Genomic DNA, 144,179 nt, shown 5'->3' with positions numbered 1-144,179 from the left:
TGAGTGTTGTTCCAAGTGCAGTTTACCAAAATTGCTCTAACTTTTAATAGACAACTCCAAATTGAGTCAGGTATAGCTAGGAAGAAAGCTGAATTTTTCTAGGTTTCCTAAATCCAAACTTTTAGGGTACCCAAAACTAGTTTTCAAAGACCAAAACAGTCACAAATTCTTGTCTTTCCAAGAGACCACAAATTGGTTAAATTGGTGACTGAACCACAACGATTAAGACCATGTCAAGTGGCTCAATGTGTCAAGACAAAGTACAGTGGGTCAGGGGATCCATATGCTCATGTCTCACTCTTCAAACAAGTTTTTAAAGCTTAACAGATTGTGGATTTCCATACTCAGTATGAAGGATTTGGGTTAACATTGGAAGGAACAGCCTTGACTTGGTTCAGCCACTAAACAGAGATGATTTTCCAAACATAGCACATCTCTTACAAGAGTTTGTAGAGGAATTCTCAAAAAGGGGAATCAAACATAGCAAACTGTCCCAAATATACGCTTTCAAACAAACAGAAAATGAAAGAGTGAAGGAAGCTTTGCTTCGCTTCAAACAATACATTGATAGATGTCCTGTGAGAGAGTATGAGAGATTGTCAGTTCTCTTCATAAGGGGCTTGAGGAATGAAACTCTCAAAAAGGACCTACATCTAAAAGGATTCACAAGGTTTGAGCAAGTCACTAGAGAAGCTCTATATCTAGTTGACAATTGCAAGGCCTATGGAGAGGTGACTGAAGATACAGACAATACGACTAGTAGTGCCTCTTCTTTGAAGAGCGAATCAACCATAAAGCAATATGTTCAAACTATTTGGGAACCAATCATTGAAAAAGTGGTTGAGGGGGTGATTAGAAGAATAAACCAAGGTTACATACAGAACCTGAATGTACGACAGTCTCAATTGAGGATATGCAATACTTGTGGAGGGGATCATCCCACTCCATAGTGTAACACTCAGCCAAAGCCACAACGTGTGCTAGGGAAAAAACCACCACTTTTGAATGATGGGAGAGTGATAGTCAACTACGCTCAACCAATGCATATGCCACAACCTACAAGAAACCAATACTCCATGGATGCGAATACGCACATGTTCATAACCAATCAGGAGTATGGTTCAAAGAACATCCTCACAAGGCAAGAACAACCATTACATGGATCACCAGTTGTAAAACAAAAAGGTCCATGCTATGAGTGTGGAGTTGATCATTGGGCACTAAGTTGTCCAAACAAGGGTCCACAAATTGAATTATTTATATTCCGTGAATGTTGTTGTATAGACCATCCACGCCAACACTGTGCTAAAAATCCAGACTACGAAAGGAAAGCAACAATGAATGTTGTAGGCGTGATGCCTTCTTCAAGTAGATCTGAGGTAGAACCCGGCATTCATTTAAAAGTGATGACTCGAGCTCAAGCTCTAGAAGCTGCCAAAAACAAACGAGCTGAAAAAGACACATTGCCTGTTCAAACAGAATTTGAGAAAAAATTGGTGAGAACCTTCAGAAGAAGATCATGGAAAGGCAGACGAGAAAAAATGAAATTGAAGAGGCTAAAGGAGAAAGTTGCTTTGGAAACGAAACTGCACCAAACCAAAGGACAACTTAAACATGAGCAAGAAAGGAACAAAAACACAAAGTGGCCTAAAGAGTCAAAGACTAACTTAGGAGGTTCAGTCCTGGTCGAAAAAGTGTTTGAACCTTTGGATGCGATCTTGAAAGCTTATGAAGCTAGGCTAAAACCCAACCAAATCCAAGAGGATAGATGGCTAACATACCCTCATCCAAGGCATGAAAAAGAGAGGTTGCAAATGTGCAAGGATCTCATCCAGAAGGCCCAAGCTCTTATGGAACCACTGACGAGCGCAAAGCGCGATACGAACCCCAATGGCCTCTAAAATGCCGGGAGTTGATGCACGCCATGAGCCGGTCACAGTAAAGAGAATAGGGGGCACCACCTAGCTTTGAGCGGCTAGGACGTAGACAACGGTGATTTGAAATATCACGAATTCTACACACACAAAGAGAGAGAGAGAGAGAGAGAGAATAGAGAGAATAGACAGGTGATGGAAACCCTCAGGAGTGTGAGGGAGAAATATTCTCTTGCCATATTTACAGCAACCTTATTTCCGGCGAGGTGGCACATCATGGTGATAGAGAGATAGAGGGAGAGATAGTGAACCTACTTGGTGCGTTCTCTAAAGATGAATCATTGACATGAAACCTTGCTAACATGAGTGTGTGTGGATTGACCATTGGATTTGAGATGTGGACATAGATTCCTTTACATCATAAAATTCCCAAATAAAACCACTACACTAAGTCCCCTCTCTTGTGATGCAAATTTTGCCAATTCCTCCCACCAAAATACTACCAAGTGATGACCTCTCATGAACTTGCCCCCCCCCCCCCCCGATAGTGACCTCTCATTGCCTTTTTATAGGTGTTGGCTCCTTTAGATTGGGATAATCTGGTGTGATTAGGGTAATCTAATCAGGGGAGACAAAGCAAGGTAGTGGGCCCTCGGTGGTTGACCCTTGCTTTGTCTTGGGAAATACTATAAGGAAAACCTCTAGGTGGGCCTTTGTGACCATCACCTAGAGAGATGATAATTTACAAATTTGAGAATTTTTTACAAGGTTTGGTTGAAACTGGAAAAAAAGGATGACAACCTACGGTTTTTACTGAAGAGGGCATTGTGGACGCGATGCTGGTGAATGGCAGCCTTGCTGGTGCGTCGGTGTAGTGCGTTCATCACTTCGGGGTCCGGCTTGGGCATGCCTTCGGCACCTTTGCTTGATTTGATGTCGGTGTCGCGTGATTTAGGTTGTCTTCCTTCTTGTCGATGGCATTGATGTCGTTGAATTCTTTTTTTTTTTGTATTTTACTGGTGTGTGAGTATATGCGTGCGTGTGGGTAGGCGTGTGTGTATATGTGTGAGTGAGTGTATGGATAAGTGCATGGGAACGAGGGAGTCTATATATATATATATATATATATATATATATTATTTTTTTTCTCTTTTTTTTTCCGCTTACTGCAGAAGTGGCGAGAGCGAGAGAGTGGGAATGAGAGAGAGAGAGAGAGAGAGAGAGAGAGAGAGAGAGAGAGAGAGAGAGAGAGAGAGAGAGAGAGAGAGAGAGAGAGAGAGAGAGAGGGTGTGCTATATGTGTGCACGTGTGCGTGTGTGTATGTGTGTGTGTAATAGAGAGAGAGAGAGAGAGAGAGAGCATGGCTCGGGTGCGGTGCCTGCACACGCCCAAGAGAGAGAGAGAGAGAGAGAGAGAGAGAGAGAGTGAGAGAATGGTGGGCTGACTGCGGGCTAAGGGCGACACAGTGCGAGCGAGAGAGAGGGCGGCAAGGTGAGTGGCGAGGGAGGGAGAGGGAGATAGGGTGTGTGTGTGTGGCATTTTTCCAATGCGCCCGCACGGGATGGGTCCGGGAGCGAGAGAGAGAGAGCATGGTGGTGTGGCCCGTATCCGATAGAGGGCACAAAAAAGGGGGGGAGGGGGTATAGTCAACGGAAATGGGGGGGGGGGGGGGTGTTGTTATATATATATAGAGAGAGAGAGAGGGTGTCCTTATGGTGGGTTCCCACCGTGGGGGGGAAGAGAGTGAGAGAGAGTGTGTGAGTGGAGAGGAATGGGGGGGGGGGGGGGGGGGGGGGGTGTTAAGATAAGGAAAGGGTGGCTGTGTAGGGAAGTGAATTGAGAGAGAGAGAGAGAGAGAGAGAGAGAGAGAGAGAGGAGAGAGAGAGAGAGAGAGAGAGAGAGAGAGAGTGGATTCTCTCATATTGCTTGTGGGGCCGCTCTCTCAAAGGGAGAGAGTGAGAGCTAATGGTAGGGGAAAGGGGGGGGGGGGGGGGGGGGGGTGTTAGGTTGGTGGTCCACTAGGGCTGGGATGTGGACGAGCAAAGAGAGAGAGAGAGAGAGAGAGAGAGAGAGAGAGAAAGAGAGAGAGAGAGAATATACAAAATGCATGGTGGCCCGCCAGAGGGGTGTGACAGTGGCATCGCGTCTCATGCGCCCACTGGGCCAAGTGATGTAGCGGCGGGGTAAGTGAAAGAGAGAGAATTGGCGGAGCCGAGTAGTAAGAGAGAGAGAGAGAGGCTCTGTCTTCTGGTGATAATGGAGAGGTGTGGCCAAATTGGTGGCGCCCCGCTAGTGGTTAAGCCTAGATGGGTGGTGAATGTTAAAGAACTTTTTTTTTTGTTTTTCCTTTGGTAATATGCTCTCCCCTTCTTGGGGTATGGTTCTTACGGTCGCGGTTTCGAAAACATGCCGTCATTCGCCCTCTCCTTTTGGCTAGAGGCATTCATGTCTCTAGCCGTGACTTTGATTCTTCTTCAGATGACCTGTAGGAGCCGATATCGATTTGCCTTCTGAACTAGTCATTCCATTTTACCATTAGTGAGATTTCTAGGATATTCATGAATCTGCAACAGGTCTAGGTGATAGCTTGTTCCTTGGAATAATTCTGGTTGATTAAATGGGAAGCCCATGGCTTCCATAACTTTGTTCCAGTGTCCTCCTGGATCCCAAGTGAAAAATAGGATCATTGTCTGCAGTGTCCGAACAGTAAAATTTGCATGCCAAATAGGACCAAATTTGTAACCACCAGAGCGAGAGGGGAAATGAGCATCTTGGCTCCTACAAAGACAGAACTGAAAATTATGACTCCCAAGAGGGTGCCAAGAATCCACCATATTTGGCCGCCTTGTTGGTGTTGTGAGCTCCAGTTGTCTTCAGAACGTTGCTTACTGCTATGGCTGGAAAAACCTGCAAGCACATCATGCTTCTATTGGGTGTGCTCAAACATGTCAGCCATCTTTTTTGATGCTGATAGTAAGCCATCTACCTTGCGGCTTAAATACAAGCGTAACCCACTTATCTCTCTCTCCAAAGAGAGGATGCACTATTTGTAAAAAAATGCACCAAATTGGGAATGAGGCCTTCATTCTTGCACCTTATCAGACTTTTGTCTATCCATGGCTCCTTAACTCTTATCTCCATGCTGATCTTACCTCTATATATCATAGCGGCTAGCCATAGCCATAGGTTTGATGCATCCCATGCAAACACAACGTTGTGTTGTGGAGGAGTCTGGAACATCCTTAAAAGGTTGGAAACATATTGATCATCAAACTTACTCTGAACATCCTTACATAAACTGGAGGCATTACCCACCTCCAAGTTTATAACACCTTTCAGTAGACTAGAGGCATTACCCATCTCTAAGTCTATGCCACTACACAATAAAGTCTTGCTCGGCTGCCAAGCCTCTGAAGCAATATCCAACTCCAAACCTTTAGTCTTGCTTATCTCCTGGTTATGGTCCTCTAGTGAAAATTCCTTGATGCGAGATTCCTTTAGCTTGCTACACTGTCCTTGGTCCATGCTGGTGCATAGGCTTCTGTTTTCAAAGCCCTCCCCTTTGCTTGATATGTTGTCCATCTTCTGCAAAGACTTGCTAGCAGGCTGGTCTTCGTCTTGTCTTGTATCTTCCATGACCTCTGCATTCCTCTTACTCTGACAAGGCCTAATCAACACTTTACACCTTCTTATCCTTACTGCCCAATACTGTCGATTGATCGCTTTGGTGCCTATTTCATCCAGGGTTAAAGATCTACTCACATTTGTAACACAATTTTCTTGACTTACCTCCCCCACTCGGGTAGCATCTTTGGATTCTTTAACCTCTTGTTCCACTACCTCAATCCTTTGAACAAACTTCTCGCTTGATCCTTCTTGTGTTATCTTCATCTTGACCTCTTCTGCAAGACCAATGATACTTGGTGTGCGGGTACCAATTGGTGGTGGACGTAGGATGAGTGTAAGTGGTGATTGTGGTGGTGGTTGCATTGGTGGATGTAGGAATTGAAATGGTGGGGCTAGTTGTGGTTTCACGGCTGGTGGTGGGATTTGAACAGGTCAGATTGGTTGCCTGGGCGGCGGTGGTCTTGCCCTTGGTGGAGAGATCTGATTCTGTCTCCCTCCTCTATTGAAATTTTGCCTTCTTGGATGTGGGCAGTAGTACATACCATGGCCGTCTTCCCCGCAATTATAGCAATGGTACTCTTGGTTTTTTCTTCATTGTCCTCTTCCTTGTTGTGGATTTCTGACAGGTGCATGCCCTTGCTACACCAGATGCACGGATAAACTCTTGAGTTGGGTAGTGATGCGACTCAGCATGTCTTGCTGCTCTTCTGATGCCTCTTGTGGTTGGGCTCTATGAACGGTTGTTGCAACCACTGGGGTTAGTTGGACTGATCTTGATTCCTCTAACTCGTTGACTCTTGTTTGCATGCGCAGCTTCTTGTCTTTAAGGCGGGCTACTTCTACTGCCAACTCATATGTTGCAAGAAACCTTCCCTTCACCTTCTCCTTAAGAGACGACCAGGCCAGCAATGAAAGGATCCTTCTTTAGGAAATTAGGCTCTCCTTCACCTTCTCCTTACGTGGCAACCCATCTCTCCCATAAGTCCACAAACTTAGACTTGTAAGTGGCATACACTAGAAGACCTCCCTGCTTTAATTCCGTCAGTAGCTGCCATAGCTTCTCCGAGGTTGTGCCTCCACCAAACCTCTTCACAAAGGCAGTACGTAACACATCCCATGCGTTTTTGGTAGCTTGGGGCAAAGCCTCGTACCAAGACTTGGACTCTACTTTCATCAATAGAGGAGAAATTTGAACCGTGAGGCATCGTCATCCTTGTTGGAAACCACACAAGCGATGTTGAAATCATCCAGAAAGTCGGTGGTGAGATCTTCTCCCTTCTTTCCGCCGCTGAACGTGGGGAAAGAAACACTTGCCATGGTAGTGACTCAGGAAATTACAAACTCTTTTTTTTAAAATTATATTAATGACAATAGCGGCTCATAGCGGATTTTTACAGGGTTGGGTGGATAGATTAAAACAAGATAAATATGGAAACATTGAAGGAGTGGTGGTAATCCAATATGGGGAAAATGATAGGGTTTGGAGAGCTAAGGATTTCTCCTAGCACCACAGCACCGAACAAATACACAATCTTCTGTTGGTAGAAGATCTTCCTATCTACATAAATATTCACATGCATGTGCTGCAAAAATCTAAACGGGAACGCTGTTGGACCTTTTTCCATCATGCATAAAGGGTGGAGCACTTACTTATACTCTTACCATGCCAGTGTTGATGAGTCGGTACATCCACAGGAGGTCGTTGCCTTTCATGGGCTCTACATTTCCTTCGTGACTCAGCACGTACGAGGTGATGGCGATACGTCTGACTACTCCCAGCCTTTTGGCTAGCAGCAACTGCAGATAATTACCGCAGTTGGCGTGTTACATGAATTCCACTCCATTCAACTCTAATTCATCTCCAACCCACTGGGTTTCACCCATGGTGGAGAGCTTCTTCACGATGAGCTATACGGGAAGAGGAGAAAAACCCTCTACCCGTCTTCCAAAATAGCAAGAGCAGTAGCCGAACCACTCTTCCTTAGGGTATGGGAACCTTCTTACCACTTGTACTTTACGATTGTCGAAATGGATTGGCAGTACTCGCATGCGTCATGCGAATTGGTAGGCGTGGTAGGCGAATTGGTAGGCGACCTTCTGCCGCTTAGCCTCGCAAACTGGGTATGACCCGGCTTTCCAAACATGAAGCACTTGCTTGGCTAGATGCTTCTTCCTTTGAGGTCATGTGTTTCCAGACTGGCTTAGCCTTTCCTTATCTTTGGCTTGCGCAGCCCCTTTAGGCCATTTTGGAGTAGAGGTTATACCTTTGATCGCAGTTTCCTTAGGAAAGAGAGGCCTTACCATTTTCTTTCCTCCTTGATACGGACGACCTCCTCGCAGTGAATGTCGATGTAGACGATTTCAATCCCTTCGCTGTAATGGAATTGATATTTTGATGATATTTGTGAAATATTTGATATTTTGATGAAGTATTGCAATGTTGATTTGAATTGTGGAATATGATCACTTGTTGGGTGTTGTGTGAGTAGATCAGTGAGATTGGCACGTGCTGGACAATAAGGCGATAGCAGTTTCGGAATAAAACTTCCACCATTGGATTTTTTGTGGCAAGCCTTAGTATTTATGGTTTAGTTATAAGTTGAGATGTAGACCGCTATTAATTGTTACATTGAGCTCTTTATGAGCCAGGACTATTTTATGCCCAAGTGTGAACTGGATGTAACTCATTTCTGAGCATGAACTTTTCTATAAATTAAATACGTGCAAGAGGGACATGCTCACTCTTGCACGAGGGGAAATTGCACCCATTGCTTGTGTCGTTTCTCTCTCTCTCTCTCTCTCTAACAACGGCTACGGTGTTCGTGTTATTTGCCAAGTTTACGGATTTTGGCTTGCACGATGTAATTTTAAATAGTTTGCAGGGCCTTCCTCGCCTCCGTTTGTAGCAGTGGTATCAGAGCCAGATTTCTATGCTCTTGGGCTTGCAATGATGACGACTAGAATGGATATGAGAGCATATCTCGAACATCTATGCGAATTTTGGAAGTTCAAGCTAAGTTCTCTACCTTTATATATGAGCCTTTGTGATGGATGGCCTGTGAGTAGCCGTCAAGTAGCCTTGGTATAGTTTCTTTTAATAAAACATGAGATTGTATTTGAACTTGTGATGTAGATAAAGATGTGTATATGAAGAGATCTGATAAAGTAGATTAGATAAATATGAGCACTTAGAAACTACAATTTCTTTTAATATTTGTTAAGGTGCATTAGAAGAAGAAGAGGATTTTAACGTTGTAGGAAACTATCTCAAGAGAAGCCTGCTTAATGGAAATGTGACTCTGAAAAAGAAGACAATAGAATTTAATAGCACAATAAGCTGGAAGGAGATATTGTCGAGCTGCTCTTCGTGTACTTGAAAACCACAAACAAAAAAAAAAAAAAAGAGAAGGAGGGGAAACACACTCGTCAATGGCGGTCTAATTTTTCTTTTTTTTCTCTAGCTTGCAACATGCAACGGCTCTTGGGCGTGGGCTTTACAGCATGGCTCATGAGGGAATTGGGTTGCATCGGTTGTAGCATACTGCAGACGACGCAAATCCCACAATAGCAACAATTGTCATCTCGACAAAAACGCAAAAGTAGCAATGGCAATAACAACAAAGCTGCAGCAGTCGAGTATGAGCAAAACCACCAAATTGCAATAGTGAGTGCAGACCTCAACCACACATCACCCCCACAAATAGGGGGAAAAAAAAAAGAGCGGCCCCTGCTTGTTTAGCTTGCATGAAACATGCCCTCCATCCGTTACAACTCATCCAAGGCGACTCTGACCGCCCACTTTTCCTTTCCTCCATGCATAGTTGAGCCTTGATTAACAACCACTCAAACCATCACTTTATGATACGCCCTTGCCATAATATCCTTAACATTTACTTTTTGTGGAGATCCGAGGTGCAGCTTCCAAAAAAAAAGAGTTAAGTTAAAGTTTATCCCCCACCATTAGTTAGTATGGGAAAAGTTTCTTTTCAAAGAGACATCGGATTTTATTTTCAGAGGGCCTGTTCAAGGGAAACCCACACACAGAGATTCAGTTTTGTTTGGGTACTTAAATAATTAAAAAAGACTAAATTGTAAAACGTTAAAGCTAAAGTTCAAGAAAATGAGACTTGATCGCCATCATCATTGTGGATATGCGAGGATGCACTGTAGTGAGCGTCGTCGCAAAGAGTATTGCAGCAGTCACGGAAGAGCTTCGCCAATGTCCGTGTATGTGCTGCTTTGGGCGGCATCTAAGAAAGTAATGCAGGAATCTCTGCAGATCTTCGGGAATGTCCGCCTCTGTAGGTTGTCATTCTAGAAGGGAGGAGGTGAAAGTGTGTCCTTTCTGAGCTTCCTCCTTCCTTGACCCCATGGGCTGTGAGTGTGTGGCCTTCTTTCTGAGCTTCCCTGCACTACTCTGCTCGTGACTCGCTATTATTATGCAGGGCTTAACCAGCAAATGAATGATCAACCATCTGTAGGCGTGTAGGCAGCAAATATAGCTACTGGTAATCTATCAAAATGCTTGTCAATTGAAGAGATATGTGTAGTAATTAGCCCTTGAGATTTGTGCACAGTGAGAGTATTAATTTGTCTCATGCTGTTGCCAAAGCAGATGAGCAAAAGACAAGAGCTTCCCTCTGCATCTTGCAATATGGACGATGCTAGTGCGGATCAAGACAAGCAACATCCTTCTGATTTGGAGAACACATCAGGCCAAAAAAAACATACCCACAAGGCAGATCATGAAGAAAATTCAACAGTAGTAGATGTCGACAACAGAGGCAGCGATATGCGCAATATCTATCGCGGAGAGAGTAACTACTCCCTCGAGTTGTTGCGCTTGCAGAGTGATGGCATCCTCGAGGATCTTGAGAATAACTATAACTGCCAACTTCAAGACCGCAAGGAGAAAAGGTTCTCCTTGCCTCAAAGGTAATTGATTAATGTGAGTTAATCTTCTTGTGCTGCATTGGTCTTCAGACTAGAGTGTTGTATCATATGCTTTAGAAAGTGAACAACTAAAACCTGGTTACTAGCTTGCATTTAAGCTTTTCAACACCTTTGAGCACAAGGCTTTCACCACTCTAATGTCAAAATTGTTGGGTTTCTTGTGGCTGGCTAATTTCAGAGGATGGTTTAGTGGCAAGCATTGGCAGATGTTGTTGTTGCCGTATCAGACAATGGGTGTGGAGTATGCGGGCATTGGTACAGGTCCACTTTATGTGTTTTCAGCCTCCACATTACACGAGCTCATCTAGGAGGACTATTACTCCATCTTCAGCATTGTCTTTTGGACCTTCACCCTTATCTCCATGTCAAATTTGGTTTCATCATTCTCAGGCTGGATGATCAAGGAGAAGGTAGTTGGCCTTCACTCATCTCCTCTTATCCTGTTTCTGATACTGTACATCTCAACTCATGGGATGGTTCCTTTACAATTGATTTCAACTTTTCTTACAATTCAAGGCCCTAAATTGATCGTTTTCAACATAGAATACATGCATATGTGTGAGGAGATCACACATACGAACAGAATAATCAAGATATTGATCTTAGTATACTTTTTTTTAAACATTGGAGTGTAGACTTAGCTGCGTCTGTTCCTACTTGCGAGACTGCTTCACCTGTGTCCGAAGCTGCCTCCAATAGATCTTGTCTTCATGTGCATGGCGAACTTCTTCTGGTGGTTGCGGGCAATTGAGTGAGAGCACAAGGGTGGAGAACTCCAATTTGTGTGTGTGAGAGATTGAGTAATAGGTTATCATGATGAAGAAAAATTATTGTTGATCTTATCTACTCGAGATTGATGCCAGCAGGAACTGCTAAAAAATTCATTTCTGGCTGAGCCACAATCTTGTTATGCAGGGACTAGCCTACGAGAGAGAGTGCGAGAGCCGAGAGGCTGCCAGAGCCAGTTCAGATAGGAGAGAGTGATAATGGCCAATGGGGAGGAAGGGCAGGCTGTAGCTGGTGGGCATCCACCAGGAGTTAGAAAACAATCGCACGTCAAGTAAGAGAGAGAGAGAGAGAGAGAGAGAGAGAGAGAGAGAGAGATGTCATGCAATTTGTCAGCCGCTGAGGCTTGGGAGGCTGCAAGTGCCTGTGCTTTCTAGGCCATCATTTTTGGGCTTCGATTGTCGATGAGTGAGAGAGAGATGATTGTGTGTGCTCCGCTTCAGTAACAAATACCATGTATGCTTTGTCATCCTTTCGTAGTGCATGTTTTGCTTGTGTGTGGGATATCAAGGGCAACATAGCAAGTGATGCATCAGCAGAAAGTGAAATAGATTTGCCATTGAAAGTGAAATTCATTGTGTGTGTGCGATAGTCAATGTGTGGATTATGTTGGTGTCGAAAAGGCATGCCCAAAATGATATCGGTGGATTGCAATGGTGCAATTAAAAAATCACGCTGTTCTGTGTAATCACCAATGGTAATTGTGAGAGATTTAATTTCACGTGTGCCATTGTACCTAGTACCTTGAAAAGCACATTTGACTTTGTAGGCAGATGGTGTGGTGGTTAAATTCAATTTTCGTACCAATTTTTCAGAGATAAAATCGTGTGAACTACCATCATCGTGTAAGATAGACACACTTGAATTTTGAATTTTTCCTTTCTCACGGAGCAAAGCATGAATTGAAATTGGCATACCTGGTACGTGAGGTGGTGTTGCGGCTGTCCAATTAGCCATGGCTTCGTCTAGGGGTTCTGATTCATCTTCGATGTTGTGTATGCGAGCTGTGGGTTGGCGAGGTCCAGGTGGACGATTGTTGGTGCAGTTGGCTTCAACATGGCCGTATTGGCGGCATTTGAAGCACCGAACATCATTACGACGTGCAGGGGGGTTGGGATGCGTGTTTGAAATTTGAGGTGCAGTGTGTGCGGGTGGAGTGGCAGAATTGTGTTGTGGGCGATGATTATTTTGGTGACTACGGGGAAAGGGGGGTGGACGGTTTTGTGTGTAATTATTTGTGCGAGGATTTGAAGTATACCTGTTGAAATTATTACCGTTGCGATTGCGATTGCGATTTTTGATACCCCACTGAATGCGAGGTTGAAAATTGGGACGATTGGGGTTACGCGTGTTGCGCACTTCATGGACGATAGAGTTGATTTCTTTCTCAGCATCGTAGGCCAAGGATATAGCTTCATAAAGAGACGTCGGTTTAAGAGGATTGAGTTTTGACTGAATACCATTGGGAAGACCGTCTTTATATTTGCGTTGGAGAGATTCTGCAGGCACTTCTTCTACCATACGAAGGAGTAGAAGACGTTCCCAGAAGCGGTCAATGTAACGAGAAATAGTGTCTTCTTGCATCCAAGAGAATTTGGCCCAAGCACGACGAGCGTCAAGACCAAACTGAGGGGGTAGGAAGGAATCTTTGACCCGCTGTTGAAAACTATCCCATGTTGATGGTCGTTCTGCCGTTTTGCGAAGCACGCTCCACCATAGTGAAGCTTGACCAGAAAGGTGATTAGTACCACACACCAAGAGACACAGATTCGCCGATTTAGGCAGTGCCTCTCTACTAGTGTAGATTCTCCGATTTAAGCAACACGAATTCCAAATGCAGATCCGCCGATTTAGGCAGCATTAGTGCAGCATTAGCATTAGACAGAGTGCGAGATAGAGCGAAAGAGCATGTGTAGGGGCACCTCCCAGAGCGGAGTGCTACGCCGGCACGGCGAGAGAGAAGAGGGGAGAGGGAGAAGAAATACATGGACACTGGGTGCAATCTCCCCCCGTGCAAGAGTGACCATTTCCCTCTTGCACGTATTTGTTATATAGATTTCTTGAATGGTCAAATTGGTTACAAACTGGCCGGCCGGTCATAAATGGCCAAAGCTCATAAAAGAGCACTTGAATAATAAAATGTACATGATATACAAATCCATTCGCATAGGCCAAGCTTGGTCTAGTCTTTTCCACCTGCAAGCTGCAATAAATAATAAAATATCAATTCTATAACATACCTCTCCGTTGGAAAGCAATTGTCCTTAGTTGCAAAGATAAGAAATCTGCAAACGATACTTGTAAGAAACAGCGATTAGAAATCGGTGTCAAAAAAAGTATATAGTAAAAATCGGTGCCACCACTTTTGCTAGTTTGTTTTTGGTAACAATTGAGGACAATTGCTTTTCACCCCGGGGTATGTAATGGAATTGATATTTTGATGATATTTGTGAAATATTTGATATTTTGATGAAGTATTGCAATGTTGATTTCAATTGTGGAATATGATCACTTGTCGGGTGTTGTGTGAGCAGATCAGTGAGATTGGCACGTGCTCGACAATAAGGCGATAGCAGTTTTGGAATAAAACTTCCACCATTGGATTTTCTGTGGCAAGCCTTAGTATTTATGGTTTAGTTATAAGTTGAGATGTAGACCGCTATTAATTGTTACATTGAGCTCTTTATGAGCCAGGACTATTTTATGCCCAAGTGTGAACTGGATATAACTCATTTCTGAGCATGAACTTTTCTATAAAAAAAAATACGTGCAAGAGGGACATCCTCACTCTTGCACGGAGGGAAGCTATGGTGTTCGCATTATTTGCCAAGTATACGGATTTTGACATGCACGATGTAATTTTTAGTATTTTGCAGGGCCTTCCTCGCCTCCGTTTGTAGCAGATGTAATGGAATTGATATTTTGATAATATTTGTGAAATATTTGATATTTTGATGAAGTATTGCAATGTTGATTTGAATTGTGGAATATGATCACTTGTTGGGTGTTGTGTGAGCAGATCAGTGAGATTGGCACGTGCTAGACAATAAGGCGATAGCAGTTTCGGAATAAAACTGCCACCATTGGATTTTTTGTGGCAAGCCTTAGTATTTATGGTTTAGTTATAAGTTGAGATGTAGACCGCTATTAATTGTTACATTGAGCTCTTTATGAGCCAGGACTATTTTATGCCCAAGTGTGAACTGGATGTAACTCATTTCTGAGCATGAACTTTTCTATAAACTAAATACGTGCAAAAGGGACATGCTCACTCTTGCACGGGGGGAAATTGCACCCATTGCTTGTGTCGTTTCTCTCTCTCTCTCTCTCTCTCTCTCTCTCTCTCTCTCTCTAACAACGGCTACGGTGTTCGTGTTATTTGCCAAGTATACGGATTTTGGCTTGCACGATATAATTTTAAATAGTTTGCAGGGCCTTCCTCGCCTCCGTTTGTAGCAGTGGTATCAGAGCCAGATTTCTATGCTCTTGGGCTTGCAATGATGAAGACTAGAATGGATATGAGAGCATATCTCGAACATCTATGCGAATTTTGGAAGTTCAAGCTAAGTTCTCTACCTTTATATATGAGCCTTTGTGATGGATGGCCTGTGAGTAGCCGTCAAGTAGCCTTGGTATAGTTTCTTTTAATAAAACATGAGATTGTATTTGAACTTGTGATGTAGATAAAGATGTGTATATGAAGAGATCTGATAAAGTAGATTAGATAAATATGAGCACTTAGAAACTACAATTTCTTTTAATATTTGTTAAGGTGCATTAGAAGAAGAAGAGGATTTTAACGTTGTAGGAAACTATCTCAAGAGAAGCTTGCTTAAAGGAAATGTGACTCTGAAAAAGAAGATAATAGAATTTAATAGCACAATAAGCTGGAAGGAGATATTGTCGAGCTGCTCTTCGTGTACTTGAAAACCACAAAAAAAAAAAAAAAGAGAAGGAGGGGAAACACACTCGTCAATGGCGGTCTAATTTTTTTTTTTTTTCTCTAGCTTGCAACATGCAACGGCTCTTGGGCGTGGGCTTTACAGCATGGCTCATGAGGAAATTGGGTTGCATCGGTCGTAGCATACTGCAGACGACGCAAATCCCACAATAGCAACAATTGTCATCTCGACAAAAACGCAAAAGTAGCAATGGCAATAACAACAAAGCTGCAGCAGTCGACTATGAGCAAAACCACCAAATTGCAATAGTGAGTGCAGACCTCAACCACACATCACCCCCACAAATAGGGGGGGGGAAAAAAAAGAGCGGCCCCTGCTTGTTTAGCTTGCATGAAACATGCCCTCCATCCGTTACAACTCATCCAAGGCGACTCTGACCGCCCACTTTTCCTTTCCTCCATGCATAGTTGAGCCTTGATTAACAACCACTCAAACCATCACTTTATGATACGCCCTTGCCATAATATCCTTAACATTTACTTTTTGTGGAGATCCGAGGTGCAGCTTCCAAAAAAAAAGAGTTAAGTTAAAGTTTATCCCCCACCATTAGTTAGTATGGGAAAAGTTTCTTTTCAAAGAGACATCGGATTTTATTTTCAGAGGGCCTGTTCAAGGGAAACCCACACACAGAGATTCAGTTTTGTTTGGGTACTTAAATAATTAAAAAAGACTAAATTGTAAAACGTTAAAGCTAAAGTTCAAGAAAATGAGACTTGATCGCCATCATCATTGTGGATATGCGAGGATGCACTGTAGTGAGCGTCGTCGCAAAGAGTATTGCAGCAGTCACGGAAGAGCTTCGCCAATGTCCGTGTATGTGCTGCATTGGGCGGCATCTAAGAAAGTAATGCAGGAATCTCTGCAGATCTTCGGGAATGTCCGCCTCTGTAGGTTGTCATTCTAGAAGGGAGGAGGTGAAAGTGTGTCCTTTCTGAGCTTCCTCCTTCCTTGACCCCATGGGCTGTGAGTGTGTGGCCTTCTTTCTGAGCTTCCCTGCACTACTCTGCTCGTGACTCGCTATTATTATGCAGGGCTTAACCAGCAAATGAATGATCAACCATCTGTAGGCGTGTAGGCAGCAAATATAGCTACTGGTAATCTATCAAAATGCTTGTCAATTGAAGAGATATGTGTAGTAATTAGCCCTTGAGCTTTGTGCACAGTGAGAGTATTAATTTGTCTCATGCTGTTGCCAAAGCAGATGAGCAAAAGACAAGAGCTTCCCTCTGCATCTTGCAATATGGACGATGCTAGTGCGGATCAAGACAAGCAACATCCTTCTGATTTGGAGAACACATCAGGCCAAAAAAAACATACCCACAAGGCAGATCATGAAGAAAATTCAACAGTAGTAGATGTCGACAACAGAGGCAGCGATATGCGCAATATCTATCGCGGAGAGAGTAACTACTCCCTCGAGTTGTTGCGCTTGCAGAGTGATGGCATCCTCGAGGATCTTGAGAATAACTATAACTGCCAACTTCAAGACCGCAAGGAGAAAAGGTTCTCCTTGCCTCAAAGGTAATTGATTAATGTGAGTTAATCTTCTTGTGCTGCATTGGTCTTCAGACTAGAGTGTTGTATCATATGCTTTAGAAAGTGAACAACTAAAACCTGGTTACTAGCTTGCATTTAAGCTTTTCAACACCTTTGAGCACAAGGCTTTCACCACTCTAATGTCAAAATTGTTGGGTTTCTTGTGGCTGGCTAATTTCAGAGGATGGTTTAGTGGCAAGCATTGGCAGATGTTGTTGTTGCCGTATCAGACAATGGGTGTGGAGTATGCGGGCATTGGTACAGGTCCACTTTATGTGTTTTCAGCCTCCACATTACACGAGCTCATCTAGGAGGACTATTACTCCATCTTCAGCATTGTCTTTTGGACCTTCACCCTTATCTCCCATGTCAAATTTGGTTTCATCATTCTCAGGCTGGATGATCAAGGAGAAGGTAGTTGGCCTTCACTCATCTCCTCTTATCCTGTTTCTGATACTGTACATCTCAACTCATGGGATGGTTCCTTTACAATTGATTTCAACTTTTCTTACAATTCAAGGCCCTAAATTGATCGTTTTCAACATAGAATACATGCATATGTGTGAGGAGATCACACATACGAACAGAATAATCAAGATATTGATCTTAGTATACTTTTTTTTAAACATTGGAGTGTAGACTTAGCTGCGTCTGTTCCTACTTGCGAGACTGCTTCACCTGTGTCCGAAGCTGCCTCCAATAGATCTTGTCTTCATGTGCATGGCGAACTTCTTCTGGTGGTTGCGGGCAATTGAGTGAGAGCACAAGGGTGGAGAACTCCAATTTGTGTGTGTGAGAGATTGAGTAATAGGTTATCATGATGAAGAAAAATTATTGTTGATCTTATCTACTCGAGATTGATGCCAGCAGGAACTGCTAAAAAATTCATTTCTGGCTGAGCCACAATCTTGTTATGCAGGGACTAGCCTACGAGAGAGAGTGCGAGAGCCGAGAGGCTGCCAGAGCCAGTTCAGATAGGAGAGAGTGATAATGGCCAATGGGGAGGAAGGGCAGGCTGTAGCTGGTGGGCATCCACCAGGAGTTAGAAAACAATCGCACGTCAAGTGAGAGAGAGAGAGAGAGAGAGAGAGAGAGAGAGAGAGAGAGAGAGATGTCATGCAATTTGTCAGCCGCTGAGGCTTGGGAGGCTGCAAGTGCCTGTGCTTTCTAGGCCATCATTTTTGGGCTTCGATTGTCGATGAGTGAGAGAGAGATGATTGTGTGTGCTCCGCTTCAGTAACAAATACCATGTATGCTTTGTCATCCTTTCGTAGTGCATGTTTTGCTTGTGTGTGGGATATCAAGGGCAACATAGCAAGTGATGCATCAGCAGAAAGTGAAATAGATTTGCCATTGAAAGTGAAATTCATTGTGTGTGTGCGATAGTCAATGTGTGGATTATGTTGGTGTCGAAAAGGCATGCCCAAAATGATATCGGTGGATTGCAATGGTGCAATTAAAAAATCACGCTGTTCTGTGTAATCACCAATGGTAATTGTGAGAGATTTAATTTCACGTGTGCCATTGTACCTAGTACCTTGAAAAGCACATTTGACTTTGTAGGCAGATGGTGTGGTGGTTAAATTCAATTTTCGTACCAATTTTTCAGAGATAAAATCGTGTGAACTACCATCATCGTGTAAGATAGACACACTTGAATTTTGAATTTTTCCTTTCTCACGGAGCAAAGCATGAATTGAAATTGGCATACCTGGTACGTGAGGTGGTGTTGCGGCTGTCCAATTAGCCATGGCTTCGTCTAGGGGTTCTGATTCATCTTCGATGTTGTGTATGCGAGCTGTGGGTTGGCGAGGTCCAGGTGGACGATTGTTGGTGCAGTTGGCTTCAACATGGCCGTATTGGCGGCATTTGAAGCACCGAACATCATTACGACGTGCAGGGGGGTTGGGATGCGTGTTTGAAATTTGAGGTGCAGTGTGTGCGGGTGGAGTGGCAGAATTGTGTTGTGGGCGATGATTATTTTGGTGACTACGGGGAAAGGGGGGTGGACGGTTTTGTGTGTAATTATTTGTGCGAGGATTTGAAGTATACCTGTTGAAATTATTACCGTTGCGATTGCGATTGCGATTTTTGATACCCCACTGAATGCGAGGTTGAAAATTGGGACGATTGGGGTTACGCGTGTTGCGCACTTCATGGACGATAGAGTTGATTTCTTTCTCAGCATCGTAGGCCAAGGATATAGCTTCATAAAGAGACGTCGGTTTAAGAGGATTGAGTTTTGACTGAATACCATTGGGAAGACCGTCTTTATATTTGCGTTGGAGAGATTCTGCAGGCACTTCTTCTACCATACGAAGGAGTAGAAGACGTTCCCAGAAGCGGTCAATGTAACGAGAAATAGTGTCTTCTTGCATCCAAGAGAATTTGGCCCAAGCACGACGAGCGTCAAGACCAAACTGAGGGGGTAGGAAGGAATCTTTGACCCGCTGTTGAAAACTATCCCATGTTGATGGTCGTTCTGCCGTTTTGCGAAGCACGCTCCACCATAGTGAAGCTTGACCAGAAAGGTGATTAGTACCACACACCAAGAGACACAGATTCGCCGATTTAGGCAGTGCCTCTCTACTAGTGTAGATTCTCCGATTTAAGCAACACGAATTCCAAATGCAGATCCGCCGATTTAGGCAGCATTAGTGCAGCATTAGCATTAGACAGAGTGCGAGATAGAGCGAAAGAGCATGTGTAGGGGCACCTCCCAGAGCGGAGTGCTACGCCGGCACGGCGAGAGAGAAGAGGGGAGAGGGAGAAGAAATACATGGACACTGGGTGCAATCTCCCCCGTGCAAGAGTGACCATTTCCCTCTTGCACGTATTTGTTATATAGATTTCTTGAATGGTCAAATTGGTTACAAACTGGCCGGCCGGTCATAAATGGCCAAAGCTCATAAAAGAGCACTTGAATAATAAAATGTACATGATATACAAATCCATTCGCATAGGCCAAGCTTGGTCTAGTCTTTTCCACCTGCAAGCTGCAATAAATAATAAAATATCAATTCTATAACATACCTCTCCGTTGGAAAGCAATTGTCCTTAGTTGCAAAGATAAGAAATCTGCAAACGATACTTGTAAGAAACAGCGATTAGAAATCGGTGTCAAAAAAAGTATATAGTAAAAATCGGTGCCACCACTTTTGCTAGTTTGTTTTTGGTAACAATTGAGGACAATTGCTTTTCACCCCGGGGTATGTAATGGAATTGATATTTTGATGATATTTGTGAAATATTTGATATTTTGATGAAGTATTGCAATGTTGATTTCAATTGTGGAATATGATCACTTGTCGGGTGTTGTGTGAGCAGATCAGTGAGATTGGCACGTGCTCGACAATAAGGCGATAGCAGTTTTGGAATAAAACTTCCACCATTGGATTTTCTGTGGCAAGCCTTAGTATTTATGGTTTAGTTATAAGTTGAGATGTAGACCGCTATTAATTGTTACATTGAGCTCTTTATGAGCCAGGACTATTTTATGCCCAAGTGTGAACTGGATATAACTCATTTCTGAGCATGAACTTTTCTATAAAAAAAATACGTGCAAGAGGGACATCCTCACTCTTGCACGGAGGGAAGCTATGGTGTTCGCATTATTTGCCAAGTATACGGATTTTGACATGCACGATGTAATTTTTAGTATTTTGCAGGGCCTTCCTCGCCTCCGTTTGTAGCAGATGTAATGGAATTGATATTTTGATAATATTTGTGAAATATTTGATATTTTGATGAAGTATTGCAATGTTGATTTGAATTGTGGAATATGATCACTTGTTGGGTGTTGTGTGAGCAGATCAGTGAGATTGGCACGTGCTAGACAATAAGGCGATAGCAGTTTCGGAATAAAACTGCCACCATTGGATTTTTTGTGGCAAGCCTTAGTATTTATGGTTTAGTTATAAGTTGAGATGTAGACCGCTATTAATTGTTACATTGAGCTCTTTATGAGCCAGGACTATTTTATGCCCAAGTGTGAACTGGATGTAACTCATTTCTGAGCATGAACTTTTCTATAAACTAAATACGTGCAAAAGGGACATGCTCACTCTTGCACGGGGGGAAATTGCACCCATTGCTTGTGTCGTTTCTCTCTCTCTCTCTCTCTCTCTCTCTCTCTCTCTCTCTCTCTCTAACAACGGCTACGGTGTTCGTGTTATTTGCCAAGTATACGGATTTTGGCTTGCACGATATAATTTTAAATAGTTTGCAGGGCCTTCCTCGCCTCCGTTTGTAGCAGTGGTATCAGAGCCAGATTTCTATGCTCTTGGGCTTGCAATGATGAAGACTAGAATGGATATGAGAGCATATCTCGAACATCTATGCGAATTTTGGAAGTTCAAGCTAAGTTCTCTACCTTTATATATGAGCCTTTGTGATGGATGGCCTGTGAGTAGCCGTCAAGTAGCCTTGGTATAGTTTCTTTTAATAAAACATGAGATTGTATTTGAACTTGTGATGTAGATAAAGATGTGTATATGAAGAGATCTGATAAAGTAGATTAGATAAATATGAGCACTTAGAAACTACAATTTCTTTTAATATTTGTTAAGGTGCATTAGAAGAAGAAGAGGATTTTAACGTTGTAGGAAACTATCTCAAGAGAAGCTTGCTTAAAGGAAATGTGACTCTGAAAAAGAAGATAATAGAATTTAATAGCACAATAAGCTGGAAGGAGATATTGTCGAGCTGCTCTTCGTGTACTTGAAAACCACAAAAAAAAAAAAAAAGAGAAGGAGGGGAAACACACTCGTCAATGGCGGTCTAATTTTTTTTTTTTTTCTCTAGCTTGCAACATGCAACGGCTCTTGGGCGTGGGCTTTACAGCATGGCTCATGAGGAAATTGGGTTGCATCGGTCGTAGCATACTGCAGACGACGCAAATCCCACAATAGCAACAATTGTCATCTCGACAAAAACGCAAAAGTAGCAATGGCAATAACAACAAAGCTGCAGCAGTCGACTATGAGCAAAACCACCAAATTGCAATAGTGAGTGCAGACCTCAACCACACATCACCCCCACAAATAGGGGGGGGGAAAAAAAAGAGCGGCCCCTGCTTGTTTAGCTTGCATGAAACATGCCCTCCATCCGTTACAACTCATCCAAGGCGACTCTGACCGCCCACTTTTCCTTTCCTCCATGCATAGTTGAGCCTTGATTAACAACCACTCAAACCATCACTTTATGATACGCCCTTGCCATAATATCCTTGACCTTTACTTTTTGTAGAGATCCGAGGTGCAGCTTCCAAAAAAAAAGAGTTATCTCGTACGTGCCATCCTCACCTTTGAATCGCGATTTTCAGTTGATCGTTCTAAGTCTTGATTCTCTCCCTCGTGATGGAGACAAACGGCGCCAATAACCCTTCCGATTGGACCACCGATTCACCTCTCCCGGCACCGACCTTGGAGCAACAAGTATTCTTGCTGCAACAAGAATTAGACATTGCGAATCAACGCCTTGCAGCAAATGATAAAAAACGAGCACGCGAAGACGACAACGAAGATGAACGGATGATCAAAATTTTGAAGGCCGCGTTCGAAGCTCAACAATCTCGCAAAGAGGCAAAGATAAGTCAAAAATATTTCACGTTTTTCAAGTTCGATGGTCACAAAATTGGTAAAACAGTGCTATCTTGGTTAACTCAATTCGACGATTATTTTGCTAGCGAATCTTTCACTGAAAAAGATAAAATTAAATGTGCTACTAATCACCTTTCTGATCAAGCTTCACTATGGTGGAGCGTGCTTCGCAAAACGGCAGAACGACCATCAACATGGGATAGTTTTCAACAGCGGGTTAAAGATTCCTTCCTACCCCCTCAGTTTGGTCTTGACGCTCGTCGTGCTTGGGCCAAATTCTCTTGGATGCAAGAAGACACTATTTCTCGTTACACTGACCGCTTCTGGGAACGTCTTCTACTCCTTCGTATGGTAGAAGAAGTGCTTGCAGAGTCTCTCCAACGCAAATATGAAGACGGTCTTCCCAATGGTATTCGGTCAAAACTCAATTCTCTTAAACCGGCGTCTCTTTATGAAGCTATATCCTTGGCCTACGATGCTGAGAAAGAAATCAACTCTATCGTCCATGAAGTGCGCAACACGCGTAACCCCAATCGTCCCAATTTTCAACCTCGCAATCAGTGGGGTAACTACAACCGCAATCGCAATCGCAATCGCAACGGTAATAATTTCAACAGGTATACTTCAAATCCTCGCACAAATAATTACACACAAAACCGTCCACCCCCCTTTCCCCGTAGTCACCAAAAGAATCATCTCCCACAACACAATTCCGCCACTCCACCCGCACACACTGCACCTCAAATTTCAAACACACATCCCAACCCCTCTGCACGTTGTAATGGTGTTCGGTGCTTCAAATGCCGCCAATACGGCCATGTTGAATCCAACTGCACCAACAATTGTCCACCCGGACCTCGCCAACCCACAACTGGCATACACAACATCGAAGATGAATCAGAACCCCTAGACGAAGCCATGGCTGATTGGACAGCCGCAACACCACCTCACGTACCAGGTACGCCAATTTCAATTCATGCTTTGCTCCGTAAGAAAGGCAAAATTCAAAATTCAAGTGTGTCTATCTTACATGATGATGGTAGTTCACACGATTTTATCTCTGAAAAATTGGTATGAAAATTGAATTTAACCACCACACCATCTGCCTACAAAGTCAAATGTGCTTTTCAAGGTACTAGGTACAATGGCACACGTGAAATTAAATCTCTCACAATTACCATTGGTCATTACACAGAACAACGTGATTTGTTAATTGCACCATTGCAATCCACCGATATCATTTTGGGCATGCCTTTTCGACAACAACATAATCCACACATTGACTATCGCACACACACAATGAATTTCACTTTCAATGGCAAATCTATTTCACTTTCTGCTGATGCATCACTTGCTATGTTGCCCTTCATATCCCACACACAAGCAAAACGTGCACTACGAAAGGATGACAAAGCATACATGATATTTGTTACTGAAGTGGAGCACACACAATCATCTCTCTCTCACACACATCATGATTTCCTCTCACAGTATAATGATTGCTTTGTGGATGATTACCCTCCTTACCTCCCACCCTCTCATGGTGAATTAGATCATAAAATTGAAAATTTTCCAGGCTCACAACCTCCACACAGAGCACCCTATAGACATAGTCCCTTGCACCAACAAGAAATCCAAGAACAAATCACCGAACTCTTAGATAAGGGACTCATCCGTCCTAGTGCATCCCCTTTTGGTGCCCACGTTCTCCTAGTCCAAAAGAAAAACAAAATTTTTCGCATGTGCATAGACTAACGTGCATTAAACAAGGTTACTGTCAAAAACCGCTATCCCATCCCACGTATAGACGACCTCCTAGATCGCTTACGCGGAGCAAAACTGTTTAGCAAAATTGACTTGAAATTAGGATACCATCAGATCCGTATGAACCCAAATGATATTTTTAAAACTGCATTTCGTACCTAGTCTGGTCATTATGAGTTTATTGTCTTACCGTTTGGTCTCACAAATACACCTGCCACATTTGCTAGGATGATGAACAAAATATTTCTTGATTATCAAGACTTTGTTATTGTGTTATTTGGTGACATTTTGATTTTTAGTCGTGATGAGCACGAACACAAAAATCACCTGCATATTGTCTTTGAGTTATTGCGTGACCACCAGCTGTTTGCAAATCCAGACAAAAGTACATTTTTCAAACACACATTGACTATTTAGGCCACATAGTCTCAGAAAAAGGAATATCTGTTGACCCTCAAAAGATTGACACTATTAAAACATGGCCTATCCCCAAATCCGTGCATGATATAAAATCCTTCTTAGGTTTAGCAGGCTTTTATCAAAAATTTGTCAAAAACTTCTCACACATTGCGTCACCTATGACCACTTTACTTCGTGAAAAAGTACCATTCAATTGGGGTCCCACACAACAAAAAATCATTTGACACTCTCAAATATCTCCTTACACATGCCCCATCCTGCAGTTACCCGATTTCACACAACCCTTCTTTGTAGTTGTTACAAATGCGAGTGGCTCAGGCATAGGCGCAGTCTTAACGCAAAATGATCACCCACTTGCCTACGAAAGTCGAAAACTCAAACCATCAGAAACCAAATACAACACATACGATAAAGAATTGCTAGCAGTGGTCCATGCGCTAGACATGTGGAAACACTATCTTATGGGCTCCAAATTTCTAATCAAGACTGACCAACACGCCATTAAACATCTTTTGACTCAATCCACCATTTCTGACCTTCATATCCAATGGGCCGGTTTCATTCAAAATTTCCATCCTATGATACAATACCAACCAGGAAAAGCGAATGTAGTAGCAGACGCATTAAGTAGAAAACCTGAAGTAAATGTACTCTCTGTCACTCGTTCATGTGTCTTCGATAAAATCAAGCATGTTTATTTGAATCACATTTCTGTGAGTGATGTGCAATCTTTTCATTCTATGCCTAACACATATGCTCACGATCCACATTTTTCATGTGCTTGGTTTGAATTAACTCACAATAATGGTCTTCCCTATGAACACTACACATTGGTAAATGGTTATCTTTATTTTCAGCAAAAAGCTATGCATTACAACACCCTTCAAGGAACTAGCAATGACTGAAATGCATGCACCACCATATATGGGTCACCGAGGAATTCAATCCACACTCGCTGCATGTCAAGATCATTTTTTTTTGCCTGAAATGAAGCATGATATCACAAAATTTGTTTCAGAATGTTTGATATGTCAAAGAGTTAATGGTAAGTCTCATGCCCTTTTAATGCCTCTCCCCATCCCTGCTGGCCCTTGGGAACAAATCTCCATGGATTTTATCATAGGACTTCCCACCACATCCTCACACAATGATATGATATGGACCATAGTTGACCGTTTTAGCAAACAAGCATACTTTGTACCCTGCAAAAAGACATTGTCTGCACCACAGGCTGCAAACGTTTTTCTCAAAACCATCTTTCCATACCATGGCTTCCCCAAAGTCATTCTCTCTGACCGTGATGGACACTTTTGCAATCATTTTTGGGTCGCCCTAGCCAAAAACTTAGGCTCTAAAATGGATTTCACATCTGCATTTCGCCCTGAAAGTAATGGTCAAACAGAAGCCACAAACAGTACTATTATGGACCTTCTTCGATCTTATACCATTGAAAATACTGCAAACTGGGACCAACACCTCCCTATGCTTCAATTTACTTACAATAACACCCCTCACTCCTCCACAAACCCTGCAACTTTTGAAATTTTCTATGGCAAGAAACTCCCTGTCCCTGTATCCACTATTAGCACTGATGTCCCTGCGGCTGACACTTTAGCAAGAGATCACACACACATTTTACAAGAAGCCACAGCTTGCATTAAACGAGCATAAGAACGATACACTGCACAAGCCAATAAGAAACGAAGACCTGTACCTTTTAAAGAAAACGACCTTGTTTGGCTTAGAATAGAAAAACGACACTTAAAAAGTGTAGAAAAACATCCTAAAGTGAAATTGGCCCCTAGATTTTATGGCCCATTCAAAATTCTTCATCAAATAAATGACAACGCGTTCCGCTTGGGCATTACCTTACATTGGAAAATACACAACTCCTTCCATGTCAGTTTGTTGAGACCACACAAGGGACCTATTCCCGACACCCCTACCACAGCTGACCCCCCCTTCATTGAGGACGATGAAGAAATTCTGACTCCCAAAATAATTTTAGACCATGACATGACCACTACCCGTAGAGGAAACCAGTACATAAGGTATTTGGTAAAATACAAAAACCATTCTTTGGAAGAGTGTCAATGGATTTATGAACAATCGCTAAGTCCACACTACCATCACTTGATACTTGCATACCACACACCTAGAGACACAGATTCGCCGATTTAGGCAGTGCCTCTCTACTAGTGTAGATTCGCCGATTTAGGCAACACGAATTCCAAATGTAGATCCGCCGATTTAGGCAGCATTAGTGCAGATCCGCCGATTTAGGCAGCACGACCATTGGTGTAGATCCGCCGATCTAGGCAACACCAAATTACTAGTCCACTCTACCAGTGGCTGGCCACCACTGTCGCTAGTTTGGTTTTGGTAACAATTGAGGAAAATTGCTTTTCAACCCCGGGGTATGTAATGGAATTGATATTTTGATGATATTTGTGAAATATTTGATATTTTGATGAAGTATTGCAATGTTGATTTGAATTGTGGAATATGATCACTTTTTGGGTGTTGTGTGAGCAGATCAATGAGATTGGCACGTGCTGGACAATAAGGCGATAGCAGTTTCAGAATAAAACTGCCACCATTGGATTTTTTGTGGCAAGCCTTAGTATTTATGGTTTAGTTATAAGTTGAGATGTAGACCACTATTAATTGTTACATTGAGCTCTTTATGAGCCAGGACTATTTTATGCCCAAGTGTGAACTGGATGTAACTCATTTCTGAGCATGAACTTTTCTATAAATAAAATACGTGCAAGAGGGACATGCTCACTCTTGCACATGAGGAAATTGCACGCATTGCTTGTGTCGTTTCTCTCTCTCTCTCTCTCTCTATCTATCTCTCTCTCTCTCTCTCTCTCTCTCTCTCTCTCTCTCTCTCTCTCTCTCTCTCTCTCTCTCTCTCTCTCTCTCTCTCTCTCTCTCTAGCAACGACTATGGTGTTCGTGTTATTTGCCAAGTATACGGATTTTGGATTGCACGATGTAATTTTTAGTATTTTGCAGGGCCTTCCTCGCCTCCGTTTGTAGCATTCGGTGCCTTTGTTGCTGGCACTCATTGACAGTGTGTTTTGGTTGACAGTAGTGATAGCACTTCATAGACCTCTCACGTGATGCTATGAATTTGTGGTTAGAACGAGAAACACGAGATGGGGATCTTACCTCTTGAATACTGACGACACTACAGCCGAGCCGTTTTTGCAATGTTTCTAGAAAGAAGGAAAAGGATCTTCTTCTTGCTTTTTGATTGGTCCACTTTACACCTCAATCTGGGAAAATTTTGAAGGGGGCTCTCACTCGTTCTCTCTAGCTACTCTCTCTTGTGCTTTGAGTGCGGGGGGGGGGGGGGGGGGCAGCACTAGCGAGGTTGTTGTGCCCCATGGTCCTTTTTAATTTTTATTGTACTTTTCTCTTTTTCCTCCCCTCCCTTTTCCATCTTGCTTTGGGGATCTTTGTGATGCCCCTTTGACTGCCTCGTTTGACCCACATTGGACTTTACCTCTCCCTCACTCATTTTGCATTTCATTCCCTTAGCACACAACTCCTCCTTCCTCGAGCACTAGCGACATTGCTAGTGGGGGGGGGGGGGGGGGGGGATACTACCCTTTCCTTGTCAAAACAAACAGGGTACTGAGCCCATGTGAACTCCTTGCTAGCAGGATGCCACATCCACATCATCACCTACCATTGCCATCACCGTTAGCCTCCTACTGCCAGCAACCATTGTCATGTGCCAAAACACCACCCAGTGCTGCTTAAGCAACACCCAAGGGTCTACCACACTGCACTCGTGAACTACACCATGGCCACGAGCTCCAAGGGGGAGCTCTGTCTCGAAGCTGCACCATGAATGAGACTTGCTGTATCCCATATACACCATACCCTTACACTTCACCCCTACATGTGGGGCTTCTTCCTTGGCCACATGGCGCTGGATGGGGAAGGCACCACTTTGTGTTGAAAAAACATCTTTTCCATCCTTAAATATTGTTTTTCCCTTACCACTTTAGCGCTTCCCAACCCCCCCGATGGCGGAGATGCAAAGTCCTGGCGGATCTCCAACTTGTCAAGTCCAAATTCCACCACCTCCACCTTTTTCCTACTTCTCCATGGCCTCAAATGAAGCGCCTCAAAACAGGAAAAAAACCATCTGAACTTATATTGCCTTCATCATCCATAAACTTTCATTGGCCCTAACTTGGCAACCGCGACTCCAACTAAAGGACCATCAAATCTAGCAAGCCCCTCCTGATGTCTGCAACCTTTTGGAACCAAGTTGAGCCCAAAAAAAAACGAGATGGCACTTCCACCAATGTAATCAATCTGCCACATATCTAGCCCCCTTGAAATTTTCAACTGGCTATATCTTATTGATTACCACAAAAAACCTCCTTGAAATTTTAACTGGCTATATCTTGCCCATTCAAGCTCTGATTAGCAATCCAAATGGACTGACATGCTCTAAAACTTGGCACTTCACGTTTATCCACTCATAACAACTTTGGCCATATGTCCCCTCTTGCCCTATCCATTGGGGATCTGCAAAACCTTCCATCTTTAGACAGCCATAACTTTCACCCCGTAGCCCATTTGAGGAGCCAATTGGACTAGCTTGTAGATCACATCAAGCACCACAATGATCTGCAAGCATAACTTTATCACTTTGAGCACATGGACTTGTCAACCCAATTGGCCCCTTCGATCTCTTTTGGCCTATAGAAACACCATAAACATACATTTTTATTGACCAATATCTTCACACCTACTTTAACACTTTGCCTTGCCCCTACATGCACCCTTTTCACTACTTGGCACCACTTCTAGCCTCAACTAGCTTTGTTTGCACCATCATTTTACAACCCACTTATTGAACATTTATGTTCAACCAGATGCATATCTAATTGGCCCCTTTGATCTGTTTCTCCTATAGAACCATTGTAAACATACAATTTTTATTGACCAGTATCTTCACACCTGCTTTAACACGTTACCTTGCCCCCACATGCACCCTTTTCACTACTTGGCACCACTTCTAGCGTCAACTAGCTTTGTTTGCCAACCCAATTGGCCCCTTTGATCTCTTTTGGCCTATAGAACCACCGTAAACATACATTTTTATTGACCGGTATCTTCACACCTGCTTTAACACTTTGCCTTGCCCCTGCATGCACCCTTTTCACTACTTGGCACCACTTCTAGCCTCAACTACCTTTGTTTGCACCATCATTTCCCAACCCCTTATTGAACATTTATGTTCAACCAGATGCATATCTACAAAACTTAAAAACTGCCACACCAAATTAACAACCAAACACTTGCAAAAAAAAACCATATGTACAAGATATGTACAGAGCTTTACCTCTTCTGCACTTCATCTTTTTTGGGTGGTTTGCCCATTCCCCTTGGTTATAATCTCATGCCCCACATCACACACTAAGCTCCTATCAAAGTACAACTTGATCCATACACCGTTTACCATGTGCCTAAGAAGCTTACCATTTGCTCTCACCAACAACTGATAGATCCCATTTGGAAAGATCTTCTGCACCTTGTACAAAAACGTCCACTTCTTATTAAAATTCTTTTGAAAAGTAAAATCTAGGTAGCTTTCATACTTCATTATGAGTTCTTCCTCTTCTATCTTATGTCTTCTTATATGGTAGGGTTTGATTGAACTTGGCAACCCTCTTCTCCCATTGCTTCACCTAGTAGTCTGTTTCCGCCCCTGTGTCCATTTGCAAGTCTTCAAGACTAGCAATTTAATCCTGTAAAACCTCGTGTTGAGTGGAATTGACAATCCACATACTCTTCAAAGACCCTAGATGTGCATGAATGGGTAGCATTGCCTCTTTACCACAAACTAGCGCAAACAGAGTGACATTTTTTGCCACTTTGTAAGATGTCCTATACACCCATAGACACTTCTCCAGATCTGCTTCCCACTCTATCTCCTGTTTATATACATAATTTGTAAGCATCTTCATGGTCTGCCCATTGGCACTCTCTACTAGATCATTGCATTGGGGATGATATGGTGAGGAAAACATATGTTGAATATTGAGCTTCTTGACCAATGCATGTATTATCTTCCTTCTAAACCCCTAACCTCTATCAAAAATGAACACCCATGGTACTCCAAAATGGAAACAAATACTATTAAAAAATTTGAGCCACAACCTGTGCATTTACCTCCTTCAGTGATTTAGTCTTGACCCACCTAGTGAGGCAATCATTAGATACCACAACATACTTCTTACTGCTTGTAGTCTTAAGGAGTGTAATTGTCATAATAATCAATTTATAATTCTCCTAAATGATTTTCTCATGTTAAACTAATCATTTAATATGGGGAAGTGCCAAGGGAGAAAAAGATAGAATATTGGTTAAGCTAGCAGACCGGCCACAGTAGGGATCCAAAGGAGGGAAAATAGGGATCCAAAAGAGGGGCCATCTACAAAATAGCAATGTGCACTAATGGGCTAAGGTTCAGCCCATTAAGACTTCAAAAATGCTAAGGTTCCAAATTTCAAAGTTTCTATCCAAAGATCAAAAGCCTAGGGAAATTGGATGCTTTGTGGGTGTCCCAAGAGTCTTCAACCATCCCTACATAGGAGGGGCAAAGCACTAGAAGAAGGAGATGAGAGAGAATCTCTCTCTCTCTCTCTCTCTCTCTCTCTCTCTCTCTCTCTCTCTCTCACACACACACACACACACACACACACACACACACACACACACACACACACACACACACACACACACACACACACACACACAAGCTTCCTTTACACAAAAGGAATGAGGGACACATGTTAGCTCCCTAGCCCAGATGCCCACAAGGTGTACTCAATTCCTATTGGATGGCCTTGGAGGTGGACCAATGTCTCTCTTGATGGGAGAAAACATAATACAAAGCCTTTTGGAGGGGGGGCTGGCTTCATGCAAATCTGGTCCTCAACTATTGTCAATTGCTTGATTTCTCTCTCTTTTGAAGTATTGTTCATGCTATCTAACTAGGTGTTATGCTTTTTGTTGCTCTCTCCACCCAAGCACTCTTGTCATTCTCATTATTAGTCTATTCTAATGAAATGCTCGCTATGTTCATGCTATTTTCCGCTACACACAAGTTACTAGGCCATTAAATGTTACATTGGTATCAGAGCACAAGGTTTCTCTTTTCTTGCTCAAGAAGGGAGGCCATCAAGCTAGCTATAAATGGCTGGTACTATTAAATCATGTGAGGAAATAGAATAGGGATTTTTCAACCTTGCAGTGCGCTACCTTTGTGCACTTAATGGGGCATCACCGTTGAGAGCCATGGTCTTAATAGTGGAGTCCTACAGGACTTTCCTACGGCTTAACCATTATTGAGCTATTAGAAGCTTGACAGAAGCCAGTGTTGTTTTGGTGTTGAACGACCCTCTGTTCTATTCCTTGCAATTAGTGGTATTCGAGCCACGGGTAGAGTAGCTTGAGTGCTTTTTCTAGAGGGGTAAATAGGAGTAGCAACTAGGGCTTGAAGTGCCAAAGTACACCTAAAAATTTTACACCTAAAAGTTGTTATAATGGCTGACAATAGTAAAGAGAGTGAAATTAATGTTGATAACTTTGATTTTGCTAAAGAGCAAGCTACTAATGATGCCCCAATGCTTGTTAACTATCTTGTTTCTAGGCTTCAACAAGCCATGGGCAATCCATCCCTCCAAAGTGAAGTGCAACAACAGCTTCATGCTCATGGGATTATCCAAGCTCCCCACCATGACAAGAGAGCAGCTAGGAAGCCTCCTTGTGAGACTTCCAAAAGAGGCGTCTCTCCGATTCAAAAAGAAGAAGACGATCCATATGAAGGGCTTAGAAGTTTTCTCCTTGATGACACATCTCCTTCCTAAAGAGAATTCAAGAGCCTCCACCGAAGGAACGAGAAAGAAGTGAGTCTCCTGCCACCTCGGTGGAGATGGCTCCACAAAGACGGCGGGCTAAACGCTCTCCATCACCTCCAAAATGGAGAAGACCATCACATAATTCTCCACACCATACTTCAAAGAGGGATGACAAAAAGCAAGAAAAGAAAAAGGCAAGAAAGAGGACACCCTCTTCTCCATATTCTTCATCCTCTTCCTCTTATGAAAGTGATGGTGAAGACAAAGAAGATCAAGGAAAGAAAAAGGCGAGAAAGAGGTCACCCTCTTCTCCATCTTCCTCAAATTCTTCATCTTCTGAAGAAAGTGATGGTGCAACCCTTGAGCCATCAAAAAGAAGAGGCCATAGGAAATCCTATGCCACGTGGAAGAGGTCGTCCAAGCTCAAGAAATTCAAAGAGGGAGGGAAGAGAGCATCTCTTTCCTTACCTATGATGGCACTTTTGGTGCTACGGAAAAAGTCTTGGCCTTTATCTAACAATTCGATGTGGCGTTTGGAGATGAGGGCTTCACGAAGTCCTCTAAGCTACACCATGTAGCTATGCACTTTCAAAAGTCTGCCAGGCTCAAGAAATTCAAAGAGGGAGGGAAGAGAGCATCTCTTTCCTTACCTATGATGGCACTTTTGGTGCTACGGACAAAGTCTTGGCCTTTATCCAACAATTTGATGTGGCGTTTGGAGATGAGGGCTTCACAAAGTCCTCTAAGCTACACCATGTAGCTATGCACTTTCAAAAGTCTGCCAGGCAATGGTGATCTAGCCTACGGGCCAACGGTGAAGATCCATGAACATGGAAAGATTTAAGATCTTCCATTATGAAGCATTTTTTGGCCACCAATGCCAAAGACAAAGTACTCACCAAATGGCGAAGCTTGAAGCTCTCTCTCTACGAATCCATTCACAAATATGTAGACAAGTTTTGGATTTACAACTCAAAGCCACTGTCTTCAAGAAGTTGGATTTTGGAGAGAAAAAGCCACAATTTTGTGCAGGCTTAACTTAAGAAATGGCAGAGTATATGTCAACTCCTAAAGGCCATGCACCATATCGGCGGTTATACACTATACTATGGTGGCCTCTCAAATCAATTTCCAAACGGGGGCTAGAAGAAATTCTAATCCCACAGAAAACAAGGGTTCCAATGAGCCTAAGGGTAAGGACAATGTCCAAAAGTCTCCTTAGGGAAACTCCAACAAAGCTAAAGAGAAGGGAGTTTATAAAGGCAAAAACAAACTCTCTCCTAAAGAGCTTGAGCATTATCGCAAGGATAACCACTATTTCAAGTGTGGCGAGCACGGGCATGCGTGCCGCGCTTGTCCCCAAAATACCACACGCCATGAACCTCCTAGAGCTACCTTGGTCAAAATCCAAGAGGAGGAAATTCACCACAAAGGATCTCCTCTATGCCATGCTTGGGGAAAGGTAAGAGAAGATGATGCTTTTATTCTCTTTCACCCTGGTTCTACTCACAATTTTATATCTATAGAGTTGGCCACCAAGCTAAGCATACAAGCCTATGAGATGGGAGATGTCCTACCCACAAATGGTTCTTTCAAGGGGCAAGAAGCTTCAGCCACTCCCTTGATCGGGAAGTTGAGGCTCCATGTCCAAATCTATGTGGATAAAGAGGACTTCTTTATCTCTTCTCTCAAGCATGAGGATGTAATCGTAGGGGCACCATGGTTTGATCACATGGCTGCCAATGTTAAATTCCCTGAAAGAAGCATCTCCTTTATGTTCAGGGAAAAAGATATGTATATAGATGCTAAGGAAATGGGTAGCACTATACCCATTGTACATACACAAGCTTTCAACAAGTCAATAAACAGCTCTATTTCTATGTATATGATTTATGTTAAAGATTCTCAAAATGAAACTAATGTTTTAGCAAAAGAAAATATATACAATCAAAAGGAATTAGAGCTATCCAATTTTCTCAAGGGGTTTCAACATGTCTTTATTGACGACATCCCTTCTGAGCTACCTCCTAAAAGAGGCAATGATCACCATGCAATTGAACTTCTTCTAGGAAGTTCACTGCCTAACAAACCTCCTTATAGAGTTTCTCAAGCTCAACAAGAGGAGATTATGCGGTAAGTGCATGAGTTAGTTGAGAAGGGCATGGTTAGGCCTAGCTCATCTCCATTTTGTTCTCTTGTGCTACTAGTGCAAAAGAAAGACGGCACATATTGTATGTGTGTCGACTATAGAGCACTACATAGGATCACTATCAAGAATAGGTTTCTTGTTCCACGGGTAGAAGACCCAATTGATAAGCTAGAAGGGTCCACCTACTTCAGTAGGATTGACCTAAAAAGTGGCTATCATCAAATAAGGATAGTTGATCAAGACATTGTAAAGACCGCATTTTGCACTAAATTTGGTCTTTACAAATACATTGTCATGCCTTTTGGCTTGACCAATGCACCAGCCACACTCAATCACTTGATGGAGAATCTGTTCAGGCCTCACCAAACTTTTACTGGAGTGTTCTTTGATGATATCATCAGTTAATCTAATTCATTAGACGAACACAAGCAACATCTCCAGGTAATATTTCAAGTTCTAAGAGAGAATAAACTTTGTGTTAATCGAAAGAAAAGTGAATTTTTCTTACAAGAGATTCAGTATTTAGGTCACATTATCTCTCAAGATGGAATCCAAATGGATCCATCAAAGTTAGAGGTAATAAAAAGATGGCCTAAACCAAGGAATCTTCATGAGTTAAGAAGCTTTATAGGTATGTGTGCATACCATAGATGCTTCATAGAAAAGTTCTCACTAATAGAAGGACCATTACATGACCTAACAAAGAAAAACATTAGGTACACATGGTCTGCCAAGGAGAACAGTGCTTTCAAAAAGCTTATCTCTCACCTTGTCCTTACACTACCGGATCTCTCAAAGCCATTTGAAGTCCAATGTGATGTTTGTGGTGATTGCCTTGAAGTTGTTTTTCTTCAAGAAGGGCATGCCATAGGCTATGAAAGTCGAAGGCAACTATGTAGGGATGGTTCAAGACTTTTGGGATACACACAAAGCATCCAATTTCCCTGGGATTTTGACCTTTGGATAGAACCTTTGAATTTTGGAACCTTAGCATTTTTGAAGTCTTAATGGGCTGAACCTTAGGGTCTTTTAAGCCCATTGGTGCACATTGCTCTTTCATAGATGGACCCCCTTTTGGATCCCTATTTTCCCTCATTTGGATCCTTATTGTGGCCAGTCTGCTAGCTTAACCAATATTCTAGCTTTTTCTCCCTTGGCTCTTCCCCATATTCTAGATTGGTACAAAGAAATCAAAAGGGACACTTGTCAAGTTTGTCCTCATGTTGCCCTCATGGTGTGCCTAAAGCCTATTGGCTAGCCAGCTAAGGGGAAAGTGGAAAGGGGGACACTTTGTTGGGATTAAATCCCAAGTGGCCTCTTATGCGGATATGGCCGGCCGCCCGCCTAACTCACTTACCTCTAACTCTTTGTATATACTAACTTATACTTTGTGAATACTAAGTTAATTGGGAGATAACCCTTCTAACAGTTCTCTGCGTACTGTACTGTGTAAGCTCACTGTGTGTGTGTGTGAGAGAGAGTCGACCCACGCTCCGCTCCGCGACTTCAATTGGTATCAGAGCCTTGGTTCAGTGCGGTTTTGCGCAATCGCGCGCGCGCGCACTTTTCCGGCAGATTTTGGATCCGGAGTTCGAAAATTCACACTCGGCGTTCCGGGAGCGTTTCCATCAGGTGACCTGCGGTTTTACCCCCCTTTCGAAGCCGTTTATGCCCTCAGAATTTCGTTCTGAGCACTACAGCAGAAGATAGATTTCAGCCGCAAAGAAATCCATCTTGTGTAGATTGGCAAGCAGGAGGTGGTCGACATCAATATCGGCATCGACATACATCACTTATTAGTCTTCAGAGCATCATCTATAGACCAGGTACACATTTATATCATCAAATATATATATTGCAGTTTGCATTGTTACTTCTTGTGCTTGCCAGGTTCCAGGGGAGGTGTGGCCATACGACGGCTTGACACCACTGGCATGTATTGCAGATTGATGTACTGTGATTGTGGGTCTGCTAGTTGTGAGTCACGCTAGCAGACAGACCGCCGCAGCGGTCATAGGACAGTGATTGGTCTATTATAGGATGTATGCTAGTTCTGGGCAGTTTGCTGAGCCATCTGAGAGGGTCGTGTGTGAGGTTTTTTGAAGCAAAGCACTGGGGACTGGGTTACCCAGTGTGAGGTGGATTAGGTTGCTGGAGTTCCCCTCTACACGCATCCTCTTCGGCGACTTTTATCCCTTAGGATGTATGACTTTGTGTAGACACTGGATTGCATCTTATGCGTCAGGCCGTTGAGGGCGCATTGTTCAGGGTTCAGTCTTGAGACAGATACAGGTTCTGTCATCGCCCAGAGAGGAGACAGTGTATGCTTACAGGACAGCATATTACAGATATTTTTTAGATTTTTCACTGGTCAGCTATTTATGATTGTTTTTTGAGCTATCTTTTGGTCCCCAGAGCTCAGTTTACAAGGGAGACTCTGTCAAAAATTTTCAAAATACTGACAGTTCCTGTCAGCTTGTTGATTACAGCTTGTTTATTGTGTACAGAGGCCAGTTTACAGGGGAAACTCTGCCGGATTTTTCTCAGGAGTAAACAGTTTGGCAGATATGGCATCTTCTCAAAGTGAGACACTTTACAACATAAAGAAGCTGGATGGCACAAACTTTCCATTCTGGAAGAAGCAGATTTGGTAGGTTTTGGTGCAGAAAAAACAAGTGAAGCCACTGAAGCTCAAAGGGGAGAGACCAGAAGGTATGGCTGAAGATGAGTGGGAAGAGCTTGACGAGTTAGCTTGTTCCACAATCATGCTGACACTGGCAGAAAATGTTTACTTCAACGTAGCAGAAGAGACTACAGCGTATAGCGTATGGCAAAAGCTATGTGGTATGTACGAGAAACAAAGTGCTGCTTCTCAGATTTACTGGCTCAAGAAATTGGTGGATTTGAAGATGAAGGAAGGGACAGCCATGTCAAATCATTTGAATGAATTTCACACAATTTTCAGCTAGTTAACAGCACAGGAGATAGTCTTTCCAGATTTAGTGAAGGCTATGTTTCTCTTAATCACTTTGCCAGACATTTGGGATACTTTTCGTACAGCGTTAAGTAATTCTGTCGCGCCAGAAGGTCTTACAAGTGCCAATGTAGAAGGCAGCTTGCTCACAGAGGAAGTGAACAGGAAGAACATTGACAAAGGCAAAGGCAATAGTGCTTTGGTCGTTCGAGGGAGACAACAATTTAAAGAGAAGAAGGGTAAGAAGGCACAAAACCGAAGTAAGTCTCGTGATTCAAAGTCAAAGGATGACATAGAATGCTACCATTGTGGCAAGAAGGGTCACATGAAGCGAGACTGTACGAAGTGGAAACAAGAAAAAGGTAAAACAAAGAGTTCTGAGCAAGATGAAAAGAAGAGTTCAGTGAAGATTGAAGAGGTGAATGTCACAGGATCTGGTTCAAACAGTGATTCTGGTATAGCAGCTAGTGACATCTTCCTTACAAGCAATCTTGATTCTGTTTTCTTGACTGCAGAGGATGGACATGCTATGAGTGATTGGATTATTGACTCAGGGGCATCTTTACATGTTTCTCCGCACAAAGAGTGGTTTACATCATATGTGGCTACTAAAGATTATGTCAGACTTGGCAATGAGCAGGTTTGTGACATACTTGGAGTGGGAGATGTGCAGTTGAAGTTTCAGAATGGCTCTTCTTTATGGCTCAAGAATGTCAGACATGTTCCAGCAATCCGAAAGAGCTTGATTAGTACAGGGAAGTTGGATGATGCGGGTTATGTGACAGTTTTTGGGAACAGCGCTTGGAAGATCTCCAAAGGTTCGATGACTGTAACACATGGCAACAAGTCAGGAACTCTGTACACTTTACATGTTTCAGAGGTTAAAAACCATGTAATTAATGTGATTGAGCAGCCAAGTGTGTCACTGTGGCATCGTAGGTTGGGACATATGTCAAAAAGAGGAATGGAAATACTTTCTCATTATGGTTATTTTCCTGGCTTTTCATTTCAAGATTTTGAGTTTTGTGAGCATTGTGTTTATGGTAAGCAAACACAGGAACCGCACAGATCAAAGAGGAATCGTAGGACGAACGGTTAGCTCTTGTACACAGTGATCTATGCGGACCAATGCCTAGTTTGTCACTAGGGGGAGCAGCGTACTTTTGTACATTCATAGATGACTATTCTCGCAAAGTATGGGTTTACTTCTTGAAGCACAAGGATGAGGTGCTCAAGGTCTTTAAGACATTCTTGCAGCTGGTGGAGAATCAGAGTGGTCAGAAGCTGAAGTGCTTGAGAACTGACAATGGTGGAGAGTACGTTTCCAAAGCTTTTCAAGACTTTTGTGAAACAAAAGGGATTAAGCGGGAACTTACTGCACCATATAATACTTCACAGAATGGGGTTGCAGAACGTATGAATAGGACCATACAAGAGAAGGTCAGAAGCATGTTGTCAAATGCTGAGTTGCCTGATGGATTTTGGGCGGAAGCAGTGGCTACAACAATCCATTTGATCAACAGGTCTCCTAGTAGGGTTCTGGATAAGAGTGCAGTGGCCGAGATGCTATGGACAGGCAAGGCACCTTCGTATAAGCATCTCAGAGTCTTTGGTTTTGAAGCTTATAGCCATATTCCTAAGGAGTTCAGAAATAAGTTAGAACCAAAGAGCAAGAAGTGTATATTTCTTGGCTACGGAGAATCGGGCGAGATGGGTTACCGGCTTTGGGATCCTGAGTCCAGAAAGCTTATTCGTAGCAATGATGTGCATTTCAATGAAGCCAAGTTTCACGCTAAGCCAGAGAAGACAGAGGAGATCAGAAGAGTTGTCTTCAGGGAAGATGGACCTAGTGCTGGCACATCAAGACAGCATGGTCAGGCTCAGGAACAGCCTATAGTGGCTAGAGAGGCAGAATCAGTTGTGGTGAGACGTTCTGAGCGTGTCTCCAAACCACCTGATCGTTATGTGCCATCTCTAAATTATGTCATGCTCACAGATTGCGGAGAACCATCTTGTTACAAGGAAGCATTACAAGTGGTTGACTCGAAAAAATGGCAATTGGCCATGCAGTCAGAGATGACAGCTCTGCATAAAAACCAGACATGGAAGTTGGTTAAATTACCACAGGGCAAAAAGGCTCTACCTTGTAAATGGGTTTACAGGTATAAGATCACCGCTCATGATAGTCAGCCAAAGTACAAAGCAAGGCTTGTTGCCAAGGGCTTTAAGCAAGAACAAGGCATTGACTTTGATGAAGTCTTCTCTCCAGTGGTCAAGATGACTACATTGAGATGCTTTCTTGCATTGGTTGCTATATTGGATTTGGTGTTGCACCAAATGGATGTCAAGACAGCGTTCTTGCATGGTGATTTAGATGTGGAAATTTACATGCAGCAGCCAGAAGGGTTTGTTGAGAAAGGCATGGAACATTTGGTATGCCAGTTGTTAAAGAGTCTTTATGGCTTAAAACAATCACCGAGGGCATGGTACCATAAGTTCCACCAGTTTATGCTTTCTCAAGGCTACAAACGTAGTGAGTTCTATCACTGTCTATATACAAAGAAGGCTAAGGATGGCAGTTGGTTGATCCTTATTTTGTATGTGGATGACATGTTGATTGCTTGCAAACACTTGGAAGAAATTTCAGCTTTGAAGTCAAAGATGGAAAAATTGTTTGACATGAAAGACATGGGTGAGGCAAGTCATATACTTGGTATGCGCATTGAGAGAGACAGATCAAAGAAGTTTATTTGGTTATCTCAAACAGAGTATATTGACAAGGTTTTGCAACGTTTCAATATGGAGAAGGGAAAGGCATTGAGTGTTCCATTGCCACCATATGTGAAACTTAGCAAACAAGATTGTCCTGTGTCTGAGGAAGAAAAGGCTGAAATGGATAAGATTCCATATGCGTCTGCAGTGGGTAGTTTGATGTATGCAATGATTGCTACACGTTCGGATATTGCATTTGCAGTGGGAGTGGTTAGCAGATATATGTCAAATCCCGGCAAGAAACATTGGGAGGCAGTGAAAGGTATCATGAGATACTTAAACATACAAAGAGTATGCGCATATGCTATGGTAGTCAGGATTTGAGTGTCAAAGGATACACTGACTCAGATTATGCAGGAGACTTGGATAAGAGGAGATCTACATTAGGCTATGTCTTTACATTGGCTGGAGGTGCCATATCATGGCGATCTCGATTACAAGATTGTGTTACGCAGTCTACTACAGAAGCTAGTATGTTGCAGCAAATGAGGCATGCAAAGAAGCTATTTGGCTTGGTAGATTGGTTGCAGACTTGGGAATCAAAGTAGATATGCCAGAGTTATATTGTGATAGTCAAAGTGCTATACAATTGGCAAAGAATCCAGTGTTCCATTCAAAGACTAAGCATATTGATGTCAAATATCACTTCATTAGGGAAGTACTTGAAGACAAGCAGATACAACTGTTGAAGATCCACACCAAGGACAATCCTGCTGATCTACTCACAAAGGGACTTCCAGGAGAGGGCTTTGTGCATTGTCGTGAGTTATTGGGCATTGGATAGATGGCAGCCATGTAAATCTTTGTACATTTATGTTCATAGATTTACAGTTACTTAAAGTGCCACATTGGACTTTAAGTGGGAGGTTGTTGGGATTAAAGCCCAAGTGGCCTCTTATGCGGATATGGCCGGCCGCCGGCCTAACTCACTTACCTCTAACTCTTTGTATATACTAACTTATACTTTGTGAATACTAAGTTAATTGGGAGATAACCCTTCTAACAGTTCTCTGCGTACTGTACTATGTAAGCTCACTGTGTGTGTGTGTGAGAGAGAGAGTCAACCCACGCTCCGCTCCGCGACTTCACATTTGTCCCAAGACTACCCTTGGATCTTGTAATGCATCCTGCATGTGATTGGCCAATTTTATAGGGTCCAATGAGCATCAAGATTGAGCTACAAGGGGGAGTCGACCAAGGAAGCTAGGGGCATGCTTGGGGGGTATACTCTCTCTCTCTCTCTCTCTCTCTCTCTCTCTCTCTCTCTCTCTCTCTCATTGTGTGAAGTGCAAAGTGCATGAGCTCTATCTCCTTCTTCAGGCTATTAGAGAAGTTGAGAGCCTACACCAACACTCTTGGCTATGGAATGCAAATCCAACCAAGATCCATGCTTCAATGCTTAAGCTTGCCATCTTCCCCATATTCATTACTATGATATCAGGTATGCTAGAAAGAAGAGTGATGATGAGTGAGGAACTAATTCTTTCTCCTATGAAATGTTTCTTCTTCCTCTTTCCCACCCTCATTCCCTGCTAGCTCTCTCCACTTTCAAAGGTGTTTGAGGTCTTGGGACTGAGGCTTGAGATAGTTAATGCTTTCCATGAAGTTTACGTTATGCTCGTGATACATGAAGATTTACATCTTTATTACATCACCTAGGTCACAAGGAGCACAAAGATTGCATTGCAACAAGTCTCCCTTGATGGGAGAAACTATAATATAAAAGCGTATTGGAGGGGGGATCGGCTCCACATAAATCCGGTCCTCAACTATTGTCATGTTCTCTAAACTCTCCCTTGCAAAAGTATTGTTCATGCCAAGTTATCTAAATGCTATGTTTATGTTGCTACCATCAATTAAGTTCACCCGCTATGCTCTTAGAGTAATCTCCCAAAAGTACTTTCACTAATTTTTCTACTCTCAAAGTTAAAAGTCCATTTCCATTACATTGGTATCATAGTGTTTAATTTCTCTTTTCTTGCTTAAGAAGAGAGGTCCTTAAGTATCCTATAAATGGTTGATTTTGTTAATTATATTAGGGTAAGTGGGGTTGGGATATGTTATCGGTTTTGTTGAGCCAACTATGTGGGATATGGTGCACACCTCGGGAGCTTTGGACTTAATAATGGGGTCTTTTTAGACTTTCCTATGGCTTTACCATTATTGAGCCATAAGAAGTTCGAAAGGAGCTAGCCCTCATCAATTCTGCAATATTAGACCCACTCCACTACTCTCTATAATTAACCGCTTTGAGCCATGGGTGTAGCTACTTAAGTGCCAATTTTCAAAGGCCTAGAGGAGTAGCAACTAAGGTTTTAAATTGCCAAAGCATACACTAAGTAAGTACACAAATTTTGTTAACATGGATGACAATAACCAAGAGAGTAAAATGAACATTGATAACTTGGATTTTTCACGTGAAGGTGCTAATGATGATGCCCCCATGTTTGTCAATTATCTCATTACTAGGTTGTAGCAAGCTATGGGAAACAACCCTACCTTGCAATCAAAAGTTCCTCAACAACTTCGTGCTTATGGGATTTCCCTTTCTCTCCAAGAGGAGAGAGAGATTAGGAGGCCTCTTGAAGAGACTCCCAAAAAATGACCCTCTTCCATACGAGAGGAGGAATCCAAAGAGCAAGAAAACAATGAAACTTTTAAGCTCCTCTGAAGATGTGGCTCCATGAAGATGGAGGTCTAGACGATCGCCAACTCCTTCCAAGAGGAAACGTTCAACCCATAGTCCTTCTCCTCGTTACTCTGAAAGGGAAGAGATGAAACAAAGGAAGAAAAGGGAAAAAAGAGGTCACCCTCTTCTCCTTCTTCTTCACCTTCCTCCTCTTCCGATGAAAGCTAAGAGGCGAGGACATCACAAATCATACCCTGCATGGCGAAGGTCACAAAAGCTCAAAAAGTTCAAAAAGGGAGGAAAGAGTGTCTTTTTTCTCACCTATGATGGCACCTTTGGTGCTACCAACAAAGTGTTGGCCTTCATCCAACAATTTGATGCAGCCTTTGGAGATGACGGCTTCACGGAGTCCTCAAAGCTAGACCATGTAGCTATGCACTTCCTAAAAGCCTCAAAGACATGGAAAACTCTATGAATTTCCATCATGAAGTAATTCCTTGCAAGCGATGCAAAGGAAAAAGTGCTTATCGAAGGGTGCGGTTTGAAGCTTATCTCTCATGGGTCTATCCACAAATATGTAGACAAGTTTTGGGATTTACATCTCAAGGCTACTGTCATAAAAAAGATAGATTTACAGAGAAAAAGAAATAATTTTGTGTGAGATTACTTGAAGAGATGGCCAAATACCTCAACTCTCAATGGTCTCCATCACACAATGGTTGCTTCACGCATCAATTTCCAACAAGTGGCTAGATGGAATGTCAAGCCCATGGAAAACAAAGACAAAAATGATGCAAAGGGGAAAACCAATGCCCAAAATTCTTTTGAAGGCACTTCCAACAACAAAAAACAAACTCTCTCCTGAAGAGCTTCAAGATTTTCCCAAAGACCACAAGTGTTTTAAGTGTAGGGAGCAAGGACATGGCTATCGTTCTTGCCCTAAGAAAAATGCTCTCAATGAGACTCCTAGGGCTTCCACGATCGAAGCTCCAAAATAGGATGCCCATTGCAAAGGATCATCTCGCTCCTATTCTTGGGGAAAGGTAAGGGAGCATGATGCATTCATCTGTTTACCCTGGTTCTACTCACAACTTCATATCAATGGAGTTAGACACCAAGTTGGGCATTCACGCCTTTGAGATGGGAGATATTGGATCGGCTGACACAGCTTTCAAGGGACAACAAGCCTCTGTTACTCCCTTGATTGGGAAGTTGAGGCTTCATGTTCAAATCTATACTGAGAAAGAAGACTTTTTCATCTCTCCTCTCCAAATGAGGATGCTATCCTACGGGTTCCATGGTTTGATCGCATGGCTGCCAGCATCAAGTTCCTTGAAAGGAGAATCTACTTCACCTACAGGGGAAAGAACATGTATATAGATGCTAGTGAGTGTGGTTGTACTATACCACTTGTAAATCCTCCTGCTTTTGATAAATCAATGAAGAGCTCAGTTTTTGTGTACATGATTTTTGTCAAAGAGTCCCTAAAAGGTCCTAATGTTTCAAATGTAACTGGTAGGAATCATGAAGAGTTAGACTTCTCTAATTTTCTAAAAGGATTCCAAGATGTGTTCAACGATGATATCCCTATGGAGTTAACTCCAAAACGAGGGGATGATGACCATTGAATTGAGATCCTACTAGGAAACTCACCGCCTAACAAGCCTCCTTATTGAGTTTCTCAAGCCAACAAGAGGAGATCATGAGGCAAGCATAGGAATTGGTAGACAAAGGGATGGTGAGGCCTATCTCCTCTCCCTTTGTTCTCCAGTCCTTTTAGTGTAAAAGAAAGATGGTACATACCATATGTGTGTGGATTTTATTCAAGCACTAACTCATATCACTATCAAAAATAGATTTCCCATGCCTCGGGTCGAAGATTTGTTTGATAAGCTATAAGGTTCTATCTACTTCAGTAGGATTAATCTTAAAAGTGGATATCATCAAATAAGGATAGTTGATGAAGATATCCTAAAGACCTCATTTCATACAACATTTGGCCTTTATGGATATCTAGTCATGCCTTTTGGTTTGGTTAATGCACTAGCCACGTTCAATCATCTAATGGAGAAAATTTTTAGACCCTACCACAAATTCACTGGAGTGCTCTTTGATGATATCATCATCTACTCCAAGTCTTTGGAGGTACATAAGCAACATCTCGAAGTGATTTTTCCAGCATTAAGGGAAAACAAGCTTTTCCTCAACCAAAAGAAAAGTAAATTTTTCCTTTAAGAGATTCAATAATTAGGTCATATTATCTATCAAGATGGTATCCGTATGGATCCATTGAAGTCAGAGGTAATAAAAGCATGGCCTAATCCAAGAAATCTACATGAGCTAAGAAGCTTTATTGGTATGTGTGCATACTATAGTAACTTCATAGAAAAATTCTCTTAAATAGCAAGACCATTACATGACTTAATAAAGAAGAACATTAAGTATTTATGGACTGCTAGGGAGCAAAATGCTTTTGACAAGCTCAAAGAGAATATTACCTCGCAAACAGTCATCATGCTTTTGGATCTCTCAAAGCCATTTGAGGTCCAATGTGATACTTGTGGTGATTGCCTTGGAGCATTTTTGCTTCAAGAAGGGCATTCCATAGCATATGAGATCTGAGTTAGGTTTTCCATCTGGTGGTTCTAGTAAATCTTGGGCTTTTTGAATCATTTTCTTGCACATTTCAAGCCTATCCTTTTCTAGTTTCGCATATGCATATGTCGTCCATCTATGTTCTTGGGTTTGGTTGTTTGTGAGCTGTTTTTCATAGGCTTTTAGGAGGGCTTCTAATGGCTCGATGACCTTCTTGACCAATATTGATCCTTCCAAACTACCACTTCTTGAATCCCTTTTTGTTGATGGTTCTTTTGGAGGTTGAGTCCCCTCTGTAAGAGAAGGTGCAACCCTTTCCTCGTGTTGTCTTATCTTCTATTCAGCTTGCGTAAGCTTCTCAGCTAGGGATTTTTTCTGTCGTTCCCTTCGTGCTTTCATCCTAGCCTTTATAGCTTTCCAGCTGTTTCATTTGCTCTTGGTCTTTTGACTAGGTGCATCGGTCTTTCGTTCATCACCTATCTCTAGACTCATGTCGATTTCCGTTTTCTCTATCTCTAGATTCTTATCAGCTACCTTTTGAGCTTGAGCTCTCGTAACTACATGAACTGGTACAACATTGTCATTTTCTGAGTACTAGATAGCTGGAAAACTTCTAAGACATTTGTTGTCATCTTTTTGACTTGGTTTGGGTTTTTTGGACAATTGGGGATCAAATGACACCACAATCAAGACAATAGGAATTTACTTGAGTGATTTTTGTCTGAAGACATTGTTTGACCAAGTGTTTTCCATGACTCTTGTGACAATCTATCTCTGGTTGAGGAGCTTACTCTTGCAATTTCTCTTGTCTATAAACAGGCTCTGACCTAGCTAATCCTCTATTCATAATGAATCACAATGTCCTTTTGTCCATCTCATATCTTCTTTCTTCAGGTTGAAACACAATAGGTGGAGGTTGACCGGCTTCACCACTCCATGTGTTTCTCTCATCTTTTGTCGCTTCGAAGGGAAATACCCACTTTGGTTGTTATAATACATTGGAGATGGTACTAGCGCTTTTTTGCTGGATGGTTCCATTATCTACGTATATCTCATGTCTATAGGCATTCTAGCACCTGGAAGTGTAGGTTGTTGTCCTAAGACAAGCTGTGGCCTTGAAACTCCTACTGGACCTGGTGCATTCCCCATATTGTATCTAGGTGGAGGAGGTGCTAGTGGAATAGGTTGTACATACATCTCCCTAGAATATTCCATGGCATAGTAAAACTCTTCTCTTGTATGGTTTGTCCATTTTCTCTCAATTTTGCACCATAGAGGTTCTTGGAAGTCAAATTTGACTAGAGGATCAAGTCTCTGAGCTAATCCTTCTATAAGTTTCATTTGCTCACTAGATACCTCTCGCTTTAATGTGGGCTGGATTCTTGGTGAATCACTCCTGTGAGAAGATGTGTCACTCTCACTTGCAGTATCATATCTTCTCAAGGTTGTGCTCAGATTTGGACTGGAGTGGTGATGGTACATATGGTCCTGTTGTGATTGTAATTCCACATCTATAATTCATGTTCTATGTTTGCATCTGGGTACAACCATGGTCCATTGGGCAGATTCACTTCAAAAGGCATGTTTGCCATCTTTGTGATGGTACATATGGTCCTGTTGTGACTGTAATTCCACATCTATAAAATTCATGTTCTATGTTTGCATCTGGGTACAACCATGGTCCATTGAGCAGATTCACTTGAAAAGGCATGTCAGCCATCTATGTGATCATTTCATCTCCCGTTAACGCTCTAGAAGGGAGTCCAAGTGGCTCCCTTTTTGGAATTCTTGTAGGAATTTTCATGCTTGCTGGAGATATATGTGGTCCTTCCTTGACCAAATGTCCACCTCTTCTAGTGCATTGTGTGGGTTTGTGTCAAAATATGGATAGATTGGCATTTCACCACTTCTAATTTGGCGTGCCATACCTCTGGTCATACCTACAAAAGGATTGGTAGATTGGCTTTCCATCTTGATGATCTTAGCTTTCTTAATGTCAGGCCCAAACTCTACTTTGATGGTCATTAATAAGCACCTTTGGCCCTTTGTCAAGTCCCAAAAATTCAAGTCTAGGTGGTCTTATGACCTTTCAACATTGTTCTTGGGATACCCTAAAAGTTTTCATTTAGGAAACCTGGGAAAATTTAGGTCTAGGTGTGTCGTATTGCTCACAAGCTTTTCTCTAGGCTATACCTAACTCAATTTGGAGTTGTCTATCAAAAGTTAGAGCAATTTTGGTGAACTGCACTTGAAACAGCACTCAAAACAATTTCAGGATCAAGGATTTTTGCTTGTATCTTGACCAAATGTGACCCAAATTTGTTGAAACTTGGTCACTAGGCTTCTTTTACGTTGCCTAACACTTCTGTGAGCTCAGATGTAACTTTTGACCTCTACTTTGGCACTTAAGACATCATACCCATGTAATGTCTAGGTGCTCAGAATTTGACAAAATTTGGTATGTGAGCTCTCCTTGAGCTCCACCCACTGCAAGTTTCAGTTTGTGAATTTGACCTTTATTTTGATACTTGAGACATTATATGCGTATAAAGTCTTTTGTGGGAGAATGAGGTGACGTTTGTTCCACTGATTCCTTATCACTCAAGCAACTGTCAGCAAGTTTCAAACTTCAATTTGGATATTTTTTGAGCAAGTTAAGACCAATTCAAGCCTGAATCTGTAGTTTTCTGTCTTTTGCTCTTTGCAAGCCCAAATGAGCTCCAAATTCTATGAAATTTTGTCTAGGGACTTCTTTTATGCTCTAGGACACTGAGGTATACTCAAATGTATGTTTTGACCCAGATCTGCTCTATGAGACATTATACGCGTATAAAGTCTTTTTGCTCAGATTTCACTTAGACTTCTACCCAAGGTACTCCTTGATGCATACAACAAGAATATGTGATTACAACAAATTTTGGATGCAAAAATTGCTCAAAGTCACCACTTTTTCACCTTTACACTCTATTATATGCAAAGTCTCTGTACATGCAAAAGTAGGTGGCCAAATGAGTTGAAATTTTTCAAGCAAGCTTAACTCATCAATTTCCAACCCCTTATATGATCAAAAGCGAAATTTGACTTTCAGATCTGGCCTTGAGACTTTATACGCGTATAAAGTCTATGTGCTCAAATTTTACCAAAATTTGGTTAGTGAGCTTGTCTTGTGGTGCCTAACACCGTGGTAAGCTCAGATTTCAATTTTGGTCTCTAAAAGTTCCCTTTAAACATCATACATATATGCTATCTAACTGATCAGAATGTAGTGAATTTTACTCCAGAGGTTCCTCACAACACTAAATTTTGACACTTTTTGAGCAAGTTATGGCCAATACAAGCATTCCCCTGCCTAGATGCGTCTTATGGTCTTTGCAAGCCCAAAAATGATCCAAATTTGATGAAATTTGTCGTATATGCTCCCTAAATGCTGTAGATTACACTCATATGTAAGTTTTGACCCCAAATTTGGTCTCTAAGACTTTATACGCTGTGAGCGAGATGGAAACACACATGCAACGCCTCTATAATCACCATACACACACTCTTGGGATAATACACACACACACACACACACACACACACACACACACACACACACACACACACACACACACACACACACACACACACACACACACACACACACACTATGGGGCACCATTTGGCCACCTGGCCGAGACAGGGAACACACCGATGGAGTGAGAGGAGAGAGACTATCCATTGCCGACTCAACACACACACACACACACACACACACACACACACACACACACACCCAAAAAAATCAGCTCAAAAGAGGAATAGTTTTTATGTTTAGATACAATTGAGCTTGGGCCAACACCAATGGGGTAAATAGCTCACAGAATATGGATGAAATATGCTAGATATAATTACAAACTTGAGTAGAGGCTTCGCTCACAGGAGAAACTTACACAGCCAAAACATCAGAAAAAAAATTTGATGAATTTGGAAAAATGGACAGCATCATTGCATCCGAAATGGCTCAAAAACCTAGTCTCCAATATCAAAGTACTCAAATACGACCTCGGATGAGCAGTTTATGACCAAAACAGGCTCCAAAAATAACAAAAATTGAGTTGCGGTTGTTCCTTCTCTTCTCTCCACGTTATGCTATTTTTTTTCTTAGGTTTTTTAGTCTCCACACTTCACTTTATTCCTTGGGAACCTTTCTTCTTTTAATTGACCTCAAACGAACCCCGAATATGCCAAAAAATGGCCACGCAGTGCGTTTCTGTTACCCTTCTACATCCATCCTCACACCTAGCACTCAACTTTTTCCAATAATGCATCCCTCAATCACATGAAGTGGCCCCCATATATAGTTCTCATGATGAACTTTTTTCATAATTGATCGCAAGAAAACACCCACGTTGTGTCCTCACTTACCCATGTGCAAGTCTTGATCCCATTTGTCCTCCTGATGCCACTAGATGCCACTTGACGCACCTGCTTACCTCATGGCATCGGCCTCCTGATAGCTTCCTCGAGAATTTTTCCACCAAATCCTCATAATTATAGAAAAAACACATTGGTACTGGTGATAATGAAAATCAATGTACTATGTACACGCTTTCCTCCCTGTACACATGTGGGCCCCACGTAACCACCTCGCTTTGGAAAATGGGCAATCCTTTATTCGATGCACCATGCATGTGTCTGTACATATCAACAATCACTTCTTCCAAAAAACTCCTAACAACGTGTATAAAGTCTTTTGCTCATATTTTAGTTCTGCTTCTACCAGAGCTTCCCCTTGGTGTATAGAACAAGAATATGTGCTCACAGCAAATTTTGGATATCAAAATTGCACAAAATCATTAGTTTCCACAAGGAAATCCTTTGAAAGAGTATAATCCCCTTAACATGTCCAAATGATATGAGATTTGATGTATGTGCCCAACACAACATGCAGAAGATGGGTATAATGTCTAAAGTTCAAAATTGCTGTCAAAATCGCCCCTTAGACATCATACGCATATGATGTCTGCTGATGAATTTTTGGACAATATTCATTCACAAGAATCCCCAAGTGTCTAGCACTGGTGTTCAAGCACTTCTGCCAATTTTCATGCAAAAATGTGCTCGGAATCACAAGTTTCTCTTTTTCCCGTTTCAGACAGTCCTTCTTTTGTCTTTTCGGTGTCAAGAGTTGGTCAAAACTCTAGTTTCAGTGTATACTTAGAATAAAAACCCCCTCTTGAACACATTGGTGCAGTCAGATTTTTCAATTTGGTCTCCAGATGCCCCTTGAGACTTTATACGCGTATAAAGTCTAAGTTTACAAAATTTTCACAGAACCCTTGCACATGCTTTTTTATATGCTCAACACCAATCAATCATGAAAAACTATCAACAGATAGCTATTTTTTGCACTTTTACTCTCAAAAGAAGACTTTTTAGCGATTTTAAATGCAAACAATCACTTAGCAAATAGATCAGTGATGAATAGCTCTAGATCAAAATCATATTACTTACCTAAATCTACTCCTACAAATCATATGGGGTTTTGCATCTATGAGTAGAAAAATGCTTCAATGCCACACACGGACTAGCAAACACTTTTATCACCTCACAAATCACTCAACCACCACAACAACTACTCTAATATACAAATCCTAACTAAACCTAGCTAGTCGCATACCCTCGGGAAGACACACGCTTCCAGGTTATCCACTTGATCACAAAATACCCTCTTCCGGATCCACTTAAGAAAAAGGCTTTCTTTAGCCGAAACTAAAGCAAGCAACCATTACATGAGTGTAGGTAGGAATACCTACCTAAGTCCTTGTATCTCTGGCAACGACGCCAATGTTGCAGGAGCGAATCACACCACCCATAAAGTGCATGTAACACAGCCTAGATCAACATAACGTCAATCGAGGACACAGATGACACGATAGTCACATGGAGGAAATCTAGTTAGCTTGTCAGGCTGAGACCATCCTACACATACAACACATTCGAAGGCCAACTAAACCACAACCTAGAGTCTAACTGCTCTCAACTACATCACCTACTCACATACGAAAGAAACTCACTAAATCATGTCAGAATCATACAAAAGTTAATGAACACCATCCCCTCACTATGATACACATGTCCCTAAGCCTCTACACCCAAAACCCTAGGTCTAAACCCATCTGCAAAAAATGCATATAAAGACAGAGCCAAATTTTGAAAGTGCTTGAATTTGAAATCTACGAGTCCCTATGCGTAGCTTATGTCTCTACGATTCTAACCACTACTTGAAGGCAAAAAACAAACATCAGTTGATATACTTACAACCGCAAATAGCTCGTAGATGTGCTGTGCATATGCTCCGTTCCGCGAGGAATGCTTGGCGCTGTCGTCTAGCTCTTGCCGAGGCTAGCACAATGGTGAAGTTGGATCTACAATGCGATGAGCGAGCAGAGAGTAGCGCCAGGATGAAGCTCACGCTCTCTCTCTTCCTCTCTCACACACAGTAGACGGCAGTGCAAAAACTTATGTTTATGATAAAAGTTCTTTACAAAAGTGACCTAGGTACCTTATATACTAAGGCTACCTTAGGTTAACCAAAAATAGAGTTTGAGGAGTCAAATGGCTTGGTATTTATAATCTAGAAGTGCCATTGCACCCCGGCTTCTGCAACTAGACTACCTCCTTATTACAAATGATGTTTATAACCATACTCTGCAGCATTTCATAACTCTCAGAAGATAAGACATTGGTTCAAAAATTGAGTTATGTTGTGATTTTGACCCGCCCACTCAAGAGGGGCGTCTGTTGTATCAACTCCATGCTCTAGGTCAGGGTTTTGTGCTTCCCAGGGGGAGTGTTCTTCTTGGGATTCATCTCTACAGAGGGTGTTGTTGCAGCCTTTATGTTTATGTGCCGGCGGCAATGGGGGCAGAGCTCCATCAAGAATATGGCAGAGTGCAATGGGTGCAATGGAGGGTAGAGCACGATGGCTACATCATGCAATGGGGGGAGGACGAGCAATGGGATCAGAGCGAGCACACAGGAATATGGTAGAGTGTGCCAGGGGCAATGGGGGCAGAGCTCCACCAGGAATATAGCAGAGCACGACGGGTGCAATGGGGGGCAGAGCGCGATAGCTTCAGCATGCAATGGGGAGAGCACGGGCTATGGGAGCAGAGTGAGCACACAGGTAGAGGTGGGATTCCAAGTGACAAGCTAGTTGCATGAGAGGAAATGAGAAAGAGGACAAAGGCCATGATGACTGTAATTTTGAAAAAAGGGCACCCACTCCCCCCATAATGGCTCGCATGCATCTAGATTATAGGTACATAAACTATATTGCATGAAAATTTAGAATTTCCCTCTCCCTCTTTTCCCAAATTTGAAAAACATTGAATTTCCCTCCAACTAGGTGCTATTGGTGGTACCACCAAAAGGTGCAAAAAGTGGTACCACCTAAACATGCTATCACCCATCCATCGTTTTGAGTAGAAATAAAGAGCTATGGCTATAACTGTGGCCATCGTTTTGTGTTGTGTGTAGTGTGAGAGTGCATCTGCTTTTGTGAGAGTGCATCTGCTTTTGTAGAGTGCTTTGAAGAAGAGATTCTTTATTGTGCTTCTTGCATAGCATCTCTTCACAGCAACTCCTTGTTCGAGGGATTACTGCGTACATTACATGCTTGCCTCCATTCTGAGGTACGGTAGCATTGAAAGTAGTCCAACCTAATGCCGCATCCATGGAGAAAAAGAGGGAGAAAGCGAGAGGGAGATAGGAAGAGAGAGAGAAAGATAGAGAAGGTAACGAGAAGATAGTAGAAAGAAATTTTTGAATTCCATCGTTTCCACGTAAATAAGGTCTTTTTCAAAGCACTTTACAGAAGCAGAAGCATACCCGCACTGCGCACACCACAAAATGGTTGCTCTTTATCTCCTCGTAAACTCACATGCACATACGTCTCTCTATTGCTCTCTCTATTTCCCTCCATCGCTATTTCTCTCTCTCTCTCTCTCTCTCTCTCTCTCTCTCTCTCTCTCTCTCTCTCTCTCTCTCTCTCTCCTTCTCCCTCTTTATCCCTCTCTCTCTCTCTCTCTCTCTCTCTCTCTCTCTCTCTCAAAGTCAATGAAGCTCTTCTATAATGCCAATGTATTACGGATTGAGAGGAATCCGGTGGGTCACGCTTCATAAATTACACCACCCATATAGACCATGTTCTTCGCTGAAAGAGGAAACCGTACTCAGCCTATCCCCTTGTCGGTGATACACACTATTGCAACCATTTGGCTTAGCTCCCATTTCCTTCGATGTGAGACAGGGCATTGGGGCAATGGAGAAGAGTCAAATTGACTCTACACATTATGCTAACTGCAAGTTTAGGAGTCTGAGTACCACACGCTACTAGAGTGCCCAACTTTTGGTCACATCCGAACTTGCTTCTCTCACATTTTCAACCATGACTTAGACCTACACACATTCCTCTCCCAGCCACAATGTGGGCTCTCCATTTCGACTCTCAGCACCACAATTTTGGAGCATCAAGAGTCACTCATCAACCATACACATACTACATCACATGTAACTTTGGTCCCATGAGTCATATTTGACGATAATAAAATCTCTCTCTCTCTCTCTCTCTCTCTCTCTCTCTAATTGCTCAAGGGTTTTTAGGTTTCAAGCTGCATTAGAGCTTGAGCAGTCTCTATGAGCCTTTTACACATTTCCATTGCTTTGGTTTCAATCTCGAGATGCACATAGGTCATCAAACTTTGTTCCAAATTTTGGTTTCTCTTTAGCCTCACCTCATAGGCTTGCAACATAACATCCAAATTCTCGTTTACCTTCACAACCAAGACTAATCCCGCTTGATACACTCTTTGACTCTTCCGCTCCAAAATTTCATATTGTCTCCATCTAAAACTATAAACAAACTAATTGAATTGTTTCTTGGGTTGTATCTCTTTGTCATTTTGAATGTGCCTTATTGAGTATTACTTGCCACAATAAACCTCGGGGGGGGGGGGGGTCACTATGTATAAAATGTGTATATCGCATGCGCTCAAGGACTATTTATAAAACTCCTTATTTGTGAGTTTTTGGTAAAAAAAGTACGCCCTTTTACTATTCAATCTATATAAAAAAATTCCAACTCCATTTTATGGCACCCTTCTATATGTGAATATGTGAATATGTTAATAACCCCTTTTGTTGCACTCACGTGGTAGTCACATACTTTTTTAAGTGACCCCCTCAAGCAATAAACATACCCTACGGTTTGGCATTTATGTCATGGTGGTTTGTACCAACTAGAGGTTTTTATAGAAGTAATTAATTAATTTATTAATACAAAATGAGGGTAACCTGGGGCGAAGCTTACTAGCATGAAGCATCAAAGTAATAGACATGTTTTACAATCCTATGAGTCATGTGGTTTCTTGTGTGTTGTGCATGAGAATGACACATTTAATATCACTTGGCACGAGTGTGCATGGAACAACATAGTAAGGAAGCCAATCTTTTACTAGCATGCTTACTGTTAAGTATGGAGCCTGATTTACCCCTTGTAGTTTTATGTGTTAAAAACGCACATTTATAAGGCCCCCATTATGAGGAGAAGCCATCGTGCGTGAAGAAAAATAAATCGCCGAAAAATAAAATCACTCGCCGAAAACCAAAATTTTAACGCTGAATTCAAAAGCGGACTTGTCTTCTCAAGGTTGGCCACACATGGGCGGATTGGAGGGTCTGATTTAGACTTATCTACACAAGGGAGGCTACACATGGCTCTCTCTCATGAGAGAGGGCAGCCCTTTTGGCCTATAAACATTTCATAGTGTGAAGTTGATGCAACAAGGTGGGTGTGATGTGGTGAGAGTGAAGCAAGGCGGGAGCTCCCAAAAGGGTATAATCCCTTTGTTTTGAAGTATTTAAGGCATTGAGTGGGTGCTTTCCTGTGGACATAGCCCACATTGGGTGAACCACGTACATCGTGTGTACTCTCTCTCTCTCTCTCTAGAAGTGGAGCTGATCTCTTTAGATAGCTGATTCAAGTGTTAGAATTTACAGCTACTGGTGATTCATTAGTTCAATCAGTAGAAACTGGAGGAAAAGATAGAAACTGAACTAGAACAGTTACATGAACTGGAATACATCTGATGAGAGAGAGACAAACTGAATGACTGTAATTAGTGTTCAGATTCAGATTCAGATTTAGAAGGAATGGATACAAAGTATATCTAGTTGAAGTACACTCGACTACTGTATTAGGGATTACAAACTAAGAGTACAAGTGAGGATAATGTATCTCGGGAACAGCTTCAGGACTACAACCACACAACTAAGAGTAAGAAGCCAAAAGATAAAACAGCCCAAAAGTACAGCCAACTTTATTACAATGTAATGGGTCATATTTATAGCCTCTTGGAGTTATTGTGCTAACCGTCATGGTGATTACTTACTGGTCTGCTACTCGGCTTTCAGGAGCTGCTTCCCACCTAGTGAAATTTCCTCCACCAGTGAGACTGCCTCCGTCATCTACATCCTTTCTTGAATTTTGGTAAGACTCCAAAATTTTTGACAAGAAATCCACTGTCTGATCCTTCTAAAACATAGCTTTATGCTATATTTCATGCTTTGTTGAGTGCTTGACACCCCTATAGTTGTAATTCCAAGGGTATCCAGCCAAAGAGATACCAACACTTGGCTGAGAAAATCCACTATTTGATTTTGAAAATGCTTGGAAAAATCCACCGTCGGATTCTGAGAATGGCTGGAAAATTCCTCCATCGAATTTTGAGATGGAACTACCCAGTATCCTTCCACTGAACCCGCTTCCTTTTGCCCGTAGGTCTTGATGATGTCTCAAAAGTCCCACTTCCAGCATTGTCCTTCTGAATGAGTTTGTAAATGGCTTCTTGCTCAAGCTGATCGTGCCTCTCTGTGGTCATTTTGACTTCATAAGGCATGAGGGGATGATAAGTTTTGGTATCAAGATCATAGACCTTCTGGAAGAGGCTGATTTGTTTTGATCCTAGCTTTAAAGAGAATCCCAACCATCTCTCTGTACTGGGGTCCTAGGCCTGGTTTTTAGCCATAATGTCCTTTTCAAAAACTTTAGAGGAATCAACAATGAGTTGCAACAACTGGTTTATGATCTTACTGAGGCCTCTAATCTGAATTTCCCATTGTCCCATACAAAGCTTGATCCTCTGTACCTTATCTTTTAATTCCTGGAAATCATTTAATTGAAGAGAATCATTGAATAGAGTTGGGCAATTTTTCCATTCCACAGTTGATCGCTCATACCAATCCTGAAGATCATCAGTAATCTTAAAGTATGTAAGCTGATATACTGGTTCTATATGTTGAGGGTATAGTGCTGGAAAAAACCTCGGCAGCTCCGCTTCTCTTGCTGGTAAAGCATACAGGAGAACTGGGGAATCAGGTACAAACTCTAGAAAATTAAGGACAGCCTGATTCTCCTACTGCATCATCTTCCTGGTAACTTTAACTAGCTGAAATAATATCCGGAGAGCAGTTTCCTGTTCTCCTACTGCCATTTGTGTTTGAGGTCCTTTGCTTGTGGTAGTTTGGTCTTCAAGAATAGCTCTCACCCTCTGATCCAGAACTCCCCTAGCAATCTGCATTTGCACTAAGACCTCTTTTAACTGACTTCTGACATCTTTCATACATTTATATGTCGGCTTATTTCCCAGCAGGAGTTCTAATTCCATGGAAAGGGAATGACAATTTGAAGTAGAATGCCTCTCCCAATGTGGATTAACTACTTCATCATCAGGAGTTAATATCCATTCAGGCACTCTCTCTAGCAGTTGTATTGTACTAGGATACTCAGGCAGTTGGCACATGTAAGACCTAGGGAACTAAGACCTGGGATCCTCCTCCCTACCGCCCCTTATATAGGCCTAGTTCCTAGCTCTTGCCCTAAGCGGATCCCCAGTCCACACTGGTCTAGTCCAAGCCCTTGGCCTAGGTCCCTGACCCCCTATGTTGGGCCTTGCCTCGTAGGACCCTTGTCCTGACATTTCTCCCCCCTTAAGGAAGAGTTTTCGTCCTCGAAAACACAAGTAGTCTGTATGACCGATAATTGGTGCAGTGAGAGCAACATCTTGATTTTCAACATTGTTGTCCTTTTGCAACCACTTGGGTCTAAATGGTAACTCTATTTATAACTCACTTGAGTACTGTAAAGGAGTAACCACAACTAAGAGTTGTCCAAAACATAACCAATTTTCAGATCTTCTGAAGGTACTGGAATAATGCAAGGAAACCTTGGCGTAACTTTCCATGCAGTTGTGAGCCAGATTTCCTACTCGCGTGAGTATCTTGAAAAATTCATAGATAGGGAGTGTCCTCTTGTTAGAATTCTGAATAGTTTGGAACACAAAGAATTACATGTTCATCCCTAATGAAGGTTACTTGCCAACATACTTTGTCAGCACACCTGGTAAGTCCTTGATGTATGAAACTATTAAAACAATCTCCAATCCCACCACAACAGGTGTTCAAAGTTGAAAACCGTACTTAAGCAAATTCTAGAATAGGGAGAAAATCATCTATTCATAAATGCATTGTGCTAACGTATGCTCTTAGCAGATCCTTTAGCAAAATAAATATTTGTAAGTTGCCCATCCAACATGAGATGAATAGCAGCAGTAAGAGTGAGGTGTTGTTCCCCAACCACTTATAGATAATCTTCCCTGACTGTGGAAAAACTAGGACTCAATCATTGAGTATCTAGCCATATATTTTATATGGAGTGAAAACAACCAACTAGGTTGAAAGCGGGTGGACTGGAGTAAGTTCCTGGAGTTTAGAACATCCAACCCATAGACACCCATCCTGAGCCAGTGCCTTGTATGGCAGGGTGTAAACTCGTAATAAACCTGCATGAGAGATTGCACATGCAGTGCAAAAAAGGTGCAGAGAGAATAAAAGTCCATGAATTGGCATGCCACTCCAAATAAATCAATGTTAAACACTAGGGCCCATAACACATAGTGTGCATGCATTTAACACAAATTTATCCAAACCGCAATTCCATGACAAGACTTTCCACGGTACATAAGTGAAAGCGTTTCAACAAGAGTTGGACCATAAAAGAATGTGAAAGATTAGTCATACCTAGGTATTCTCAGTAACAATGAGACATTCTCAGTAACTTAGCATACTTGGCTATATGTAGAAACGACCCTCCGTTAAGGTGGTTTCACAACACTTTGTCATTGCAACAAATCTGTATTGAGTAACCAACAATTCCTGGCCACTGAAATTGTTCCTGATACGGTGTGCTCCAAATGGTCGAATAAACGGATGCGACCAGCACATAGGGACTTCGTCGCGACACATCATTAAGAATTAGGTGCCAGTGTCAGTCCCAGAGACTCATATTCACCACATGTGGAATATGTCTCAAAGGAGGATGGCCGAAAAAGCGACATCCATCAAGTACAAGATGTACTTGTGTGTGGAGGAACTGCAAAACACTCCGCGACAAGAGTGAGAGGGACCCTCATTAGCTTGCTCCACACTGGCTAAACCAAACTCCTTGAGTTCCTAGACCATGTTGTATCCCATGTGACAACATGTGCCAAATTGAACCCTACAAGTAGGTTCGTAACATCATAAGACAGAAAGATAGATTGGACACTTGGCCCAAAATACTTTGTGCCGACATGCCCTTGGCATGGCTCTATAACATTCAAGCGTACTTAAACGTCTTGACAAACCAAGCAAAGCATACTAAAAATGGAATAACACCAAATCAATAGATGCGTACCTGGAGATTTGAATGTAATGTACACTTACCGGTATTCAAATGGAAAGAAACACATCATCCACATGTGAAAAAACAAGCCACATTGCACTAGAAACCCTGGGTGTTGCCTTCGCAATCCAAACCCGTTGGGTAGAAGCTACGTAGTCAAACGCACTGGTAAGATCCTTTGTAGAACTGCGCAACTAATAGGTAACGATAACCAACATAGTCAACCGTGTACAAAATGATTGGAATCAACTTGAAAAGTGTATCCATCCACTATCGCGTTTGGTAGATTGTGGAATTCTTTCCTTGAACATATAACTGGGAGAGATCAACTGTGATCCTCAATGCAGATCAAATTGTGATCCTTAATGCCTATGGGGTGATGTAACAATCACCTGCCGGGTCTTACCCCAAAACAGTATGTGCATAGACACTGTGTAGTGCTATAGAGAGAGCAGGAGACTCACACAAGTGAACTGCCGATCTCTTATGGACAACCATGCTCTCACAACTGATTGCTGCGTCTGTACTCTGTGGTAGAGATCAGCTAGTGTGAGTATAAGATTATCAAAAACTCTCTTGAGCGTCGCACTAAAAACATGTAGTGCAAAAATGACACCCTAAACATCCTTAATGACAAGACACTTGCTTGTCAATTAACGTCAATGGGTACTCTACTAGGTAGAGTTGTTCAATCTTGAGAATAATCATCCAAGGAATACGAACAAGTGGATCGTACCCTAAGTTTAACAATGGCTCTTAGCTAGCGTGTGTGGCTCATAGCCCTCATGGCAATTAGTGTTCAATCGTTGAACCAATGAAGACTAATGTGGATGGCATCTTGCCCAATTACTAGCTGAGGGTTAGAGCATCTTGGCTCAGGAGGACTCACTAGTGAAACATGTAGCAAAAGCTTCTTAGAAAGTATGCAGTATTCTTTGAGAGAAATAAGAAGAGCATGCTGGGCTGAGGAACTTTCCTTAAGTGACAATCTTGTATAAGTTGTGCCCAATCTGTGTCCTCTGACGCATCTTATGCTGGAGTTGCAGCTTACCCTATAAGCATGCTCTGCCTATATAGCACTATCATCGAGAGAGGAAAGAGAAAAAACAAGCCACAACTTTCCCCACTTACCATGTAGGGGGTCGTGACTTTACAAAAATGACTTAATATGGCACTTCGCCTGTGAAATAAGTCAAAAGTTTAGGTTGTGTTTAGTGGTGTTGTAAACAATCCCTTTTTTTGTCTGTCTGTGACAGAGTTTCAAGTGTGATAGCGGAAGCGTAATCTCTGAAGCGGTGGAATTCATGCCACTTGGTTAGCATGCCTTGCATGCAGATTTTTAAGCCCTTGGTGAGAGTGATGGCCTCAAACGTGAGGGCCAAAACCATTAGTGCCTTGCACAGTCTAAACTGGTAGGGATTCTGTGAGCTCATATTCCCTGTTTTGCCAGTTACCCAAAGCCTTGCTTCCTATAAAAGTGCCAAAGCACTTTGCTTTGCACAATGACAGTATTTGCCAAGTAAGGTGTAAACAGTGAAAAACAATAAAAATTTAAACTTGGCTAACCTGGTTGTTGCTGTAACCCCTTGGCCCGATATTCCGTGGAAGAAAAGTCTCTTAAAAATGGCGCATAGCCATATCTGTTGCACTACTGGGAGCTGTCGTATGTACAGATACCTCCCTTGTATCATATACGTTCGTCACTCACGTAATGAAATAAACTGAGTGCTCATAGCTAACAACTACTCTTGGTGACACATATGTGTCCGAGCAGAAAAAGATTGACCTTGTCAAGATTTCATAGGGAAATGGCCTTGCCAAATTTTGCGATGGATTGAGAATCCCTCTGGAATCCTTGCTTTTGCCCTTACGCACTAGGTAACCTTGCCTTGATGGAACCTTGTTCCGTGGTGAAAAAATGATGGAAGTACCATCGTGCAACTTATGACGTTGGTATACCGAAAGTAGTTCCCACCAATTTGTGGGTTTGTCGAGTAAAATGCCGTACCCAAGGCATATAAACATTTACCTTAAGGGCACCAAGAAAGTGTAAACGAAAAAAATTAGTCGGCCATGCCAACATCTGTACCATACCCATTGCATGCATTGCATGTACTTTCATGAATGCAATTGGATAACAATACCAATTGGTAGCAACCTCGAAACCGTTAACCATTCGTTAACCATTTGTGCATGTTTTTCCTGAAAACTGTAGTCAAATATAGAAATTGAAAACCTTATTGAGATACGTACCTCCCTTGCATGTCAAATTTAATCGGTGGTATTTGGATGAATCTTCCAATCCTATGACAAGCTGGTCGTTTGTTACTTATCTGTAGATTGGTTCCCGAAACCGAGGAGCTTCCTTGCCACATGACTGGCATCCGAATTTCTGATTACATGAGATTGACAGCTTTTGAACATGAGGTTGATTCCATGGTCATGATGTCCTGACATCATGCCGATGGATTCGCAAAGTGGCATTAGCCGTCGACTTCATGATGTATTTACTACAGGCTATACGCAGTTACATTTGATGATCATGTATTTGCTTGCCCTCCTTCTTTGAAATGCTGCAGATTCGCCCTCCCTGCTATCCATGTCCTTGCAAAACTGCAACATAGCTCATGGGCCAACACCCCTTGATTCTAAACACAATCTTGTAGCCGTAGTATGTACCGCAAACGATGACAATTATCCATGCTAATTATGCTGTCCATCAAAGCTCTGCCAATCCGTAATTTCACCCATCCAAATACACCGCTTGAACGTAATCGTCTCCTTGAAAATGTCGTAGATGACTTGATCTTCCCGAAGAAACAAGTACTAATAGATACTTAGCCGTCGTAAGTTAACCTTGACCCACTTCTACAATTTCTGCAATTTTAGAGAATCTGCAAAAAATTGACGGCCTGTCGAAGAATTTCCCGGCCCCTTGTCGACGAGGTTACATCGCACCTTGGCTGACAACCGGGTGAAAAACTGCGTACTCTGTGCACGGGGCATGTGCCGGGGTGGGCATTCACCATTGTCCAAATTATTGGAGTAAAGTGTCCAAGGCCCAAAGCATTAGAGCATTTACAAGTGGGAAAGAAAACAAAGGCAATGTCGGCTATGGCAGCCAACAGCATCGCGAGAGGCTCGGGAGGAGATGGCGGCCCTTGTGATGCCCGCCGCGCTCGGTTGCAGTGATGTGAATTGCCCACTGGATCAGCGCGAAGCCTTCAAGCCCTCCCACACAGCCTATGGCGGAGGTCGATAGCCCAGGTCCCTTCGCCTCAAGAGGCTCTGCCCACGGGTCCTTCCTCTTCCGCTTCTTCCCCGCCTGGCAAGAGAGGAGATCCACGGCCTTGCATGCACATGCAAAAAAGACCACGCCCTCTGTCTCCCAAAAATAGAACTAGCTCTGATACCAATGTAAGACCTAGGGAACTAAGACCTGGGATCCTCCTCCCTACCGCCCCTTATATAGGACTAGCTCCTAGCTCTTGCCCTAAGCGGATCCCCAATCCACATTGGTCCAGTCCAGGCCCTTGGCCTAGGTCCTTGACCCCCTAGGTAGGGCCTTGCCCCGTAGGAACCTTGTTCTGACAGCACACCTCCTAGTCATGGAAAGCAGCTGATTTCCAATGTTGAACCATTTCCCTAGTGCCGACATACAGTCGCTGAAATTGCTCCAGATCAGTGATAAGATCATCATCCTCCAGATACATCCTGGTTATAGGAGCCTGCTGATCTTGTAATCTCTTATTCAGCGTGGTGAGCTGTAATGAATGTTGCTCATCACTTGTTGGAATCTCAGTCACAGCTTTGCCTTTCCCTTTATCATATGTATTGTGTTGTGATTGGTGTGCTGGTGAATTTGCAACATTGCTGGTTTGTTGATCTCCCACCTGTTGGTCACCCAAATGCTGTCCTTCATGCTGGTCTGATTAGTTTTCCTTAGACTGATTCCCTTTGGTAGCCCCCGCTCCACACCATTACCAAGTCTTGAAGGTGGAGATGGAGGAAAGTCATCATCACCATGCCCATCATGACCATGCCCCTCTTTTGATTCCTCCCCCTTCTCTTCTTCATCAGCTTTTGCCTTATCATCATCTTCCTCAAGGTTGTTCTGCTGCTCAATATAATCAAGGATAGCTTGGTTTTCTAGAGCAGTGTTATATTCAGAGAGTTTGTCTTGCAAGTCACTCTGCATTGTTTCCATGAGAGTCCTCAAATTGTCTATACTAAGAACAACATTCCCTTTTGGATTTAATATCTCAGCCAGATTATTATAGATGTATCTTTATGTTAAGGTGGCTTTCAAAGCAGTGTGGGTATTCAACAATGAGCTGAAATCAACTCGCTTCATTCTCGGCAGAGTTTTGAATCTGTCTACATTCCTTTTAGCTTCTACCTTTTCTTCCCTCAAGGTCCGTATCTCAGACTCCACCTTGGATAACTATACTATGGTGCAAGGTCTTGGAGGCCCTCTCTTGCTCCATCTTTTCAATCTGCTACTGAGCTTCCTTTAGTTCAGTTTTTTCCTTGATTAATTCATCATCTGACACTGAAGTATCCAGCATTTGTCCTATGGAATTCACAATTTTTGTTCCAAGATGACTGAATTAGTAGAGAACAACCATCCTTCACTGTGGTTGGGTCATAGGCAGTTGGGTGATAAACCGTGACAGAAGCCATATATGGTGGTGTAGAATAATCAGATTTCTGTAAAGTAGACATTCTTTGAGAGGATGAGTCTACAGCTGTTGTAACCTGTCTTTCTTTGTTAATCGAGCCGCTTCACTATAAGGAATGGAAACCTTTCCCAGTGGACTTGAAAGTGCCGATCCTTTTCCCTTATCAGTCTCATATGCTAGCTGCTCAGCTCTGGCCCTATCTGACTAGTCTTGCCCCGTACTGGTGGTTGCTAAAATCTTCCATGTTGACTGGGTGACTCCACTAGTGGTCTGATTGAGAGGTTGTTCAGTCTGACTGGCCGGAGTCTTTTTAGTAGACACTGTTTGGATCTGGCTTTCTAACTGCTTAAGAAGAGCATTGCTTTTATTCAATGTCATCCTTGGTCTTCTAGAACTGCCAGCCTCCTCTTGTGTGGCCTTTCTCTTTTGTCTAGTGAGAGCTAACTGGTTTTCTGGGGATTCTTCATCTGAAGATAATTCAACATTTTTAGGCACTGGAAATGGCTTCTGGCTCCAAGCCAATCTTACCTGGGCATGGGCGTCTGGAGCAGATGCTCAGTAAAGAAACTACCAAATATACCAAGCTTTGAAGACATTGTGTGATAATATCTGACATAGATTGATAGAAACTGTAGAGTCCAATCTTTTTTCTAAGAGCAGAGCAAATAGCTTTTCTGACACATAAGTAGGATCATTTTTAAGACTCACAACTTCAACCACAAAGCGGTAGGCAGCAAGAATGTCTAGACCTACTACTGGCACTTCTTGTGCACTGGCTTTTCATTTCTTTTTTGTAGCATGTTGAGCCAGCAGAGGATCACAACCACATTTTTGCTCACACCCATCATTTTGTAACCATTGATTGTAATAAATGTCTTTCCGACGTTAATTTTGATTTGAGCCATTCATTAAGTAACGTAACTCAATTGAGTTTCCAGCCTGTAATCCCGACGTAATTTCACCTGCTGATGTAAATAATTAGAGATGTTCTCACCTCCAAGGCTGAGGTATATAAGCCAAAGTTTTGTAACCTAAGGGGGATTTTCAATTATTAATCAAAGTGAGTTTTTGAGCGCAGGGACTGTGTCTGAGAGAGAGAGAGAGAGAGAGTCTTATCTCCTTGCTACGCGAGCTACGGGGCCGCCATTGGAGAAGCGACACCACCATTGTGTTAGCAACGGTGAGAGCTACGCACAAATACCAAGAGTGCGCGCTATCGGCTTCTACGTGTGGTAAGTTCCTACGAGCTTCGGTGTGAGTTTTCTTCCAACTCGTGTGTCGGAATAGAGTGTGCAGCATATCTATAGAACCACAACGAGTAGAGCTACACATTCGTACCATCGGGGTCAAGTTTCGGTCACCTGTATTTTTCGGCCTGTCTTCATACGCGTTTACCGCACGGAGTGGTTATAGGTTGATTTTGCAGTTCAAGTCTTTAGGGTGTTGTTCTTACCTAGTGTATAGACTTCCCCTTGAGTTTGAGATCGATTTGATGATTCTAGATCTTGTTTCGTATAGCATTCGTTCGTAGTACGGATTTCAGTCACTTGCGTATTTTAGAACTTAGATTTGATTTCCTTAGTAGTGATTGTCATTAGAAGGTCGAGTAGGTGATTTGACACCCACCTAGTTGTTTCCATGCGCCTGCGGGTCAAGCTCCGTCCTCGTCTGACAAATTCTGTTGTTGGTTGAGTTCTCGCTATTTAGCTTCTGCTAGCGGCGTAACCGCCTTAACATTTGGCGCCGCTGCCGGGGACGAGAGCCCTAAGTAGGTGACCTTAGACTAATCCTACGAGGTGAGTCGTATAAACTACTTTGTATACTTTAGTTAGAAAAGATCTAGGAGTGGTGGACTCCGCAGGTCTCGAGAGATACTAGGAAGTGGAGTATTCCTGGGTCTTCCGTGTTGACAGTATTTTTAGTTTAGCTTAGATTAGATTGTTTTTGATGGTGTTTAAGTGGTTGTTGACATAAAAAGCATTTGCTACTCCTTGTGAGGTAGTAAATCTCTTTATATTTTCAATTGCAAAAAATCCATTTTATGATTAGAAGTAGCTTAGGTAGGGCGTGATTTGATCCTGATCTAGAGCTATCAATTGGTGTTCTATTTGCTTGATGTGTTTGATTGCATGTTAGATCACTGAAAAAGTCGCTTTGGTAGTGAAATATGCAATAAACAAAGTTCAGAAAAATTTTCTGTGTAACTGATTGTTGCTGAGCACTTAAAAGAGCTATTGGAAGAGTTCTGTGCTGAAAAACTGGAAATCTGCAACTTTAGACATCATACGCGTATGATGTCTTAGGACCTAAACAGAGACTAAAATTGAAAATTTGACATTGCCAGAGTGTTTAGAAGGGGGTTTTTACCCTAAGATCAACTTAAAACAAGAGCATTAACACTCAAAGAAACCCAAAAAAGACAAGTCGGAGTCCAAGAAACGCAAAGAATAGGAAATTTTGGATTCAAATCTTGTTTTTACATTCAAACCTGACAAAAACACTTGAAACTCAATCATAAACATTGGAGAAGGCTTAAAACCAAAAATAGTCAAAATCTGGGACAAAAGACATCATACGCGTATAATGTCTTTTGGCACATCCACTGCTTATTTTTGATATCTGACCTGACAAGATTGTTACAGGCACTGTAGGAAGCATAAATATCAAGTTTGGACCCAAATTGATGAAAAAGACATCATACGCGTATGATGTCTTTGACCTAATTTTGGACATATTTTGATACTTTGCTAACACAGATCCATTGTAATAGCTTTCTAGAGGTTATATTTCAAGTTTCATCCCATTTGGATCACAATTGACCCAAAAAACAAGTCAAAAGCAAAAAATTGCCAAGAAAAGCTTGAACTAGCCATAACTAGCTCAAACAGAGTTCAAACTGAATTTTGTGAGTGAACAGAGCATAAAGGGGTCACTGAGAGTGAGCATAACCAAAATAGTCAAAATCTGTGAAAAAAGACATCATACGCGTATAATGTCTTTTTCAGCATAACAGTAACAAAATTCTCACTTGATAAAACAGAAGTTGTCCAACTGGCAAGATTAAACAATTGACCAAGTATCAGTCAGTTTGGATCAATTCTGACCACAAAAACTTGGGGAAAACAAATTGCCGAGACGGAAAAGTTACAGTCCTTTAGGGGAATTGATGAATTTGAGATCGGGCAGGAATCTCCGGAATAATCAACCAAAACAAGGGGAACCAGCAAGTGTCATATCAACCGAGGGGAGTGTAAACCAAAGTTGGGTGCAACCATTCGAGCCGATCTTTGAAGGAAGTGTTTCTGATACTTCTTCGGAGAGGTCTTACGAGATTTTCACCGAAAACTCGAACAGAAACAACAGAGAAAATATGGCAGGAGGATCATCAAACCCTTCCGCCACAATGAAGCTATTGTTCATAAAATACCAGTACGACAATGAGCAAGGTGCAAAGATCTACAAAGATGGAATGGACCGCTATTGTGTAAAGATAGAAGAAAGACCTAGTGAGTTCAAGGACTTAGTGCCTGTGAGCTATAGCGGAGATAGATATCTAGATGACGAGGGTACCATGTACTTGGTAGTCCTAAACCCTAACATTGTGGACAAGTGGGGATTGATGGGCACCAAAGCCAAAATAGATGAAGAACTCGAGGAGAAAGCACCAATAATGAACTTCCCTAATGCGAGGTTAAGAAGAGAGAATGAAACTACAAGGATCAACACTGATAACATCTATGTGGGGTTGTACAAATATAATAATGGGGAGCAAGATCTCTATTATAGATGTGAAGAACCCTACACCGGAGAGTTGACAGACCAAAAAAGACTTTATGTCTTTACCTACAGAGAGGGATCGGAAGTGAAAATTGCCGCTTACGATAAGTATGGCAGGCAATACTCAACAATGGGCAAGAAAGAATTAGAAGGATATACATACTTTGGGGGACCACTACATCAGTATTATGTTACTTCTAGCTCACATAGACCAGCACCAACAACTGGAGTGCAAAACTCAATGACAACAGGAGGACAAAGAACTCAGGTTGCTGACTCTTTCAGTCAACCTTGGGACTCGAAGCTCGGACCAATGGGATCATTACATTCCAGAGAGTCAATGGAGACGAATCGAGGTAGTGCAGTTCCAATCCCCACCTATACCACGCCAGGTCCAAGGTTTGAAGCGGAACCATCGCATTTACCTCCTAGTAGTAGATTCAAGGCAGAGGAACCGACAAGGGTAACCCATGAAGTCCATGGTGCTAGAGAAAGCTTTAGCCGAGACACAGGAGCAATGAGATTGGTAGCAGATCATAGACGTATGAGACCATCTCAAGTAGCCAAGTGTATGCCCAAGAAGTATGGTGGTTCAAGAGATCCGTATGCACATGTGTCACTCTTTAAGCAAGTCTTAAGAGCTGAGCAGATAACAGATTTCCATACACAATACGAGGGATTTGGTCTTACTCTAGAAGGTACTGCATTGACATGGTTTCAACCAATGAACATTGGGGGATTCCATGACATTGACCATTTGCTAAGAGAGTTTGCTGAGGAATTCTCAAAACGAGGGATTAAGCACAATACGGTCTCACAAATATATGCTTTTAAACAGAGAGAACACGAAAAGGTGAAGGAAGCTTCACTTCGCTTCAAACAATACATTGAGAGATGTCCAGTACGTGAACGACCACAAGATGACAGACTATCTGTTCTCTTTATTGAGGGACTGAGGAACGACACTCTCAAGAAGGACTTGCACTTGAAAGCTTGTACAAGTTTCGAGCAAGTAACGAGAGAGGCATTATACTTAGTGGATAACTGTACGGTTTATGGAGAGGTGTCAGCGGATACAGATTTTGCATCCAGTAGCTCCTCCTCCGTAGAGAGCGAGACTACCACTAAAAAGAATGTTCAAACAACAACCATGCCAAATGTAGAGCAAATGATAGAAGATGCTCTAAAAAGGATGGCACCATACCAAAAACCATTGCCAAAAACACTGAAATGGTGTGCTATTGAACAAAAATGGACAAATCATCCAACAGAGGAGTGCTATTACAACAAAGGGTATGTAAGGGAGCGCCAGTATGCACCTCTTGCTCAATTAGCACCACCTCAGATACATCCAGTACCTCGATACCCAACGGGAAATGTACCAGGACCTATGGGGATAGAAAGACCGCAACCGGTATTGGGACAACAACCACCTTTACCAGGAGCAAGACCAGTGGGCATTAGATATGCACCAACCTTAGAGAATCAGGAAGAACAAGCCTTAGTGCCTGTTCAAACCTATTACGAAGAATCGGGTGCACACATGTCTCCGACAGTGTATTACCCACCAGAAGAACCAAAACAACCAGAACCATGGGGCATGATGGGGAATGTTGGAACACCAACAATTACAAGTGCTTCTGATGAAGAGAGATACAATTTGGACGCAAGAACATTGATGTTCATAGCTCATGGAGGGTTAACAGGACAAAGACCATCCTATCCACAAAGGACGAATCAAATGGGACCAAGACCAGCACTAGGACCCTGTTACAAGTGTGGAGGTGACCATCTGATGAATGTTTGCCCACATACGGAAATCATTAGAATTAACGCTTATTGCACTGAGTGTGGGGTTACTCACTTCATTGAGGATTGTTCAAAGAATCCAAACAAAGTGCAGAAGACGACATTGAATATGTTAGAAACTATTCCTACCAGCAGTGGGTCTGAAAATGAAACTCTGATACCAACGCAAGTTGTTACTAGAGCTCAAGCTAAGAAAACCACTAGAGAACCTGAGAATGGAAAGTTAGCGACTGAAGGGGTTAGTCAAGGACCGCGGAGTGAGAAAAACACATGGAAAGCTAGAAAAGCACGCATGAAGTTGAGAAAAGAACGTGAAGACGCTATTCTAGCTGAGGAACTAAAGCAAACTAAAGCTAGATTAGAAAAACTTGAGAGTCAAAACGGGAAACGAGAGATGAGCCCAGAAAGAACGAAACAAAAGAGTATCAAAGAAACAACGAGCTTAAGCTCAGGGGGATCAGTGCTAGTCGACAAAGTACACGAACCATTGGACGCACTGATGAGAGCTTACGAAGCTAGGTTAAAGAACAACCAAACACAAGAACATAGGTGGATGACATACCCAAACGCGGAATTGGAAAAGCAGAGACTTGAAATGTGCCAGAGAATGATCGAGACTGCACAAGCCTTATTAGAACCACCAAAAGAAACAATGAATTGTGGGAAGGAAAACCCAATTCAGCAAGAGACTATTGTTTCACGGGTAGCTGAAAAGACTCCCAGTGCACAAAAGCCTGAAAATACACAAAAGGATGACCGCATAGTATTGAACACAACCGATCAGGAGATAGAGAGTTTTCATCCAGTCATACAGAGAATTTACGGAAAAGATGAGGATTACAATGAATTTTGGAAACAAGTGAGAGAGGCAAACTTTGCAAACGAGCTAAGTTGCCAAGCTAATCAGACAAATTGGGAAAAGGACATCAGGAATCCTCCCATAGTGGAATTTGAGGCAGGATCTCAAGTGGACTTGGATCTGCAATCTTACTGGGGAGATGGGGGCTCTGTTAGAACAATGGGGAGCAAACCTCATTCACTAAATACCTTACCTTCATACTTAGGAGAGTATGAAGAAAAATCCGAGATTAGAGCACTTCCCTCACGAAGAATCTCATCAGAAAAAGTCATGGACTCGCAAGGATTGATAGAGATTTTGTCAACACCAGTGACATGCACTATCACTCTAGCTGAGCTTTTGAGGCTAAGACCAAATATGTGGACCACTGTAGGAAAATGCTTGGAGAAATTCGGGATAAAAGATCCAACATTGAGATTGCAAGAGAGCATAGAGGAGCTGAGCAAGCCACAAAAAACGCTAAGCCTGTACCCTTAAACAAGGTCGGAGAGTATTGCGAAGGTGAAGAGGGGAATACAACCTTACCAGTTGAATTCCAAGGAGTGAACACAATGGCAATACTAGACAGCGGAGCTGGGGTAGCCATTGCTACAAAAGAAATCTGGAAAAAATGGGGGAAACCAGCAATAAGGAAGACTAGGTTGAAACTCCAATTAGCAGATGGACACATGGAGAAACCTATGGGTTTATTAGAGAAAGTCGTAGTGACTTCTTGCGGCATTGAATACGAACATACTTTTGCTATTGTCGATTTTGCCAAGGAGAATAACTATGATATCATATTGGGAAGACCATTCATGAGACAGTTGAAAATGGTCCAAGATTGGGGCTACGATCACATATACTTGAGAAAGATGGAAACCACTACACGTGTGAACCTGAAAGACCATAGCTACAAAGATGTGAACCGAACACCGGTGGAGGAGTTTGATTCAGCTACTTTGGCGGGATCCGAATTTCCAGCTTGGTTAGGTAAACCCAAGGAGTTATGGATGTGTGGAGCTTCGAAATGTGGAAGTCTGAAACGAGAAGAATGTGTTTTAGAAAGGGCTATCGAAGACGAAACTTATGTAGGAGAACCCTTTCCAGAGGACACGTTTGAACCATTAGAATGGACACACATTCTAGCAACCCTAGATGTTTGTGCAATTCCGGATGGTCCCACAACGAAATTTTGCGACAAGGACGGGTACGACGTGGTTCCGTATTTCATGTTGAGAACTATACTCAAAAAAGAAACTGAAAAGAACAATACACTGGAAAAGGAAGATGAAGAAGAGGTGTTTCACGACATTCCCAATCATCCAGAGTGGGGAAATGAAGCAGACAACGAGTCAACGGACAATTCAAGCGAAAACGAAGAAACTATAATGGATGTCCGATTTTATGATTTTCCGAACCAAACTAAACAACGCCAGAAACGCTATAGAGCAAAGAGAAAAACAAAGGGGGTTAGAACCAATCCGATGCCTAGAATAAGAGGAAAAAATCAATTCCTAATGCTAGTAAAGGCTGAAGATTGTGTTAAGGATAAGATTTCTGGAAGAATGAGAGGCAGTGATCAAAAGAGCTCACGAAAAGACAAAAGAGGCTCAAGAAATCAAGTTCAAAAGAATGGAACGAAAACTGAAACAGAAAAAACAGAAAAGAACAAGCGCAACAGAGAATACACAGAGTCCAAGTTAGAACGTAGAAACAAGTACAGAGAGCTCAAGAAAACTCTGAAGGAAGTTTGGACGACAGAAATTGAGAGTGGAGAGGACGAAAACGTCAAAATCAAGGAAAACATGGATGTTCCCTCTCACTATAGGAAATTCACAATAGAGGATAGAAAGGTGATATTAACCCCACCTATTCGAGAGAGGAAGGAGAACGAATCTTATGACGGACCGGAGGATGCAAAAAAAGTTGATTTAGCAGCTCCAGGTGAGACGCCTAGACCGGTGTACATAGCCACAGATTTGTCTCCAAGCGAGGAAGAGAGACTTTTGAGTCTTCTCAGAGAGTACAGGGATGTGTTTGCATGGTCTTATAAGGACTTAAAGGGAGTTGACCCATCGATATGCCAACACACAATCCCACTGAAACAAGACGCAAAGCCTAGCAGACAGAGACCATACACATATAATGATACGTTTGCTAAGCGAATCAAAGAAGAGATAGATAAGCTAATGGAAGCTGAATTCATATACGAGATTGAACACACTGATTGGGTATCTCCGATTGTGGTAGTACCTAAGAAGAACGGAAAACTCCGAGTGTGTGTCAACTAAAGAAAGTGAATGCTGCAACAATCAGGGACAATTATCCCCTGCCGATAACTGATCATGTTCTAGAGCGTGTATCAGGGAAAACAGCATACTCCTTTCTTGATGGTTTTTCAGGATATAACCAGCTAGCCATAGCATTGGAAGATCAACATAAAACAGCTTTTGCAACGGAGTGGGGAATTTATGCTTATCGGGTTATGCCTTTTGGTCTAACCAATGCTCCCGCAACCTTCCAGAGGCTGATGACGCATGCTTTCAAAGAATACTTAAGGCTGTTTCTCGAAATATACATGGATGACTTATGTGTACATTCTCTACTGAGAGATGAGCATCTAGAACACCTAAGAAAAGTATTTGAGAAATGTAGGACATATCGCATTTGTCTCAATCCTGAGAAATGTGTGTTTATGGTCCGACAGGGCAGAATTCTGGGACATATTGTCTCACAAAACGGAATATCCACGGATTTAGAGAAGATAAAAGTTATAGTGGATATGCCTAGACCAACCAATGCGAAACAAGTACAGAGCTTTATGGGACATTGTGGATATTATAGACGATTCATTTACATGTACGCTATAATAGGCCAACCACTTTACAGGCTAATAGTGAACTTTGAATGGACAGAGGAATGTGAGGAATCATTCAAGAAATTGAAAGAGGCACTCATTACTGCTCCAGTCTTGAAATCACCAGATTGGGAGAAGATATTCCATGTGCACATAGATGCTTCGGCATATGCAATAGGATGCATTCTGGCTCAGCCAGAAGAAGGAAACATGGATTTTCCTATCTGTTACGCCAGTCGACAGCTCAACCATGCAGAGAAGAATTACACCACAACAGAGCGAGAGGGATTAGGAATGATATATGCTGTGAAGAAATTTCGGCATTATCTTCTAGCCAACAAGTTTGTGTTTTTTACGGATCACCAAGCCTTGCTCTACCTAGTGAATAAACCATGCAATACCGGGAGAATAGTGAGATGGTTCATTATCTTACTGGAATTCGACTTCACGGTAGTAGTAAAGAAAGGAAAAACACATCTTAGAGCTGATCATCTTTCGCGATTGACGAATGGAGAAGACCCTATAGGAGTAGATGACGACATGCCAGACGCGTACTTGTTCAACATAGAAATGATACCTAAGTGGTCTCAAAATGTCGTTGACCTATTAACCTATGGAGGAGAGTTCGATAGAAGAGAATACAACCTGAAACATATTGCTATTCAGCAATCCAAGAATCTTCAATTGATTGCAGGAAGGTTGTATCAATTGGGAAATGATCATGTTTTACGACTATGCATCAATCCTGAGGAATATAATATATATCTGTGCGAAGCACATGTTCAGGAATGTGCATTTCATTGTTCAAGAAGGAACACATATAGGAATTTGTTACAATTGGGAGTCTATTGGCCAGGAATGAAAGAAAGCGTACATGAATATGTCACAGTATGTATTGTATGTTCATCAAAACCGCCAGCCGAGTATTCGACATTATATCAGATAATGATCGCTCCAGAATGGAGTCAGTATATTGTTGAATATCTCACAAATAGAACTTTCCCAGAAGGAACGTCAAAAGCTCGTCAGAAATCTGTAGAGACAGAAGCTAGAGATTACGCTTTAATAGGAGATCAACTCTATAAGAGAGGTAAAGACAACCAGCTTAGGATTTGCGCATCAGAGTCTGAGTATGTGATAATCCTGGAGCAAGCTCATGGAGGAGTAGGTGGAGGCCATTTCTCAGGTGATAAGACAGCAAAACTTGTCTTAGCCGCAGGAATATGGTGGCCAACATTACATATGGACGCTGAGGAATACGTTAAACGGTGTGATGACTGTCAGCGGACCAAAGTACCACTTAAAAGAGATGATATGCCGCTTAGACCAATGATGGGGGCAAGAGCTTTTGCAAAATGGGGGATTGATTATGTCGGACCCATTTCACCTCCTGCATATAAGACTCATGCACAATACATCATTGTGGCTACAGACTATCTAACAAAGTGGGTGGAAGCAAAGGCAACTCAAAAAGCAGATGCCAAGACCACGGCACAATTTCTGTATGAATACGTCTTTGTACGATATGGATTGCCAATAGAAATTGTGAGTGATCGAGGCACACATTTTATAAATGAAGTGATAAAGATCCTTCTAGATGAATTCATGGTAATCCATAGGAAATCAGCCCCGTATCATCCACAAGCAAACGGACAAGCTGAAGCAACAAACAAAACCATATGTACGGTCCTCACGAAGATTGTATCTGAGTCGAGAACATACTGGGACCAAAAGTTACATTCAACATTATGGGCATATAGGGTGGCGTATAAAACATCCATAGGAACGACCCCATATAACATGGTTTTTGGGCTAAATGCTATCTTGCCAATAGAATTCTTGATTTCAACCTTAAGGGTGGCTAAGGATCTAGAGTGGACAGGGCACGAGCTCTCTGATAGAATAGATGACCTGGAAAAGCTAGATGAGCTTCGCCTAAAAGCAGTAGCTTCCATCTACGCTCAAAAAAGGCGACAAAAGGAATTTTTTGATAAGCATGTGCGGACTAAAGAGTTTAAAGTTGGGGACTATGTCCTAGTTTACACTCTGAAACAGCATGCTAAGAAGCTTAAAAAGCGAGGGATGGGACCTCTGGTGATTAAAGATCTATCACCAAGTGGAGCCGTCAAGCTTGCTACATTAGACGGAGAAGAAATGCCAAATTGGATTAGTGGATGCAGAGTGAAAAAGTATCTGTTGCCGCTAACACAAGACATGCTTCTCAAAATACATCAAGAAAAGCTGCGTGTCCAGAAAAAGAAAAAGATTGAGGAGGAAGCGCAAGCCGAGGCGAAGGAAAGAATGGAGAAAAGAAGACTACTGCGTCAGAAACAGCGCAATGAAGGAGCAATACGAATAAACGCAGTCAGTATAACAAAAATGGATAATGACAAAGAAGAACCCATCATTGAATGCAAAGTAGGAACCAACCAAATCAAAGCCAGAGCACTATTGGATTCAGGAGCTCAAGCTAACCTACTTTCACTCAGTTTGTATAGACAATTGACAAATGACAAGAAATTACAAACTGCCAAACAAGAGTTAAAAAGTTACTCTGAGAACTCAATCAAAACTGTCGGATGCACAGTTTTACATATACAGATTAACCAATATGTGTATCCTCATATGTTTTACGTGGTTGAAGACCAAGCTACACAACATCCATTATTGCTAGGACAACCATGGCAGAAGCAATACAATGCAATGATTGACTGGAGTTCTAAATCAGTGCTTATCAAATACGAAGGTGAAAGTCAATCAGTTAAGTTCACCAAAGGAGAAGAGCCAACTCCAAAGGACGAATCCAAAGACAAAGATAAACAACAACCAGAGAAAAAGAAGAAGATATGGCAACCAAAAGTTTCTATACAACCGGATTACTCTTCGACGAGGAATTCTCAACAGGGGATAAGGAAGACCAACAATAATATAACATCTCAACCTTGGAAAAAAACGGAGTCAAAGTTGGTATGGAGACCAAAAAAGGCTGTGCCAGAGAACACAAAGTTGGAAAACAGAGTCTTCAATACCAGACAACAGAGTGATCCCCGACAATCAAGGACAGTGAAACAGATTTGGATTCCAAAGAAGTTCATGACGGCACAAAGCTATAGCAAGCAAATTTGGATCCCAAAGATTTGTAAACAGGAACTCCCTTCAATACAATCAACGGAAACTCCTAGGTATTTCAAGGCGAGGAAATCAACACACAGAACAAAGCAGGTTTGGGTCGCAAAGAGTTTGTGGCAAGCACAAGCAAAGCGGAAGCAGATTTGGATTGTGAAAAAAGACAACAAGGTAACAAAGAATCCATCTACTGATTCTACTACCGAAGTGCCAAAACCAACCCAAAACCCGACCACCAATCCTTCAATCAAACAAAGAGCAGCTTTATTGGAAAGAATGTTGTATCGTCGCTCTACAATTGCATTGGGAACTTATGACCAAAACAACTACAATGCTTCACCCACAGACACTTCATAGTCGTCCGGGAGGACTCAGACTAGGAGGGGGGGAGGTATACAGGAGCTACAAAGCAGCTACAAGCGGAAAAAACAAAGAAAAACAAAAATTATATTACAAGGGCAGTGTCTTACATGATTTTGTAATTTTTTATGTTTGATTGCGGATATTGATAATAATTATGCCCTTATGTACCTTGTTTTGCAACAAGAAGAGATCAATGATGAATTTGGGTCTCTAGATGTGTAAATATCACTAAATAAGAGTGTTTTTAGAGCTAAAAAGTGGAAAAAAGTGGTAATCCAAGTCCAGAAATCACAAAGAAGTGTATATTCATATACACGGGGTTACCAGCTATTTATCGTGTGTGTTTGGAATTTTTTGGCTTCAATTTGCTATTTTTCTTTATTTTTTATAATTTTCTTAATAAAAATAAAAAAAAATAAAAAAAAAGTAGGTGAAATGAGATCGGAAAAAAGAAAAGAATAGACGGTGATGATCCTCATGACAAGGGCAACCCAGGATAAAAATTGGGTACAATTCTGAAAAAGTTGCGGAAAGCCCGAAATGACAGAATTTTGGCAAAGTGGACAGATTTCTCAGAAACAGGTCAAACGGAGTCCAAATTGAGAAATTTCAAATCCTAAAGTGCATTTCACGACGAGATAGGAGCACATGTCAAATTTGGTAACAAGTGATCCGGGAAGCCCGAAGTTAAGTATTTTTCACTTCACTATCAAGCTCATTTCCACTATTACCTTCTTGGAGAGAGCAAAGAGCACACAGGAGCATCCGACCTTCTACCGCCTTCTACGACTGCTACGAGAGCTCAGAGGACACCAGACATGAGAGGTAGACTCGTTGCCATAAGCTTTTGATGCTAATCGTTAACTTTTGTCGCGAAAACTCACCAAAACCAAGAAACAAGAGCAGACGGGGAATGGGGAAGAACGCTAGGTAGGGGCACAACCGCCTAACCAAACCTTGCAAGAACTTAGAGGTGGGTTACCCTAGTATAGGAGATGAGTTTCTAGCACTCAAAGCTCGAGAAAGAACGACTGGAAAAACCCTAGGTCAACAGAGCCTGCAAGAGGCCAACAGAAAAAAAGTTGTCGGAACGACACAAAACTTCTCAAGAAGCTTAACAACATCGAGGGCAATGCAACCATGGAGTATCTCCGGGTTTGGATCACCAAAAGTAGGTCGGAACAACCGATTCGGCGGCGGACACACAAAGCGTCATTTTGGCATAACGGCTAAAATTGACGACCGAATGAGATGAAACTTCACGAGCACTTTCAACTATACATGGATGACTTATGTTTGCAAGCAAAACCCAAAAGAAAGCTGATTCACTTACCGATGGTGAAAAAGACGCTTTCGGGCAACCAAATGGAGAAAGATGGAGAACGGGGAGCCAAAGTCAAGTCCAACCAACTGGATGGCTTCACAACATATCCAATGAGCTGGAAATGCAACTCTCGAGAAGAAAAGTTGAAGAAATTCAACTCCAAGGCAAATAGACGACTTCGGAGACTGAAATGCCTATAAGGGGGCTTTTTAGCTAAACTGATGACTTTTTAAGTTGAAAACTAGTTAGCAGGGCTTAGGGCACTAGCACAAAGCATTCTTTGCACAAAAAGACCAACATTTCAAGAAAAGACATCATACGCGTATGATGTCTCACAGCATGATTTTCACATCCATTTCAACATTTGAGTGCATAGCCTCATTCCACATGTTAATCACATCCTATGAACCAAGTATCATGAGAATTGGAGTTAGAAAACCCAAGGAAAGCCAAAAAGACGCAAAGTAGGCCAAAAAATTGATTTTTGGTCCTAATTTTGTCAAAATAACTCCAAACTCATTGAAACTTTGTAGGATTGTTGATTAACACATCTACAAGCTATCTGGAACCAAAAAGCACCATTTTGACACAAAAGACATCATACGCGTATGATGTCTATTTGCACTTACAGAGCAAAAAATGCTCATTTGTCATCATACATCCATTATATATATCTAATACATGCTACATATGAAGTTTGGAACCATTTGGTCAAGTGGATCACCCCATTAGCCCAATTAAGAGAAAATCCTTCATACAAAGCCTATTTTTGTCCCAAATCCAACATATTCAAGTCCAAACCAAGATTTGAGTATAAACAGTCCTTCACTAGCACATGGAGAGTCCACATAACCAATCCCATGAAAAATTGACAAAAAAGACATCATACGCGTATGATGTCTCCAGAGCCATTTTTAGTGCAAATTCTATCCAAACTTGATAAATCCACTGAATAAGCCTATCTAAAGCCAAAACCAAGCTTATAGAGAAAATTGGTCCAAAAATGCACTAAAAGACATCATACGCGTATGATGTTTCACTATGTGATTTTGGCATCTAAGGGCTTCAACCACCAAACAGAAGTGTTCTACATGCCATTTGAAAGTAATCCACCAAGTTTTACCCAATTTGGATCATAAAATCCATTTCCCTTTCAAAATTTTGCCAAGAGCCTGAACTGGACTAAACTGGCCAAAACTTGACCAAATGGTATCCAAACTCAAATCCAAGCATATGACACTCATGTATACACTATCAGCTACAAGCACAACCAATATGAAGTCATTTTGACACAAAAGACATCATACGCGTATGATGTCTCCAGCATGATTTTGAGCCCATATTGCATATTTTTTCACCTACATTGCATCCTTAGGCCCTGAATAGCTCATGTTTCAATTTTCAAGTCATTTGAATAGTTAAAAGCTTCATTTTGGCTTTCAGTACTAAAAAGACGCTAACTTCTGAAATTGGAGTTACAGGATCCATGGATTCCGCTAAGTCATCGGCAACTAAGAGAAAAAGACCAACCATCAAGGATGCTCTTGCAGAGGCAGAACCTTTTGATATTCCAACAGAAACCCTCAAGCCAACCAAGACTTGGGTGGAGGAAGCAGTACTAGAAAAAGAGGGAATAAAGATCTACCAGGGGACTTTCAGAGATCCTCAAGGGCAATCGGTCGATGTACCTATGATCCCACGAGAATTAGTGGATTATAGTAGATCAGAGAACATAAGCAGATACCTGGAAAAGGCTGACTTACACAGGTTCTTCACCTCGAGACCATCAGGTGTAGACACAAGAAGAGTGTATGAGTTGGCAACATCCATTCAGAAGGATGGGAAAGCCACGTTGACAGCCATGGATGGAGAAACAGTAGAAGTACAGATCACTCCACAGCTCATTGCAGATGCACTGAAGCTGCACAACAAAGGAAGTTCTGTCAGGGAAAGAAGAGAGGCCATAGAGGTCTATGGATCAAAGAAACAAAATACAACCTACGCAGATATGGCAGATCAACGAGCGGCAACCCTTTGCCGGTTATACAACCAGTTTTTCCATGTGTGCAGTAAAAGACCGCAGAAGTATACTACACCACCCCATGCCATTGCGACAACCATCACATGGGCACTGAAGAGCAACGTGCCAAAAGAGGTGAATTATGCTCAATACATCCACGAGCAAGTAATCGCCATGCACAACGAGAAACCAAAGTACATAGGAGGAGGAGAAATCCTAACAAGAATAGCTTATGAAGCTATTGGAGCTAGAGATCAAGGGCCACGGATTCCCTCCCAGAATGAGTGGCTTAGAGAAGTCGATGAGGAGGAAGAACAGCAAGAAGTATCCAAGAGGGCGTCCATAAGAGCACGCCGAAAACTAGAAATAGTTTCAGAACCTGAAGAGGCCGTGGACGAGCCGCTCAAGAAGAAAGTGAAGAAGAAGGCCGATCCCAAGCAAACCAAAAGTCAAAAAGCCGCAAGAATGGAAAGGCTGGTGGAGCAGTTTAGAGCGGAAAGAGCTCTAAAGGGGGACTTCGAAGAAATGTGGGTGCCAGACCCCACTAAAGTCGGAACCAGCTGAGCCAGGCCACATGTTGATCAATATGATCAATATATTAGAGCTTATGAGGAGTCGGAGGCCATACTGGAGCAACAACCTGTCGAATCTTATACCGAAGAGGAAGTATAGCTTTTAAAAGCTGAGTTGCAAAAGGACGACAAGGGGAAGAAGAAAGTAGATGAGTCTACTGAACCTCAAGAGAAAGACGGGCAAGCAAACAAAGGGAAAGCCAAGATGACTGAGGACAATCAGCCCTCTTTTACTGTTGTACCAAGCCCGAAGAAGATGGAAATTATTGTGGAGGAAACCACAATAGAAATAGAAACAGAAGTTATAGAAAAGCCGGAGGACGGGACCAAGGAAAAGGAGATAGATCCAGTTCAGCAAAAGAAAGATGATTATGAGGATCTGGTCGCGATCGGATACAGTGAAGAAGAGGCCCTGGAGGCAGTTTATGGGATATCCCTACGGAAACAAGATGATCGGAAAGGGACGAAAGAAAAGACAAAGGGTACAATGGAGAGTGAAGAAAAAATGGACGAGCCGAAGCCATTGGAGGTGGTGGCAGAAAGAGCTGTCAAGTTGACAGATGAAGATGAAAAAGACATGCACATGGTGCATGAACTGCTCAGCAAGATTAAAGAAAGATCCAGAGCAAAGGAAGTAGCACTTGAGACAGCAAAACAAAAGGAAGCAGAGTTGCAGAAGAAGTTAGAGAATGCTATGAGTGAATCTGAAAGTCATAAAGCATCACTCTACGACGCAGAAAACGAGAGAGACGGCTTGATACTCCAACTAGACGAAGCTTCAAGAGAGGTAACAAGTTCACAGGAAGCAAAGGAGCGAATAGAAGATGAGCTGGAGGCAGCCAAGGATGAGCTCATTGAGCTAAGGGAAAGAGTCGAACTTCAAGAAAGGACAATCATGAGACTCAGGACCACCCCTAGAGCTAGCAGAGCAGGAACAGAACAAGAGGGAGCCCTCGTACCAGCTCTGGAAGATCAGGTAAGAAGTCTGCAAAGAGAGCTGAGGTTAGAGCAAGTGCAAAGATTGCACATGGCGGAGGGATCATTGGCTGCAGAGGAGAGACTCACATCAGAAAACCAAACACTAAGGACAGAAAATGAGGCCCTCCGCAAACAGCTCCAAGACCTCCAAGAGCAACAAAGAAGAGAAACAGAGCCACCACAAGAAGAAGCAGGAGGAGCAGCTATAGAGCTACTAGAAACTAGAGAGGCAACCACAATTGAAGATCCAGCCCCAGTTCAAGAAGTGGCCTCAACTTCAGGAATCTCTGAAGAAGAAGAACAAAGGCTCCAGGACCAAATAGAAAAGTCAACAGAGGAAAGTGCCAAGGCGGAAATGGAATGGGAAAGGAGACTCCTCATCTCCATTAGACTTCAAGGTTTAGACACAAAAGTGCTCCATGAAGAGTGGATGCAACCAAGCCTGCCTTTCCCTCTGATGAAATTTGAAGTGATAAAGACGAAAAAGAGAATAGAGGAGGAGCAGTATGTCGCTCTTTACGAAGGCGACATCACAAAGGATGAACAATCAAAGAGGATTGTAGACTCTCAACCTAGATGGAGGAAAGGTTGGCTGAACAAATACCCAGCCTACCTCATCTACTTGGTAGAGGCTCCAAAGGAGATTCGGGAGGATGCAACCTTTTGCCCGGTGCCAAGAGTCAGAAGCTGGAAAGAGCATGGCAGGATTGCAGAAAAGAAGCCAAATTGGCTTAATTACCCAAGGATGCCAGGACCAAAGGCAGGAGAGAGAATAGGTAAAGCCTATATGGTGAAAACCCTAACGGGCACCATCAAACTCTTTACTGGCTCTCCTGACCTTTCGTGTCAGATGCTAAAGAAAATCTGCAGGACTCTCTTAGCATGCATTGAAGTGTTCGCGCCAGATAAAGCCACGACCTCGAGTCTACTATCGACGGCCGACACAGTGACGGATATGATGTATGATCTTTCATTGCAGCCATCACCAAAGGTGTTACATCTCTTATACCAAAGAATTATGTTTTTGCCTAGCTTCCACATGCAAACATTCGAAGAAGCTTTCTACACCGGCTTTTTCACTCACGAAAGCAAAATATTCGGCCCAACCTTGACCATCGGCAACCTACGCTACGAATCACATTTGCAGATGCTCAAGACGACATGACTCTATTGATCAAGCCTCAAAGTCATGTCAGGGACGACATGAACGCGGAGGGGGGGGAGTGTTGAGCCAGCAGAGGATCACAACCACATTTTTGCTCACACCCATCATTTTGTAACCATTGATTGTAATAAATGTCTTTCCGACGTTAATTTTGATTTGAGCCATTCATTAAGTAACGGGACTCAATTGAGTTTCCAGCCTGTAATCCCGACGTAATTTCACCTACTGATGTAAATAATTAGAGATGTTCTCACCTCCAAGGCTGAGGTATATAAGCCAAAGTTTTGTAACCTAAGGGGGATTTTCAATTATTAATCAAAGTGAGTTTTTGAGCGCAGGGACTGTGTCTGAGAGAGAGAGAGAGAGAGAGTCTTATCTCCTTGCTACGCGAGCTACGGGGCCGCCATTGGAGAAGCGACACCACCATTGTGTTAGCAACGGTGAGAGCTACGCACAGATACCAAGAGTGCGCGCTATCGGCTTCTACGTGTGGTAAGTTCCTACGAGCTTCGGTGTGAGTTTTCTTCCAACTCGTGTGTCGGAATAGAGTGTGCAGCATATCTATAGAACCACAACGAGTAGAGCTACACATTCGTACCATCGGGGTCAAGTTTCGGTCACCTGTATTTTTCGGCCTGTCTTCATACGCGTTTACCGCACGGAGTGGTTATAGGTTGATTTTGCAGTTCAAGTCTTTAGGGTGTTGTTCTTACCTAGTGTATAGACTTCCCCTTGAGTTTGAAATCGATTCGATGGTTCTAGATCTTGTTTCGTATAGCATTCGTTTGTAGTACGGATTTCAGTCACTTGCGTATTTTAGAACTTAGATTTGATTTCCTTAGTAGTGATTGTCATTAGAAGGTCGAGTAGGTGATTTGACACCCACCTAGTTGTTTCCATGCGCCTGCGGGTCAAGCTCCGTCCTCGTCTGACAAATTCTGTTGTTGGTTGAGTTCTCGCTATTTAGCTTCCGCTAGCGGCGTAACCGCCTTAACATAGCATCATCTTCTTTCAGGGCTGCACTGATTTGCTCTGCAGTTGCCATAGATGGCTTTGGCCATTTGGCATTCAGAATGCAAAAGCAATATTCTCTGGAGTGACTGACACTTTTCTATCATAGACCATAGCACTTCCGTCTTCGGCATTGAAGGAATCCAAAACTTGCATTATAATTGCTGTGTCAAACTCTATCCTTGTTGCTTGCACAACCACATGCAAATCCCACAGTCTCAGTAAGGTCTCTGCTTGCTTAATAAACACATATCTCTGTATTTTTCTGTGAGGAATAAGTAAAAGAGTAGCTTTTGCAACAACTATAAGGGTTTGGGTTTCTTCTATAGTTTTCTGCATCTTCTTTGACATTTTCTTCCTACCCATACACCATGAAGATGACTTACTTGATTCGTCAAACCCATATCTTGGTGTGGTTGGCAAGAATAAACAGCAGTCCACAGTCTCCTCGGATGAAGAGGTTTGCGGCTGTAGCGAAGAAACTTCAGAGCTTAGTGATGGCAAATGAATGACAGTCTGCAGGCATCGCACAGGAGACTTGCGAGGAAAAATGATTACTCGCCTTACTGTTATACGCATTCGCGCCATAAAAGCTCCACCGCTTACCGTTCCTAGAGTTTTGTGCACGGCAAGTGATGTTGCAAACATGAATTGGAGAAGACTCTCTCTTGTCTTTGAAATGATAACCACTGATACTCCTTCCGATCATTGTTTCCCTAAGAACTAATATTGGTTTTCATATTTTTTTGGTTTTTGTCTGGATAGGGTTTGGTTGCATTGGTACTCTTGTGTCTTTTTTACTGGCTCTGGAATTGGTTGTACATGGAAAAGACCTAAAATAGTTTATTTTGGATTTTCCTGGTCTTCAATTCCTAGACCATCAATACCCTTTTCCGAAAAAGCTTCCCTGGCTTCTGAATAATAGAGCTTGATTTTAGCTCCATAATATACCCCTGGTAGCAATAATCCAGACAGATCTTTCAGCCTTACTGTGCCATTGGAGAAAACCCAATCAACTTCAAATGGTACTGTCCAAGCTATCTTTAAGTTTGGTTTCTTAGGGCCTAATTTTGATTGGTATAGGAGAACCAAATCACCTTTCTGAAACTCCCTGACTTTAATTCGTCTGTCATGCCAGTGTTTCCTTCTTTGCTGAACAATTTCTTGTTTCATCATAGCCCTCTGTCTCAACTCATCTAGCTGTGTTAGCTCTTCCAGTCTCTTTTTTAGATTGTAATTAAAATCCAGGCCATGCTCGACGGCCATCCTGAGACTAGGTATGAAAAATTCCATTGGTACAACAACTTCAGTGCCATACACCATTCTAAATGGTTTTAACCCGCTAGTGACCTTATAAGCTGTTCTGTATGCCCATAGAGCAGTTTGAAGTTTCAAGTCCCACTACTCCGGCTTTTTCTGCACAATCTTGGTAAGGATAGCCTTGCCATTTTTATTACTGCTTTTCGCTTGCCCATTGCATCTAGGATAATAAGGTGTTGATTTCCGATGCTTGACTGAAATCATATCCATGAGAATATCCATAGTGTCATTTATAAAGTGTGTACCTTGGTCTGACACAATCTCCACAGGACACCCATATCAACAAACAATATTCTCAAATAGGAACCTGGCCGTGGATTTTGTTGTGTTGTCGGGAAGAGCCTTAGCCTCAACCCACTTAGTCACATAACAGGTATCCATTAATATACATCTATTCTTTCTGGGAGTATTCTTTTCGAATGGGCCCATAAAATCCAAACCCCATTTCATGAAAACCCCCAGTGGCTGGACTGGTGTTAAAGGAGTCATGTCTGCTACTGTGGGTCTACCCATTCTTTGGCATATCTTATAGGTTTTAGAAAAGATTTTGACATCAGATATTAAAGTCTGCCACCATAACCCAGCCTGCAAAATCTTCTTGAAAGTAATATCAGTAGAAAAATGTTTAGCAGATTCCCCATTATGTGCCTCTGCAATAACTTGCATTCTACCCTCCATAGGCACACATCGGTGAAGAGTCCCATCGACACCCAATCTGTAGAGTGAGCCACCAATGATCGTGAACTTTAGGCTTTTAATAACCAGAGCCTTCTTCTGATTCTGAATCCAATCAACTAGGAACCCACCCTTAGAAAGGAACTGATATACTTCATACAATTCTCGATCAATTGAATCTACCTCTTCTAGCTGAAATAGTTCTGCATCTACTGGCTCATCTCTTAAAGACTCCTTAGAGTAGCCTTCTGTACTCCTAGACAAGAAATAAGCACCACAATGGTTTTTACCAGATTTATGGAAAATACAAAATTTAAATTCCATGAGGAACATCATCCACCATATCAGCTTGCCTTGAATAATGACTTTATTAATTGGAAATAATAAGGCTTGATGATCCACATAGAAATGGAACAACTTTCCCATCAAATAATGTCTGAATTTGGTAGCACTAAAAACCATCCCTAAGGCTTCTCTTTCATTAGTTGTGTATCCTTGTTCAGCTTGGCTGAACCTGCAACTGGCAAAGTATACTGGATAGTCATTTCTTCCTTCTGACTGAGCTAGAATTGCTCCCATCGCCAGTCCCCAAGCATCCACATGTACATGGAAAATGACATCTTAATCCGGTTGTCGAAGAACTAGTTTACTGATGATGGCATTATTTAATTTCTGAAAAATTTCTTCACATTCAGCAGTCCAACTAAACTTGTTGGTTTTCTTTGTAAGTTGATACAATGGTAATGCTTGGGAGGCAAACTTGTGCACAAACCTTCTATAAAAATTAATATATCCCAGAAAAGAACTTAATTTTCATGCATTTATAGGTGCCTTGGCCTGTTGAACGCAATGGATCTTGTCATTGGCCATTTATATTTCATTTTTGGACACCACATGTCCTAGTAGTTGTCCTTTCTAGACTAAGAAAATAGATTTGAATGGATTCAGACAAACCCGCTTTTCTTGACAACGCTTAAAAACCATCTCCAAAAATAGTAAATGATTTTCCTCTGTGGAATATACAGTGAAGTCATCCATGAATATGGCGAGGAATTAGTGACGAAATTCACTGAAGATTTCCATCATACATCTTTGAAAAGTGGCTGGTGCATTGCAAAGGCCAAATGGCATTACCAGATACATAAATGCTCCCCAGTCCGTAATAAAAGTGGTCTTTCCCCAATCCTCAGGAGAAATTTGTAACTCGTTATAACCACTATACCCATCCATAAAGCTATACATCTCATATCCTACAATTTCATCAAGTAACATATCTATGAAGGGTAATGGAAATGGGTCCTTGATGGTTTGAGCATTTAGTTTCTTGTAATCTACACATATTCTCAGCTTCCCATTCTTCTTAGGCACAACCACAATAGGAAACAACCAATCACTACTGGCTACTTCAGTAATGAATCCAGCTTTTAGAAGGTTGTCAATCTCTTCCTTGACCTTCTTAGCATAATTCGGATTCATTTGATAGCGCTACAGTTGTACTGGCCTGGCATCGGGTTTCAGTGGTATTTGATGTTGACAGACCTCTGGATCCATTAGTGCTGGAACATATGTCGTGCCTTCTCTTTCATATGATTCAGATGTTTATTAACCTTGATCATTCTAGGGTTTTTCTCAGACCCCAAATTCCATTCCTCTATCTTCTGATCATCTGGAAGCAACCAGTTAGGCCCTCCACCCTTTCTCTTGGTTGACTCCTCAGCATAATCCCACGACGATCCTCTTAGCTCTGAATTACTATTTTGATTTCTAGTAGCTCCTCTAGAGTGTTCCTCTTCTACGGGTGTGCTGAAATCAACTCGTTCTTCTCGCCTTCTAGTTAACCGAACTGGACGTTCTCCTGAATTCAGTTCAGTGAGCTGGTCTGGAAATTGTTTCTTTTGTTAAGTTCTTTTCTCCAACTTCTAGTGTTATTCGTCTGAATCTGGATTCTGCCACTGGCCCCTTGTATTGTCAAAGTTTGATTAGCATAGTCGTGAGCAGCATGTACCGTTCATAGCCATGGGCATCCCAGTAGCATCGCATATGCTCCTTGCACATCCAGTACTATGAAACTAGCTTTTAACTTTTCTTTGCCCACTCATAACTACATATTCTCTACCATTCCACTTGCTTGCACCACTCGATGATCCGCCATTCGGACTTTGAAAGGTGCCGGTTTCAGGTTAGTAATTCCCATCCTTTGCTGAAGATGTGCTCCCAGAATGTTTACCCTTGCTCCTCCATCTAGTATGACGCTTGATAGTGGTTCCCACTGTTTTAAAACTTTGTAGTCCACCTAAATCACCGGCACTTCATCATCTTTCACAGGTGTCAAGTCGACTGATCTGGCCTCCGCTTCAGCCTTCATTCACTATCTGATGAATTTTGCTGCTTCAGGCAAAGTTCTTCTAATGTCCTCTAGCTGCAAAGTGAGTTTCTGAATTTTGTCACAAATTTTGACATGAATTTCCTCTTTCTCATGATCAAAGTTGTTGTCAGAACTTGAAGAAATGGTAGTATCTTCACAATACCATTCCTTTATTTTAGTGCTTTCAGCTCCTTTCGCAGTTCCCAACTCTTCCATCAACCCTTGTACTATAGTCAACATGGTCTTAGGCTTCCCAGGCTTTGACAGATTTGGTTGTGTTGTCTCAAAAAAGTGGGTAGGTATCTTATGAATGACCCGGGCGTTAGAACTCTCTGGCTTCTCAGGCAGCTTCTTGGCTAAATCCTCTGTGATTTTTGCTGCTAGTTCTCTGTACTCCTGCCATTCATCAACCACCTTTTCCTTACCCTTTTCCTTCCATACCACGCTCTGCACCAGTACCACTGACACCTGGTTTCCCTTCTTGAGAAGCACTAGTAGTTTCCACTCTTACTGGTTCAGCATTAGTGAATGCCACCACTGACAAATCTTGTCCCTTCTTAAAATCATGAATTCCAATACCACAGTTGTTTCATAGATGGCCATAGGCTTTGAAATAAGTGCACTGTGGGCATTCGTTTGAAACATGGTCTTTAGATTTACGCTATGAACACCAGGTTTCCATTCTTCTTACCGGATGTCTAGTCTGGTTAATTTTAGCAATTTTTGCCAAGCCATCTCTTCAATATTTGTAGACCAAGATCCCTTCTTAATCTTGTCTTTGTTCCTTTAATTTGAGCTACTTTCAGAACTACTAGAGGCTCTACTGGACTCAGAATCTTCAGTAGAAGTATTGTTATACATGTACTTCCTCTTCTTATGACTCTTTTTCTTCTTAGCTTGCTATTCTAGCTTCAGGCCTCGCTGCACCAAATCATTAAATTTCTTGGTTGGTGCCGGAACCTCATGTTCCCTAAGCTTCTTACTATGAAAACCATTCAAAATCCATGCTCGCAGTCGCTTTTCGGATGGTGGTTCCTGCAGTGTAGTTAGTTCCTTGATTTTCTCAACATAACTTCTGACTGACAATTTTCTTTGCTTTATCTTATCCAACTCATAGAGTATATCCTCATCCCCTATGTTGTCTAAATATTCCAGTCGGAAAGCTTTAAGCAGCTTATTATATGATCTAAGTTGACAAGCCGGGTAATGGTAGTACCATTTCCTTGCTCCCTCCTTTAATGTTTGCGAAAAGTATTCACCCGTCATCTTTATCAATATTTTTGAACTGAGCATACTGCTCAAAGGCTTGGATAAGAACATCTAGGTCATCCTTCTTTCCCCCTTTGAACACGAGAAAAGAAATTTTCATCGAAGATGTGTAATCATGTCCTATCAGCATCATTTCTTCCTCTTCTCACCTTGGGATCCCGACTCCTTTTTGAAGCTTTCTTATAATGGTTTGTGTTTGCATCCCAATTAATTTCTGCCTCTATCTCAGTTATTGTTTCCTCCTTGGCTTTTCTACTGGAACTATGACGACTTCCTTTACTGTCTTTGGCTCCTTCATCTCCGTGTGTGGTCCACGAACTCTTGGCCTAGCGTTCTTCTCTTTTAACCCTTCGTCTTCTGGACTGACTAGAATGTTGAGAGTCCTTTGCCTCACCAGCATGACTGTTCTCCTCCTGAGCCTCAGTGTCAATCGCTTGTTCAACCTTGAACCATGGTCAATAAAGGCAACAGATGGCTCTTCAAGATCACCTACCTTGACCAAAGTTTCTGTAGTAGCCCTTGCGCAGTGACTTCGTGAATAGTAGCTCCTAGGAATAGCTTCATCTTCTTCATCATCATTTGAGAAATGCACTTGCTTCACTCTCCCACTAGATTGGTAGCATTCTATCATAGCTCCATCATCCTCCTTATTTTGCAACTGCATCCCTTGTGTCTTCAAGGTTTCCCCTTCAACCTGTGGACGAGAAATTTCAACAAGCGTTTGCCTCTTCCTCTTGATGATGTCAATGATCTCCTCATGGAATTCATGCTTTGCAATGCCAAGAACTTCTCCCAGAGTAAACTCAATCTTGCTATTCAAGATCCTTTCCTCCAAGACTTTCTTTAAATCTGTAGCAACCTCAATATCAGATTGTAGTTTATAAGTTGGGCCTTTTGTCTTACCTTTTGTTGGCTCTTTCTTCTTTCCTGTTGTAGACTCCTCCATGAGTACTTCAGGTGGAGATGCTCCTTGTGTCAAGGGTGTTTGAGAAGGCAAATTACACATAAGGGGTGAGCAAGAAAAACCCATAGGGATGCCTAGGAATTCGTTAAAACATTGGCCTCTGAAGAGGATAGAGCAGTTGTCAAGAATCTAGGTAATGTTATTTACCAATTTTTCCTCATTAAAGTGGAAGGGGTGTGTTAGCAACAAGCTAACCCATGTAACATTTTCAAGAGCTTTTATCGTAAAAACACTTACTCTTTTGATAAATTGGGAATATTGTAACTCCTATTTTCCAAGTGGATATTGTAATTGATGAGCCGGGGCTATAAGCTTCAAGATTGTATCAATTTATCCTTTAGATTATTAGTTTTTAACCAAAGAACCTTTGTCTAAAGTATAAAAGACATTTTTTGTAAGTTATTGTTAAGTTTTGGATAATAGAAACACAACGATTTAGGTGTGCCTTTTTTTGACAACTGCTTCCACCTCCTTTCACTTTTGTAAGTGGTGCTCCTTGACAACATTTGTTAGCTTCTCATGACAAGACTTTACTCATGGTGCCTTTACAGAGAGCCATTGTTCCCCCTAGAGGTATGCTTGCTACCTCAACAAAAAAAAGCATCAACTCATAATGTTCAAATCCTTTGGGAACATGCACGACACAAGAAGCCTAAAGGTCATGCTTGGTCAATTCAAGTAGGTGTTTTTAGGCACAGTCAAACAATTATTGAACCTCTTATTTCTTTATGTCGTTGATGATAAAGGTCTCAACAATGAGGAAAACATTTTCAAAGTGGTAGGTTATCTTGTTAATGCAGAGAAAATACATTGCACAATATCTTATATTGTCTTCTAGAAGGGAAAGAAAAACAAATTGTTAATGAAAAAGACAAGAAATATGCTTTCAAACTTGCTTCATAATTTTAGTTTTTAGTTTTGTTTCTGAAGCTTTGTTACAAAACTAGAGATAATCTTGTTACTTAACTTTTTAAAAAATTAGATGCAAAATTTGGGGTTTGTAAATTATAAGCATGTGTTTTATTTGCATTTTTCATCACAATAGTGAAATCACAAAGTTTACGTTTTATTAATTGGTCAAAAATTGATGTGATTATGGGAATGTAATTTTTTTAAGTTAAACATATGATTGTAAATTCGTCAATTCTCCATTGTTTTCAAGATCATTCATTGTTAAATGAAGGATGATGTAGAAATTTTTTAGATTTTTTAGCCATAATTTTTTCGAAAAAAACTTGCGAGCTTAAATGCTCATTTTTTGAGTTTTTTGGACTATTTTTGGGTTTTTTGGTGGCAATCAAAACTACACCTCATGCCCTGTTGTAATTTTTGATGACCGAGTGTTTTGCCGATTAGTAACTAGCTTTTGATGACATAGTGTAGCTTGTGTTAGATGCGAGTTGTCTATTGTTTTCCAAGAGATTGACACCCTCTTGTAGCCTCTATGCACTAGTCGAGTTAGCCTCGTCCCATTGGTTGACAATTACGTTCGTGGTTCTTGCTATGTCTGCAATAAAATAGGAGTGAGGTTAAAAACCCATCCCACATTTGGCACCGTTTCCGGGGACGAATAGACCTAAACTAGGGAAAAATGAGAGTGTCTTGTGTAGTTGTCCTTTAACTTCCTCTAGGATCACCTAGAGTTAAAACTTTCTCTTTAAAACCGCATAGCTTAAGAGTGTCGTCTTTTGCTCTGTAGAGGTAGCTTGGAAGTAGATTGTACTTGCTAAGTACATTGTAGGATTGTAGGATTAGATTAGGATTTTGAGAATGATTGATGGACAAGACATGTCTTAAGATCAAGTCTCAGAAAAGCGTAAAAAAACAAGAAAACAAGTGTTTGTGGACACCTTCCACAACCCAATTGCAGAAGAACCTTGGAGCAGGATAAGTAGAATCCGAGGTGGGATCTCAAATCACTGCTCACTCGAAAAGAATCAATTGTGAGTTGTTTATGTGAAGTTGTAATATTTCTGGTCTACGGCTTGAAACAGTACCAAAAGACTGTCAAACATTGAATTCGGCTGGAGATTTTTCTCATAAAAGTTGTATGAACCAGTGGGTAAGCTTAAAGGAGCATTTGAGGTAGATTTTCAAGAGTTTGCAAAAACTCACATTATTTACATTTTCTTGAGAATTTAAGCCAAATTAAGTTTTGTCTTGACTCAGAGGCTTAAAACATGTCATAAGAGGACTGTCCATTGAAAATTTTGAAAAAAGTGTTCATTTTAGGCCAAAAGTAAATAATTACAATTATTCACTTTCACCTCAAAATTGACTAAGGTTGATACAAGAGACTCGAAGCATGATTACAAACATCTTTTGTGAAGGCTTGTAGAATTTGGATCACAAAATAGACCAAAAACTTGATAAAAATTTAAATTTATACTGATTATCAAGAAATTGAGTTACCAAATCTTGTTTAAATTTGGTGAAACTTGACTTAAAGCCTAAGTTTTAAGTGTGGAACATGTGTGAATGCTCAGTTGATTAAAAACATGCAAAAATTTACCAAAAGTAAATAATTATGATTATTTACTTTTGTCTTATTTTTTAACTTTTTTGGCCAACCAATCACACCACAAGTTCTATCATGTTGTATTGAGCACTCATAGCAAATTTGGTAAGGTTTGGATCTTTAAAGTGGAAATTGTAGCCAAATTTGTAAAGTCAATTTGCAGGCATAAAACAGTTGATGAATTGAGCAGATTTTATCCAAACCTGATGAAACTTGGCTAGGGAGCTTAAGTTGAGTTTCTTAACCTGTTTGTATCATCATTTTGGAAAAAAGTTGCAAAAATTTCTCAAAAGTAAATGATCGTGATTATTTACATCTGCTTCAGATAGGGATTTCATTGACGTGATCACGATCATGTGATTACGTTAATAACTCTAGTAATTACACAAGAAAAACACATGATCATGTTAATTGTTAACATGACTTTGATGATGACCTGCAAAAATCCATAGAGCTGATTAGCTTGTAGGGTAAAAAAATATTCCCTACGAGACCCATCGTGTTTTTTTATTTCCCCGACGGCCCCCAGGAAAAAGTCAATGCCCGATGGGCCGCTGGGAAAATAAAAAAAACCCGGAGGGCATAATTATATAAAGTAAACATTGTGCTTATTGTTGTGCTTTGACTAGACTAATCACTGAGAATGTATCCGAGTACCGGGTATTGTCATCTCCTTGTGAATTGACCTAAGGTTATAGAGTCACAGGTCCTTTTTTTTGGGCTAAACGTGATTCTCAATTTGGTAACCACTTCTAATATTTAATTCCTTTGCCAAACATAAGGGTACGAAACCAAAACAATTAAAAATTTGAAAAGTCATGCTCATCGCAACGAAGCTAGTGGTCCAAATGAGGGTTGTAATTGGTTTTAGAAGATGAGCAGATGCAAATTTTGAGTTGATAGTCAAGGGTTGGATGTCCTGTACTAGTATAATGGGGATATAAAGATCCTTGAAGCCTTGCATTTTTCACCATCATAGATTTGAGCTAATGTACATTGTCATTGCACAATATAAGAGCTATAATCCTTAATTGGGTGAAAATAGCTTTTATATATTGAATTGGTTGCATAAGGGGGCTACAATCCTTGACTGGGTACAAGTAGTCCTCAATTGTGTGATTATATTGAAGATTTCTTTGCGTTATTTCATGCATTGGTTTATACAGAGAGTGTATTATATATTATGAAAGATTATTAGTGTATGACTGGACCAATCATATATTTTATTGCTTTTGTGTGTTTTTTGCAAGCAACTGATACAGTTTAGTTTAGAAGTTGATTATTCTTTGTAGCATTTGAGTTTAGATGTTTCTTATTGTTTGCAAATCAAAGAGGACGTATAAATAATCATCATAATAATAATTGCATTGAGAAATTCATAGCATTGTTGTATTTATTATGCCATGTAGAGAGTGCATTGCATTGTCTACGTTTGCTCACAAAATAGGTGATCGATATGTGGATTGACTAGCATGCATTGCAAACCTCATATCGTACAGATTTGATTTCTTTCTTTGTGAATGACAAATTTAATATATATTGAAAAGAAGAAAATGTTTTAAAAACTGAACATCTAGTTCTTTTGTCTTCAATTTTAATTTAAAAGCAATGAAGCAAAATGTCGGCACAAGTGGTACAAAGAAGCCAAAGAATTAAAAAGCGCCTAGCAAAGAGTGGGATTATGCTCACAACGTATGCTATCGATATATCGAGTGGCAATGTAATTTCTTTCTCGCAACAAAATCAGACGCTGCACCTTGTATCAAGGACCATTTTCTGGGTAGCATTAAAAAAGTTATAAGAATTGTGAACATCCTCAAGCACCTGCAACTGCAAAGCGTTGAGAGAAGAGCTCGCCAAAAAAGGTGGCAAGAGACAACAGATATATAGCTCTGTTATGGATGCAAGTCAAGAGCAGTCAGAGCCAAATATTAACTCTCCTTATCCTGTGGTGACATCCACTAACCTTGGAGAACAGCCTGTGCATGGAGAGGAAATTTCAAGCAGCATTCCTTTCAAGCGTCACAATGAAGGTGGACTTGGTCAAATGTGTAAAAAATCGTTGCATCAAATATTTCGGATGGAGTTTCTAGAAAAAGCACAAACTGCACTCGCCAAAGCAATATTCTTCACTGGAAGTGCTCTAGTCATGATAGACAACAATCATTGGAAGTTGGTCAAATGTTCAAAGAAAACCACTAATCAATGTAATGCTAGTTTGTCCAAGGGGAGAAACTTTCATAAAGACGATTGACACTTTTGTGCAACTAGAAGTGGCGAATACATTTCTAAGGTCTTGATTAATGTAGTTAAAGAAATTGGTGTTGAACATGTCATTCAAATAGTCATGGACAACGCAAAGAACTGTAAAAATTTTAGTAAATTAATAAAAAAGAGCTTTCCATACATTTTTTCCAATGGTTGTAGTACGCACAGCTTAAACTTGGTGCTGGAGGATTGGTACACTAGTTAAGAAACCACATTGTTCACCAAAATAATTGACACAGCACGTCAGGTTGTGAAATTTATCTTAAAACAACAAACATTGCTCGATTTGTATAGAATGTGCATGGCAACGATGCTGAAACTTCCTGCTGAAACTTGGTTTTGCACACACTTTTATACATTGGAATCACTTCTCTGTAATAAGTGCGCTGTGATTGATAGTTTTAGTTGCACGGCCTTTGATGAATGGTAGCTTGAGCAGAAAGAAAAAGTGATGGATAAAACTACATGTCTACATGGAAACATAAACAAGATGCTTGGTAGAGGAGTGTAATGGATGCATACCATGTAATGATGCTTGTTCTCTTCGCGATTCACAACCTTGATCAAAAGGCACCAAATATGGGCAAAGTGTGGATGACATGGTGGTCAATCCAGTAGAGTCTTGAAAATCCCAAGGAGCTGAAAGAGTCTGTAGTAGAGAAGGAGTGGCGACTACCATTCTTTGGCAAACAGCAAAGAATTTTGGCCAAGTATTTTCATGCAAGATGGAAGAGTGCTCATAGTCCACTCCATAGTGTGGCTTACCTGCTCGATTTGGAGTATTGAAATTTAGATCTGATGTTCAATACAGAGGTGGTCGGTGATTTCTATCACAAGGTCAACATGTTCTACTCCACTGTTCAGGATTGAATTGATTGTATCAAAGAAATGAGTGCATCTAGATTAAAAGAGGATCCTTTTGCGCATGATTTTGTGCAGCCAATGGCAAAAGAGCAACCTACATGGAAGTGGTGGATGATGAATGGTGGAGAGCATTACTCGACCTTACGTCCCCTTGCAATGAAATTATTGGCACAATGTGCAACAAACTCAAGTTTAGATAGAAACTAGAATATGTACAAGTATGTCCATAACACTATTTGCAACAGACTATTAGTAGACATAGCAAAAAAATTAGTCTGTATGTTTGCAACAAAAAGATATTGAATCACATTGAAAGTGTTGGCTACGAAGAGGAAATGCCAACCTGGTTGTATGATTGTCAAAACAAAGACGAAGAAGAGTTCAATGTCGGTGTATCTCAATGCACTATATACGAAATAGAAGAGAATCTGGTAATAAATGTGGAAACAGACTTACAAGGAGACCCACAACACTCAGACTTAGAATTAGATAATAACTTCACAAATTCAGTATAGCTTGAGAGTAGAATGTATACTGTGTCAAAAACCATTATGAAAGAGCTTGTATTCCTTTGACGAAAAGTCGAATGGTCAGTGTTGTATAAAATGAACATATATCATTTTTGCAAAATATAACGCACAATCTGCATTGTGTAGTGGATGACCATAAACTTAAAAGTAGATCCTTTCAACATTTTCTTTGATCGCTTCGTGGAGGCACTTTGATACCTTCCACCTTCCTTTATTTATCTCTACGTCCTTGCATGGCCATATTGTTTTGATCATGTCCTGGGTTACTTCTTTATTGATCTCTTTCTATTGCATGTGGTTTGGATTTACCCATTTTGAAAGTCGTCGAGCAGTGCGTGTCGCTTGCTATGTCAACGTAATGTGCGCTAGAGATTTCATACATTGAAATGCATTAACAATCGCTTGTTGCTAATCATCAGACACTAATTGGGTGTCACAAACTTGTTCTTCATCGGCCATTTTATCTTAGAGTTTCAATGGACAAATAGAAAAATATTCAATATCATTGACGAAAATATAATCTCACGATTCAACAGTCTCTAAGGTACATTACATAGATCTGTCTCGTCCACTACTGATGCAACTAAACAAAATCTTGGTATACAAATCCAATTGAACCACAAGACAAATTTGAAATGACTAAAGATAATTGATCTGATTAAAATACAAGAGAATTGATCGTATTGAAATACAATACATGACTCAATGAGGTGAACCACCATGAACCAGATAATACACATCAATACAAATGAAATACCTCGGACAAGACAAATGTATATCACAAAAAATTTAGGTGGGGTAAAAAGATGAGGCAAGTTCAACAAGCAGTTGCTAGACAAGATTAGGGTCTGTCTTTAAATTTTCTTTGAAAAATATCAAAACATCAGATGCATTTCTTCTATTTTTCCACTCTTTTAACTTTATCCAACAGTCTACTTTAATCTGAATGGCCCTCATAACATCTTGGTCGGGGTGGTAAAATACTTCTTTTGGAAAATAAACTTTCCTGGATGCACTTCAAAAATATATCAGTATGTCAAATAAATAATCCAATGCATAAATATTGCTCGATTTTACGTACACATCTGTGCATCATGGATTGTATAGTTCTGAAGAAATCCATGGTCACTTTGCAATCTCTGCTTCCCTTGCTTTTTGTGCCTTCAAATTTGCAGGTCCAACTGTCCGCTTGGATGCAGATAATTAATTGACATGCGCTTAGCTTGCATTCTTAGCATCATTCCCCAATGAAGGATGCCAACACGGCGTTTATTTGTGTGAGTAAATTCCAACATTATGTTGAACGGGTGTAAGTCATTGTGCACTATACCACTTGAGTGAGCAGCTGCAACGCCATCAATTAAGGCGTGATAGATTGCTGGCATCAGCTCAATCACTGCTTTGATCCGCGTTGTCACTGTCTCTGGTAAGCACTGATTTGCTGGTGGCAATGACCTCCAACCGTGTTGTAGCTTGTGCATGTGGCATCTGAATGCTCCATGGGTGAATGGTAAGCAACACATCATGTCGCCCAAGGTGCCCCCATTGTAGTATGAAAATATTGGGATCCAGCGGGATTTGGTGGTAAATCCAATGCATCTTACAATGGAGGGGTGAAGCGTTTGCATTCCTTGCTCTATTTGGAAGCTGTCAAATTTCACCTCACTCCCTCCCTTGTAGCATTTTCCCACGTATGTAATGTTGTGTGGAAAGAAAGAGATGCCTTTGATGGTGTACAATGTGCACATAGCAAAAGATCCTGCTCCAAACCTTGTACCTTCTACCAAGGCCTCGTGGGGAATGGGAAATAGATGCACAAACTTGGCATTCAAAGTTGTGTGCATGATTGTGCCGGTGCGGCTGGCATCTAATCGGCCACCCACAGTTGCTTGTGCATCTTGGGTCATCTTCAATCTCTTGGGTAAGGAGGCTGGGTCCTGATCTTTCACACGCTTCATTTTGACCTTCCGTTCCTCCCATAATTTGTCCCAGAGCTCTAATTTTGTCATATCGCAGGCATGAGGAATATCTTCCTTTAAGTCTCTGCAGCAAACTTTCATATTGTCCAACACTGTCCTAGCCTTGAATCCCTGTTGAAATCAACAACTCACATTGGCCTTCACCTTGTAGCCTCTGCTCTATGTTCTTCCATATAGTGCTAGTGGGGTCTTTGATGAAGATGTCGTTTTCACTAATTTGTTGTATGAGACCATCTGCACATGATGATATTGTCAAAATACATTCTTTTTGAATGGCACACATCATAATTTTCTTTTGATCTGGTGTCATTTTAGTACTGGACAATAAAAAACAACATATCAAATACGAATTCATGGTTGCACACTGCACTAACACTCTCGCCCTACTTCAAGCAAACCACAACCATGACTTGAATACTTTACCAAATGTGCACAAATATATTAATAAAAATTGAAAATAATTTTTACTTTAAAATGAAATGTTTACACGTGTAAAATGCGGAGAAAACAAGTAGTTTATAAGAACTTCATCTAGATCAAACAATACATGTTAAAAATCTAAAACATTTTAGCATTTTACATTGCATCTAAGAATTTTTATCATATATTTTTCACTGTGCACTCTCACACTAGTTCAAAGAATGCATACAACACTAACTTAAACACTTCAAAAAATTGTTCAAGATTATATTTATTTAGATTGATAACCATTTTGACTTTAAAATGGTATGTTTACTCGTGTAAAATGCAATAAAAATAAGTCACCGTAATAAAATTGTCCAAATCTAACAGAACATGTTAAAAATCCAAAACAATTTAAAATTTTCTGATTTGCTTCAAAATTAAAGCCCCTTGGAAGATACATGCATCGTGATGTACATATTGTCACTTTTATTTTAGCTCATCTAAAACATTGAAAGTATACAAATTGGTCTAGGAAATTGAAAAGAACCTCCTGCTCTTTAAAAAGGTAAAAATGAATATTTGCCAATGCAAATTGTGTGCATGTACTTTCTTACATAGAATTTATGTGAATGTAGCATTTTAAATAGCGATGATGATTGATGAATAAAGCATTCTTTTGAATATGATTAGCTAGTATATATTTTCATGAGAATACTTAAAAACAACAATATCAAACAATTCAAACACTTGTATATGAAATACTCTTCATGGCTGTGTTATTGACCAGGTATTTCATATACTTAATACTTAAGAAAATGAACTGCACATGCACATACAAATTATATGGAGTTCTATGGCCGGGTTAACAACGTGAATGCCACATTTATGTAAAAAGAGATGCTTCTAACAAATGACACTCAATTAGTCGCGTAACCGATCGAGTGTCGCCTGAATCGAAGGAGAAATAATGGCTTGCATACGAACATCATATAGTTGTGTTACTGATCGATGCCCATATGTTTTTTTGGAAAGGGGAAGGGAAGTTGACTCACCATAAGAATACTAGATTCACTGCGTTACCAACGTAGTACCCAGACAATAAGCCAATACTTATCACAAGGACACCATCTTCCCGACGTTGCAAAGGTGATGCCCCCGTGGTAAGCATTGTTCTGTAGGACAGCTTATGCACACACTCCCATTGTGTAGTAAGATACCTTATGGACTACTCCACAATACAACAAAAGGTATGCTATCACACAACGCATACACACACACACAATACATACCCGGGTTGTGTGGTCAGATACTCCGCTACTGCTGTGCACTATGGCGCAGAGCACGCTCCCCGACCCCCTCTCTCCCGATGTACCTGCAAAAGCGGTCCTCTCTCTCTCTCTCTCTCTCTCTCTCTCTCTCTCTCTCTCTCTCTCTCTCTCTCTCTCTCTCTCTCTCTCTCTCTCTCTCTCGCACTCACACACACACACACACACAAAAGATAGCTCAAGATAAAACACCCAACGGGCTCAATCAGGGCCCTATATATATAATTTTGTGGCCCCACCGAGCTTCGGTGAGTTTTTGTGGGTTTCCAAGTTACCCCAAACCGGCTTCTTTGTGATCATGTTAAGTGTGATTATGTAAATGTGTCAATAAGGCCTTGATCACACAAAATTTTTAGTAATTACGTAAATATTGAATCCTTGGCTCCAGATTTGAACATTTTTGCACAATTGAGTATACCACAAGGTCAAGCATATCAAGTAGACTCCATAAATCAAATTGGTGAAATTTGGATCACAAAAGTGAGACTTAAGCCTGATTCTTGAAAACTGAGTCTGCAGACACTAAACAGTTGATAACTTGGGCAAATCTTGTTTAAATTCAGTAAAACTTGTTTAGAGACTACCACAAGGTGTTTATATGGAAAAACAAGCCTAAAAAGTGAGAAAATTTGAGAAAAATAAATGATCATATTATTTAATTTTGAGCCCTAGAGACAATATTTTGGACTTTCAAGCTTATACAGGGTAAGAATAAGATAATACAAGGCTACTAGTCAATTTTGGGCTCCATCGGATCCAAATTGGTACATGTTAACTCAGTTTCTAGGCTACAGATTAGTCCTTTAGCTCTTTGGAAGGGTAGAATTTGAAAGTCTCAATTGCTAATTAACTCACTTAGCTCAACTTGAAGAAATATGCACACACCAATCACAATAGTTAGCAAAAATTATACACTCTTTGTGAGAAAATTGCTAAGTTGGTTTAAACTGACACAAGAACCAGTTTGCAGGCAAAGAATTGAGAATTTAATAGGAGTTGCACCCAAGGCAAGTGGAAAAAACGGATAACAAGTTATTTCGACGATAAGTACTCTATCCATGGCTTAACAAGTCTATATGAACCTTAGATTTGGTCGTATACTAGCAAATCAAGGCATATTTGGAGAGATCCCTAGTAGGTTATCCACCGAAGAGAGTGTGAATCAAGGGTTTCACTTGGACACTATCTTTGAATAAGTCTCATACACCTATTCTGACTCAACATCTAAAATGTCTTTCTATTCGACTGAATCAGGAACCGGAACGACAATGCAATATAAGCACATACTCACCTTTTATAAGACTAATGGCCATGGAGCTCAGGTTTACCTGCATCCTAATGAGGATTATGCCATTTGCGTTGATGGCCAAGATATAGATTTTGAACAGGAAATCATGGCAAGGAAACAAGGAAAAATGTATATGGATAAAAACAGGACTCAGTATTTAAAACTTGAAAACCCCGATGTAATAGACAAATGGGGGTTAGAGATGAATACCATAATTCCAAATATGGCAGCCAAAGAAGATCCACCAACTTTAGAATTCGAGGGATACGATCAAGTTGATCTGAAATCTTTGAAACGGCTTAGCACGGATAATCCTAGGATTGAAGTCTATTGTTGGGAGGATAAGAACATCAAGGATCTTTTATGGACCTCTCATGGAAACTCGAGGTAGTTAACACCCATGAAGATCATCTATATCTTGAAAAAAAAGGACAAGGGGCAGATCTACCAGCTTACCTATTTAGGGATTGTTATAACAATAACTTAGTTATGATGAATCCTGAGGAAGTAGAACATACCAAATACCAAGGGTACTCTATAAGAGATTGGATATTGCACCAAGGACTAGAAACTATTCCAAGAGAGAAACTCCATGAGAGATCTTTTTGGAGCAATGACAAAAAACCCTAACCTACCTCATCACAAATAAAACCAGGTGACAGTAAAGCTAGCCTAGGGCTACATGAGTCACTATTTCCAACAGATTGGTTTGAAGGACTTGAGACAGAAGAATTGGTGTTGAGCCAAATAAAGGTTTCAGACCCACTGATTTTCAAAAATGGGTTAGAAAATACAGTGGATCTAGGGATCCATATGACCACTTAGCAAGCTTTATGCAAAGTGCTAATAGCAAAATGCATATTTGATTTCCACACTCAATTTGAGGGATTTGGAATGACATTAGAAAGAAAAACATTGACATGGTTCAAAAACATTCCACCAAGGTCAATCATGGACTTCAATACATTAGCTCATGGATTTGTAGATGCATGTTCCAAAACTGAGATCAAACATAATACGGTAGCTCAAATCTATAGCTTCAAACGGGAACACAATGAGTCTGTCAGGGATTGTGCAACTAGGATGGAGCAATACATTGCAAGATGCCCAAAATTAGAAATACCAGCAGAAGAAATATTAGTGTCATTGTTTCTAGAAGGATTTATCAACAAAGAACTTCATGCCATATTGTATAGCAAGAAGCATATAACCCTAGAAGAGTGTGTATTAGATGCTATTGACTTGGGAGACAATTGTGATATTTTCAATGAGAAAGATGTCCCTTAGGATACTTAGAGTGAGAAAACGGCATCCACAAAACCGACACAAGTGAGAACAGTTGTTGCAGCACCACTTACAGCCATACAAGATATGCTCAAAAGGATGAACAAAATGATGAATAATATGCAAAAAGCACCTATAAGAGGACCAGGGCAAGGGATACCTCAATAGGGACAACCAATTAGGCCACAAAAATGGTGTGCTATTGAGGGTAAGTGTACCAACCATGAGACCAATGAGTGCTATTACCGACCAAAGTACGATGTAAATGTTCAATATGTGCCCATGAGGCCACAAGGACAACCCATGTATAGATATCAGCCTAATATGGCCCCAGCACAAAGACCACCGATGGGTATGGAAAGACCACAACCAGTGTTGGGTCAACAACCTCCATATCCTGGACATAATGCAATGCTTGTAAAGTACATGCATTCAAAATGAGTTATAGATGAACAAGAACTAGTACCTATTACACCTTATGTTGAGTCTAGCCCATCTACAGTAATGGTAGAAGGAGAATGGTATAATTCACATTCACCTTCAATGGAAGAACCTGTGACTTATGCTACACCAAAGCTTACACCAATGTACTTTGTGGCTAATCAAGGTGTTGGACCTTCTACGGTAAGACCCATGATTAAGCCAAGGACTAGAAACTTCCATAATTGTGGTGCAGATAATCATTGGAAAAATGAATGCCCAAAATCTGACAAGAACATTTTGCCCGTTTAAGCTTTTTGTCCACAATGCTACAAAAAAGATGGACACTTCCTTGAAGACTTGTCCAAAAAATCCATTAAACAAAGGAAAAGCAGTGGTGAATGTAGTCCAAGTGATACCTAGTAGCATTTTGGAGAGTGAACCTATTGTTCCACTCAACGTGATCACTAGAGCCCGAGCTAAGAAAAAGAAACATAAGTCCTCTAATGAATCAAAAAATACTAAAATTTTGTCTCAAAAGACCAAGAAAAGAAGAATTCAAAGGTATGAGATGAGAAAACAAAAACAAAAGGATGAAATTGAATAAAAAACCAAGAAACTATTCCAAGAAAAAGTGAAAAAAAACTAGGAGTGAAATCAAAGAAATCACAATAAAATCTATAATCAATTTTGGTAAACATAATTTTTGAGCCAATCAATGCAGCCTTGGAAGGTTTCTAAGAGGTACTTTAAGCAGGCCAAAACATGGAAAACAAATGGAAAAACTATCCTTCTCCAGATATGGAAGCAGATAAGCTTGAAGCTTATCAAAATTTGGTAGGAATTACTCAAAAAATACTGGAGAAAGAAAAACCCAAGCTTGAGAGTATAGCAAAACCTGAGGAGCTTGTGGTGGAAACCTGAAGAGGTGATAGAACCCTACCTTGAAACTAAAGATCCCAAACTCATAGTGCCTGACTATGAAGATGCTTTAGATGAAATTCCATTTGTGGAGAAAGACTAGCCATGATATTTATGGAGAAAAGTGAGAGCGATTAATGATGGGAGTATAACTTTGAAGTCATCCTCCTATAGAGGAAGTTTGGTTAGACAATTACCTGCTCATATGGACAATGATATCCAATTTTTGTATGGGGATTGCGGTTCTGAAGCATCATGAATTTTCTAAACCATTAACTCTAAAAACACTACCCTCTTACTTAGGAGACAATTTACCTCCTGATGATATGGACAATGATATCCAATTTTTGTATGGGGATTGCGTTTCTGAAGCATCAGGAATGTCTAAACCATTGACTCTAAAAACACTACCTTCTTACTTAAGAGACAACAAATACGAGTCTGTAGTGTGTAAAACCACTCAAGTAAAAAGATTGGAAGAGATCCTAGAGGTAGACAAATCCATTCAATCATGTCTACACCCATTGAATGCACTCTTACCTTGGAAGATCTGTTAAAAATCAGACCAAATTTACGGAATGAGTCATAGAAAACTCTAGAGAAGGCGGGAATAACACGGCTAATCGCAAAAAATTTGTGGAAATTGAAACATGAATTGAATAACAAGGAGATTAGATCCGTCCCTATGAACAAAGTCGGAGAATAGTACGAAGGGGAAGAAGGAAACACAACCCTTTCGGTGAGATATAATGATGTAGAGACCATGGCAATACTGGACAGTGGACCTAGCATAGCCATAGCCACAAAAGTAGTATGGGAATCATGGGGAAAATTGGTCACTAGACAAACTCGAATGAATTTACAATTAGTTGATGGACACATAGAAAAACTCTTAGGACTGCTTGAAAAAGTGATAGTTAGTTCCTATGAAATTGATTATCAACATACTTTTGTGATAGTGGACTTTAGAAAGAAACTTAACTATGAAATCATCTTGGGAAGACCATTCATGTGGCAAGCAAAGCTCATTCAGGATTGGGGAAACAATTACCTATATTTGAAGGAAGTGGGATCAATCACAAGGGTTCATATGAAAGAACACACTTATAGAGATGTAATGAAAACACCCATTCAAGAATTTGACTTGGTCTCTTTAGCTGAATCAAAGCTTCCGTCTTGGTTAAACAAAGACACACCTATTTGGATGTGTGGAGCCTCGAAAAATGGGAGTTTAAAACAAGAAGAATGTATCTTAGAAAGGAATTGCACAGATGAAGCATATATATACCTGAACCCTTTCTGGAGCACTTGTTTGAGCCATTTAAATGGACTCAAATTTTGGCAACAATGGTGTGTGTGTGTGTGTGTGTGTGTGAATACATCTATGAATACTCAATTTTGCAATGAGGATGGTATGATCGACATAATTCCTATACAAATGATCTCAACCCTTCACATTGAAGATGAAGTTCAGGAACCCAAGGACTTGTTGAAAGCTCAATAAGTCTTTTTAGACCTCTATTATGATGCTACCTTGATGAGTTTGAAGAACATTCAGCTACATCTAATGATTCTGGGTCAGAAAAAGAACATGTGAGAGCTCAACTACTCATAAAAGGAGAAGAGGAATCTTTTTTTAACTTTCCAAACCAAAAAACAAGGAGACACAAATGGTATAGAAGAAAAAGAGACACGAGAAACTTGAAATCTAGACCTATGCCATCAGTTTCTAGCAGAACACATTTTCTGATGCAGATAGATGCACATGATTGTGTCAAGGACAAAATCATGGGTAGATATCCTTCCGACAACAAACAAGGGATATAAAAAACATCACAATCAAAACCTAAACACTAGGATGATGATTCATCCATGACATGAGTTGAACAAAACAAGAAATATCAAGAGTTGAAGAAATCTCTAAAGGAGATGTATACCACTGAAATGGAAACAAACGAGGAATTGAGTAAAGATGTAATGAGTGTTCCATTCCATTACAACAAATATACTCTCCAAGACCAAAATATCATAGTCGAACAACCTGTAAGGGAACTAAGAAAACAAGGTGAGTCCTTTGAAGGACCTGAAAATGCAAAGAAGATAGATACAGCTGAACCAAGAGAAGAGCCTAGACTTGCCTACATTGCAAATGACTTGGCTGAAGAAGAAGAAGAGCTTTTGCTAAGCTTAATGAAAGAATACCAACATATCTTTGCTTGGTCTTATAAAGATCTCATGGTTGCTGATCCAAAAATCTGTCAACACACCATACCTATGAGAGATGATTTGAAGCCAAGTAGACAACATCCACATACTTATAATGAAGCATTTACTAGAAAGATCAAAGAAGAGATAGAAAAGCTCAAGGAAGCTGAATTCAATTATGAAATTGAGCACACAAATTGAGTGTCTCCGATTGTGGTGGTACCCAAGGAAAATGGAAAATTAAGAGTGAGTGTCAATCTCAAAAAAGTGAATGTAGCCACCATTAGAGATAACTACCATCTTACAATCACCGAGCATGTTTTAGAACAAGTTGCTGGAAAAGAATCTTACAGCTTCTTAGACGACTTTTTCAGGGTACAATCAACTTTTGATTGATCCCAAAGATCAGCATAAAACTGGATTTGCAACAGAATGGGGTTTTTTTGCCTATAAGGTTATTCCTTTTGGGTCCCTGCCACCTTACAAAGATTGACATAGGAGGAATTTCTTGGAAGTATATATGGATGATTTATGTGTACATTCATCAATCCAAGCTGACCATTTTGAACATCTCAAAAAGGTATTTGAAAAATGTAGACTTTATAGGATTTGCTTAAATCCTCAAAAGTGCACATTTATAGGCAGACAAGGAAAAATTGTTGGATATATAGTGCCTAAAAATGGCATAGTAACCGATATAAATAAAGTTTATGTTATTGCTAAATTGCCTAGGCCGACAATAGTCAAAGGGGTTTAGGATTTCATGGGACACTGTGGATATTACAGACAATTCATTTAGATGTATGCTATAATTACAAAACCCATGTATAGCTTGATTAAACTCTTTGTATGGACCGATGAGTGTGAATAATCACTCACAAAGCTTCAACAAGCTCTCACTTCAGCCCAAATATTGAAAGCACCAAATTGGAATAAGATATTCCATATACATGTTGATGCTTCCAATTTTGCCATTGGGTGTATATTAGCTCAACCAAGAGACAAAAAATTTGATTTTTCCATTTCTTATGCTAGTAGACAGTTGAATGTGGCAGAGATAAACTATACAACCACTAAAAGAGAAGGATTGGGGATGATCTATGCTCGTAAAAAAGTAAAGACATTACCTATTAGCTAGCAAATTTTTGTTCTTTGTGGACCACCAATATTTATTGTACTTGGTCAACAAGCTATACGACACAGGGAGAATAGTGAGATGGTTCATCATTCTTTTGGAATTTGATTTCACTGTAGTTGTAAAAAAGGGCACCTCACACCAAAGAGAAAATCGTTTATCAAGTATTATTTCATAAGAACCACCAAAAGGGGTAGACGATGATCTACCAGATGCATATCTGTTCTTTGTGGAAATGATACCCCGTTGGTTAGAAAATATGGTTTCATTGATGACCATGGCTTAAGTGGATTCTCAAATACCACTTCGTATTACACCAGGATTAATTGGGCAATTGTCTATGTATCATCTACTAGCTGGAAGGGTACACAAAAGAAATCAAGTTGGAATATTGATTTTGTGTACTAATCCTGAGGAGAAAACTCAATACCTAAGTCAAGCACACATTACCATAGTAGGGCTTCACTTTGGGAAAGACGAAACTATGCAACGAATCTTGAGACCTGGAGTATTTTGGCCAACCATGAGAAGTGATGTTCACTCATTTGTGAAAAAATGTCTTCAATGCCAGAAACAAGCACCCATACCTCATGTGACATTATTTCAAATTTCACTTGTTTTTAAATGGAGTAACAATCTAGTTACTACTTATCAAGTAGAGCATTTTTTGGAGAATATGAGTAAACACCGCCAAAGAGCTATTGAAACTGAAGCAAGAGACTATGCTCTTATTAGAAACCAATTGTATCAAAGAGGAAAGGATCAACATTTGCGTATCTATGCAAATGAAAATATATCCCCACTCTAGAACAAGCACATGCTGGATTAGCTGGAGGTCACTTTTCTAGTGAAACCACCACTAGAGAAATTTTATGGCAGACCTATGGTGGCCAACACTTTTTGAAGATGCCAAAGAATATGTTCAAAGGTGTGATGCATGTCAACGAGCAAAAATGCCAACTAGGGTAGATAGCATGCCTTTAAGACCAATGATGGGGGACTAGAGCTTTTGCAAAATGGGGCATAGGTTTTGTCAGACCAATAGAACCACATTATTATAAAACTCAAGCTCAATATATCATTGTAGCTACGGACTATTTAACCAAGTGGGCAGAGGCTAAGGCAACCAAAAAGAATGATGCTAGAACCACAACCGCATTCTTGTATGAGAGTGTATTCACAAGATATGGACTTTCAATAGAAATTGTCACTGATAGGGTAACTCATTTCCTCAATGAGGTAGTTGAGTATCTGATGAATGAATTTATGGTCATCCATAACAAATCTGCTCCATATCATCCACAAGCAAATGGACAAGCTAAGCACACAAATAAAATAAATAGCTTGGTATTGACTAAAGTGGTTAGTCCAGGACGAACTGATTGGGAAATGAATGTACATGCCACTCTATGGGTTTATAGAATTTTATTCAAGACATTTTTGAATGCTACACCCTTTAATCTTGTTTATGGTCTTGATGCCATACTACCGATAGAATTTCTATTGCCAACACTAAGGGTAGAAAAAGATCTTGAGTGGACCTGACATGAATTGTCAAAAAGGCTAGAAGATTTAGGAAACCTTAATGAGCAAAGGCTAATAGTTTTAGCTCAAATTTATGCACAAAAATGGAGGCCAAAACAATTTTTTGATTCACATCTAGTCACAAAAATCTTCAAAAAAGGGGGCCTAGTTTTAGTCCATTCCCTTAAGCAACACATTCCCAAGCTCAAGAAAAAGGAAAATGGACCGTTTATCATTGAAGAAGTATCTCCAAGTGGAGCAGTTAAGTTGTCCACTCTAGATGGTGAACCAATGGCTAATTGGATTAGTGGATGCCGCTTAAAGAAGTACCATTTTTTCACTAACCAATGAATTGTTGGAGAAAATGCCTGCAACAAAGCAAAGAAAGATTAAATGACAGTAGGTTATTGATGAGGCTCAAGAGGAATCTTGACTTTGAGTACTCAAAAGAAAGCTGCTTTTAGAAATCAACAAACACCTATTCCTATCAACACTTTGAACCCAGATGTTAGACTATGGGAATTACTGAGTGATGCAGTATCAAAACGAATGATGAATGGTTGGATGGAATGGACTTTCGCATCAGAGTACAACTAATAAATCATAACACAAATGCATTAGTAGATACGGGAGCTCGAATGAATGCAGTTAGTTATTCCACTTACAAGAAAGCTACGAATCAGTCTTTAGCATCGGGAATATATGCTATCAAAGAATGCAACAAAAACCCAACACCTGCATTGGGAGTAGTCAACTTGAATGTGATAGTACATGAGTGTTCATGCCCTCATCAATTTATATGCATACCATATGAGCATATGAATGAAACAATGATTCTTCGAATCTGATGGATGCGGACATACGAGGAAGTACCATATTGGGACACCAATCAACTCAAGCTATCACTTAAAGGAGAAAACCTCTTAGTTTCAATTGCACCGAGCAAAGAGGAATGGAAAAGAGGTCGCCCACAAAAGAAACCAAGGAACAATCAATCTACTTCATCCTCTAGACAAGCAACTGCTACGAGTAGCATGCAAGGAGTCAAGAAAATTTGGGTACCAAAAGCACAAATCAAGGACAATCCGTCTCAAATTTAGGTGCCTAAAAACTCATCTACCATACTGAACAAAGTTTCACATTTAACAACTCAGAGAAAAACATCTTCGAGAAGGGAAACTAACACAAGATGGGTTTGGAGGAAAAAGAAGCATTTATCTTCTCCACACCAACTGAAAAGCCGATGAATCAGTGGAAGGCTAAATCTCAAAAAACTCAACCACAATAGTTCACCAAAGGAAAACCAAAATACCAATGGAGAGTTAAAGCTCAACAATCGTCATCATTGATATCTATAGCTCAAGAAATTAGTGTGCCAAAGCATCCAGATGGTAGAATCGGGCAAAGAGCACACAAATTACAAAATCTACTATTTAGAAAACATCATTAGGAAACCTCGACCACGGAAACCCTTGAGTTAACTACTCAAGACCCAACTATTGCATTGCATATTGGTTTGAATTGCATTGACCTTCAAAGCACAATAGAGCCAATTAGGGCTATGCATAGACATAATTTTTCAACCCATGCACAAAGTCGTCCCGTAGTACTCCATCTAGGAGGAATGGAAGGGAACTTCAGTAATTAAGGGCAATGTTTGAAGAGGGAGGAAAAGTTAGATGTTAACGTCTGGTTTTTTGCAAAATTACCTAATAATGGTCTTAAAAATCATCAACAGGGGAATTTTAATTGATAATATCTCTCCGATGAGTGTAAATAGGGTATATACTATCAGAAAATACATCAAAAAATAGTTTTTTTGCTTACTTTCAGTAATTTTTCTTGATATTGGAGTTTAAAAAAGGAGAAATCCACCGAAAAGTAATGAAGCAGTATTTTCAATGGATTTTCTTAAGTGTTGATTTTTCAAATTTCTTTTCTATTGCATTTTATTATTTTCTTTGATTTTTCAATAAACATGTCATAGATTAATAATAAATAGCAAATGATCTCAGATGAAGGAACTGAAGATACGTTGATGATATGAGAACAAGATGAACATGCAAAAAAATCTCAATCAAAATGTCAAACAAAAGCGGGAAGTTTGAATTAGGCCGCCAAGACCTCTTTCTGCAAATTCTCGCAGAATGAGCTAACGGAGTCCGTTTGAGAACTTTTTTTGGTCTAACGTAGTTTTCATGACTTAGTAGGACTAACAGGGAAATTTGAGGGAAAATATGTTAGGAAGTCCGAATATAGATATCTTAGGTGGCCAAAAATAACCTCATTTCCACTAGTCACTCTTGGAGGAGACAGCTTTCTACCTTCTTCGCGCACAACTTACGGAGTCCACAGCCGCCCATTTTCAATGCCCTCTCACACGAGACATGAGGGGTAAGTTGTAACTCATCAAAGAACGTTTCTATACGGTCGGGTAGCACGTCTAGGCCCAAGAAAAACCAGCTATGTACGGATTTCTACGACACAAAAACGACCATAGTGGCCTATCATCTCAACCAAACTGGACGAGACTTGAACTATAGCATGCCCCTAGATAGTAGAACACTTTCAGATCATTAGATGACCATTTGGCAAGGGTCAAGGGGGTCCCAAGTAAATAATCTAAGTTTTGGCCACATGCCAGAATTGGATTATGACTCTACGAGCAACTTATAGGCAAGGTCTATACACAATGCACCTAGATGGTTTCAAGAAAACAGTCAAGGAAAGCTCTCAAATAGAAGGAAACGGCTCAAAAACTACAAAGTGTCAGATTTGACATATGAAGTCAAACTGACTCTGAATGAGCCCAAACTGGATGAGCAACATCAAGACTATGTAGCGAACAAGTCCATGGCTTCAAAAGTGACCAAACAACTCTACACACCAAGTAGTAACAAAACCGGTGATTTCAGAGTCGATAAGAGCACGAAGTGATGCCGATATGACCAAATCTTACCAAATTCATTTTAGGACTTCTTTTAGGTGCAATGAAGATGTGTAGGTCATAAAATTATCTTTTCAAGCAAAACATACAGTTGTTGTTAATAATCGCATTTGGCTTGAAAATCATCATGTCACTTGAGTTATCACTTGTACACATCTATTTCATGCCACATGTCAACTTTGAGCCAAGAATATCAAGAAAATCTTAGATTTTGTCAAAAACACACTAAAGGCTCTTCTCTCCAAATTCTGAGTTAATTGTCACACTTTTTTATCTAAATCATCCCATATCTCACACAGGAGCTCTATATCATGTCTAGAACCCAACTTGCAACAAAAAAGTTTAATTTATTAAAAAAGTTAATAATCGTGATTATTTACTTTTTACCAGAAGTTCAAATTTTAACTTTGACCTTATGGGACCAAAGTATATGTTGTAACAAGCCCACCAATCAAGTTTGATCACATTTGGATCACAAAAACCCAACATCTCTTCATATCTACTATTTCAGACTCAGAAACCTAATTCTGGCACCATTTCCACCGAGTACACTCAAATGAGTCCACACTTCACTCAGAGTATCCAAATCACATATATTTCAAGCCTATGATCATGATCTCAAAAATGCAAAAAGTTGGAAAAATTTCCCAACTGTAAATAATTGCGATTATTTACTTTAGTTGCAAATTTTGCTTGGTTTGCATGATTTGGATCTTTACACGTCTTTATGCATCTATGCATGCTCCAAAATTGATTTGAAGAAAAATGGACATCATTTGCAAGCAATTTAGACTCAGGCCATTTCAGAGCGGAATCCATGGAATTTTCTACTTTGACACGGTATTCTCATATTAGGTGCCATGCACGCAGTTGAAAAAGAAAAGAAGAGGATGACTTAGAAAGAGAAGCTGCAAGCATTGCCACCATACCAGTTGGAGCCGAGCTCTATGAAAACGACAAAGGCAACTTACCTATCCAAAGAACAACTTGAAGAAAACAACACTACAATCTTCACCATAAAGTTCAAGAGTGAAGATGGAAACCAGGTAGAGTTACAAATGCTACCCAAGGAAGTTTATGATATAGCCACAAAGCCAGACACTAAAGAAGCAAACAAAACATTGGGACTTCAAGAATTCTACTACCAAGAGCTATGTGGAGTAGATTTCAAACGAGCCTATGAACTATTATCCACTATCAAAGAGGATGGATCTGCTCAAATCACAGATCAGCAAGGCAAGAAAGTTGAAGTGGTTATCAACAAGGACATAGTGGTCGAGGCACTAAAGCTGCCAATGAAAGGTATAACAATGAGGTCCGGGGATAGGAAGGTGGCTCGCACATTCACCAAGGATACAGCTGCTGCCACGTTCTCTGACCTAATTCTCAAGCAAGTGGAGGATCCCGCTTGTCTTTATCACCAAAACATCCACTTCCTCTTAAAGAGACCGCCAATATACACTGTACTCCAAATCATGCCGTTGCAACCACATTCACGCAAGTGTTGAAGTCAACAACAAGGAAAACAATAGATCACGCATAGTACGTGCTTACAACACTCAAGATCATAAAGAAGTAAGGAAAGGTAACATATCTGGGTGCTCCAAAAGTTCTAACCCGGATCTCATACCATGCCTTTGGCAGATAACTTTCCGCCAACCCCATATTAGAATACATGGATAGTCTCAGTTCAACCCTATCCATGAACCACTAGATCAAAGAAGAAAAGGGTATATAAATCAGATGAGGAATCAACCAAAATCTTGCTTGAAGCCCAAAGGACTAAAAGCTCTGACAATGAAGAAAAGAGGGAAAACAGGCACAAAGACGAGACCTCACCTTAATGTGAGTAAAAATGTAAGAGTAGTTGCTCAAGGAGATAGAGGGTTTAAAGAGAGCCAACCAGTTGACTATAGGAAACTAAATGCCCAGACCATTAAGGATCCATTTCCCTTACCTTTTACTGATATGTTGCTTGATGAGATCGCAGGATATGAGATGTATAGCTTCATGGATGGTTATAGCGGCTATAACCAGTTACAGATTGCTCCTGAAAATAGGACTAAGACCACTTTCATCACTGAGTGGGGAGCATTCACGTATTTGGTGATGCCTTTTGGCCTGTGCAATGCACCAGCTACTTTTCAGCGGTGTATGATGGAGATGTTTAATGAATTTCTTTATCGGTTCCTCGCCATTTTCATGGATGACTTTACTGTCTATTCAGATGAGGACCAACACCTTTTATTCCTAGCAATGGTTTTTAAACGATGTCAAGAGAAGAGGATTTATTTGAATCCATTCAAATCTGTGTTTTTAGTATAGAAGGGACAGCTACTGGGACATGTGGTTTCCCGCAATGGAATAGAGATGGCCAATGAAAAAATACAGTGTGTCCAGCAAGCTAAAGCACCCATAACTGCTTCAGAGTTGAGTTCTTTCTTGGGTTATGTGAATTTCTATAGAAGATTTGTACACAAGTTTGCTGCTCAAGCAATACCACTATATGAGCTTACAAAGAAGGCCTGTAAGTTCAACTGGACTGCTGAGTGTGAGGAAAGTTTTCAAAATTTGAAAAAAGCCATTACCAGTAAACGAGTCCTTAGGCAGCCGAATTGGGATATTATTTTTCATGTACATGTAGATGCTTCAGGATTGGCAATGGGGGAAAATATTAGCTCAGCCAGCTGGCAGAACAGACTATCCGGTCTATTTTGCTAGTCGTAGATTCAGTCAGGCTGAACAAGGCTATATGACTACTGAAAGAGAAGCTCTCGAAATGGTTTTTAGCGCAACGAAGTTCAGGCATTACCTGTTGGGAAAATTATTCCATTTTTATGTGGATCATCAAGCTCTTCTGTTTCTGATTAACAAAGTCATTATTCAAGGCAGGCTGATCAGATGGATGATGTTCCTTATGGAATTTGAATTCAAAATTTTCCATAAACCTGGCCGAAACCACTGTGGAGCTGACTTTATTTCCAGAAGTACAGAGGGATATTCAGAATCACCTCTGACAGATGAGCCAGTGGATGCTGAGTTATTTCAGTTAGAAGCAGAAGAATCAGTGGGATACTGAATGGTATGATATTTATAAATTCCTTTCCCAAGGTGCCTTTCCAGAGGATTGGAAACAGAATCAGAAGAAAACTCTGATTATAAAAAGCCTGAAATTTACCATCATTGGAGGAGTACTTTATCGACTAGGTGTGGATGGTATACTTCGACGATGTGTCCCTATGGAAGGAAGAATGCAAGTGATTTCAGAAGCGCATAATGGTGAGTCTGGTGGACACTTTTCCAACGAATTAACCTACAAGAAGATTTTGTAAGCAGGTCTGTGGTGGAAAACACTGATTGCTGATGTCAGAAGTTTTTGTAAGACTTGTGACATATGCCAAAGAATGGGGCGACCAACAGCTGCAGATATGACTCCATTAATGCCAATACAACCATTAGAGTATTCATGAAATGGGGATTGGATTTTATGGGACCTTTTAAGAAAGTGACTCCCAGGAGGAACAAGTACATTGTCATGGCTACTTGTTATGTTACCAAGTGGGTTGAAGCTAAGGCTCTTCCTAACAACACAGCCAAGTCAACTGCAAGGTTTCTGTTTGAGAATATTGTCTGCCGCCGATACGGATGTCCAGTAGAGATTGTGACTGATCAAGGCACACATTTTATCAATGATACTATGGAAATCCTATTGGATATGCTTTCAGTCAAGCATCGAAATCCTACTCCTTACTATCCTCGATGCAATGGACAGGCTGAAAGTAGCAACAAGACAATAAAGACTATTCTCACTAAGGTGGTGCAAAAGAAACCAGACCAGTGGGATTTGAAGCTTCAGACTGCTCTATGGGCTTATAGGACAGCTTATAAGGTAACTACTGGAATGACACTATTCAGAATGGTGTATGGTACTAAAGCTGTGGTTCCTATGGAGTTTGTCATCCCCAGTCTGAGAATGGCTGTGAAGTATGGATTAGACTTCAACCATAATCTTAAGAAAAGGCTGGATGAACTGATGTAGTTAGATGAACTCAGGCAAAGATCTATATTGGAATAGGAGATTGTTCAACAAAGAAGGAAGCACTGGCATGATCGTTGAATTAAAGTTCGAGAATTCCAGAAAGGAGACTTAGTGCTTCTCTATCAGTCTAGATTGGGTCCAAAGAAGCCGAATTTGAAGATTGTCTGGGCAGGACCTTTTGAGGTCGATTGGGTCTTCTCCAATGGCACAGTCAGATTGAAAGATTTTTCTGGACTGATGTTGCCGGGAGTATATAATGGAGCAAAGATCAAACTTTATTATTCAGCGACCAGAGAAACTGGGTTGGAACAAGGTACTAAGGAACTGAAGGTTGTTGATCGAGAGATACTGGAATCAGACGTTTTTGGTCTTTTCCATGTGCAACCAGTTCCAGCTTCAGAACCAGTACCAGAAGAACCAGATCAGGCTGACCTAAGAACTAGTACCAGTATGGTCCAGCCAGAGTGGGAATTAGTTCAAAACCAGTATGGACACACTTTCCAATTTTTAAGTGGCCAACGGTCAAGTGGTATGCCAGTGGTAATTATTACAAGGATGGGTCGCAGTCTTGTCCAATGCATGTTTGCCACGACAGCAACAGTGCACACAAGTCTAGGAGCGGCAAGTGGTGGAGCTTTTATGGTGCGAACACGTATAACAGTCAGGAGAGTTATCATTTTTCCTCATAAATCTCCTGCGCGACGCTTTCCTCCTGTGAACCATTCGCGATCACCAAGCTCCGAAGTTTCTTCACTACAGCCGCGAACTTCGACCTCTGACGAGACAGCTGACTGTCAGACAATCTTACCAGCGACACCAGGAAACGGCTTTGACACAAGTAAGTCAATTTCTCCTTCGCCTGTTTCATCGTCATCGACCTCACAGTGTATGGGTAGAAGGAAACTCTCAGAAAAGATGCAGGAAACTCTTGAGGAAACCCAGGCTATAGTTGCTGAGGCAAAGGCAAGCCTTCCTGTTCTTCCATACAGTAAAATCCAAAAATATATATTTACTGATCACGCAATGACTCTGCTGCAACTCTGGGATTTGCGAGTTGCGTTGCAAGCTACAAGAATTGATTTTGATTCAGATATCATCAAGAAAGTTCTTGACTCCTTTGATGCTGAAACTAGCAGTGCTATGGTAAATAGCAGGAAGGTGTCAGTAACACCAGAAGCCATTGCATTTTCATTTTGGATGCCTAATGAGCCCAAACCGTCTGTGGCAACTACGCAGCAAATCAGTATCGCTCTGAAGGAGGATGAAACGGCTAGAAATAAGCGCAAGGCAAGTGCTCAAGGAGTTCCAGTAGCAAGACTGGAAGCCTCAGCTGCTTACAGGTTTGTAGCTGAAGCAGTAAGACTTAAGAACAACCGAACATATGTGTCAAAAAAATTGTTTGCTATGCTGTTGGCCAAGATACTGGACCCACAAGTCCATATCAACCTTTGTCAAATACTCTCGCATAATGTACTCCAACAGACTGCCAAGCTGAAATCTCAAACTGTTTTAAAGGCATGGTATGTCTGGCAATTCCTGTATTGGGCTACTGCTGCAGATGTTAATGAGCAGGTAAAGCAGGCTTGGAGTGAGCAGCCCATTTCTAAACCAAAGAAAATTGAACTGTCCTTAGACGACGAGGAAACAGACAGTCAAACTATTTCCACTGACCTGAAAAGGAAAGCCACTGCAAAAGAAGCTGGCAGTTCAAAGAAGACAAGAATCACACTGACAAAAAGCAGTGAATTTTTGAAGCAAATAGAAAGCCAGGCTAAGGTTAGTAAGCACTAAGAAAGCTGAGATGAGTAAAACTGAGCAGCAATCTGCTCAGAACATTGTGCCTGATCAGCCAGTTGTCAAAAATACAGTTGCTACTGTATCTGGGAAAGATCATGTCAAGCCAGTGACTGTTGAAAAGATACCAGACCAATCAGGGGACAAAGACAAGAGTCAATTGGACAAAGGAAAAGGTCCAGCGTTCTCAACTTTGTTTGGTGGAGTCCCTACCATTACTGAAAATCCTCTACAACTGGTAAAATAGGATAAGTTGCAGCAAATGCAAACTCAAAAATTAAGAGGACATCTTTTGCTCAGCAAAGCTGATTATGCAACTTTACCCTACGTGGCTCCAGTGGCAATATATGAACCTGTTGATTCTGATCCAACCACGGTCAAAGACAGATGTTCAGTACTGATACAGTCTTCTTGGAATACCATTGTCAATTGTATGGGACAATTGGTGGAGGCTGCGGGATCAGAAGAAGAAGTCAAAAATCTTAAAGCTGACTTGGCAGAAGCATAGCATTAGATTGAAACACTCCAGAAAGCCCAGGAAATGCAGAACATACAACACAGGGTACTGGAAGCTCAATCAGAAAGGACTCAAGAGTTGTTGAACAAAAAGTTGGCTAAGGCTGAGTTTGAAATTATGATCATGAAAAGTCAAAGGAATGAAGCACTGAGAGCTGCCGAGCGAGATGAAACAATGCTCAGGATGAAGCGGGCAGAATTCAAAAAGCTGCTATTGCACCATACATATCTGAAGCGTTCGCTGATTGACAGATACATCTACAATAGCTTGTCTGAAATTTTAAACCCCTCAGGCAATGCTGTTTTTGACTTAGAAAATTTAAAGTCCTTGATGGAAAGTATGCAGAGCGATTTAGAGGACAAGGTGGGTGAGTTCAATAATTCTCTGATGAACCAAGCTATAATGGATTATATTGAGCAACAGACTTCCCCGCATGAGGATGAAGAAGATCAAGCTGATCAGGAAGAGTATGATCAAGCAACTGGGCATACGAAGGACGACGATGATGCCCCACCACCATCTCCACCTCCAGGACCGGGTACTGGCAGGACAGGGCCAAATGAAGGAGGCCAGTCACAGCCAGACCAGCCTGATCAGAATGAGGGTCAACAGGAAGGACAAGATAAAGAGCACCAGTCAGGTAATCAGCAGACTGAAGAGCAGCAGCCCAGTAACACTGGGAATCAGCCAACTGATCAGTCCCATCACAGCAGAGAGGCTAAAGGCAAAATGAAAGTTCAGGATGAGGGACCAGTGACTGATCATCAGCATTCATTGTAGCTCACTACTCTGAATAAGCAACTGAGACATCAATAGGACTCCATCACCAAACAGTATCTGGAAGATGATGCTCTCTGGACTGACTTGGAAAGATTTCAAAGACTATATGTGGGAGCCAGGGAAATGGTAGAGCATTGGAAATCAGTTGCTTTCCATGATAAAGAAGCTTGTAGACTACCTGCGCATCCCAGTACAGTCCAGTTGTTGGAACGAGTTTTGGAATGGATACGCAATGCTGATGAGAAAGTGGCAAACCCGCACTAGCAAAGGCCGTCTACTGCAAATTGTCGATCCTTGGCTCTAGAACTGGAACTTCTACTGGGTAACAAACCAACTTACCGCTGCATGAAGGATGTTAGAGTACAACTCAAGGAAGTTCTGGTACAAACGCAAGCTGCCAGAGGTGTTTTGGATCAGAGAGTCAAAGCCATCCTTGAGGACCAGACAGCCACTAGCAGAGGACCTCAAACACGAATGTCAGTAGGAGCACAGGCAACTGCTCTCCGAACCCTGTTCCAGCTAGTGAGAATCACCAAAAAGATGATGCAGCAGGAGAACCAGGCGGTTCTCAATTTCCTGGAATTTGTGTCTGATTCTCAAGTTCTCTTGTATGCTGTTCCAGCAAGAGAAACTGAGCTGCCAAGATTCTTTCCAGCGCTGTATCCTCAACATCAAGAACCAGTTGATCGACTCACATATTTCAAAATAACTGATGAGCTTCAGGATTGATATGAGCGCTCAATTGTGGAATTGAAGACTTGGCAGACATTGCTCAATGATGCTCTCCAAATCAATGACATTCAGGCAATGAAAGAGGAGCTCCATAGGATTCAGCTGTGTATGGGCCAGTGGAAGATTCAGGTCAGAGGATTGACCAGGATTACTAATCAATTGCTATAGCTTACGGTCGAATCTTCCAAACTGCCTGAGAAAGACATTGCAGCAAAGCCGGGTCTAGCACCACAATACAGGGAGATGGCTAAGATTCTTTTCAAAGCTCGAGTCAAAACAAATTAGCCTCTTCCAGAAGGATGGATCCATACTGCTTCGCATTGTCATAAGCTGGCCAGAACCAGACTGAGTAAGGGCAGGCGTACACTCTATGATCCTGACACCAAAACCTATCATTCTCTCACGCCTTATGAGGTAGAGATGACCACAGACCGGCGAGATCAGCTTGAGCAGGAAGCCATTTACCGATTGATTCAGAAGGAGAATGCTGGTGTTGGGACTTCTCAGGCACCATCCCGGTCAAAGAGCAAAGGCAAAAGGAAGACGGTCCAATGGAAGGATACTGGGTAGTTCCATCTCAGAATTCAGTGGCGACTTTTCTTCTCAGCAGGCAGGGAGAGATGACAACTCTACCTTGGCCTGATGACAGCTCCACCTTGGCCTGGTAAGAGCTCCACCTTGGCCTTTTCCGCTGCCTCCCGCAATCCTTGGTCCTTCTTGAACTCCTGCACCCCAACATCAAAACCAGACAATGGATTTTTCAGTTCCACACCAGAACCAGGCGATGGATTTTTCAGTCTCACATCATAATCAAACGGGAATTTTTCAGAAATTTTGGAATCTTGCCAAAATTCAAGAAAGAAGGGAAGGATGTAGACGGCTGGATAATCACCATGTGGGAACGTGTTCTTAGAAGATGGGCAGCGAATTACTTAGTAATTACTACAGTAAACCCGAAGTGTATAAATAGGGCCCATTACATCATTATCGGGTTGGCAATTGTTATCACTTGTATTAGCGCTTTGGGCTATAATTGTAATTGAGCATCAGTGGCAATGTTGTCAGCTATACTTTCTCTCTGTAATCATATTCGTTGTAATCTTGATCTGTAATCTCAATCATGGTATATATTTCAGTGATACTTACTTCTCGACCAGTCTTCTGAATCATGATCTCAATCTGAACCTTATTCCAGTCTATAAGTCTGCTTCTTATTTCAGTATCCACATTTCAGTCTAGTCTCTGATTTCTGTCTAGTCTGCTGTCTCAAATCTTCCCACGCTAGTAGCTGAAATCCTTCAACACTGGAACTAGTTGTCTCAAGAGATCAGCTCCAATTCCATCCTACAACATATGAGTTGGCAGTCGAAGTAGCCCGCCTTAAAGACAAGAAGCTGCACATGCAAGCAAGAGTAAACGAGTCAGAGGAAACAAGCTCGGTCCGACCAACCCCAGTGACTACAACAGCCAGTCATAGAGCCCAACCGCAAGAGGCATCAGAAGAGCAGCAAGACCTGCTGAGTCTCATCACTACCCAACTAGAGAGTTTATCTGTGAGGAAAGCGGGTAGACAAACATGCAAATAACCTCCCAACCATCCTATATATATAGGCCCCTGGCCCTCTTCCATATATAGACCCCTTTATTGCATGTGTGTCCGGCACATTTCCGGGGCCGTGCCCGTCTAGTCCTACCCTTGGCATGACATTACTCCCCCCTTGGAGAAGCGTTTTCATCCTCGAAAACACAAGTGGTGGTATCTTCATAAGAACACTAATGTTTTTCGCCATGGCATCCCGCATGGATCCAATGGTTCATTGAATCGGAACCCGGTTCATTGGGAGGTTCAATGAAATCAAGAGTAGCATCTTGATTTTCTACATTCTTGTCCCTGTGCAACCGTCTTGGTTAACTGACGCATAATCAAAAGAGAGTGAAGGCTCCATTTAGAACTCACTTGAGAATGCTAAACGAGTTATCACAACTAAGAGGTGTTTAAATGCATACCCAGGTTTCAGACTTTCTGACGGTACTGGAATGTGCAATATAACCTCGGCTCATCTTTCCATGAAAGTACTATGCTGACATACTCATCAGCAACAACCAAGTCCTTGACTTGCTGTGGTTTCTTGCCAATAGTCAACCTCATCCAAACTGATGATTAAGGTTGATAACTTGATAATAATAGGCAAAGACTAAAACTAGCCGTAACATGCCTTTCATCATATGAAGTAAACTCCAAACCAGAAAGGTAACCGATCCAGTTGTTTCACTTCTTGCTAATGTATGCACTTAGCATATCCTTTAGCATGGTATACTAACGTATGCACTTTGCGTATCCTTTAGTACTAAATAGAATGCTCGTAAGTTGCCATCCTATGCAGGATGAATAGCAGCAATAAGAGTGAGGTGCTTTCCTCAACCACTTACAGAGAGTCGCCCACGACTGACGACAAACTATGACTCAATCATTGAGTATCCAGCCATATACTCGATATGGAATGGAGACAACCAACTAGGTTGAAAACAGATTGGAGTTTCAAGCAGCCAATCACGAACACCCATACTCAGCCATCACCTTGTATGGCAGGGTGCAAACTCATACTAAATTTGCAAGAGATATCGCACTGGCAGTGCAAAAAATTGCAGAAACAATAATATCCATGAATTTGCATGCCGCTCCGAATAAATTTGTGTTAAACACTAGGGCCCATAACACCTAGTGTTCATGCATTTAACACAAACATATCCGAACCGCAATTCTATGACGAAACTTTGGACCATAATAGAATGTGACAACCCGGTCACACCTAGGTACCAACCATGAGACATTCTCATGAACATAGCATACTTTGTTATATGTAGAAACAAACCTCCGTTAAGGTGGTTTCACAACACTTGTAATCGTAACAAGTTTGTGCTTAGTGCCCGACAATTTCTGGCCACTGAAATTGCTCCTGATACATGTGCTCAAAATGGTCGAATCCAAGGATGCGACCAGCACCTAGGGACTTCGTCGCGACACATTGTTAGATAGTTGGCGCCAATGTCAGTCCCAGAGACTCATATTCTCCACATGTGGAATATGTCTCAAACAAGGATATCTAGAAAAGAGACATCCATCAAGTACGAGCTGGTACTTGTGTGTGGAGGTAACTACAAACACTCTGCGACAAGAGTGAGAGGGACCCTCATTATCTTTCTCCACACTGGCTAAACTGAACTCCTTGAGTTCCTAGACCATGTTGTATCCCATGTGACAACATGTGCCAAATCGAACCCTACACTAGGTTCGTAACAGCGTAATGTATAGTGGACACTACGGTCCAAAATACTCTGTGCCAACAAGCCCTTGGCATGGCTTTGAAACATTCCAGTGTATTTATATGACTTGCACTGGAAACTGTGAGTGTTGCCTACGCAATCCAACCCCTTTGGTTAAAAGCTACGTAGTCAAACCCCTTGGTAAGACCCTTTGTAGAAACTACTCAACTAGCAGGTAACGGTAACCAACATAGTTAACCGTGTACATAATTATTGAAATCAACTTGAAAAGTTGAGTTTGTCCGCTACCGTGTGGTAGATTGCAGAATTATTTCCTTGAAAGTCTAATTGGAAGAGGTCAAACTGTGATCCTGAAGCAGATCAACTATGATCCTCAATGCCTATGGAGTGATGTAGCATTCACCCGTCGGGTCGTACCCCCAAATCTGTGCTTCCATAGACACTCGTAGTACTATAGAGAGATTAGAGCATCCACACAAGTGAACGGCCTAGCTCTTATGGACAGCCATGCTGTCGGAACTGATTGTTGCATCTATACTTCCTTGTAGAGATCAGCAGTTGTGGGTTGAAGATTATCAAAAACTGAACTTGAGTGTCGGCAAAAATGACACCCTAACATCCGTCATGACAAGACTCTTGCTTGTCTATTAACGTCGATGTGTACTCCCCTAGGTAGATCTGTTCAATCTTGAGAACAATCACCCAAAGAATGTCAATAGTTGGGTCTTACCCTTGGCCTGACAATGGCTCTTAGCCTGTGTGGCCCATACCCCTTGTGCAAATTAGTGTTCAATGGACGAACCGATGAAGACTAATTTGAGAAGATTTTTCATTTTTCCGTTAAAGAGAGAGAGAACTAGAGAAGAAGAGCATGCTGGGCTGAGCAACTTTTCTTAAGGTTGTAGAGTGTGTGCCCAAGTTGTGTGCGTTTAAGCATCTTATGCCTAACTTGTAGCTTATCGTATAAGCATTCCACAGTTTTCCAATATGACGCTCTCAGCGAGAGAGGTAACAAAAAAGCACGAAACTCACTCCGACCCACCTACCTTGTAGGGGTCGTGATTGTATGAGTATGACTGAGCTGTGGCACTTTGCCCATAAAATAAGTCCTTAGTGTTGGTGCGTGTTAATAGCAACCAACAATCATGTTAAACATTCCTGTGAAATAATCCATCACGTATGCTGTCCTTGACAGAGTTGTGAGTGTGATAGTGGAAGCATAATGCATGAAGTGGTGGAATCCATGCCACCTGCTTAGCATGCCTTGCATGCAAGGATTTCACTGGTAGTTGTTGTTGCAACCAGTTGTCATGAAATTCCAAAAGAAAAGCTCGCGTAAATGTGGCTCATAGCCAAATCTGCCGTGCAAGAGAGAGTTGTCGCATATGGATATATGCCCTCTTGTATCATATACATCCGTCGTATACATAATGAAATAATCTGTAAACAGTTTTCCAAAGCTTTCCCAAGTTTGTATGCTCATAGCATATGCCAAATGTGGTGAGTCACTATGCAAGATGCATAAATAGAAGCCTTGCTTCACCTAAATCTGGTAGTGCTAATAGCCAACGGATGTGGTGAGCAACTTGCTGCCTTCAACAAGTCCAATAATAGGCCATGTCGATCTCCTTGAGATACTAAAAATTTGGCCTTGCCTTTGAAAGAAAATGTAATCCGTGATGAGCGTGCGCTATCAAGGTACTCAGGAGAAGCCATGTTTCACATAACTATGTCTGGCCTCATTGCCAATAAATGCTATTGACGACAGATGTCATAGCGAATAGAGTCAACTGTGTCGATCAAGCACAGATAATGGACCTTGTCCAATTGTCCTATGTACCCCCATGAAATGGTCATACTAGACAGATGTCATAGCAAATAGAGTCAACTGTGTCGATCATGCACAGATAATGGACCTTGTCCAATTGTCCTATGTACCCCCATGAAATGGTCATACCATACAGTTGTAAAATTTCCCCAATGAATATGCTCCTAGCATACTCTAAATGTTAGCAGGACAAAAATGAAAGCTTTGCTTCGGACATTGCCCTTGTAAGTAGATACATGCCATGCATGATAAAAAGTCGCAAGGGTTAACTCTGGAGTGGTTTACTCAACACCACAGTGGTGTATGCACTTAATGAGCCTTGCTCAATGATCAGAACAACATGTTGAAGACCAAGTGAGCGGTGCTCGAGCATACAATTAGCAGTTGTACACTGAGAATGAATCAAACAAGAAAAGTGCAACAAGTCGTCATATCAAAGAAAGTCGACCTTGTTGAATGATAAATCTAGTGAAAAAGCAGTATCATACGGGAAAATGATGCATCTCGTACCTGTGTGACTTTATGAATGATAGTTGTGATGCATACCAGAGTTATCAAGCACATGCTCAATAACTACTCTACTGCATGCTGTCAAGGGCCTTGCCCAAATATCAACCAAGGTGGAATCGTGTGAGAACTTCCATGCTCTTACCTGCCAGGTTTGAGTGCCATGGTTCGTGATAATCACCACATGGTGCGGTTGACCGATGTATACGTATGGAAGCCTTGCTTCGCTGCAATCCCAAACTACCATGCAAAACAACTATGCACGCATGAGCCGAAGTAGCCACCGGCCTTGCCGGTGCATCAAAGATCAAGCTTGGAAATTCTTTCTGTATGAGTCTACAAAGTAACATCACATAGGGATTAAGAAAATCCGTGGAATGAAGAAAAAGAAAACCTGATGAGCATGGCGTTCATCCGTGGACGTGGCAAGCATATCCTCATCTTTGTGATTCCCTTGCGAGAAACAGCTTGTATGCCGCATAATCATCTCTACCAAGATTTCCCTGTCGAAAACCACATTGGTAACCGACGAAAATGCGAAAATGGGGATATCTCCATAAGCGGAATATTGAAATTTGCATGGCTCCTTGAGCAGTCTGTGACTATGTCCGAAAAACCCTTGAGCCGTCTATAGTGCCCCCTTGAGGCAAGACCACCATGTGCATAGACTCTATGTTTCTCAACAAGACCACCATTTGCATAGACTCCTTGTTCCTCAGCAAGACCACCATGTGCATGGCTATGCCTCGGATGCCAGTTACGCAGGTGGAATCTAGTTCGCCGTGGGTTCAATCCCTTAAAAGAGATGGGTGCCCAAAATAGGGCGCCCAAAAGGTCAAAATATTTTCAATTTTCTGTAAAAAAATAAATCTGCACAGGCTATGGCGATTTTGGTGACTCTGCGCAAGGTAATTTGCCAACATGCCGACTCATATGCTGCTCCAATCACTTCCATCAAGTGACAAAAACCCCTCTAGAGCCTGGGGAGCTTCCAACAAGGCCGAAATCGGAAATTTTTGTGTAGACCGAATCCATGCCTATCCTCAAGGAAGAAACCGTTCCTGCGTCCTCTATCGACTTCTACTCCCAACATAGGGGTTGCTCCCCACGGCTTGCTTGTCCGAGCGGCAGCAAATTCTTTAACCATGCATGCATGCTTGCATGCAATCCATCCAATCTTCTTCTTCTTTGATTCGGTTTTTCTGCGTTCTGATTCAGTCTTGCCATGTAAGAGAGTCCATCCTTCACTAGAGAGATCGAGAGAGAGAGAGAGAATGAAAGGGAGAAAAGCCATGCGAGCCACAACCTTCATCCATAGCTCGCTCTTCACCCTCCCCTCCACCTTGCTCTGATACCAGTGTGAGGCAAGCGGGTAGACAGACATGCGAATAACCTCCCAACCATCCTATATATATAGGCCCCTGGCCCTCTTCCATATATAGACCCCTTTACTGCATGTGTGTATGGCACATTGCCCGGGCCATGCCCGTCTAGTCCTACCCTTGGCATGACATTATCCATGCATCTAGTGCAGCAAGGGTATGCACCTGTCAGGAATCCAGAACAAGGAAATGGACAATGAAGGCAGAACCAAGAGTACCACTACTACAATTGCGGGGAAGACGACCATGGTATGTACTACTATCCACATCCAAGGAGGCAAAATTTCAATATAGGGGGGAGAGAATCAGATCTCTCCGTCAATAGCAAGACCACCACCACCTAGGCAACCAGGGCCGATTCCACCGGTCCAGATCCTTCGACCACCTGTACAACAACAACCACCACCACAACCTCTCATCCCACCACTACCGCCACCACCTACTGTGAACCAAGCGGTGAGTGTCATTAGCTTGGAGGCCGATGGGAAGGCAAAGGTAGAAGAATCAGTTCAAGAGAAGCACAAAGGGAAAGCAAAAGTAGAAGAAGTGGATGCTATGGGAGTGAAGCGTGCCAGGCATGAGGAAGCCTCTCAAATAGAAGAGAAAATGAGAGGGAAGGCCGAGTCTAGTAAGCAAGCAGCTAAACCATGACGGAAGATAGACATTGTGGATTTCTCACTAGGTGAGTATGTAAAACCCTATGACTTAGTTCAGTATGTCTTGATGCAGGGCCCAAAGATAAGTTGGCCCCAATTACTCCACCTTGCACCAAGAATGAGGAGGCAATGGACAAAAATGGTGAGTACCAGGAAATCAAGACCCAAGATAGCTGGGGCTATCTTTGGAAGGGATCTCGACAACATCCTACCAACTATGGATGCCCACATCAAGGGGCAACAAATCTCAAGCTTCTACATAGATGGTGGCGTGCAGATATGCGTCATGAGTGAAAAGAAGATGCACCATCTAGGACTAGAGGTAAGTAGGCTAGCACCTTGTCGAGCCAAAATGGCAAATAATGAAAGAGTGAAATGCATAGGCATTGTGAATGTGGTCAAAGTAAAAGCATTCAATACAGAAGTGGAGGTAGAAATCTTTGTCATGCCACACAAAGGGGAGGGCTACCCTATCATTCTTGGGAGACACTGGCTTATGGAAATGGAAGCTAAGAAAGACTGGAGCACCGGAATGATTCAGATGAAGGACGCTAAAGGGAAGTCCATATTCTACGATATGAGAACTGGGAAGCAACGCATCATGATCTTGGAGGCGTCAGAAGATGAGTCCACTAGTGACTATTCGTCTACCTCACGAGAAGAGACAACCACGACTGACGGGAGTGACAGTAGCATTGAAGTGATGGGGGTCATTATTAAAGACCCAAAAAGATTGACACAATCTCAAACACCCCCAACAAACCAAGAGGAACCATCAGGTATGCATTCCCTAGAGGATGTAGGTAAATTACATAAAATGCTCTCAAATAAGTTAACCGATGAAGAAAGGAAGGAGTATGTCTCCATGCTAGGCAACTTCACTACTTTGTTCATTGATGGCTATGATAAGATCACAGGAATTACAGTAGTGCAACACCACATAAAACTCAAGGAAGGCAGTAAACCCGTAGTGCAGAAGCTCAGAAGACTTGGAGTAATCCAACAAGAGGCACTACTTAAAGAAGTGAGGAGTTTGCTACAAGCAGGTTCCATCTACCCTGTCAAAGACTCAGGATGGGCCTCCCCAGTAGTAGTCACACCAAAGAAGAATGGTAAGTGGAGAGTCTGTGTGGACTAAAAACCTCTCAATGAAGCCACGAAGAGGGATCACTTTCCCCTTCCATTCCATGACAAAATTCTCAATGAAGTGGCAGATCACGAACGATACACAATGTGCAATGGCTACTCAGGATACTTACAAATTAGCATTGCGGAAGAAGATCAGAAGAAGACAACCTTCATCACACCTTGGGGATTGTTTGCTTAGAGAGTAATTCCTTTTGGCCTCACCAACGCTCCGGCCACATTTCAGCACTATGTGACCTTTGTTTTCCAACCCTACTTTGGAACATCAATACGGGTTTTCATAGATGATTTTTGCATCTATAATTCACGAGCCCTCCATTTAAGCAAAGTCTATGATGGCTTAACTAGGATGCAAACCTTGGGTGGCCAGATCAACGTGGATAAGTGTCACATTGGTGAAAGCAAAGTCACTCTCCTTGGCCATGTAATTTCAGCAAAAGGGATTGAGGCTGACCCTAGCAAGATACAAGCTTTGGTATCTTTGTCGTCACCCACCACCGCTAAGCAGTTGGTTTCTTTCCTTCAGAAGGTAAGATACTTAAGCAAGTTCATTCACTTGCTATCTCAAGTGGTCCTCCCTCTACAACAAATCACCCAGAGGGATGTCTTCTCATGGAGTGAATAAAATGAGCACCAATTTACCAAGGTGAAGCGAATCCTAGCTAAGCTTCCCACCATTTCACCCCCTAAGTGGGACAAGACATTTTATGTGAACCCTACTGTAGGAAGTGATACACTCGGAGCCGTGCTAATGCAAATGGACCCCCAAACTTCTGTCATGCGTCCTATTCACTTCTCTAGTCGTGTCATGACCCCGTATAAAAGGGATTTACCGAAGTAGAACACATGGTTCTTGCACTAATGTTTGCGACCATAAGTTCCACTCCTATCTCCTGCCTAGACCCTTTGTAATCCTGACAATGGAGGAGGTTTTCCCATATGTAATGCGACACATGGATGTCTCATACAGGATCTCTAAATGGCTGGTGAGATTACAAGAGTTTGACTACACCATGAAAGTAGATAACTCCACCAAGGATAGTTTAGCAGGAATTCTCACTCATCGCCATTATGAGAAGATGCTGAAGGTCAATACGGAAGCAAAAGAAGAAACACCAATGGTAGAAGCTCCTAGGTTAGAAAGAGCTCACTCTCTATTCTTTCACGGAGCATACAAAAGAACAGTGGACCAGTCTTCAGCTGGCATAGTCATTTTCAATGAGCAACAAGAAAGAGTATTCTCCATCGGGCAGTTATTACACTCCCACTCCAACAATGAAGCAGAATTTGCAACCCTAATTCTTGGGTTGGAACAATGTATTTCACAAGGAATTCAACGCCTAAATGTGTTTGCGATGCTTTGTTGTTGATAAGGCAGATAGATGGCACTTGGGTTTGTAAAAATCAGGTTTTACTTGGTCAACTATGCCAAGTTAAGGATCTTCTAAGGAAGTTTGAGGCAGTGAAACTATTTCATGTCCCTAGAGCAGAAAATTAGGAGGTAGATGCTCTAGCCAAAGAAAGAATACAAGACGTTCCCGTAGTAGCAATCAAACTGAAGCTACCCCTCTTTCAAGGTAGTGATACTATATCTGATATCGTCAGCTTTCTAGATACAAGAGAATGTCCGGAAGGGTACACCAAAGGCTAGAAACAGTGGCTGGTAAGGAAGGCTACCAGATACCGCCTGGTAAATGACCACTTGTATTGTAAGTGCAAGGATCAAATTCTCAAGCGGGTGCCAACCTCTAGTGAGATTGCAGAGGTAATTTCAAGTTTCCATGATGGCGTCTGTGGTGGTCATTTTGCTCTAGATATCACCAGTGGGAAGATTCTACAAGCAGGATACTCTTGGCCTAGCTTGAACAGGGATGTACACCATTGGTGTAAAACATGCAAGGCTTGTCAAGTGGCCAGTGATCTCACATTAACCTACGAGCCACAAACTCCTATCATTTTATATGGTCCATTTGAGAAATAGGGAATAGATGCAATTGGTCCTTTACCTAGGGCCCAATCAGGTAAATTGTACATTTTAGTGGGTGTAGACTACATGACTCAATGGGCAGAAGCAATAGCCACCACACGCATTACAGCCCAAGAGGTAGAAAAGTTCATTTTTGAGCATATCTATTGCCGTTTTGGCACTCCTCTAGAGATAATATCAGATAGGGGACTAGGTTTCAGAGGAAATCTGGTGGGAGAACTGATGAAAAAGTTAGGCATCACACGTCGACATTCCACACCATACTATCCACAATGCAATGGTCTAGTAGAGAAGGTAAACGGAATGATTTGCAAAACCATCACAAAGCAGGTGAACAATCACATAGGAGACTGGGATAAACATCTCATGGTAGCTCTTTGGGCCTACCAAACAACGTTCTGAACATCATTAGGTTTCACCCCTTTCCATCTAGTTTATGGGAAAGAGGTAATTCTACCCATTGAAGTACAGATAGCCAGCTTACAAGTCTTGGCTAGCTAGATACAGCGCCCAATTGTGAATCTCCAAAACCACATCCTAGATCTGGAGAGACTCCAACTAAATAGGGAAGAAGCAATCAATCACTATGCAGCATAGGCAGAACGACGCCGACTCACCTTCAATCAAGGACTTAAAGAAAAGGGCTTGGAAAAATTTATGTTAGTATTGAGATACGACAACAGATTTGAAACCAGGAAGGACAAGAAATTTCAACCCAGATGGGAAGGACCATTCATTGTCAAAAGGCGCTATGACAATGGCAGCTATAAGCTGATGGAAGCAGATGAGAAAATTCACAAGACTAGAGTCAATGGATGGAGGCTGAGAAGGTATTTTCTTAGGTTTGATCCAGAGTTCATGCTAGACATTCCAGAAGAGGGAGAACCCTCAAACTCCACATGATCCAGAATGCCTCTACCTAGATGGGAGAGCTAATGATGGTCGGTTTTTGAAACCGTGACCGCGAGAACCACCCCTAAGGAAGGGAAGGCTTGTTACCAAAAGAAGAAAAAAAACAAAAAAAAAGCTCTTACCATTCACCATACCCCCCCTCTAAGGTTAACCACTAGCGAGGCGCCGCCAGTTTCGCCACACATCTCTCCATTATCACTAGAAGACAAACCCCTCTCTCTCCTACTGCCCGGCTCCACCTATACTCTCTCTCTCTCCTACTCGACCGCTGCATCACGCGGCCCGGTGGGTGCTGTCGAAAATCTACGGTCTTGCCAAGAAAGCACCGGGCTGTGAGAGTTTGTGAGAGAACTCAAAAAAATATATACGAAGGAGTTAAACCATAGATGCCATGAAGACTAGGGTTTGGAAGGAAGTGCAATCAAAGCAGCCCCACTCTTTCTCTTTTGCACTCACATACACAAAGAAATAACATGAAAGAGAGTGTCAAAACAACACAAAGATGAAAACATCAAGGCTATGGTCATATCGTATCATGGGTAATATGAAAGGGTTAATAGATGAGTTAATGGCATTCAATCTTGGCTGACCAAATAGGCTACAAATTGTTCTTTGGAATTGTAGTTTTGTGCTTACCATAATATATATATTTTGTCTAGTGATTGGGATTAATTGTGTGTACAAATCCTCTTGGTTCATAGCAAGATAACTACGCTTACGTCAAAAGAAAAGTTATAGTCTATGAGAGGTAGTATGATGGGATCTGGTGATAGAAGTATTTCATTGAGCTGGGCCAAAGAGAAACACTATAAGTTGTTGAAAGTGTATTTTACGGCTAATCCATACGTTAATTCTCATAGATAGTACAAAGTGAAAGTGATAGAAATTATCATCATGTGGATTATTCATCTAGGATAACTCTAGTATGTGCAAAATGTAGATATGAGAGAAGAGAAGAGAAGAGAGTTTCCCTCCCAAGCCCTATCCTTGCCCGTAGGCAATAAGGATACTGCGGGGAGAGATGTACCTGTAGCAAGGAGAACCTAAAATTTGTAGAGAAGATGAATTACTAAGAGTGAGAGAGATAGGTTTGGTTAAGGACATGAGATTAGATATATATATATATATATATATATATATATATATATATATATATATATATATATATATATATATATATATATATATATATATATATATATATATATATATATATATATGTTGGATTAGAGATGAAAAAGAAAACAACAAGAAATCAAGAAAACATCAATGTAGAGCACATCTTACTTGACAAACCCATCGGCACCATTATTGATGGAGAGAGAAGAAGAGGGGAGAATTCAACTTTGATTGATATGCCAAGTCCAAGACCTTCTTTGATTAGAGTTGATCTTCCAAGGATAGCATTCAAGAATTGCTAGTCTTCCTCTAGGAGAAAGTATAGGCTTATGCTTATGTTAATGGCTAAGTACAATTTGGCATTACTACTCACTCCATCATGAATTCCTCTCATCAATGGCTTGAATTCTTGAGTGCTTTTCAAGGAAGAAGACGTCCCCTTTTACAGGTGAAGGGAATCCCCAAGGGTTTACACAAGAAGAGAAGAGCTAGTGTGAATAGAAACTGGAAAAGTTGGAAATGAGCTGTCCTTGCATGATGTGCGCAGACTAGGGTCCAATATTTTGATCATATATCCTCAACCGTGGCTCCAAATAAAAAAGTCAAAATAAGGGCAGAAACTTCAGCTCATTACCGATGACTTCCTTTTTATATGTATTTTCCAATTCGGATTGGAACCTTGTGTTAAAAAATCGTCAAAATAGGGTACAGTTTTGGCAGCAAAAGTCTTCTTGTGGTCCCCTTAGCCTAGACTTTTATTTGATTCCAATGGACACCTCATGCCATATGAAAGCATGACATTGCTCCTTGACAAAGTTTTGTAATCATGCTTGCAATAATGCATTAAAATAAGTGTATCTTTGAAATCATGCCACCCAGTGTCCCACTAGGATTTGATTCCCTCCTAGTAGCTATTGATGGCCGGCTTTTCGAAACCATGACTGTGAGAACACACCCTAAGGAAGGGAGGGTTTGTTACCAAAAGAAGAAAAAAAAAACAAAAAAAAAACCTTTACCACTCACCATACCGCCCCCCCTCCCCAAGGTTAACCACTAGTGGGACACCGCCAGTTTGGCCACACCCCTCCATTATCACCACAAGACAATCTCTCTCTCTCTCTCTCTCTCTCTCTCTCTCTCTCTCTCTCTCTCTCTCTCTCTCTCTCTCTCTCTCTCTCTCTCTCTCTCTCTCTCACTACCCGGAGCCGCTAAATATTCCCTCTCTCCTATTCTGCCACTGCATCACCCGGCCCGGTAGGTTCATTGGTGTCTCTGTCACACTCCAGCCCCGGCGGGTCGCCATAGATATTATCCTCTCTCTCTCTTCCAAATATTCTTCCCCTCTCTCTCTCCGCTTGTCCATACCCTTGTCCATACCCCAGTCCCGGCGGACCGTACCCCCACCCCCTCTCGTCGACACTCCCTTCGGCCTTAAGCACCCCCCCCCCCCCCCCCCCCCCCTCTGTTTTCTTACTCCCCCCAACCCTAGCGGACCACTGGCCTAAGCACCCCCCCTCCCCCCTTTATCTACACCTAGCTCTCTATCTCTGTCTCTCTTGGAAGCAGCCACACGGCGGGCCTTAGGTCAAGCTATCTCTCCCTTCTATCTCCCCACCCTAACCTCTCTCTCCCTCTTCTTCCTTTGGTGGGAATCCGCCTTAGGGGGAGATTATATATATATATATCCTAAAAAAAATCCCCCCTCCCATTGACTACGCTCACCCCCCCCCCCCCCCCCCGTTGTCAGCGTTTCATGGCCCGCAGCTCACCTCTACCCTCCCGCAGTCCAGACCCAGCTAGTGGGGCGCCGATTGGAGCCACAAACCCCCCCCCCCCCGCCCTTCCCCCCCTTATCCTCTCATCCCCCCCTCCCTATCTCCCTCGCGCTCGCCCGCACAGGTGGCCCCCCCATGTCCGCTCCTACAGTGCCCGCTCACACAGCCGCTCCACACCCTTGATATTACACACACACACCCTCATCCTCTCCCTCTCGCACCACCTCTCATCCCTCTCTCTCTCTCACGCGTTCTGCACATAGATGCAGCCGGCCATTTCTCCCTCTCTCCTTGTGGGCCTATACACGCGCAGTAAATTTGCTCTCTCTCTCTCACACACATACACAACACACACACACACACCCACTTTCTCACCCCATCTCTCCCCATCCTCATCGTGTCCCTGCGTTGTAGTAAAAAAACCACCGAAAAACTAAAATATATATAAATATATTATATATACACACCACACCCCCGTTCCCACACACACACCCGCTTCCATATACATATACATGCAGCCATACACACACACATATACAAATACACTCACGCACCCATATATACACACGACACGTGTATACGCACGCATTAAAAAAAATAAAAAAAAAAGAAGGATCTTACGCCATCGACATCGACAAAAAGAAGGAGAACACCCAAAGCACGTGCCATTTTCAGTAATTTGTAGGTTATGTTCATCATTTCTTCAGTTTTCACCCAAGCCTTGTAAAATTCCCACTTTGTAAAATCCCTCTCTCTAGGTGATGGCTACAAAGGCCCACCTAGAGATTATCATTTTAAATAACTCTCAAGACAAAACAAGGGTCAACCACACCGGGCCCACCGCTAGCTTTGTCTCCTCGATTAGCTTACCCTAATCAAATCGGGATTATCATAATCCAAGCAGCCAACACCTATAAATTGGCACTGAGAGGTCACTATCAGGGGGAGCAGTTCATGAGAGGTCAGCACTTGGTAGAGTGTAGTGGGAAGGGTTGACACTATTGGCATCACGGGGAGGGGGGCTTGTGTGATGGTTTGCCTTGGGAATTGCACCATGCGAAGGGAGACACGTCCACCTCTCGACTCCAATGGTCGATGCACACACGTATACATGCTCTTGGTAGCAAGCTTCACAATCATTGAGTCGTCTTAGAGAACGCGCCAAGTAGTTTTCACCATTCCTTCTCCCTACCTCTCTATCACCACTGTGTGCCGCCTCGCTGGAAGGAAGGTCGTTGTAAATACTTCAGAAATAATTCTCCCTCACACCCCCGAGGGTTTTCATTCATCTGTCAATATCTCTATGTGTGTGTGTGTGTGTGTGTGTGTGTGTGTGTGTGTGTGTGTGTGTGTGTGTGTGTGTGTGTGTGTGTGTGTGTGTGTGTGTGTGTGTGTCTGTGTGTAAGTTTGTGGTGTTCACATCATCGTGGTCTGCATCCTAGCCACTCAAAGCTAGGTGGTGCCCCCTGTTTGCTTTATTGCGACAGGCTCGATGCGTGCCATTCGGCCCCCAACGTTTTAGAGATTGTCAAGGTTCGGGGTTCACTTTGCTCCCATCATTTGGTGCCCCCACGGAGGAGGGCTTCTAAGACCCTTCAGTTTACAATGCTAAAAGTGACGCACGCCATCAATCATGGATGAATGGCTGAAGGAATTTTCTAACTGGAGGACGGAAGAAGAGGAGACTAAGGAGGTACTAGCCGCCTTCATTGAAGTACTACTGCCAAGCTGCACTGTCGTCAGTATTCAAGGGATAAATTCTTCATCTCGTGTTGCTCGTTCTAACCACAGGTGGGAGGTCGGTGAAGCGCCATCACTGTTGTCAACCAAAACACACTGTCAATGAGTGCCAACAACGAAGGCAGCGAAGGGGCTGAAATCATCTACATCGACATTCATCACGAGGAAGTCATTCACATCAAAGAAGGAAAGAAAAAGGTGAGGCCTTTTTTCCCTAAATAAACTGCAGTCAAAGTTATAACCTTTACTCCAAAATAGCCCAAGGGGGCTGCTTGAGCCAATGGTAAGGAAAAGATAAGCCAGTCTGAAAACACATGACCCCGAAGGGAGAAGCATCTGGCCAAGCAAGTGCTTCAAGCACAGAAAGTCGGGTTGTACCCAGCTTGCCAAAGAGGAAGTCATCCAAAGCTAAGTGGCGAAAGGTCGCCTATCGATTTTCACGACGCATGCGAGTGCTACCAATCCACTTCGACAATCCTGAAGAAGAAGTGGTAAGAAGATTTCCATGTCCTAGGGAAGAGTGGTTCGGCTACTGCTCTCGCTGTTTTGGAAGGCGGATAGAGGATCTTCCTCCTCTCCCTATACAACTTATCCTGAAGAAGCTCTCCACCATAGGTGAAACCCAGTGGGCTGGAGATGAGTTGCAGCTGAATGGACTAGAATTCATGCAACACGCCGACTATGGAAATTACCTGTAATTGCTACTAGCCAAGAGGCTGGGGGTAGTCAAACGCGTCGCCATCACTTCGTATGTGCTGAGCAACGAAGGAAAGGTAGAGCCCATGAAAGGCGACGACCTCCTGTGGATGTGCCGACTCATCAACACTGGCACGGTAAGAGTATAAGTAATGATTCCACCCTCTGTGCATGATGGAAAACGGGCCGACGGCATTCCCGTACAGATTCCTGTAGCATATGCATGTGAATATCTATGTAGATAGGAAAATCTTCTACCAACAGAAGATCGTGTACCTATTCGGTGCGGCGGTACTAGGAGAAATCCTTAATTCCCCAAACCCTATCATTCCCCCCATATTGGATTACCATCATTCCTTTAATGTTTCTATCTTTATCCTGTTTTAACTTATCCACCCAACCCTGTAAAAAGCCGCTATGAGCTGCTACTGTTGTTAATATATTAAAAAAAAGAAAAAAAAAGGGTTTGTAATTTCCTGAGTCACTACCATGGCAAGTGTTTCTTTCCCCACTATCAGTGGAAAGAAGGGAGAAGATCTCACCACCGACTTTTTGGATGATTTCAACATTCCTTGTGTCGTCTCCAACAAAGATAACGACGCTTCACGACTTCAAATTTTTCCTCTACTAATGAAAGTAGAGGCCAAGTCCTTGTATAATGAATTGCCCCAGGCTACCAAGAATGCATGGGATGTGTTAAGGGCTACCTTTGTAAAGAGGTTTGGTGGAAGCACAACCTCGGAGAAGCTATGGCAGCTGCTACTGACGGAATTGAAGCAGGGAGGTCTGCTAGAGTATGCCACCTACGACTCCAAATTTGTGGACTTATGGGAGAGATGGGTTGCCTCACTGGATGAAGGTGATGGAGCGCCTAATTTCCTAAAGAAGGACCATTTCATTGTTGGTCTATGGTCGCCACTTAGAGAGAAGGTGAAGGGAAGGTTTCTTGCAACATATGAGTTGGCAGTCAAAGTAGCCCGCCTTAAAGACAAGAAGCTACGCATGCAAGCAAGAGTAAACGAGTCAGAGGAAACAAGCTCGGTCTGACCAACCCCAGTGACTGCAACAGCCAGTCATAGAGCCCAACTGCAAGAGGCATCAGAAGAGCAGCAAGACCTGCTGAGTCGCATCACCACCCAACTAGAGAGTTTATCCGTGCATTTGGTGCAGCAAGGGCATGCAGCTGTCGGGAATTCAGAACAAGGAAGAGGACAACGAAGGAAGAACCAAGAGTACCACTACTACAATTGCGGGGAAGACAACCATGGAATGTACTACTACCCACATCCAAGGAGGCATAATTTCAATAGAGGGGGGAGACAGAATCAAATCTCTCCACCAAGAGCAAGACCACCACCACCTAGGTAACCAGGGCCGATCCCACCGATCCAAATCCTTCGATCACCCATACAACAACAACAACCACCCCAACCTCTCATTCCACCACTACCCCCACCAACTGCTGTGAACCAAGCGGTGAGTGTTATTAGCTTAAAGGCTAAAGGGAAGGAAAAGGTAGAATAATTAGTTCGAGAGAAGCGCAAAGGAAAAGCGAAGGTAGAAGAAGTGGATGCTATGGGAGTGAAGTGTGCCAGGCACGAGGAGGCCTCTCAAAGAGAAGAGAAGATGAAAGGGAAGGCCGAGTCTAGCAAGCAAGCAGCTAAACCACGACGGAAAATAGACATCGTGGACTTCTCACTAGGTGAGTATGCAAAACCCTATGACTTAATTCAGGATGTGTTAATGCAGGGCCCAAAAATAACTTGGCCCCAATTACTCCACCTTGCACCAAGAATGAGAAGGCAATGGACAAAAATGGTAAGTACCAGGAAATCAAGACCCAGGATAGCTAGGGCTATCTCTGGAAGGGATCTCAACAACATGCTACCGACCATGGATGCTCACATCAAGGGGCAACCAATCTCAAACATCTACGTAGATGGTGGCACGCAAATATGCGTCATGAGTGAAAAGATGATGCACCATCTAGGTCTAGAGGTAAGTAGGCCGGCACCCTGCCGAGCCAAGATGGCCAACAATGTAAGAGTAAAATGCGTAGGCATTGTGAATGCAGTCAAAGTAAAAACATTCAATACAGAAGTGGAGGTAGACATCTTTGTAATGCCACACAAAGGGGAGGGCTACCCCATCATTCTTGGGAGGCCTTGGCTTATGGCTATGGAGGATAAACAATACTGGAGCACCGGAATGATTCAGATGAAGGACGCTAAAGGGAAGTCCATATTCTACGACATGAGGACTGGAAATCAGCCCAACATGATCTTGGAGGCTTCAGAAGATGAGTCCACCAACGACTATTCGTCTATCACAGGAGAAGAGACAACCACCACTGACAAAAGTGACAGTAGCATCGAAGTGATGGGGGTCATTCTTAAAGACCCAAAAAGATTGACACAATCTGAAACACCCCCGACAAACCAAGAGGAATCATCATGCACACGGTCCTTGGAGGATGCAAGTAAATTACGAGAAATACTCTCAAATGAGTTAACCGATAAAGAAAGGAAGGAATATGTTTCCCTGCTAGGTAACTTCACTACTTTGTTCATTGATGGCTATGATAAGATCGCAGGAATTACAGTAGTGCAACAACACATAAAACTCAAGGAAGACAGTAAACATGTAGTGCAGAAACTCAAAAGACTTGGAGTAATCCAACAAGAGGCACTATTTAAAGAAGTGAGGAGTTTGCTACAAGCAGGTTCCATCTACCCTATCAAAGACTCAGGATGGGTCTCCCCAGTAGTAGTCACACCAAAGAAGAATGTTAAGTGGAGAGTCTGTGTGGACTAAAAACCTCTCAATGAAGCCACGAAGAGGGATCACTTTCCCCTTCCATTGCATGATGAAATTCTCAATGAAGTGGCAAATCACGAACGATACACAGTGTGCAATGGCTACTTAGGATACTTCCAGATTATCATTGCGGAAGAAGATCAGAAGAAGACAACCTTCATCACACCTTGGGGATGCTTTGCCTACAGGGTGATGCCTTTTGGCCTCACTAACTCCCCTGCCACATTTCAGCGCTATGTGACCTTTGTTTTCCAACCCTACTTTGGAACATCAATACGGGTTTTCATAGATAATTTTTGCATCTATAGTTCACGAGCCCTTCATTTAAGCAAAGTTTATGATGGCTTAACTAGGCTGCAAACCTTGGGTGGATAGCTCAACGTGGATAAATTTCACATTGGTGAAAGCAAAGTCACTCTCCTTGGCCATGTAATTTCAGCAAAAGGGATTGAGGCTGACCCTAGCAAGATTCAAGCCCTGGTATCTTTGTCGTCACCCACCACCGCTAAGCAATTGGTTTCTTTCCTTCAGAAGGTAAGATACTTAAGCAATTTTATTCACTTGCTATCTCAAGTGGTCCTTCCCCTACAACAACTCACCCAGAGGGATGTCTTCTCATGGAGTGAAGAGAATGAGTAGCAATTTACTGAGGTAGAGCAAATCCTAGCTAAGCTTCCTACCATTTCACCTTTAAGTGGGACGAGCCATTTTAGGTGAACACTAGTGTAGGAAGTGATACACTCGGAACCGTGCTAATGCAAAAGGACCCCCAAACTTCTTTCATGCGTCCTATTTACTTCTCTAGTCGTGCCATGACCCCGTCAGAAAAGGGATTTATCGAAGTAGAACACATGGTTCTAGCACTAATGTTTGCTACCACAAAGGCTCCTATCTCCTACGTAGACCCTTTGTAATCCTGACAATGGAAGAGGTTTTCACATATGTAATGCGACACGTGGATGTCTCATCTAGGATCTCTAAGTGGTTAATTAGATTACAAGAGTTTGACTACACCATGCAAGTAGAAAACTCCACCAGGGCTAGTTTAGTGGGAGTTATTACTCATCGCCATTATGAGAAGAAACTGAAGGTCAACGCGGAAGCAAAGGAAGAAACACCAATGGTAGAGATTCCTAGGCTAGAAAGAGCTCACTCTCTTTTCTTTGACGGAGCATACAAGAGAACAATGGACCAGTCTACAGAGTTGGCATAGTCATTTTCAATGAGCAACAAGAAAGAGTATTCTCCATCGGGTAGTTATTACACTCCCACTCCAACAATGAAGCAGAATATGCAGCCCTAATTCTTGGGTTGGAACAATGTATTTCACAAGGAATTCACCGCCTAAATGTGTTTGGCTATGCTTTGCTTTTGATAAGGCGGATAAATGGCACTTGGGTTTGTAAGAATCGGGTTTTACTTGGTCAACTATGCCAAGTTAAGGATCTTCTAAGGAAGTTTGAAGCAGTGAAACTATTTCATGTCCCCAGAGCAGAAAATCAGGAGGCAGATGCTCTAGCCAAAGAAAGAATACAAGACGTTCCTGTAGGAGCCATCAAACTGAAGCTACCCCTCTTCCAAGGTAGGGATGCTATGCTTGATATCGTCAGCTTTCTAGATACAGGAGAATGTCTAGAAGGATACACCAAAGGCCAGAAGCAGTGGCTGGTCGGGAAGGCTACTAGATACCGCCTTGTAAACGACCACTTGTATTGTAAGGGCAAGGATCAAATTCTCAGGCGGGTGCCAACCTCCGGTGATATCACAGAGGTAATTTCAAGTTGCCAGGATGGCGTCTGCGGCGGTCATTTTTCTCTAGATATCACCAGTAGGAAGATATTATAGGCAGGATACTCTTGGCCTAGTTTGAACAGGGATGTACACCATTGGTGTAAAACATGCAAGGCTTGTCAAGTGGCCAGTGATCGCACATTAACCTATGAGCCACAAACTCCTATCATCTCATATGGTCCATTTGAGAAATGGGAAATAGATGCAATCGGTCCTTTACGAAGGGCCCAATCAAGTAAACTGTACATCATAGTGGGTGTAGACTACATGACTTGATGGGCAGAAGCGACGGCCACCACCCGCATTACAACCCAAGTGGTAGCAAAGTTCATTTTTGAGCACATATGTTGCCGTTTTGGGACTCCTCTTGAGATAATATCAGATAGAGGACTAGGTTTCAGAGGCTATCTGGTGGGAGAACTGATGAAGAAGTTAGGCATCACACGCCGACATTCCACACCATACTATCCACAATGCAATGTTCTGGTAGAGAAGGTAAACGGAATGATTTGCAAAATCATCACAAAGCAGGTGAACAATCACACAGGAGACTAGGACAAACATCTCATGGCAGCTCTTTGGGCCTACTGAACGATGTTCAAAACATCACTAGGTTTCACCCCTTTCCATCTAGTTTATGGGAAGGAGGAATTCTACCCATTGAAGTACAGATAGCCAGCTTATGAGTCTTGCCTAGCCAGATACAGCGTCCAATTGTAAATCTCGGAGATCATATCCTGGATCTGAAGAGGCTCCAACTAGATAGGGAAGAAGCCATCAATCACTATGCAACACAGGCAGAACGACGCCGGCTCACTTTCAATCAAGGGCTTCAAGAAAAGGGACTGGAAAAATGTATATTAGTGCTGAGATACGACAACAGATTCGACACCAGGAAGGACAAGAAATTTCAACCTAGATGGGAAGGACCATTCATCGTCAAGAAACGCTATGACAACGACAGTTATAAGCTGATGGAAGAAAATGGGAGAATTCACAAGACTGGGGTCAATGGATGGAGACTGAAAAGGTATTTTCTTAGGTTTGATCCAGAGTTCATGCTAGACATTCCAAAAGAGCGAGAACCCTCTAACTCCACAGCTAAAGATGCAGAGGAAGGGCTAGAAGCATGAATGCCTCTAGCCAGATGGGAGGGCTAATGATGGTCGGCTTTTCGAAACCATGACCATGAGAAACACACCCTAAGGAAGGGAGGCTTTCTTACCAAAAGAAGAAAAAAATAAATAAAAAAAACACCCTTTACCACTCACCATACCTGTGCGCTCCTTGTCGCACTGTCGAAGCAAGGACTTGCCGATACACCGTGTGCGAGCCACAAATGTCTCTAAGCACACAACAAGCCTAAACTAGCAAGCTCAAGAGAGCAAAGGGTGTGTCACTCACTGCTCTACGCTCGCCTTCGTGGTGGATTCCTTGCCGTGATGAAGAAGAAGCTGTAGTCGTGCCGCGCTCAACCGCTTCACCGCCGTCGTGCCTTTGTAATGCTCGATCGCACACACACACTCCCTCTCTCTCTCTCTCTCTCTCTCTCTCTCTCTCTCTCTCTCTCTCTCTCTCACATACACACACACACACAGGGAGGTGAAGAAGAAGAAGATGGAGATGGAGATGGAGCAAGAGCACTCTTCTATTGCACAAATGAGAGAATGAGTGAATTTTAGGTTTAGTTGGCTTTTATATGAGCTCACCCCATTCACACTTGGGCGTCCATGCTTAGCCAACTAATCCCTTGAATGTCCCAGTTAGAGTGCGCCTCTCATCGACGATCACTCTTACCCTTTTCCTATTGGTCCGACAAGCCCGGTACCTGACTCTACCAAATACATAATACACGTCCATCGTAGGTGATGGGGTGTCCGTGAGCCATGAGGGTTAACATGCCCCCCTTCCTGATGTAGATTCCATCCTCGGAAGCTATTGAGTTGAAGCTCGTTCGTCGAGGTGGAAGAGCATTTGAGATGAATGTCCTTAGCCTTCTTTAGTCACTGCAAAATCAAACAACATTGGCACGGTAATTGCATTTTCATAAGTGATTAAAAAGCATATGCAGTTTTAGGTAGACACATTGATTGGTAAAAGAATTTCAAACAATTTGTCAGCAATGAACATTAAATTGCAATGTAATCAAATGCATAAACAGATGTAAAGGTAAAAAATTAAACAAGTCTGGGGTCGCTAATTTGACGGTCGAAAGGCACTAGAGATCGAATATTAATACCATGGGTAAGCTTCTTAATTTTCTGTGGTCAATTAAGTTGTTTAATCGCGAGAGCCAATTATTCATGTTCGAGGGCTGACTAGAGGCTATATCTAGAAGACCTTGTAGTTAAGCTACCATAAAAGGAATTTCTCATGAAATCATTGCCTGACTGATTACTTTTTCTTTGACCCCCCAAAGTCTTTTCACAGTGATTCAATTTGATGTGTGTGCTTATTTTGTATGCCTTGGGTTTTTTGCTTTTCAAGGAAAAGCGCCCACATTGGGAACCTCTAGGGCTCTAGTACCATAGGCAATACATGTGAGTGAAGTACCAAATCAAGCTGAGATTTCTCTTCCAGCTTAAGATTTTACAGTGTGGCACTTTGATTTTTTGTTTGTTCATTTTCAACATTTTAATTTTGTA

The sequence above is a fragment of the Adiantum capillus-veneris genome, chromosome 14 (assembly GCF_014529385.1).
Source record: "Adiantum capillus-veneris isolate H3 chromosome 14, ASM1452938v2, whole genome shotgun sequence".
In the NCBI taxonomy this organism is placed as follows: Eukaryota; Viridiplantae; Streptophyta; class Polypodiopsida; order Polypodiales; family Pteridaceae; genus Adiantum; species Adiantum capillus-veneris.
This window is presented reverse-complemented; position numbering follows the sequence as displayed.